This window comes from Rattus norvegicus, chromosome 1 (assembly GCF_036323735.1).
Source record: "Rattus norvegicus strain BN/NHsdMcwi chromosome 1, GRCr8, whole genome shotgun sequence".
In the NCBI taxonomy this organism is placed as follows: Eukaryota; Metazoa; Chordata; class Mammalia; order Rodentia; family Muridae; genus Rattus; species Rattus norvegicus.
In genome coordinates this window covers 79,613,011-79,757,189 of record NC_086019.1, presented here as the reverse complement: position 1 = coordinate 79,757,189, position 144,179 = coordinate 79,613,011, and the positions used below count along the sequence as shown (strand labels likewise).

The 144,179-nt window shown below is 37.5% G+C and overlaps 1 protein-coding gene and 3 pseudogenes across 3 annotated transcripts in view; 1 reads left to right on the top strand and 3 right to left on the bottom strand.

Annotated features, from left to right (window-relative positions):
* Nucleotides 1-52,423: 52,423 nt before the first annotated feature.
* Nucleotides 52,424-113,120, bottom strand: Vmn2r116l-ps28 (vomeronasal 2, receptor 116 like, pseudogene 28; annotated as a pseudogene).
* Nucleotides 108,007-113,168, bottom strand: Vom2r-ps49 (vomeronasal 2 receptor, pseudogene 49; annotated as a pseudogene).
* On the top strand, nucleotides 115,854-116,789 carry Vom1r-ps46 (vomeronasal 1 receptor pseudogene 46; annotated as a pseudogene).
* The window catches only part of Vom2r29 (vomeronasal 2 receptor, 29), a 20,318-nt gene continuing 18,614 nt past the window's right edge, over nucleotides 142,476-144,179 (bottom strand). For 2 of the 3 annotated variants that reach the window (NM_001099496.1, XM_039091633.1), the window contains exon 6: nucleotides 142,476-143,380. In NM_001099496.1, the coding sequence (NP_001092966.1) occupies nucleotides 142,476-143,380 (905 nt within the window). The remainder of the gene's footprint in view (nucleotides 143,381-144,179) is intronic. The other variant, XM_039091636.1, reaches the window with a different exon arrangement.

The window sequence follows — 144,179 nt, the reverse complement described above, 5'->3', positions numbered from 1 at the left end:
TATTTTATTTCTGCAATATATTTAAAGAAAAATTATACATGATAAGGAGCAATAAAGAGGCCATGTTAAGAATATTGGCCACTAATTATAAGTGATTTTAAGTACAGGAACCAAAGTGTGGAAAGACTATTATGGAATAAAAAATCATGTTTTCACTGCTTTAATCAAGTCAGTTAATTTCACAAGAAATTCTGTTTAGTTCTATACCCCATATTTTGATTGTGTTGGTTGGTTTTTGGAAGTTAGCTTCTTGGGTCCATTATATATTTTCGATATTAGCCCTTTATTGAACCTGTGGTTAATGAAGATTTTTTTCCCCAAATCTTTCATTTGTCAATTTGTCCTATTGACTTGGTCCTCTGCATTACAAAACATTTCAAGTATCATGAGGTCTAATTTATCAATTCTTACTCGTAAAACCTGAGCCATTGGAATTCTGTTTAGTAACACCCCCACCCACATGTCAATGACTTAGAGAACTTTCCATATTTTTCTTCTTTTAGATTCAGTGTATCTATTTTTAGTTTCAGGTCCTTGATCCACTTTGACAGGAGCTTTGTGTAAGTTGTCAGATATGAATCTATTCTCATTTTTTTACATACCCGTGAGACCAACACCATTCATTGAAGATGTTTTCTTTTTTCCATTGTATTATTTTGGCTTCTTTGTCAAAGATCAAGTGTCCATAACTGTTTGCTTTTGAGGTCTCCGATTCTATTCCATTGATTAACCTGTCTATCTCTGTACCAATAAGATACAGTTTTTTAATCACAGTTGCTCAGTAGTATAGCTTGAAGTAAGGAAATTGGGAAGTGGTCTTTTCAGGTCTTTGAACAATTATGGTGGGATTTTGATCTCACCATTTTCTGAAGTATTCTTTGATTTTTTTTTTCTTGAGATTATTGAAGTTCTTTTCATACAGATCTTTAACTCATTTGGTTAGAGTTATCCTAACTTATTTTATATTATTTGCAACTATGCTGTAGGTTGTTGTTTCACTAATTTCTTTCTCAGCCTGATTATCATTGGTATAAAAGGATACTCACCTATTTGAAAGAATTTTATATCTAGCAACTTTGCAGAATTTGTTTATGAGCTATAGAAGTTCACTGGTAGAATTTTTCAGGTATATTATCATCTGCAAATAGTGATGCTACAACTTCTTGGCCGATTTGTATCCTATTGATTTCCTTTTGCTGCCTTATGGCTGTAGCTAGAACTTTGAGTACTATATTGAATATATAAAGGAAGAGTGGGTACACTTGTCTTGTTCCTGCTTTAGAGAGATTGCTTCAAGTATCTCTCCATTTAATTTGATATTAACTCTTGGTTTGCATTATATAGTTTTTATTATGTTTTGGTATGGGTCTTCAATTCTTGATGTCTACTTTTAACCTAAAGGGGTGTTGTATTTTGTCAAATGCTTTTTCTGTATCTGAAGAGATGATAGTATAAGTTTTTTCTTTGAGTTTGTTTATACAGTAGATTAAATTAATGGATTTTCAAGGATTAATGGATTTTAAATTAATGGATAATGCAAGGTAGAACCAACCTTGCATCCCTTGTATGAAGACTACTTGATCATGGTGAATAATGGTTTTAATGTGTTCTTGGATTCAGTTTGAGAGAATTTTATTGAGTATTTTCGCATCGATATTCATAAGGAAAATTGGTTCAACATTCTCCTGTTTGGTTGGAACCTTATGTGGTTTAGGTATTAGAGTAATGTGTGTGTGTGTGTGTGTGTGTGTGTGTGTGTGTGTGTGTGTGTGTGTGTGTTTCCTTTAAGGGATTTATATGTTTCCTCTTTAGGAGCTTCTACCTATTTATGCATGTTTTCCTGCATTTCTTTCAGTGACTTATTTACATCTTCCTTAAAAGACTGTATTGTCTTCATGAGATAGGAGTTGGGTCAACTTCCTGATTACCAGGTATGTTCCTGTATATAGGGCTTCCTGCGGTGGGTAAACTGGGTTCTGATGATGCCAAAGTATTTTGCTCTCTGCTGCTTATGGTCTTGTGCTTGCCTCTCACCATTTCAGTATCTCTGTGGTTAGCTGTCCTGGGTGTCCCTGTCTGGAGCTTTCCACCTGTGTCCCTGGGTTGGTACAGGTCTCCTGCAAAGCTTGTGTAGTCAATAACTGTAAAAGACCTTCTTGAGACCTTCAGACTGTGGTGTCTTAAGAAGTGCATGCACACAAGTAATATGTTGCCCTGGATGCGGCAGCTCATCTGGGAGGCCTACAGACTGTAGGGTCTACAGAGGAGCAGATAAGCGGCTGATTTGTTTTCCTGTGTGCAGCAGATCTCCTTGGAGGCTTTCAGTCTGTAGGTTCTGTTGCACTGTGTGTAGAACATATTCTGGTAGGCCTTCAGAGTATGTGATCAATTGCACTTCATGAAGCAAGAATTCCAAAAGGCCTTCAAACAGTTGAGTTTTCAGAGCAGTAGACAAGATGGTGACTTGCTCTGGCATAATGGACAGGCCATAAGGGGTATGACCTTAGAGGATATTGAGGGATGAGGGGTCCAGAGTCCACTGGGCACCACAGTGTCCCCAGCAGCTGGGTGTTTTGGGGAGAGTACCTTTCCAGTTTTCAGGTGTGCAGTAGAATTCTTCGAGGCCTTCAGAATGTGACATCTTCAAGAAATAAAACTTTATGAAGTATATTTGTGTACAGTATATTGGCTAAAGAGTTAAATTCCATAACACTAAATATGAACTGTGTCCATCTGTTGGATCATTTAGTAACATGAGACAGCTTAATCCGATATGGTGCCTTCTGACCTCCATACATTTTCATATAATATATGATATTAAATAAAGTGTTATGAAAATTATGTACAATAAAGCAAATAAGAATATATCCTATTTAGAACAATAAATACAACAAAATTGTAACCAAAATTGTATTTAGTATTTTACATATGTGTATGTGCAGGAATTACAAAAGTGCTTGTATGTATATACAAGTGTAGATGCAAGTCATTGGCATTCAGTGATCCTTCAGTAAGACACAGAGATAGCTGTACAACACCTGAAATGGATAGAGGAGCATATCTCAGATATTCAGCATGGAAAGTATATTCTATGCACAGTTGATCCAAATACCCAGCCCCATAAAAACATTAAATAATAATTGCTTTCAATAAATGCATTTTCTAAATAAATATAAATAAATAAATAAATAAAACCCTGGAAGCATCACAACTTCTCTGTAAATAGTTGAATATTCAGTGCAAATACAATAACACCTCTTAGACTTGTTACATGCATATAATATATAATGATTGGGTTCCAATTGTTCAATAAGAACATTATATTTTACCATTCTGAATTGATAATTGTTTTTTCTTGACATGGTTATTAATCAATATAATCATCACTACATGACACTTAAGTGTAAGTCTCATTCACATACCAATTAAAGAATCAGAAAGCCAATCCTAAAGACTATCCTAAAGCCAATAGAAACAGGATGTAGGGATTTCCAAAGATAAAAGAAGATAATTTTCCCAACTGATTGATAGGGTTACTGCTGCTTATGAAAAGGACTCAAGGATAGTTTTAGCTAATCTGGGTTTTTTGTTATTCCAGATGAATTTGCAAATTGTTCTGTCTAACTCTCTGAAGAATTGGATGAACTCAGGAAGGATTACAGAGCAACAGTGATAAAAACTGAATAGTATTGGTACAGAGACAGACAGATAGACCAGTGGAATAGAATTGAAGACCCAGAAATGAACCCACACACCTATGGTCACTTGATTTTTGACAAAGGAGCCAAAACGATCCAATGGAAAAAAAGGTAGCATTTTCAGCAAATGGTGCTGGTTCAACTGGAAGTCAACATGTAGAATAATGCAGATTGATACATGCTTATCACCCTGTACAAAGCTTAAGTCCAAGTAGATCAAGGACCTCCACATCAAACCAGATACACTCAAACTAACAGAAGAAAAGGTGGGGAAGCAGCTCGAACACATGGGCACTGGAGAAAATTTCCTGAACAAAACACCAATGGCTTATTCTCTAAGATCAAAAATTGACAAATGGGATCTCATAAAACTGCAAAGCTTCTGTAAGGCAAAGGACATTGTTGTTTGGATAAAACAGCAACCAACAAATTGGGAATAGTTCTTTTCCAATCATACAACTGACAGAGGACTTATATCCAAAATATAAAACTAACTCAAGAAGTTAGACAGCAGGGAGACAAATAACCCAATTAAAAATGGGGTTTAGAGCTAAACAAAGAATTCACAGCTGAGGAATGCCAAATGGCTGAGAAACACCTAAAGAAATGTTCAAAACTTTAGTCATAAGGGAAATACAAGTCAAAACAACCCTGAGATTTTACCTCACACCAGTGAGAATGGCTAAGATCAAAAACTCAGGTGACAGCAAATGCTGGCGAGGATGTGGAGAAAGAGGAACACTCCTCCATTGTTGGTGGGATTGCAGACTGGTACAACCATTCTGGAAATCAGTCTGGAGGTTCCTCAGAAAATTGGACATTGAACTGCCTGAGGATCCAGCTATACCTCTCTTGGGCATATACCCAAAACATGCCCCAACATATAACAAAGACACATGCTCCACTATGTTCATAGCAGCCTTATTTATAATAGCCAGAATCTGGAAAGGACCCAGATGCCCTTCAACAGGATGATGGATACAGAAAATATGGTACATCTACACAATGGAATATTATTCAGCTATCAAAAACAATGAGTTTATGAAATTCATAGTCAAATGGATGGAACTAGAAAATATCATCCTGAGTGAGCTAACGCAATCACAGAAAAATACACATGGTATGTACTCATTGATAAGTGGATATTAGCCCAAATGCTTGAATTATGCTAGCTGCACAGAACACATGAAACTCAAGAAGGCTGACCAAATTGCGAATGCCTCACTCCTTCTTTAAAATGGGAACAAGAATGCCCTTGGGAGGGGATAGGGAAGCAAAGCTTAGATCAGAGGCAGAAGGAACACCCATTCAGAGCCTGCCCCACATGTAGCCCATATGTATGCAGCCACCAAAGTAGATAAGATGGATAAAGCATAGAAGTGCAAGCCGACAGGAACCGGATGTAGATCTCTCCTGAGAGACACAGCCAGAATACAGCAAATACATAGGTGAATGCCATGATTAAACCACTGAACTGAGAACAGGACCCCCGTCGAAGGAATCTTAGAATGGACTAAAAGAGCTTTAAGGGGCTTGAGACCTCATATGAACAACAATGTCAACCAACCAGAGCTTCCAGGGATTAGGCCACTACCCAAAGACTATACATGGACTGACCCTAGGCTTCAACCTCATAGGTAGCAATGAAGAGTGTAGTAAGAGCACCAGTGGAAGCAGAAGCCCTTTGTCCTCCCAGTGAATGTGATTGTTGAGGGGAGGGTGATAATGGGGGTAGGATGGGTTGGGGAATACCTATAGAGAAGGGGAGAGGGCAGGGTGAGGGGTATGTTGGCCCAGAAACCGGGAAAGGGAATAACATTTGGAATGTGAATAAGAAATGCCCAAGTTAATAAATATGAAAAAAAAGAAAAGGAAGAAGAAGAAAAAGACTCGAGGGGTCAGTGACCCTACCATCAGACAAGCTCCCAATTGATCACATATTTTAATTTTTTTTGCAGTTTTCAAATAATAACATTATAAGTTACTGCACACATCTCCCAAACTTACACATTCCCACCTCACATGTAAAACTGAATTACTCCACATTACTTTTCCTTGCAAGCACACAGACACACAGACACACAGACACACAGACACACACTACAGGTTGATTTAGTATTGCAGTGAAAGTCGGTGTTTCAGTATGTGAATTTAAACTATAAAACTTATTTGATGACTTGCTCTACTAAAAGATAGTGTTTCCATTTTTCATGGGGACAGTTTTCATTAAAAAAGTGAGTAAGACATCAAGAGGCACCAAATCCCTATGAACTCTAACCTTAATATATACTCATCTTGATCTTAGTTCCTGTGAATTTACCAATATAGGTTGATTCATAATAGCTTTGATAATGTACTAAAATTGGTGATTACTGAAACATAATAAAAGGACATTATATTCAAAATATAGTGGAGTAGACAAAGAAATGATGGATTCATTTTCCTTTCTGTAAAGATAAAAAGCATTTTGAAACCAAATCCTTGTTGTGCTGCAATGTCATTCTTTCAGATACTTGGCTGACAGATGAGTATCTGTGTATATCTATGAGATATATATATCTCATATATATATATATATGTATATCGAATGTATGATATATATTTATATGTATATGTATAACTAAAGCTTCTTCAACACACTAAAGAAAAATGGGTTATCTATAAATCTGTTCTTTTCTCCATCAGATAAGAATTTGTGTGTGGGGGGTTGGGGATTTAGCTCAGTGGTAGAGTGCTTGCCTAGCAAGCACAAGGCCCTGGGTTCAGTCCTCAGCTCTGAAAAAAAAAAGAATTTGTGTGTGAAGTGCACAAGGGAAAAGTATGCCCCAACACAGAGCAGAAACATGCATTCAGGAAACTGTAATCTTTCTCTGTTCTGAAGATCCATCTCCTTTAATTGCCTTCTGTTTTTCTACATTCACAACTTGGGTCTTGAGGCCTTTTTGAGCACCACAGCAAAGCACTTGTGAATTCTAGTAACCATACCTTAAAACACATCTTTCTCCTCAACTAAATTTTTTTCTGTTCTTGCTTTTTGTTGGACATTCAGACATAGGCTACTGGAACCTACAGTAAATCCAATTTTCAGTTATACTTCCAGTTGCTGCTTAGGTTGTGCTCAGCAAAACAATTACTATATGTGGCTTTCAAATAATATCTACTTGAAGAAGAATGAAGTACACGCTCATGTTATTACCCAACTCTATCATTCACATTTGTTCTCTCACATTAACTATTCTTTATTCAATCAGGCTGGAGATTTCCATTCTATCTGTTGATGTGGATGCTCAGTGTGAAAAGGTCTGTATTGTCATTGTTTACAGCAAGGTTACTGTATATTTTTCTCTCTTGGTAAACCGGGTTTCCCTTGCCTTACTGATCTACATGGTGGCATTTGAATATTAGAAGCAGAGTTTGCCAGGTTCAGGCTAGGTACCTGAGATTTTGAAATCAGAGCATGATGAAAGTTGGAAGCATATTAGGGTGAAAGGTAAGCTGATGCCCTGTCCTGCTCCAGACACTTTACTGCCAGGAACCCAGAGTACCTGAGTGAGACAAGGGATCAGGAACAAGAGATAGCAGTACGGACAAACAAGTTCTACCATCTAAACCACTATAGAACTTCCTTGGTGCTACACAATAACATTCAGCTTTTCCAGTTTTTGTACAGCACAGGTCTGCTAACAATGATAGCTTTTCTGATAGTGAATTCACCTGGTAGCTGATAAAAGTACTAGTTGAAAAGAATTTTAAAGAAGCTATTATATTGTATGGCTTCATTCTCAATTTGTTAAAGAAATGCTAAATACCTGGGCTATGCATCATAGGGCTTTCCCCCAATATTGGAAAAGATTGGGTTCAACAGTACTAGAAGCTGGACAGAAGTTACAATGGTTATCATGGTAGAACCACAAAAACCTAAAAATAGAACAAGAAAATTATGCAAGTGGAATGCAAATGTGACTAAGGACCTGTTTTATGGTGAAGTGCATTAAGCTGACTTTTGAAAATATATATAATGTGATAATGTCATTATGGAACAATGTCTTTGTAGGTTAATGGTGTGGGGTGTGATTGAGGTGGCATAAGAAATCTGCCTCATTTGTTAAGATAATAAAGGATTTAACAGAAGCCTTTACAAACTTCATACAGAGCTTTGCTTCAGCTGTGAATAAAGCCATATCAGACCCTAAAATCAGACAGCATTGATAGAAACATTGTCATTAGAAAATAAAAAAAAACACTGAATGTAAGAGAACAATTAGACCTTTAAAAACACAAGGAGCCCTGATAGATGAAAGGGTAAGTGAGAAAACTGGTCTCGGTTCTCAGTAGCATAATGACAATATCATAGGTGAAATCATATCTACAAATTTTGGAAATCAAAATGTCCAAGGCTTTATTTGTGGTGAATTTGGCCATTACCAAGGAAATTGTCGGGATATAAGTTTAAGAACCCAGAAATAGAAAGAATATTGATTCTAGAAAATATGATATTCAAGGAAGAGAACAAGCAGGTTCTGGTTCCTATGTGCCACAAATTCATACAGGGTACTTTAGCTACTGTGGGGAGAGAAAAACACTGGTCTAAAGATAGTCAGTCCAAGAAAGACATACAGGGTTACATCTTAATATTGGGAAAATTAAGAGGGTCCTGTCAAAGCAAGGCACAGCAGCAAACAGTAGAAGCAATTTTCCTTTGGTCAGCCAGACAGTCCCACATGGGCAAGAAAATAAAACTAAGTAGATCTGATCTTATTCATGCTACAGTAGGAAATACAGCTTTGGATCTGGCCAGATAAACTAATTCAACACTATCTAGAAAAATTTGATTTTACAAGTTCAACAATGGTATTTATGTTCCTTTGCCCTCAAGAACAGTGGGAATATTCTTGGTAAGAAATGGATTACCTTCCCAAATATTTATGTCATGCAGTTATAGTAGATGAAGATAGCAAGGAAGGAATACAAATCATGGAATATGTTTCAAAAGAGTTGTAAATTAATGTAGGGGATATAATGTTTCAACTATTTGTGGACAGCCTTTGGGACCACTCAGCAAGAATTTGACATTGGAACAAAACAAAGAAGTAGGGTTGCTCCAGGCAGGAAATTGACATGGGGCCAAGACAGAGAAGTAAGCTCAGAAAGGAATCTAATTTTAGGCTAGAACAAAGAATTAGGCTTCAAACAAGTATATGACTTTGTTCTAGGACAGGGAACTAAGCTCAGGAATTATGGTCATTATGATAAACCCTTAGAAACAGTGCTCATGGGTCTTTGTTTATTTTCTTGCTTGTTCCTTGACTATTTGTGTTTATTCCCTTACTTTTTCCCTTCAACTAGAACTGACATTATTACTTGCATGTAATTAAAATGATATAGAAGTAAAATGGGAAAAAATAAACCAGCCTCAGCCTCAGAACTGGCTGGGGTCATGCTACAATGTTGACTAATTATCTTTTTTTTTTAAATCGTTGCTCCTACACTGGAGAACCTGTTGACTGACTGAGCTAGCTTAGTCAATTATTGTTTCTTAACATCAAGAGCAAGGATGTTCTAGTAGAAATTATAGGGGCTTTTGGGAATTCTAGAAAATGTGTGATCTGGCAAGCAGTGGTTAATAATTAGAGATCCAAATTAATGGTACAAATGATTGGTGTTGACATAAAGAGTTTGGTATATATAGGAGCTGACGCTAACATCCTTTTCCTAAAGACTGGGAATCCAGTCTTTCCATTTCAGAATGATTATACAAAATTTATGCAAATTAGTAAATTATCAAGAATAAGATAAAGTGTCTGATAAATAACCTTTGTGAAAGTAGATTTCCAAACAAGAAAATTGAGACCTCATATAGTTATATACACATAAATATTCTGGGAAAGGATTTTTTTACAACAATGTGGAAAGAGAAATAATATTTCTGCAATTATAAGGATAAAAGTTAGGAAATAAGGGGTGATAAGGTAGATATTTCTGGAAAAGTATTTATAAAGGTGATTGAGAACAAACACTCTGTGACAGTTGTTTAAAAAGGACATCATATGGATTGAGTTTCCAAATTTATAAAAGCAGCCACTGCTGAAATAGCAACAGTTTTTCACTAAAATGATTATCAAACAGACATGCATGGATATAACAGCAGGTCATAACAAAATACAAACCTCAGGCCCTTGAACAAATTGTACAAGAGCATTTGGAGGCTCAACATATGGAACAGTCTACAAGCCTATGGAATTCCAACTTTTGTTGTAAAATGAAGTCAGGATTTAAGGCCAGCTAATAAAGAAATTCAACCAATAAGTCTGGAACAGCCTGGGCTTACTTTATTATTTTTATGACTGAAATCATGGCCTCTTAGAAAGCTGAGACATCTCAGAAATTGAGCTGCCAACCTTTCTTCAAGTACCATCTGCTCTGCAGCCCCAGACATGTATACAACAGAAGAGTGCCTGGTCTGCCATCAGTGAGAAATGATGACCCTCACCCTTGAGAGACTTGTCACCCCAGAAAATAGGAAGACCAGCTAAGGTATTGGAGTGTGGGTAGATGGGGATATTCTATTGGAGATGAGTGGAAAATGGGATGAGGTACTGTTAGAAGACAGAATAGGAGAGGGATAAAACTGACCTGTAAAAATGATTAAAGATAATAATAAAATATTTTCAGTTCATTATTTAGTTAAATATTTTGTGTACTGTACTGAGCAGTTATGTTAGTGGTTAACAATGTAAGATTAGGATACTGTTCTCAGAACACACAGTACAGCTTACAGCATACTGTTTCATTTTCCCAAGATATCTCATAACTTTTTCTTATTTCTAAACTTAATGTATGGAAATATATGGATATATATTGTAACAAGATTTATACATGCACAAACTAGCATATACACATGCACCACACACACACACACACACACACACACACACACACACACACACACACACACACACACATCATATCATTTGGCCACATTTTTTTTTTATTAACTTGAGTATTTCTTATATACATTTCGAGTGTTATTCCCTTTCCCGGTTTCCGGGCAAACATCCCCCTCCCCCTTCCCCTTCCTTATGGGTGTTCCCCTCCCAACCCTCCCCCCATTGCCGCCCTCCCCCCATAGACTAGTTCACTGTGGGTTCAGTCTTAGCAGGACCCAGGGCTTCCCCTTCCACTGGTGCTCTTACTAGGATATTCATTGCTACCTATGGGGTCAGAGTCCAGGGTCAGTCCATGTATAGTCTTTAGGTAGTGGCTTAGTCCCTGGAAGCTCTGGTTGCTTGGCATTGTTGTACTTTTGGGGTCTCGAGCCCCTTCAAGCTCTTCCAGTTCTTTCTCTGATTCCTTCAATAGGGGACCTATTCACAGTTCAGTGGTTTGCTGCTGGCATTCGCCTCTATATTTGCTGTATTCTGGCTGTGTCTCTCAGGAGCGATCTACATCCGGCTCCTGTCGGTCTGCACTTCTTTGCTTCATCCATCTTGTCTAATTGGGTGGATGTATATGTATGGGCCACATGTGGGGCAGGCTCTGAATGGGTGTTCCTTCAGTCTCTGTTTTAATCTTTGCCTCTCCCTTCCCTGCCAAGGGTATTCTTCTTCCTCATTTAAAGAAGGAGTGAAGCATTCACATTTTGATCATCCGTCTTGAGTTTTGTTTGTTCTAGGGATCTAGGGTAATTCAAGCATTTGGGCTAATAGCCACTTATCAATGAGTGCATACCATGTATGTCTTTCTGTGATTGGGTTAGCTCACTCAGGATGATATTTTCCAGTTCCAACCATTTGCCTACGAATTTCATAAACTCGTTGTTTTTGATAGCTGAGTAATATTCCATTGTGTAGATGTACCACATTTTCTGTATCCATTCCTCTGTTGAAGGGCATCTGGGTTCTTTCCAGCTTCTGGCTATTATAAATAAGGCTGCGATGAACATAGTGGAGCACGTGTCTCTTTTATATGTTGAGGCATCTTTTGGGTATATGCCCAAGAGATGTATAGCTGGATCATCAGGCAGTTCAATGTCCAATTTTCTGAGGAACCTCCAGACTGATTTCCAGAATGGTTTTACCAGTCTGCAATCCCACCAACAATGGAGGAGTGTTCCTCTTTCTCCACATCCTCGCCAGCATCTGCTGTCACCTGAGTTTTTGATCTTAGCCAATCGCACTGGTGTGAGGTGAAATCTCAGGGTTGTTTTGATTTGCATTTCCCTTATGACTAAAGATGTTGAACATTTCTTTAGGTGTTTCTCAGCCATTCGGCATTCCTCAGCTGTGAATTCTTTGTTTAGCTCTGAACCCCATTTTTAATAGGGTTATTTGTTTCCCTGCGGTCTAACTTCTTGAGTTCTTTGTATATTTTGGAAATAAGGCCTCTATCTGTTGTAGGATTGGTAAAGATCTTTTCCCAATCTGTTGGTTGCCGTTTTGTCCTAACCACAGTGTCCTTTGCCTTACAGAAGCTTTGCAGTTTTATGAGATCCCATTTGTCGATTCTTGATCTTAGAGCATAAGCCATTGGTGTTTTGTTCAGGAAATTTTTTCCAGTGCCCATGTGTTCCAGTTGCTTCCCTAGTTTTTCTTCTATTAGTTTGAGTGTGTCTGGTTTGATGTGGAGGTCCTTGATCCACTTGGACTTAAGCTTTGTACAGGGTGATAAGGATGGATCGATCTGCATTCTTCTACATGTTGCCCTCCAGTTGAACCAGCACCATTTGCTGAAAATACTATCTTTTTTCCATTGGATGGTTTTGGCTCCTTTGTCAAAAATCAAGTGACCATAGGTGTGTGGGTTCATTTCTGGGTCTTCAATTCTATTCCATTGGTCTATCTGTCTGTCTCTGTACCAATACCATGCAGTTTTTATCACTATTGCTCTGTAATACTGCTTGAGTTCAGGGATAGTGATTCCCCCTGAAGTCCTTTTATTGTTGAGGATAGCTTTAGCTATCCTGGGTTTTTTGTTATTCCAGATGAATTTGCAAATTGTTCTGTCTAACTCTTTGAAGAATTGGATTGGTATTTTGATGGGGATTGCATTGAATCTGTAGATTGCTTTTGATAAAATGGCCATTTTTGCCATATTAATCCTGCCAATCCATGAGCATGGGAGATCTTTCCATCTTCTGAGGTCTTCTTCAATTTCTTTCCTCAGTGTCTTGAAGTTCTTATTGTACAGATCTTTTACTTGCTTGGTTAAAGTCACACCGAGGTACTTTATATTATTTGGGTCTATTATGAAGGGTGTCGTTTCCCTAATTTCTTTCTCGGCTTGTTTCTCTTTTGTATAGAGGAAGGCAACTGATTTATTTGAGTTAATTTTATACCCAGCCACTTTCCTGAAGTTGTTTATCAGCTTTAGTAGTTCTCTGGTGGAACTTTTGGGATCACTTAAATATACTATCATGTCTTCTGCAAATAGTGATATTTTGACCTCTTCTTTTCCGATCTGTATCCCTTTGATCTCCTTTTGTTGTCTGATTGCTCTGGCTAGAACTTCAAGAACTATATTGAATAAGTAGGGAGAGAGTGGGCAGCCTTGTCTAGTCCCTGATTTAAGTGGGATTGCTTCAAGTTTCTCTCCATTTAGTTTAATGTTAGCAACTGGTTTGCTGTATATGGCTTTTACTATGTTTAGGTATGGGCCTTGAATTCCTATTCTTTCCAGGACTTTTATCATGAAGGGGTGTTGAATTTTGTCAAATGCTTTCTCAGCATCTAATGAAATGATCATGTGGTTCTGTTCTTTCAGTTTGTTTATATAATGGATCACGTTGATGGTTTTCCGTATATTAAACCATCCCTGCATGCCTGGGATGAAGCCTACTTGATCATGGTGGATGATTGTTTTGATGTGCTCTTGAATTCGGTTTGCCAGAATTTTATTGAGTATTTTTGCGTCGATATTCATAAGGGAAATTGGTCTGAAGTTCTCTTTCTTTGTTGTGTCTTTGTGTGGTTTAGGTATAAGAGTAATTGTAGATTCGTAGAAGGAATTCGGTAGGGCTCCATCTGTTTCAATTTTGTGGAATAGTTTGGATAATATTGGTATGAGGTCTTCTATGAAGGTTTGATAGAATTCTGCACTAAACCCGTCTGGACCTGGGCTCTTTTTGGTTGGGAGACCTTTAATGACTGCTTCTATTTCCTTAGGAGTTATGGGGTTGTTTAACTGGTTTATCTGTTCCTGATTTAACTTCGATACCTGGTATCTGTCTAGGAAATTGTCCATTTCCTGAAGATTTTCAAATTTTGTTGAATATAGGTTTTTATAGTAAGATCTGATGATTTTTTGAATTTCCTCCGAATCTGTAGTTATGTCTCCCTTTTCATTTCTGATTTTGTTAATTTGGACACACTCTCTGTGTCCTCTCGTTAGTCTGGCTAAGGGTTTATCTATCTTGTTGATTTTCTCAAAGAACCAACTTTTGGTTCTGTTGATTCTTTCTATGGTCCTTTTTGTTTCTACTTGGTTGATTTCAGCTCTGAGTTTGATTATTTCCTGCCTTCTACTCCTCCTGGGTGTATTTGCTTCTTTTTGTTCTAGAGCTTTTAGGTGTGCTGTCAAGCTGCTGACATATGCTCTTTCCTGTTTCTTTCTGCAGGCACTCAGCGCTATGAGTTTTCCTCTTAGCACAGCTTTCATTGTGTCCCATAAGTTTGAGTATGTTGTATCTTCATTTTCATTAAATTCTAAAAAGTTTTTAATTTCTTTCTTTATTTCTTCCTTGACCAGGTTATCATTGAGTAGAGCATTGTTCAATTTCCACGTATATGTGGGCATTCTTCACTTATTGTTATTGAAGACCAGTTTTAGGCCGTGGTGGTCCGATAGCACGCATGGGATTATTTCTATATTTCTGTACCTGTTGAGGCCCGTTTTTTGACCAATTATATGGTCAATTTTGGAGAAAGTACCATGAGGAGCTGAGAAGAAGGTATATCCTTTTGCTTTAGGATAGAATGTTCTATAAATATCCGTTAAGTCCATTTGGCTCATGACTTCTCTTAGTCTGTCTACATCACTGTTTAATTTCTGTTTCCATGATCTGTCCATTGATGAGAGTGGGGTGTTGAAATCTCCCACTATTATTGTGTGAGGTGCAATGTGTGTTTTGAGCTTTAGTAAGGTTTCTTTTACATATGTAGGTGCCCTTGTATTTGGGGCATAGATATTTAGGATTGAGAGTTCATCTTGGTTGATTTTTCCTTTGATGAATATGAAGTGTCCTTCCTTAACTTTTTTGATGACTTTTAGTTGGAAATTGATTTTATTTGATATTAGAATGGCTACTCCAGCTTGCTTCTTCTGACCATTTGCTTGGAAAGTTGTTTTCCAGCCTTTCACTCTGAGGTAGTGTCTGTCTTTGTCTCTGAGGTGTGTTTCCTGTAGGCAGCAGAATGCAGGGTCCTCGTTGCGTATCCAGTTTGTTAATCTATGTCTTTTTATTGGGGAGTTGAGGCCATTGATATTGAGAGATATTAAGAATAGTGATTATTGCTTCCCGTTATATTCATATTTGATGTGAGGTTATGTTTGTGTGCTTTCATTCTCTTTGTTTTGTTGCCAAGACGATTAGTTTCTTGCTTCTTCTAGGGTATAGCTTGCCTCCTTATGTTGGGCTTTACCATTTATTATCCTTTGTAGTGCTGGATTTGTAGAAAGATATTGTGTAAATTTGGTTTTGTCATGGAATATCTTGGTTTCTCCATCAATGTTTATTGAGAGTTTTGCTGGATACAGTAATCTGGGCTGGCATTTGTGTTCTCTTAGGGTCTGTATAACATCAGTCCAGGATCTTCTGGCCTTCATAGTTTCTGGCGAGAAGTCTGGTGTGATTCTGATAGGTCTCCCTTTATATGTTACTTGACCTTTTTCCCTTACTGCTTTTAATATTCTTTCTTTATTTTGTGCGTTTGGTGTTTTGACAATTATGTGACGGGAGGTGTTTCTTTTCTGGTCCAATCTATTTGGAGTTCTGTAGGCTTCCTGTATGTCTATGGGTATCACTTTTTTTAGGTTAAGGAAGTTTTCTTCTATGATTTTGTTGAAGATATTTACTGGTCCTTTGAGCTGGGAGTCTTCACTCTCTTCTATACCTATTATCCTTAGGTTTGATCTTCTCATTGAGTCCTGGATTTCCTGTATGTTTTGGACCAGTAGCTTTTTCCGCTTTACATTATCTTTGACAGTTGAGTCAATGATTTCTATGGAATCTTCTGCTCCTGAGATTCTCTCTTCCATCTCTTGTATTCTGTTGGTGAAGCTTGTATCTACAGCTCCTTGTCTCTTCTTTTGGTTTTCTATACCCAGGGTTGTTTCCATGTGTTCTTTCTTGATTGCTTCTATTTCCATTTTTAATTCCTTCAACTGTTTGATTGTGTTTTCCTGGAATTCTTTCAGGGATTTTTGCGATTCCTCTCTGTAGGCTTTTACTTGTTTATTAATGTTTTCCTGTGCTTCCCTAAGTGTGTTCAGGTCTTTCCTGAAGTCCTCCAGCATCATGATCAAATATGATTTTGAAACTAGATCTTGCTTTTCTGGTGTGTTTGGATATTCCATGTTTGTTTTGGTGGGAGAATTGGGCTCCGATGATGGCATGTAGTCTTGGTTTCTGTTGCTTGGGTTCCTGCGCTTGCCTCTCGCCATCAGATTATCTCTAGTGTTACTTTGTTCTGCTATTTCTGACAGTGGCTAGACTGTCCTATAAGCCTGTGTGTCAGGAGTGCTGTAGACCTGTTTTCCTCTCTTTCAGTCAGTTATGGGGACAGAGTGTTCTGCTTTCGGGCGTGTAGTTTTTCCTCTCTACAGGTCTTCAGCTGTTCCTGTGGGCCTGTGTCTTGAGTTCACCAGGCAGCTTTCTTGCAGCAGAAAATTTGGTCTTACCTGTGGTCCCGAGGCTCAGGTTTGCTCGTGGGGTGCTGTCCAGGGGCTCTCTGCAGCGGCAGCAACCAGGAAGACCTGTGCCGCCCCTTCCGGGAGCTTCAGTGCACCAGGGTTCCAGATGGTCTTTGGCTTTTTCCTCTGGCGTCCGAGATGTGTGTGCAGGGAGCAGTCTCTTCTGGTTTCCCAGGCCTGTCTGCCTCTCTGAAGGTTTAGCTCTCCCTCCCACGGGATTTGAGTGCAGAGAACTGTTCATCCGGTCTGTTTCCTTCAGGGTCCGGCGGTGTCTGTGGCAGGGGTCCTGCCGCTCCTGGGCCCTCCCCCACGGGAGCCCAGAGGCCTTATACAGTTTCCTCTTGGGCCAGGGATGTGGGCAGGGGTGAGCAGTGTTGGTGGTCTCTTCCGCTCTGCAGCCTCAGGAGTGCCCACCTGACCCGGCGGTTGGGTCTCTCTCTCACCGGGTCTGGGAGCAGAGAGCTGCTGCGGGCCGGGATCCGCGGGTGTGGGACTTCCGGTAAACACAGAACGTGCCCGGTTCTAGAGAAATTCTGCTTCCGTGTGTCCCAAGCTCACCAGGCAGCTTTCTTGCAGCAGAAAATTTGGTCTTACCTGTGGTCCCGAGGCTCAAGTTCGCTCGTGGGGTGCTGCCCAGGGGCTCTCTGCAGCGGCAGCAACCAGGAAGACCTGTGCCGCCCCTTCCGGGAGCTTCAGTGCACCAGGGTTCCAGATGGTCTTTGGCTTTTTCCTCTGGCGTCCGAGATGTGTGTGCAGGGAGCAGTCTCTTCTGGTTTCCCAGGCCTGTCTGCCTCTCTGAAGGTTTAGCTCTCCCTCCCACGGGATTTGGGTGCAGAGAACTGTTTATCTGGTCTGTTTCCTTCAGGGTCCGGCGGTGTCTGTGGCAGGGGTCCTGCCGCTCCTGGGCCCTCCCCCACGGGAGCCCAGAGGCCTTATACAGTTTCCTCTTGGGCCAGGGATGTGGGCAGGGGTGAGCAGTGTTGGTGGTCTCTTCCGCTCTGCAGCCTCAGGAGTGCCCACCTGACCAGGCGGTTGGGTCTCTCTCTCACCGGGTCTGGGAGCAGAGAGCTGCTGCGGGCCGGGGCCACATTTTTTTAAAACAAGAAACAAATGGACAATTAGATTCTCTTCCTTCTTTTCCATATCCTCTTCCTTTTCCTCTTCTTTTCTTCTTTTTCTCCTCCTCCTCTTCCTTCTTCTTCCTTTCATCACCTCTCTCTCTCTCTCTCTCTCTCTCTCTCTCTCTCTCTCTCTCTGCCCTTCCTTGCTTCCTTCCTTTCTTTTTTCTTTCTTTCTTTCTTTCTTTCTTTCCTTCTTTCTCTTTTACTTACTCATTTTGCATCCTGTTTACAGCACGGCATTTCTTCACACCAAACCACTACCCTTCCATCATCACACGTTTTCTTCTGGTCTGAACAGGTAGATACTCCCTGCGTATCTTCCCAACCATGCACTACAAATTTCTGCAAGAATAGGTGATTCCTATTAAACTTAGGAGGTACAAGGCAGCCCATCTATAGAACATAACCCTCATGTAGGCAAAAGCCCTTGGGATAGCCCTTGCTCCAATGTTAGGCACCCACATGAAGACCAAGCTGCATATTTTACCATATAGTCAGGGATGCCTTGTTTCAGGCAGTGTATGCCATTAGGCTAGTGGTTTAGTGTCTGAGAGCCTGAAAAGTCCAGGTTAGTTAATTCTGTTGGCATTTATATGGAGTTCGTATAATTTTGGGGGCTGTAATCTTTTCTCATATAACCTCATAAGAACCACCAAGCACCATGCACTGTTTGGCTATGGATGTTTTAATGTGTGTCAGATGCTCTCCTGAGCCTCTCAGAGTGTAACCACTTTTGGTATTTGTCTACAAGCATAACCAATCATTTCTTATACTGTCTATAACTGGTACTTGCTCATGCAAAGTGTCTCATGTTAGTCTGGTTCCCTGAATCTCTGCTCCATCTTGTTCCATGCACAATCTAAGAATTTCCTGTAGAATGGGTAATTTTGAGTTAAAATTTTGTGGTTGTTCTGATATCCTTATAACACCACTGAAGTTCCTGACTTGAAACAGGAGACAGTCTACCTTGGTTTCATATCCTTGATTCTGTTAGTCATAGCTAAGGTATCTCCATTGATTCCTAGGAACCTCATATATCCCAGGATTCTATCTCTTCCTGGAGATGTTCCCTACCTGCCCCTGCCCATTGGCTGCAGATTTCCATTCATTCTAATGGACTCAAACCATTCATCTTTGAACTTCACACATCTGACTCCAGTATCTGACTTCCCTCACTATCCATCCTCCCCTTCCAATTTTATCTCTCAATCTTCCTTCCATGAACATTTCATTCCTCTTTCCAAATGAGGCTTAAGTATCTGTTCTTATGCCCTCCTTCATGTCCAGTCTCCTTAGGGCTGTGGAGTGTAGCACGGGTATCTTCTATTTTATGCCTAATATGCACTTATAAGTGAATACGTACCATGCATGTCCTTTGGGGACAGGGTTACCCCATTCAAGATGTTATTCTCAATATCCATCAATTTGCCTGCAAAATCCATAATGACATTTGTTCACAAATATTTCATGGTAGATGTACAGTTCCTACTTTGTACAACTGTTTACAAAACAACTTATATAAAATACAGTCTTCTCTATACATTCTGTTCCTGAAATATTTCTAAAGCATGGCATATGGGAAAAAGAACTTAAGGAGAACCTAGAGAATATCTGATCTTCTTTATTTGCATTTTATTTAATGAAATATAGAGTTATCTTTCAATATTTGAATTTTAACTTTTCTATTTATTCAAAATGAGGTCAAACATGTCAAAAGTATCAGTTCTTTAATCCACTTTAATTCTTCTCTATCTATATTAAACATAATCATTATTTATTTCTGTAAAATAGACACAAAAGAAAGACAAGTTAGAGATCAAAAGAGATTTCATATTAAATAAATATTTCAGCATATTTGATAAAACATTTTTCTAATACATTTTAAATAAAATATAATTTTGTAATTATTTGTATTGTATATAATTTATAAATGTTAGAGCAAGGCCTTTGGTTGGATTAAAAGGGGGAAATATGAAGAGAATCTCTTCTGCACTGTATAGACACTTCACCTGTCAATACAAGAGCCTAGGATCAATGTGCTGAGGCAAGATAAGAAGGTAGGACATCTGACAGAAGGAGAATTTTCTTTGAGATGGTCAAGTCCAGAGGAATACCCCAGACACAGAAGACAATGGTCACATGAGAGTGAGAACCAGGTTACCAGTAATGTGGTATTACTTAAAGAGAGATAAATGACTGATAAAATTATGACATAGTTGTGGAAGAAAAAACATTTTGGCCTAGGTATTTATTCATAAAATAGTATGAGTATTATAATTTTATATATAATTATAAATTATATATATATGTATATATATATATATATAATTTTGTCATTTCTACACTTCCTGTCTTTATCTGATCCTTTCCAAATCTTCCCTCATGCAACTTCTTTCATGCCCATTTCAAACTGTTAGCTACTTCTTCACAAATATTTCATGACAAAGCAAAATTTAAACAAAACCTTTCTTATCATTCTTCCTGCCATGAAAATAAAAGTTTAAACCTCTGAAATGTAACAGAGCTCCAAACAAATGCAAATATATATATATATATTTATATATATATATATTTATACCAGCCTATAAATATTACCTGTTATGCCTCTTTTTGTACTTGGTGTGTATGCATTTTACCTCCTTCAAACAATCCATTAGGCAGATCATTCTTGTGAAAGCTAACTGCCCCTAGCTCTCTATTTATCAAGTATCCTCTAATCCTTTTCCAGAAATGTTACCCCAGAAAATATTCTCACTTAAGCATTACCATGTCTATTAGTATTTCCATTGTCCATATTATATTTATTTAGTAATTTTGGGAGGGCAAGTCTCATGACATATTTTCTGATATTAGGACTTTCAATCTTTAGGCTCTCTCTTCTGTAATGTTCTCTGAGCCATTGATGAAGCACCTATGATGTAGATGAATCCATTGGAGTTAAGCTCACCAATTTTTTTTTATCTGTACATTGTATACAGTTTTGGTATTTTTGTGGTGTTCCCCATATCTGACTAAGAATAGCTTCTCTGATGAAGGGTGTTAGCTAGCTACATTCATTGGTGGGCCTAAAATTAAAACTTAGTAATGGTTTATTCAATTCTAATAATATGCTATTAGTTAGGTGACAAAACATTCTTAGGTAGACACAGAGAACTCTTTATTCATCAAAATATGGATCCCATGACATACCAATATATGAGTAATACCAAAGTGCAAATTAGGTAACATTGAAATTACCTACAGGAATGTGGATGCCTTAGAGTTCTATTGCTGTGAAGAAAACACATGAGAATACGACATTTATTTTAAAGGAGCATTTGATTGGAGATCTGTTACATTTCAGAGGTTAAACCTTTATTGTCATTGCAGGAAGGATGATGACATTCAGGCAAACATGATCCTTGAAATGTAGATGAGAGTTCTATATCTAGATCTGCAGGAAGCTGAAAAAGAACTGTGAACTACTTAGCATTGTTTGAACTTTTAGATGAAAACTCGCCCTCTAATGATAAACATACAACATTAAATACGCAAGTACACACTAAGGCCAAGTCTGCTAATATTTATTATTCCTTATGAGCCTCTGGGCATCATTTCTATTAAAACTAGCACAATATCAAAGATTGAGAGAAAGTTTGATTGGTTATTTGAGGAGTAGATATGACTCACGAATATCTGTATATCCAAGGCTACTCCAGCATATGAGACAGCTTCCAAAAGCTGAAAATATTGAGTTCAACTATGAAACATTCTGGTTCTGGTAGAAAAACAGTTTTATAAGTGTTCTTTCTAAAAATCTCAATTAGTCTATACCTTTTCCACTCAATTCTGCTGTGTTTTGTTTCTTCCCATCAACTTCTCTGGATGCTAGGGTAATCTATGCATCTGGTTTTGTCAGAAAGGGACTATCATTTTTCTTGAGATAGGGTCAGGTATTTTCTAAAAGTATTTTGAGTTGTACACCTTCCTGCTTGCTGTACTTTAAATCAAAATGTTCCATATAGGCACATAGAGCATAGCAATATTAAGAGGAGAGATGAAACCAGAAGTATTCCTTTGTAAAAACAACTGTAGGAAAAATAATGGAGATGAGATGGGGGGAAAGGAGATCCAGTGACTGGCCCAAATTGGGATCCAGCTCAAGGGGAGGAACAAAGCCTTGGCATTATTTCTCTTGCTATGGTGTTCTTACAGACAGAAGTGTGAGGAGCTGTCCTCACATACGCCATTACAGGATGGCACCGGCATCCAGCAGAACGCACCTAGTAAAAAGGGCAATACGCAGGCACCTGGTAACTTCCCTACTCAAAGGGACACGTACGCTTTGATACGTCATCTGGCATAATTGGCAGCGACCAGTCAGAGAGTGACACGTCCTAGGCTAGGATAGTTTCCTATATAAGGGATGGTTATTCCTCACTCGGTGTCTCCGCATTGTAAGCTTATGCTCTCCCTCACAAGACGCATTACAGCTTTTCTACAGAAGGATCCTGTGTGTGCCATGTCGTTCCTGCTGGCGAGACGTAGCGCGGGACATCTGGTGCTGAAAACCCGGGAAAGACCTCGCCATCGTCAGCACCTTCGGAGATCCCTTGGCGACAAGGAGGATTCAGAACTGCAGGTAGGTACGTTCAGAGAGGCAGGCCTCTCTTGGACTTTGGTCTGGGGTTGTCACCGCCTTGGGAAGGATTTGTTGAGGCTATAGTATTTGTCCTGGGAGCCACCCTACTCTTTCTTATTATTATGTTCTGTTTTCACCGTTTTCGCTGTTAAAAGGACGATCACAGCAGCTGAAGGCACGTCTCAGTCTCTCGTATATAAGTGAGCTTCGCGCAGCTCCCTTTTACCTTCAGTTTTGACTATTGAGGAGCAAGGATGTGATAAGGCCGACGTAGATAAGTGGCACTGTCCGGGGAGGCATGTGTAAGACTCCCGTACATAAGAGAGCAGCATGTCTGTCTCTACCGTTTCACCTCACGCCTTGTCAGACGGACGTAGATAAGCCGCCGGCATTCCTGGCCCATCATGGGATCCTCACAGTCTGTGGTCACGGCCTTGGAAACAGTGTTAAAGCAGAGGGACATCAAAATTGGAGGAAGAACACTTAAAAACTTTGTGAAGGAGGTGGAAAGGGTGGCTCCTTGGTTTGCCTGTTCAGGCTCGTTTACAATTGCCTCATGGAACAAACTTGGAAAGGACCTTGACAGAAAATTGGCGGAAGAGGATCTGTGCCTAGGGACCAAAGCTATATGGAAGCTGGTTAAGAATTGTTTAAAGGATGAAACGTGTAAGGCAGCAGTAGTAGAAGGACAGGCCACTCTCGAGGTAGTCCGGGACAGTATGTCAGAAACCGAACGTAGTGAGAGGTTGGGCACGCGCAAGAAAAAGGACGTCCTAAGAAAGAAAAAAGGCCCTCCCGGTATGTCCGCAGACAAGGGAGCGTTGAAAATTTCAGATTCCAGCACTTCCTCCTCTACACATAAACCAGGAGGGGGAGCCAGCCTATACCCTGTGAAAGAGTTAGAAGCACTGAACCTCGACAGTTCTGAAAGCTCTGAAAATGAAACCTTAGACTCAGAGGAGGAGGCCGAGCTAGATGAGGAAGAAGCTAAATATGAGGAGGAAAGATATTACCCCGATGAATGTAGGGGAAGTAATAGAAGGCTTCTAGCGCGGCCGCCACCAACGGCGCCCCCTCCATATGAGACACGCTCACGCGCCTTCTCACTAGTCCCCGAGAGGGTGAGAAGAAAGCTGAGTATGACATTTCCTGTCTTTGAGACTCTGGAGGGAGGACGGGTCCATGCCCCTGTTGAATATAATCAGATTAAGGAATTAGCGGAATCAGTTAGAAAGTATGGAGTCACGGCCAACTTTACTCTAACACAACTCGACAGGTTGGCCATGACGGCATTGACACCAGCTGATTGGCAGATGATTGCTAAGGCAGCCCTTGCCAGCATGGGCCAATACATGGAATGGAAAGCGCTCCGGTATGAGGCAGCCCAAACACAGGCCAGAGCGAATGCTACGGCCTTAATACCTGAGCAACAGGAATGGACTTTCGAACTCTTAACAGGACAGGGCCGCTTTGCAGCTGATCAGTCTGCTTACCACTGGGGCGCTATGCTCAGCTCTCCATCATGGCTATTAGAGCCTGGAAGGCACTCTCCAGGAGAGGAGGGATCGATAATCAACTTACAAAAATCATTCAGGGACTCCAGGAAAATTTCTCAGATTTTGTAGCTAGAATGACAGAGGCTGCAGGACGAATCTTTGGCAATCCTGAACAAGCAGCACCGCTTATAGAACAGCTCGTTTTCGAGCAAGCCACCCAGGAGTGCCGAGCAGCCATAGCCCCCCAAAGAAATAAAGGGCTACAGGATTGGCTTAGAGTCTGCATGGAACTTGGAGGGCCCCTTACTAACTCAGGCCTGGCGGCCGCCATTCTCCAATCCCAGCGATGCCCCGTTAAAGGGACAGATAAAAGATCATGCTTTTAATGTGGGAAAACAGGCCATCTAAAAAGAGACTGCAGGATGACAAAAGGAGACAGGGTCTGCAACTCTCTGTGTCTGATGTGGCAAAGGCTACCATAGGGCTGACCAGTGCCGATCAGTGAGAGACATTAAAGGCAAACTACTCCCTCCTTTGGAGACTCGGCCTAATGAGATGTCAAAAAATGGGCTGGTGGGCCCCCGGTCCCAGGGCCCTCAAAGATATGGGAACCGCTTTCACAGGGCCATGACCCTGGCAGAGGAGGTCCCCCAAGAGGCGACACAAAATTGGACCTGCGTGCCGCCTCAGACTTCTTTCTAATGCCCCAGTTGGGCATTCAGCCAATTCCTGCTCAGACTGTGGGGCCTCTACCCCCGGAAACCATAGGCCTTGTCCTTGGGAGAGGATCTCTCGCCCTACAAGGACTGATAGTCCATCCAGTCCTTGTTGAAGCTCAGCGCTCTCTTGATGTTCAGATTCTTTGTTCAAGTCCCGATGGGGTTTTTTCCATAAGTAAAGGAGATAGAATAGCACAGTTACTACTCCTTCCGTACTGCCAGGCCACGATACAGGATACCAAGGGACCCATGGGGGTCCACTGGTCATGATTCGGCATATTTGGTGGTTCACCTTAACAACCGCCCAAAATTGAGCTTAGAAATTAATGGAAAGAAATTCGAAGGCATACTGGATACTGGGGCTGATAAAAGTATAATTTCCTCAAAATGGTGGCCTCAATCATGGCCTACCACAAAATCTTCTCACTTGCTACAAGGATTAGGCTACCAGTCATGCCTTATGATCAGCTCTGCCACTCTAACTTGGACAACTGCCGATGGCCGACAGGCACAATTTATTCCTTATGTACTTTCCCTGCCTGTTAATCTTTGGGGGAGGGATGTTATGCAGACCATGGGACTGACCTTTTCTAATGAATACCCCCCACAAGTGTCCCACTTGATGTCAAGGATGGGCTATAAGGAAGGGAAAGGCCTAGGGCGATTAGAACAGGGTCATCTCACGCCGATTGAACCAATCGCCATCCCCCATAAACAAGGCCTGGGTTTTTCCTAGGCGCCATTGGGGCAGCACGACCCATATCATGGAGGATGGAGGACGCGGTGTGGGTTCCCCAATGGCCATTAACCTCTGAGAAATTACAGGCAGCTACAGGACTGGTGGATGAACAATTAAGATTGGGACATTTGGAGCCCTCCACCTCTCCTTGGAACACCCCAATTTTTGTAATAAGGAAAAAAAATCAGGAAAATGGCGACTACTCCATGACTTGAGGGCCATTAACGATCAGATGGAATCCCTTGGACCCATTCAGCGGGGACTTCCTATACTCTCGGCCCTACAAAAAGATTGGAATTTGGTAATAATAGATATCAAGGATTGTTTTTTCTCTATTCTGCTTTACCCCCCTGATAGGCCCAGGTTTGCTTTTACTGTCCCATCAATTAATCATACTGAACCTGATAAAAGATACCAGTGGAAGGTCCTACCTCAGGGCATGGCCAACAGCCCTACGATGTTTCAGTTATATGTTCAGGAAGCCCTCAAACCAGTCAGGGAGACCTATCCAAATTTACTGTTAATCCATTACATGGATGATATATTGATGTGTCATAAAGACTTAGAATTACTCAAACAAGCCTATTCCTTATTACAAAAAACCCTTAAGCAATGGGACTTACATATTGCTACAGAAAAGGTCCAAATTGCTGACACAGGTCATTTTCTAGGATCCATTATTTTCCCTGATAAGATTATACCCCAGAAACTGGAAATCCGTAGAGACCACCTCCATACTCTTAATGACTTTCAGAAGCTCTTGGGAGATATCAACTGGTTGAGACCATTTTTGAAAATCCCTTCCGCGGAATTAAAACCTTTCTTCGAAATATTGGAAGGGGACGGCCACATCACCTCCCCTCGTTTGCTAACTCCCGCTGCAACCAAGGCCTTACTAAAAGTAGAAGATGCCATAAAACAGCCCCAATTGCAACGCATTGATTGATCTCTACCTTTTTCACTCTGTGTACTAGATACCAAGGATTTACCCACTGCAGTTTTATGGCAACAAGGTCCACTGTTATGGATCCATCCACATGCTTCCCCTGTGAAGATTATTGATTGGTATCCAGCCGCAGTAGCACATCTGGCTATGAAGGGCCTAAAAGCTGCCATCTGTCATTTTGGGAATCCACCCCAATCCTTGATTATCGCATATACATCCTACCAGGTCCAAACTCTAGCCGCTAACTCTGATGATTGGGCAGTGCTGCTCACATCCTTTACAGGGAAGATAGATAATCATTATCCTAAACACCCCCTATTGTGTTTTGCAAGAACACAACCTGTTGTTTTCCCTCGCGTCACATCCCACAGACCATTAAAGGAGGGGATAACAGCGTATACGGATGGGTCAAAAACAGGGGTGGGAGCATATGTGGTAAACTCCCAAGTATTCTCACGACAATATTTTGAAACCTCACCCCAAGTGGTAGAATGCCTAGTGGTCATGGAGGTCATTGAAAAATTCCAGGTTCCTCTAAATATTGTTTCAGATTCCTCCTATGTGGTTAATGCTGTTATTATTCTTGAAACCGCCAGTATAATTAAAACCACTAGTAAGGTGGCATATATTTTCCGAAAAATCCAAATTATCCTATTAAATAGAAGATTCCCTGTATACATTACTCATATACGGGCCCATTCTGGACTCCCTGGCCCAATGAGTTCAGAGAATGATTTGGCTGACAAAGCCACAAAAATGATAGCTGTGGCCCTGGCCTCTCCTTTAGAGGCCGCTAAAGCCTTTCATGGCAATTTCCATGTCAACTCAGAAACTTTACGCCGCCGCTTCTCTATAACTAGAAAAGAGGCACGTAATATAGTCACCCAATGCCAACAGTGCTTCCAGTTCCTCCCAGTTCCTCACATCGGGGTCAACCCAAGAGGAATACAGCCATTGCAAATCTGGCAAATGGATGTTACTCATAATTCTACTTTTGGAAAATTACAGTATGTGCATGTATCTATAGACACATGTTCTGGCATTCTACATGCCACCCCACTTACAGGAGAAAAAACAACACATGTCATTCAGCACTGCCTTGAAGCATGGAATGCTTGGGGAAAGCCAAAATGTGTAAAAACTGACAATGGCCCTGCCTACACATCTCAAAAATTCCGTCAGTTTTGTGCTCAGATGCAGGTTACCCACCTGACGGGCCTGCCCTACAACCCTCAAGGACAGGGAATCATAGAGCGTGCTCATCGGACGCTCAAATCATATTTAATAAAACAAAGAGGGGGAATTATGATAGAACTCCCCCCAACACCCCAAGTGGCCACTGCTCTGGCCCTTTTTACCTTAAATTTTTTAAATCTTGATGAAGCTGGACAAACAGCGGCTGATCGACATTGCTCAGAGCCCAAGAGGACAAAAGAATTAGTGAAATGGAAGGATGTATAGACAAATGAATGGAAAGGCCCGGATCCGGTTTTAATAAGATCCAGTCAGAGAGTGACACGTCCTAGGTGAGGATAGTTTCCTATATAAGGGACGGTTATTCCTCACTCGGTGTCTCCGCATTGTAAGCTTATGCTCTCCCTCTCAAGACGCATTAAACCTTTTCTGCAGAAGGATCCTGTGTGTGCCGCGTTGTTCCTGCTGGCGAGATGTAGCGCAGGACAAGGATGGGGAGGGGAAGCCCATATAGAAGGGGACAGGAAGGGGTTAGGGTTATGTTGGCCCGGGAATAACAATCTAAATGTAAGTAAGAAATACTCAAGTTAATAAAGATAGAAGAAAAAAGACTCCTCTGTTTTGAAATTTCATTTTAGTTCTATACCCTATTTTCTGATTGGGATGTTGATTTTTTTTCCGTGGTTAGCTTCTTGAGTTCTTTATATATTTTTGGATATTAGCACTCTATCTATCAGGATGAAGAAACATAGCACCAATTCAACATAGAAACAAATAGATGTAACCACTAAAATCATACTCTTCCTAATACTCTCTGTCTAGACACAAGCATTAAAATATAAAAATATATGACAAAATGTTTCTTGTATAGCATAAAATCCCTGTCACAGTCATACCCATATATTCAGACTTAAATAACACACCAGAAAATGATCTTAAAAGAGCACTCCAGAATTGAATAGATGATTTTAAAAATTATTTTACATACTTACATTCTAAATATTGCTCCCCCTCTGGAGACTTCAACCCATCACCCTTACTTGTCTTTGGAGAGGAAGTTCTTCAAACAACCCACACACCTCACACCCACAAGCAAAGACCTTTGCTAGGACATCAACTTTCTTCAGGATTAGGCAAATTCTTTCCTACTCAGCCCAGATAAGTCAGTCCTCAGATTCAAATGTGCCAGGGTCCATAGTCCAGCCCAATTATACTCTTTTGTTGGTGTCTTAGTCTCTGGGAACTCTCATGGATACTTGTGAGTTGATACTGTAGGTTTTCCTCTAGGGTAGCAATCCTGTTCAGCTCCTTCAGTCCCTCCCATAACTCTTCCAAAGGTATCCCTGTCCTCCGTCCAATCCTCAGCCCTAAGAATCTGCACCTGTCCTAGTGAGCTCCTATAGAGCCTCTCAAAGGAGAGCCTGACTAGGTTCCTTTCTGCAAGCACTACTTGGCATCAGTAATAGTCTCAGGCTTTGGTGCCCATGGGGTTGATCCCAAGTTGGGCTGGTCACTAAGTGACTTTACCTTCAATTTTTGAACCATTCCCTGCACTTCCTTAAGACTGAATCATTTCTATGTCAAATATTTAGAACATGACTGTGGAGTCCCATGCATGCCCTGGGGGCTATGTCTCTCACTAGAAGTAGTATATACAGATTCCTTCTGCACACTGTTCTACATTTCAGCTATGGTCATTCTCATTGGGTCCTGGTAGCCTCTAGCAACCCAAGGTTCCTCCTACATTTCACCTCACAGTACTGTCAATTTCCGCTCATGTCTCTGATTTTCTAGACTTCTTCTCTTTCTCAACTTGATCCTGCCCTCTCCATCTTTCCCACCCAGGTCCTTGCTTCCCTTTCCCGCCCATGATTATTTTATTTCTCCTTGTAAGAATTATTGAAATATCCATATTTTGGCCGCCTCCTTTTTAAACTTCAAAAGGTCTAGTGTTGTGTCATGCATGTTCTGTACCTTTAGCTACTACTCACTTCTCAGTGAGTACACAGCCTGGATGTACATTTTGGCCTGTGTTAAATCACTCATGGTGATATTTTCTAGTTCCATCTATTAGTCTGAAATATTAATGATTTCAACATTTTTAAAAAGCTGAATAGTGTCTATTGTAAATGAACAGCATTTTTGTCCATTTATCAATTGAAGGCCAATTGGGTTGTTTCCAGTTTTTGAATTTTACAAACAAGGCTGCTATGAACATAAAGAATGTGTATTTGTGCTATAGTGCAGCATCTTTTGGGTATATGACAATGAGTAGTATACCTGGGTGTTAAGGTAGAACTATTTGAAATTTCTGAGGAAGCAGTGGATTGATTTCCAGAGTGCTTACACCATTTTGCAATCCCACCAGCAAGAGAGCAGTGTTTCCCATTCTTCACATTCTCCCCAGCATGTAATTTCACATGTGCTTTTGATATTAGCTAATTCTATTAATGAAAGGTATAATCTGGTGTCATCATTTTGATTTGTCTTTCCCTGATTAATATTGACGTTGGACACTTATTTTTTATTGGATATTTTATTTACTTACATTTCAAATGTTATTCCCTCTCCCTGTTTCTCCTCTGGACATCCCCTATCTCATCCTTCCCCCCCTGATTCTATGATGGAGCTCCCCATACATCTATCAACACCCACCTTCACACTCTGGCATTCTCCTACACTGGGGCATCAAACCTTCATAGGGCTAAGGGTTTGTCTCCCCTTTCATTGATATCTGACAATTCCATGATCTGCTCCATACGCAAGTGGAAGCATGGGTGCTCATTGTGTACTGTTTCATTTGTGGTTTTGATTTTGAGAGCTCTCAAGGTTCTGGTTACTTGATATTTTTGTTCTTTCTATGGGTTTGCAAAACACTTCAGCTCTTTCAGTCCTTTCACTAAGTGCTCCATTGGGTACCCGATGCTCAGTCCATTTTTTGCTGAGACAATCAGTCTCTGCAATTGATAGGGTCTGGCAATTATCAGGCTCCTGTCAGCATGCACTTCTTGGCATTCACTGTACTCAAGTTTTTCTAGGGGATTAGAAATTACTCTGGTGAAAATTCTCTGCCGTTAAATTGGGTTATTTGAGTTTTTGGAGTCTAACTTATTGAGTTTTTGTATAATTTGGATATTGAGCCCGTATAGGTTTAGGGATGGAGAAGAACATTTTCCAATCTATGGGGCTTGTCATTCTGTGAAATTGTTAAATTTCTATTCTTTACAAAAATTTTCATTTCTATGTTATCCTGGTTGTCAATTTTGATCTTAAAGCCTGAGTCATTGGTGTTCTGTTCAGGAAAATTTCCCCTATGCCAATGTATTCAAGGTTCTTTCCCATTTTCTCTTCTATTAAATTCTCTATTCTACTAGATTCTTCTATAAGTTTCCATCCAGAGGTCTTTGATCTATTTGTTCTTGACCTTTGTACAAGATGCATGGATTTATTTTCATTCTTCTGCATGGATATCACCAGGTAGATTGGCACTATATGTTGAAGGGGATTTCTTTTACCCACTATACAATTTTGAATTATTTTTCAAAAATGAAGAGTCCATAGGTATGTATTTTTATGTCTTGGTCTTCAATTTTATTTCACTGATCCACTTCTTCGTTTACTAATTCAAAGTTTTCTTGCATACAAAATAACTTACAACAATTTTGGTAAAATGTTTGTTAGAGAAATAAATTAATATTTGATTTTTTTAATTCCATCTCATCGATGGAACCTTTGATTGATACTGCTTGAATGGCCAGTAGCCAGAAACTTGACACATCAGAGACCTAGGAATAAATAAAATATTTCTGAACTTTAGCAAATTTACTGATGATATGAATTAAGACTGATAACATTCTGCTAAATTCATTGGTCAGTGACTTATTCGGCAATGATCAGGTAAGTTTCCCCTTGATTATATAAGAAGACATTCAAAATGAAGACATTACAAAGAGAGATAGAGCTTGGAAAACAAAACTCTAAATTTGAGGTCTCAATTTCATTCCCCAACTCCGAGCTGAATGTTCCCTACACCATGTGGAAGAGAAAAAGGGTAAGTGTCAGAGTAGAAGGATGACTTCAAGAGAAAAAAGTGCCTGAAAATCAAATTATGAAATCATAAATGAACTCACAGGATCTGAAGAAGAAAGCATAATGAAAAGTATAGCATGGATGTTATACACTTCATGCTAATGCTACCACATATATACTTGAGAATAGAACACACTGAGAGTACATGTGAGCTTGATTGCCATACTTTTGCTCACACTTATAACTAACACTGGATAGTTTGATATGCTCTACTTACGTAATTTCTAAAAGTTTTTACAAACTCACAACTTGTTGACTCTGACATGGTAAAAAGTTATCCAATGAAGCCTTCTTTCTAGGGGTTCAATTTGTAGGTACATAAATGATGTCACAGAAATAAACACACACACACACACACACACACACACACATATATATATATATATATATATATATATATATATATATATATATATATATATCTTGAAATATATTTTCCAAACTCCAAATTTTCATCACTACTTTGGACTTTGGAGGGAGACCCAAAATGTGGAGAGAACCAGGCATTCCTCCAGATATTATTGCAAACTGAAAAGAAAAACATCACTCTGGGAACAGGAAGATAGGTGCAGTCAAGCTGCAGGAGTCCTTGGGTCCAGACTGTGTCTGAAATTGAATGGACTGGTCTAACATCTCCCTGCACGCAAATCCCATGGGCTAGACCTTCAGAGGGGCAGACAGGCCTGAGAAACCAGAGGAGACTACCCACTGCCCCCATTTCTGACTCTAGAGGAAAACACCTAGCACTATCAGGGTCTGGTTGCTGCCCTCATGGAGAGCTGAAACCTAGACCCAAGGAGCGATTTCAGGCCCGAGACCAGAGGAAAGACCAACTTTTTTGCTCCAAGTGATCTGCCTGCTGGACTCAGGACACACGCCCACAGGATCAGCTGAAAGCCAGTGGAAAAGAACGACTACCCGCCTAAAAGCAGAACACTCTGTTCCCATAACTGGCTGAAAGAAAACAGGAAAACAGGTCTATAGCACTCCTGACACAGAGGCCTATAGGATGGACAAGCTACTGTCAAAAATAGCAGAACAAGGCAACACCAGAGACAATCTGAGGCAAGCGGCAAGCACAGGAACCCAAGCAACAGAAAAAAAGTGTACATGGCATGATCAGAGCCCAATTCTCCCACCAAAGCAAACACTGAATATCAAAACACACCAGAAAAGCAACATCTAGATTTTAAATCACATTTGATCATGATGATGGAGGATTTTAAGAGAGACATAAAGAACTCCCTTAGAGAAATGTAGGAAAACACAAGTAAACAAGTAGAAACCCTTAGAGAGGAAACACAAAAATCCCTGGAAGAATTACAGGAAGACACAATAAAACAGGTGAAGGAATTAAAAATGGAAATAGAACCAATAAAGAATGCACAAAGGGAGACAACCCTGGATATAGAAAACCAAAGGAAGAGACAAGGAGCTGTAGATACAAGCATTACCAAAAGAATACAACAGATAGAAGAGAGAATCTTAGGAGGAGAAGATTCCAAAGAAATCATCGACACAACTGTGAAAGACAAAGTAAAATGGAAAAAGCTACAGGAAATCCATGAAATAATGAGAAGATCAAACCTCAGGATAATAGATAGGTAGAGAAGAGAGTGAAGACTCCCAACTCAAAGGACCAGTAAATATCTTCAACAAAATTGTAGAAGAAAACTTCCCAAACCTAAAGAAAGAGATGCCCACGAGCATAGAAGAATCCTACAGAGCTCCAAATAGATTGGACCAGAAACTCCTCCCTTCACATAATAGTCAAAACACCAAATGCACAAAACGAAGAAAGAATATTAAAGGCAGTAAGGGAAAAAGGTCAAGTAACATATAAAGGCAGACCTATCAGAATTACACAAGACTTCTCACCAGAGACTATGAAAGACAGAAGATCCTGGACAGATGTCATACAGACCATAAGATAATACAAATGCCAGCCAGGTTACTGTATCCAGTAAAACTCTCAATTAACATAGATGGAGAAACCAAGATATTCCATGACAAAACCAAATTTACACAATATCTCTCTACAAATCTAGCCCTACAAAAGATAATATATGGTAAAACCCAGCAGAAGACAAGCTACGCCCTAGAAAAAGCAAGAAACTAATCGTTTTTGTAAGAAAACAAAGAGAAGACAAGCACACCAACATAATCTCACCTCCAAATACGAAGATAACAGCAAGCAACTATCACTGTTCCTTAATATCTCTCAACATCAGTGGACTCAATTCCCCAATAAAACGATGTGGATTAACAAACTAGATACACAATGAGGACTCAGCATTTTGCTGCCTACAGGAAACACACCTCAGAGACAAAGACAGACACTACCCCACAGAAAAGACTGAAAAACAACTTTCCAAGCAAATGGTCTGAAGAAGCAAGCTGGAGTAGCCATTCTAATAGCAAATAAAATCGATTTTCAACCAAAAGTCATCAAAAAAGATAAGGAAGGACACTTCATATTCTTAAAAGGAAAAATCCACCAAGATGAATTCTCAGTCCTACATATCTATGCTCCAAATACAAGGGCACCTCCATACATAAAAGAATCCCTACTAAACGCCAAAGCACACATTGCACATCATATAATAATAGTAAGAGATTTCAACACCACACTCTCAACAATAGACAGATCATGGAAACAGAAATTAAACATAGACATAGACAGACTCACAGAAGTTATGAACCAAATGGACTTAACAGATATTTATAGAACATTCTATCCTAAATCAAAAGGCTATACCTTCTTCTCACCAGCTCATGGTACTTTCTCCAAAATTGACTATATAATCGGTCACAACACAGGGCTCAACAGATATAGAAAGATAGAAATAGTCCCATGCATCCTATCAGACCACCAGGGGCTAAAACTGGTCTTCAATAACAATAAGGAAAGACTGCCCACATATACATGGAAGTTGAAAAATAAGCAATTTAATGAAGATGGAAAAAAGATAAATTACAAAACTATGTATATATTTTATTCATATAAAGCTAAATATAAATGTATAAAGAAATATCAGAATCCTGTTATATACATTAAAAAAGAAAAGAAAAACATCTTATCACTACAGTGAACTCTCCAGTGGCAAGGCTAGTTGAAACAACTGTATATACATCAGTGTCCATTTGATATAATGATGTCCATACTCAATACCCTCTCCAAGGGTTTGGGTTCTGTATGCATATGAAGAACCTCACAGTAAATATTTAATCTTTTTCCTGAGCATCCTGTATTTTATGCTGAATTTCAATAAGAGTGAGTTTCGAGAAGGAAGCAAATTGAAAAGTGAAAAGATACGTAGTAAAATTTGTGTCTTACAGCTTCTTAAAAATGTATTTTAATTGATTATAGGCATGCCATAATATAACTAGTAATTTCTTTGTTTATTTTATTGTTTAAAATGAATATAGTGATGCAAATGAGTAGAGAATGATGAATGTTTTTCATGTTCTTTCAACCTCCTAACCAACAACCAAATCAAGGAATGTTTTGATTTTAATGTTAGCATTTATTCTACTTTCAAACTGTCTAGATAGTATTTTATTTTCCACTTCTTTATACATTTCAAAATATCTATTTATTTTTTTTAATCCTTTTTTTCTTCTTTTGGGGGTGAGAACCGAACCCAGGGCCTTGTCCTTGCTAGGCAAGCACTCTACCACTGAGCTAAATCCCCAACCCTATTTTTTTCTTTTAATTTTATTATTTATCATTTTATTTTTACTTAATCTTACAGGGTTGGAAGCTGAATGAAAACGGCAATCTATACTTCAATTCATTATACATGACCATTCTCATCACACATGTCATTACAGTATATAAGGTCCTATACTTTAGGATACTATATTACTATATTAGGATCTATACAGGTAAGGAACATATGGGAGTTTTGTCTGGGAATTCTGATGTTGCATATATCATTATGCAATTTCTGGTTTATGATTGAGTCACAGCAATTTGGGAGAGATGCATTCACTTGAATATTTAGTTATGATTTCAGGTATTCTGCATGCCATCACTCCATACCCCTAGAGCTACAATGAAGTAGACTCATAAGAACTATCTTATGAGAGTTATCATGGTCCAGTGTGTCTCTTCTTCTGATACACAGATACATCACAGCAGTCCTATAAATAACTGCTACTTAAGATCTAGAGCATAATTTAGTTTTTCAGTTGAAGACATTTATTCCATATATGTAAAAGCTTGCATATGCCAATATTATCGTGGGTTTGGTTTTTTTTTCAGGTACCTCTCTGGAAACAGGTATGGTAATATCATCTACATTATTATTTTTATTCAGGTTTGCTTTGATTATGAAGTGTAATGTGTACTAATATTAATTCTAAGAATGTTTTCTTTGTACAAAGAATGACATTCAGTTTCTGTTACATTTAGCACTGAGTATAGTGATATGTTAAGAATGGCAAAGTTCAAAATTTTGTGATTCAGAATAAACTCACAGCATATACTTGGGGGAAAATTTTCATGAACAGAACACACAGGCTTATGATCTAAGATCAGGAATCGAAAAATGTGGCATTATAAAATTGGAAAGCTTCTGTAAGGCCAAGGACGCTGTCAATAGGACAAAATGGCAACCAATATCTTTTTGGAAAAAGATCTTGCATCTGATAGTGGGCTAATACTTAATATATACAATGAACTAAAGAAGTTAGACACCAGATATCCAAATAAAACTATTAAAAATGGGGTGCAGAGCTTAACAAAATCTGTCAAATGAAGAATATCAAAAGGCTGAGAAGCACTTAAAGAAATGGTCTGCATTCCTAGTTATTAGGGAAATGCAAATAAAAAACAACCCTCACACCATTAAGAATGGCTAAAATCAAAAACTCAGGTGACAGAAGATACTGATAAGGATGTAGGAAAAGAAGAACACTCCTCAGTTTTTGGTGGGAATGCAAGTTGGTACAACCACTCTGGAAATCTGTTTCTGTTCCTTAGAAAATTAGACATAGTACAATCTGAAGACCCAGATATACCACCTTTGGGAATATACCCAAAAGATGTTCCAATGTATAATGAGGACACATACTCCACTGTGTTTATAGAGCAACCTTCTCATAATAACCAGAAGTAGAAAATAATGTATATGTCCTTCATCAGAGAATAGATACAGAAAATTTGGTACATTTACACAATGGAGAATTACTGATATTAAAATCAATGACTTCCTGAAATTTATAGGAAAATGGATGGGACTGTTAAATATCATACTGAGTGACGTAACCATTCACAAAAAAACATGCATGGTATACACTCCCTGATATGTGGCTACTAGCCCAAAAGTTCAAAATATCCAAGAATCAATTAGCATATCATATGAAGCTCAGAAAGAAGACAATAATGTGGATACTTCAGTCCTTCTTAAAAGGGGGAACCATATACTCACAGAAGGAAATACAGCAAGAAAGACTGAAGCAGACACTGAAGAAAAGGTTATTCAAAGATTGGCCCACCTGGGGATCCATCCCATATGGAGCCACCAAACCCAGTCACTATTGCCGATGCCAAAATGTGCAGATTGACAGGAGCCTGATATCACTGTCGCCTGAGAGGCCCTGCCAAAGCCTGACAAATACAGAGGTGGATGGCCACAGCCAAACTTTGGATTAAGAACATGAACCCTAAAAGATGAGTTAGAGAAAGGATTAAAGGAGCTGAAGGGGTTTGCTACCCCATAGGAAGAACAATATCAACCATCCACAACCCCCAGAGCTCACAGGGACTAAACAACCAAACACAGAGTTCATATTGAGGGAACCATGTCTTCAGACACATATGTAGCAGAGGATGGCACTGTGTGGAATCAATCTGAGGCAAAACCCTTGGTCCTATGAATGCTAATTTCTCCAGTATTGGGGAAAGCCAGGGTGCTGATATGGGAGTGGTGATGGGAGAATCTTCATAGAAGCACAGGGAGGGGAGATGGGAGAGTGAGGAGTGCCGATAACATTTGAAATGTTAATATGGGTAGGAAGAAATGTAAATTCATAAAATATCTAATGAAAATATAAAAAATTCCAAACTCCCAAATTGTTTAAATTATGAGAGCATACGTTCAAATACATGTTGGACACATTGGGATTTCCAATTTCTATTCTTTCATTTACTCTTTTATTGATACATAGATAATTCTATAAAATAACTGAAGAAAATGGATGTATGTTGAATTGAACTGCTTAAAACTGGAACTCAGGAAAGATTTAGTGAGAACTGTGAAGTTATGATGTCAGTGTGGGCTGTACATCATGTTACAGGGAAACCTATGTTAGAATTTCAGGTAGCGCCATCATATAACTTATAAAATTGTCTAATGTCTGGTAGAGGAAGCCACTGTGCTCCTTAACAAAATCATGACCAAAAATGATGGTGCCTATACCTACAAAATAAATGCTACTACTACTATGAATATTTACAGCAATAAAATGATTTGTGGTATTATTGTTTCTTCTTCAGCCATCAACAGAGAATCTTCTTTCATTAGCAGATGGAAGAAATCCTGAGAACAACAAACATACTTTATGCTCGGAGTCAGATTTGAGGTCTAAAGTGGATGTCACATTCAAACACCTCTCTCTTCAGGTTTCAGGAAACACCATAGAGCAGAAACAGAAAAATTGTCAGAGCTAGAGGTGATCGAGGACACCATGAAAACATGGCCTTGTAAATAAATAGAAATATCACACACACATACAAAACACACACACACACACACACACACACACACACACACACAAACCATGCATACACATGCACCCAGAGATCAAGGCAACAAGAGAAAAAATTGATGAGTTTCTTACAATTGGAGACCAAGTTTTGAAAATAGAAGCAGATGCTTGGCTCATCCCTCATAGAGTAACAATTTCTTGGTTCTTAAACTTTATTTTATTTTATTTATTCACTTTATACTCTACTGATTGCTCCATCTTCTAAGATATTGTACTCAACATCTATCCCCCCACATTTTTGAGGAAAAATAAATTACTTCCTCCCTATTTTAACCTAAAGTTCTTTGCATATGTATTATTTCTTACAAGTTAGATTTTTTTATAACATTTGTAAGTGTTTGAACACATGAATATCTGAATTTAATGGCTTATTTTGGGCTCCTTTCCATATTTTGTCCAATACATGTGAGTTAATTTTTGTTTTATCTTGTATATTTTACATTTTTATATATAATATTATAAAGATATCCCGTTTAAAGGGAGTTTTCTAATGGGAGATAAAATTATAGTGTTTAACAGGATGTGTAATGGAGTTAGGGAAGTAAGAGGAAGGAAAAAAGCATAATTAGGTTATGTAATTATAAAACAACTCTTTTACTTGGAAAGAAATAAGAAAAAAGAAAAGAAAATCAGTTTTCTTTTTTCTGTCTTTGTAAAATTCAATTAATATTTCATTTAATTTCTTCTATGTGTATTACTGATTTTTGAGTTTTATGCTATGTGCAATAATGAAGGGATCTGTCCTTGGAAGTCAGAATTGGCCATCTAATTGCTTGATGCTATGGTTGAAAGTGAGTGTAACAAAAGATAATGCCTGGGATACATTCTTCTAGCTGGGGTACATTTTCAGGAATCAGTGGGAGAACAGGTCTATAGAATTGAAGAGACTTCAAGAGTCATGGTAAGAGATACCCTATCACTGAGATAAACACCAGGTAGAAGAAGCAGAAGGATTTTGGGAGGGACTAACTGGGAGACAGTCAGTGAGCAGGATTTAAGTGAAGAAGCAAAACAAAATAAAAATAAAAATAAATTTCTGTAATATGCATATAATGCCATCTACAAAAGAAACACAACAGGAACTAACAATTATTTTTAATATTTCTCAATATTAATGAATTGAACTCACTTATAAGAAGATATAAGCTAAAAGACCAGTTATACAAACAGATTCCAGCATTTTGATGCATACAAATAATACCTCAAAACAAAGAGAGTAAGTATCTCAGAATAAAAGCCTGGAAAAAGATCTTCCAAGGACATGGTCCCAAGAAAGAAGCTTGAGTTAACATCCTAATATCAAATATAGTAGACTTTCTTCCAAAAGTTATCAAGGAAGATGATCAAGGACACTTCATATTCATCAAAGGAAAACATACCAAGGGAATGTCTCAATTTTGAACATTTATGCTCCAAATGCAAGAACAGCCACATTCATAAAGAAACTTTACTAAAACTCCAAAAATATATAGAACTCCAAACACAAATTGTAAACTTAACAACACCCCATTCTCACTATTGAACAGGTCATTGAAACAGAAACTAAACAGAGACAGGGAGACACTAATAGAGGTTATGAACCAAATGGATTTAACAGATATCTACAAAACAAAAGAATATACCTTCTTCTCAGAAACTCATGGTACTGTCTCCAAAATTGACCATATAATTGACCACATAACAAGCCTCAATAGATACAAGAAGATAGAAATAATCCCATGCATTCTATCAGCATTATGGGTTAAGGCTGGTCTTCAATAAGAATAAATCCAATAGAAGGCCTACACATCTGTGGAAACTACACAATGATCTACTCTATAATAACTTTTTCAAGGAAAAATAAAGAACAAAATTAAAGGCTTCCAGGAATTCAAAAACAATAATGGCAAAACATACCCAGTGGTGCACAGTGAAAGCAGGGCTAAGAGAAAAAATTTCATGACACTAAATTATCTGGAAATGTAATTGGAGGGGTCTTACAGGTGGAACTTAACAGCACATCTGAGAGCTTTAGAACAAAACAAAGCAAACACACCCAAATGGTTTCAAACACAGAGCCAAAATTAACTAAATTGAAACAAATAAATAGGTACACAGAATCAACCACACCTAAAGTTTGTTCTTTAAAAAATCAAGAAGCTAGATAAATAAACCTCCAGCCAAATTTACTAGAGGGCATAGAGACAGAATCCAAATTGAGAAAATCAGAAATGAAAATGGAGACATAACAGCAGAACAGAGGAAATTAAAAAAAAATCATCAGATCCTACTACAAAAACCTATAATCAAGAAAACTGGAATATCTAGATGAAGTGGATGGTTTTCTAGTAGGAAAACTGTGAACAGGCCACATTACTTAAGGAATTAGAAGAAGTAAAAAAAAAAAAAAACTCAGAAAGCTCAGGCACAGAGGCACAGATGACTTTATTACAGCATTTTACCAGACCTTCAAAGAATGCCCAAAACCAATATTGCTGAAATTACTCCATAACATAGCAACAGAAGGAACACTACCTAATTCATTCTCTGTAGCTGTAATTACTCTAAAACCTAACCATAGAGAAACACAACAAAGAGAACTTCAGACCAACTCCGTTTAAGATTATCAATCCAAAAATACGGAACATCCTTTCAAATTGAACCAAGAATATATCAAATCCATCAATCAACACAATCAAGCAGCATTCATCCCAAAGATGCAAAGTTAGTTCAATATACAAAATCCATAAACATAAGCCAACATAAACAAACTCAAAAACAAGTATCACATGGTCATCTGCTTAGATAAAGAAAAAGCATACAAAATACAACACTTCTTGTTAAAAGCTTTGGAGAGATCAGGAATTCAATGTCAGTAGCTAAACTTAATAAAAAAACATTTTATTGCAAATGAACAGCCAGTATCATATTAGTTGGAGAGATACTTGAAACAATCCAACTAAAATCATTGATAGAACAAAAATACGCTCTTTCCACATATCTATTCAACAAAAAGAAGATCGAGGAGATACAAATTGGCAAAGAAGTAAAGGTATCACTATTTGCAGATGATACTATAGTATACAGAACCAATCTTAAATTCTCCCAGAGAACTTCTAAAACTGATAAACATCTTCAGAAATTGGGTGGATACAAAATTAACTAACATAAGTCAATAGCCTTCAAATAAAAAAGAGGTTGAGAAAGAATTTAGGGAACAACTCCATTTAAAATAGCCACAAATAATAAAAGTATCATGGGTAGGTTCTCTGCACCCAAATCCCGTGGGAGGGAGAGCTAAACCTTCAGAGAGGCAGACAAGACTGGGAAACCAGAAGAGACTGCTCCCTGCACACACATCTCGGACGCCAGAGGAAAAAGCCAAAGACCATCTGGAACCCTGGTGCACTGAAGCTCCCGGAAGGGGCGGCACAGGTCTTCCTGGTTGCTGCCGCTGCAGAGAGCCCCTGGCCAGCACCCCACGAGTGAACCTGAGCCTTGGGACCACAGGTAAGACCAAATTTTCTGCTGCAAGAAAGCTGCCTGGTGAACTCAAGACACAGGCCCACAGGAACAGCTGAAGACCTGTAGAGAGGAAAAACTACACGCCAGAAAGCAGAACACTCTGTCCCCATAACTGACTGAAAGAGAGGAAAACAGGTCTACAGCACTCCTGACACACAGGCTTATAGGACAGTCTAGCCACTGTCAGAAATAGCACAACAAAGTAACACTAGAGATAATCTGAAGGCGAGGGCAAGCGCAGGAACCCAAGCAACAGAAACCAAGACTACATGCCATCATCGGAGCCCAATTCTCCCACCAAAACAAACATGGAATATTCAAACACACCAGAAAAGCAAGATCTAGTTTCAAAATCATATTTGATCATGGTGCTGGAGGACTTCAAGAAAGACATGAACACACTTAGGGAAACACAGGAAAACATTAATAAACAAGTAGAAGCCTACAGAGAGGAATCGCAAAAATCCCTGAAAGAATTCCAGGAAAACACAATCAAACAGTTGAAGGAATTAAAAATGGAAATAGAAGCAATCAAGAAAGAACACATGGAAACAACCCTGGATATAGAAAACCAAAAGAAGAGACAAGGAGCTGTAGATACAAGCTTCACCAACAGAATACAAGAGATGGAAGAGAGAATCTCAGGAGCAGAAGATTCCATAGAAATCATTGACTCAACTGTCAAAGATAATGTAAAGCGGAAAAAGCTACTGGTCCAAAACATACAGGAAATCCAGGACTCAATGAGAAGATCAAACCTAAGGATAATAGGTATAGAAGAGAGTGAAGACTCCCAGCTCAAAGGACCAGTAAATATCTTCAACAAAATCATAGAAGAAAACTTCCCTAACCTAAAAAAAGAGATACCCATAGACATACAAGAAGCCTACAGAACTCCAAATAGATTGGACCAGAAAAGAAACACCTCCCGTCACATAATTGTAAAAACACCAAACGCACAAAATAAAGAAAGAATATTAAAAGTAGTAAGGGAAAAAGGTCAAGTAACATATAAAGGGAGACCTATCAAAATCACACCAGACTTCTCGCCAGAAACTATGAAGGCCAGAAGATCCTGGACAGATGTCATACAGACCCTAAGAGAACACAAATGCCAGCCCAGGTTACTGTATCCAGCAAAACTCTCAATAAACATTGATGGAGAAACCAAGATATTCCATGACAAAACCAAATTTACACAATATCTTTCTACAAATCCAGCACTACAAAGGATAATAAATGGTAAAGCCCAACATAAGGAGGCAAGCTATAACCTAGAAGAAGCAAGAAACTAATCGTCTTGGCAACAAAACAAAGAGAATGAAAGCACACAAACATAACCTCACATCCAAATATGAATATAAAGGGAAACAATAATCACTATTCCTTAATATCTCTCAATATCAATGGCCTCAACTCCCCAATAAAAAGACATAGATTAACAAACAGGATATGCAACGAGGACCTGCATTCTGCTGCCTACAGGAAACACATCTCAGAGACAAAGACAGACACTACCTCAGAGTGAAAGGCTGGAAAACAACTTTCCAAGCAAATGGTCAGAAGAAGCAAGCTGGAGTAGCCATTCTAATATCAAATAAAATCAATTTCCAACTAAAAGTCATCAAAAAAGATAAGGAAGGACACTTCATATTCATCAAAGGAATAATCCACCAAGATGAACTCTCAATCCTAAATATCTATGCCCCAAATACAAGGGCACCTACATACGTAAAAGAAACCTTACTAAAGCTCAAAACACATATTGCACCTCACACAATAATAGTGGGAGATTTCAACACCCCACTCTCATCAATGGACAGATCATGGAAACAGAAATTAAACAGTGATATCGACAGACTAAGAGAAGTCATGAGCCAAATGGACTTAACAGATATTTATAGAACATTCTATCCTAAAGCAAAAGGATATACCTACTTCTCAGCTCCTCATGGTACTTTCTCCAAAATTGACCATATAATTGGTCAAAAAACGGGCCTCAACAGGTAGAGAAAGATAGAAATAATCCCATGCGTGCTATCGGACCACCACGGCCTAAAACTGGTCTTCAATAACAATAAGGGAAGAATGACCACATATACGTGGAAATTGAACAATGCTCTACTCAATGATAACCTGGTCAAGGAAGAAATAAAGAAAGAAATTAAAAACTTTTTAGAATTTAATGAAAATGAAGATACAACATACCCAAACTTATGGGACACAATGAAAGCTGTGCTAAGAGGAAAACTCATAGTGCTGAGTGCCTGCAGAAAGAAACAGGAAAGAGCATATGTCAGCAGCTTGACAGCACACCTAAAAGCTCTAGAACAAAAAGAAGCAAATACACCCAGGAGGAGTAGAAGGCAGGAAATAATCAAACTCAGAGCTGAAATCAACCAAGTAGAAACAAAAAGGACCATAGAAAGAATCAACAGAACCAAAAGTTGGTTCTTTGAGAAAATCAACAAGATAGATAAACCCTTAGCCAGACTAACGAGAGGACACAGAGAGTGCGTCCAAATTAACAAAATCAGAAATGAAAATGGAGACATAACTACAGATTCAGAGGAAATTCAAAAAATCATCAGATCTTACTATAAAAACCTATATTCAACAAAATTTGAAAATCTTCAGGAAATGGACAATTTCCTAGACAGATACCAGGTATCGAAGTTAAATCAGGAACAGATAAACCAGTTAAACAACCCCATAACTCCTAAGGAAATAGAAGCAGTCATTAAAGGTCTCCCAACCAAAAAGAGCCCAGGTCCAGACGGGTTTAGTGCAGAATTCTATCAAACCTTCATAGAAGACCTCATACCAATATTATCCAAACTATTCCACAAAATTGAAACAGATGGAGCCCTACCGAATTCCTTCTACGAAGCCACAATTACTCTTATACCTAAACCACACAAAGACACAACAAAGAAAGAGAACTTCAGACCAATTTCCCTTATGAATATCGACGCAAAAATACTCAATAAAATTCTGGCAAACCGAATTCAAGAGCACATCAAAACAATCATCCACCATGATCAAGTAGGCTTGATCCCAGGCATGCAGAGATGGTTTAATATACGGAAAACCATCAACGTGATCCATTATATAAACAAACTGAAAGAACAGAACCACATGATCATTTCATTAGATGCTGAGAAAGCATTTGACAAAATTCAACACCCCTTCAAGATAAAAGTCCTGGAAAGAATAGGAATTCAAGGCCCATACCTAAACATAGTAAAAGCCATATACAGCAAACCAGTTGCTAACATTAAACTAAATGGAGAGAAACTTGAAGCAATCCCACTAAAATCAGGGACTGGACAAGGCTGCCCACTCTCTCCCTACTTATTCAATATAGTTCTTGAAGTTCTAGCCAGAGCAATCAGACAACAAAAGGAGATCAAAGGGATACAGATCGGAAAAGAAGAGGTCAAAATATCACTATTTGCAGATGACATGATATTATATTTAAGTGATCCCAAAAGTTCCACCAGAGAACTACTAAAGCTGATAAACAACTTCAGCAAAGTGGCTGGGTATAAAATTAACTCAAATAAATCAGTTGCCTTCCTCTATACAAAAGAGAAACAAGCCGAGAAAGAAATTAGGGAAACGACACCCTTCATAATAGACCCAAATAATATAAAGTACCTCGGTGTGACTTTAACCAAGCAAGTAAAAGATCTGTACAATAAGAACTTCAAGACACTGAGGAAAGAAATTGAAGAAGACCTCAGAAGATGGAAAGATCTCCCATGCTCATGGATTGGCAGGATTAATATAGTAAAAATGGCCATTTTACCAAAAGCAATCTACAGATTCAATGCAATCCCCATCAAAATACCAATCCAATTCTTCAAAGAGTTAGACAGAACAATTTGCAAATTCATCTGGAATAACAAAAAACCCAGGATAGCTAAAGCTACCCTCAACAATAAAAGGACTTCAGGGGGAATCACTATCCCTGAACTCAAGCAGTATTACAGAGCAATAGTGATAAAAACTGCATGGTATTGGTACAGGGACAGACAGATAGTCCAATGGAATAGATTGAAGACCCAGAAATGAACCCACACACCTATGGTCACTTGATTTTTGACAAAGGAGCCAAAACCATCCAATGGAAAAAAGATAGCATTTTCAGCAAATGGTGCTGGTTCAACTGGAGGGCAACATGTAGAAGAATGCAGATCGGTCCATGATTATCACCCTGTACAAAGCTTAAGTCCAAGTGGATCAAGGACCTCCACATCAAACCAGACACACTCAAACTAATAGAAGAAAAACTAGGGAAACATCTGGAACACATGGGCACTGGAAAAAATTTCCTGAACAAAACACCAATGGCTTATGCTCTAAGATCAAGAATCGACAAATGGGATCTCATAAAACTGCAAAGCTTCTGTAAGGCAAAGGACACTGTGGTTAGGACAAAACGGCAACCAACAGATTGGGAAAAGATCTTTACCAATCCTACAACAGATAGAGGCCTTATATCCAAAATATACAAAGAACTCAAGAAGTTAGACCGCAGGAAAACAAATAACCCTATTAAAAAATGGGGTTCAGAGCTAAACAAAGAATTCACAGCTGAGGAATGCCGAATGGCTGAGAAACACCTAAAGAAATGTTCAACATCTTTAGTCATAAGGGAAATGCAAATCAAAACAACACTGAGATTTCACCTCACACCAGTGCGATTGGCTAAGATCAAAAACTCAGGTGACAGCAGATGCTGGCGAGGATGTGGAGAAAGAGGAACACTCCTCCATTGTTGGTGGGATTGCAGACTGGTACAACTATTCTGGAAATCAGTCTGGAGGTTCCTCAGAAAATTGGACATTGAACTGCCTGAGGATCCAGCTATACCTCTCTTGGGCATATACCCAAAACATGCCTCAACATATAAAAGAGACACGTGCTCCACTATGTTCATCGCAGCCTTATTTATAATAGCCAGAAAATGGAAAGAACCCAGATGCCCTTCAACAGAGGAATGGAATATTACTCAGCTATCAAAAACAACGAGTTTATGAAATTCGTAGGCAAATGGTTGGAACTGGAAAATATCATCCTGAGTGAGCTAACCCAATCACAGAAAGACATACATGGTATGCACTCATTGATAAGTGGCTATTAGCCCAAATGCTTGAATTACCCTAGATCCCTAGAACAAACGAAACTCAAGACGGATGATCAAAATGTGAATGCTTCACTCCTTCTTTAAATGAGGAAAAAGAATACCCTTGGCAGGGAAGGGAGAGGCAAAGATTAAAACAGAGACTTAAGGAACACCCATTTAGAGCCTGCCCCACATGTGGCCCATACATATACAGCCACCCAATTAGACAAGATGGATGAAGCAAAGAAGTGCAGACCGACAGGAGCCGGATGTAGATCGCTCCTGAGAGACACAGCCAGAATACAGCAAATACAGAGGCGAATGCCAGCAGCAAACCACTGAACTGAGAATAGGTCCCCTATTGAAGGAATCAGAGAAAGAACTGGAAGAGCTTGAAGGGGCTCGAGACCCCAAAAGTACAACAATGCCAAGCAACCAGAGCTTCCAGGGGCTAAGCCACTACCTAAAGACTATACATGGACTGACCCTGGACTCTGACCCCATAGGTAGCAATGAATATCCTAGTAAGAGCACCAGTGGAAGGGGAAGCCCTGGGTCCTGCTAAGACTGAACCCCCAGTGAACTAGTCTATGGGGGGAGGGCGGCAATGGGGGGAGGGTTGGGAGGGGAACACCCATAAGGAAGGGGAGGGGGGAGGGGGATGTTTGCCCGGAAACTGGGAAAGGGAATAACACTCGAAATGTATATAAGAAATACTCAAGTTAATAAAAAAATATGCAAAAAAAAGTATCATGGGTAACTCTAAGCAAACAAGTAAAAGATCTGTTTGACAATAACTTCAAGTTAGGAATTGAAGAAGGTCTCAGAAAATGGAGAAATCTCCCATGCTCATGGATCTGCAGAATTAACATAGTAAATATGGCCATCCTACCAAAAGCAATCTACAGATCATTACAATCTCCATCAAAATCCAAATAATTTTTCAAAGACATGGAAAAGCAATTTTGAAATTCATATGGAAATGAAAAGAATCCCAGAATAGTGAAAACAATTCTTTACAATAAAAGTACTACTTGAGGAATCACCATCCCTTACCTCAAACTATAGTACAGAGCAATAGATACAAAAACTTCATGGTATTGGTAGAGAGATGGACACTTTGATCAATGGAATAGAATTGAAGACATAGAAGTGAAACCACATACTTAGAGACAGTAGATCTTTCTAAAATAAGACAAAGTATAAAATGGGAAAAAAAAGAAAGCTTCTTCAATGAATGGTGCTGGTCTAATTGGCAGTCACAGTGTAGTTAAAAGAAAATAGATCCATATTTGTCACCTTGCATAAAGCTCAATTCCAAGTGGATCAAGGACCTCAACCTAAAACAACATACACTGAATCTAAGATAAGGCACAGTGACAAAATACTTGTAATTTTTTGGCTCAGAGGAAAATTTACTAAATTTCTTAAACAGAACCAAATAGCTCAGGCTCTAAGGTCTACAATTGATAAGTGGAACCTCATGGTACTGGAAAACTTCTGTAAGACAAAGGACATAGTCAGCATGAGAAATCTGCAACCTAAAGATTGGGAAAAATCTTCACTATTCCCACATCCAATAGAAGGTTAATATACAAAACATATAAAGAAGTTAAAAAGCTAACTCTGAAAAAACCAAAAATCCAATGAAAAATGTGGTATAGAACTAAACAAAAATTCACATCAGAGGAATAGAGAAGAGCTGAGAATTTTGATCAGGGAAATGCAGATCAAAATGACCATGAGATTCCAACTTATACCAATCAGAATGGTTAAGATCACAACTGCAAGTGACAGCACATGTTGTCAAGTATGTGGAAAAGAGGAGCACTCCTCCACTCCTGATGGGATTGCAAAACCGGTATGACCACTTTAGCAATCAATCTGGAGATTCCTCAAATGATTAGAAGTAGAACTACTTGAAGATCCACATATAACACACTTGAACATATAGCCAAAAGATGCCTAACAATGCCACAAGCATACATATTCCACTATGTTCATAGTGGCCTGGTTTGTGATAGCCAGGAGATGGAACCAACTCAAATGTTCCACAACAGAATAAAGGAGAATGAAAATGTGGTTCATCTATACAATAAACTATAGTCAGCTATTAAGAACAAGGACATCCTGAGTTTCAGTCAGATGGATAGAACTAGAAAAAAAAATACATCCTGAATGAGATAAATCAAGTCCAAAAGGACATGCATGGTATAGTTACTAACAAGTGGATATTATCAAAAGTAGTATAGAAAACCCAGAATACAGTCCACAGAACTCAAAAGTTAACAAACCAATGTTCCCAAGTTAGGATGCCTCAATCCAACTTAGGAGGAATAAAGCTATTTAGATCAAATACCCTACAGTAGGGAGAGGGAAATTGTAGAGCTCACTTCCAGCAGAAAGACAGTGAGGGATGGTTTGCCATTCCACAGTGAAAAACTCTGACAAATAATTGTTCTTGTCTGAAAGAACTGCAGTGACAAAAATGGAGAAGAGACAGAGAAATACGATTTTTGGGCACAGGCTCAAATTTGGATCCATCTCCAGGGAAGACCCCAAGGACTTCCACTACTACTGAGCCTATGGTGTTCTCATAAGAAAAGGTCTATCATGACTGCCCTCTGAAAGACACAACAAGAAGTCAGATGCAGATATTTATACCCAACTAATGGACAAGAGCTACTGACAATTGTGGTGGTATTAGTGAAAAAATGAAGGAAACTGAGAAGAAGGGCAACCCTGTACAAGAACCAGCAGTCTCAATTTACCCTGATGCCAAGACCTTGCAAACATGGGACAACCAACTGTACAGCATAGCCACCTAAGAAATGGCCATATGTAGCAGAGGACTGCTGGATCTGACTCAGTCCATGCTGTTGCACCTAAAACTCAAGAGATTGGAAGCCTCAGGGAAAGGGGAGGTCTGGTGAGGTGTAGGTAGGGTTGAGGTGGGGACGTTCTCATGGAGAAGGGTCAGGAGGTATGGGATGTGAAACAATTAGAGCATGAACAGGGAGGGGTATAAAATCAGGAATATAAAAATGATTAATTAAATTTTTAAAAATTTACAAAAAGGAAGAAAATAAGAGAAACAATATTGAAATTGGGAGATTTGGAGACAGTGATGATGTGCTTCCAGGGTTTCATTTATGTTTATCTATGAAAATGCATACACACACACACACACACACACACACACAGAATATAATAATATAATAAAAATGATTTTTGTGAAAAATTTGTTGTATCTATTTTTCTAAATAATGTTGATTCTTATATCTTTAACTAGAAATAATTTTACATCACTTTTTGTAATAATTTTGAGTATGTGTTATATAAGAATGTATGGAGTTAAGAAAACACCTTCTAGGGTTAGGATTTCTCATGTTACTAAATATTGCTAAGGTGGGCTCAGTTCATCATACCTAGTATGAAGAGAATTAATAGCTTTGCAATCATACTGGCCACATGTTTCCTTTAACAATATTGATTTCCCTATAAGTTATTACAGGATAAATATAACATTCACCGATTTGTATGTAACCAATACTAAACAAAAATTTTTTTGAATAAGGTTGGTTCTGTAGATGACAACACAATTTGAATAATTGTGGCTAACTGTACAATAATAATTTAATCCATTACATTGCAGCACAATAAACTGGTGTTGTAAAAATATCAAATATAAGATTACTCATATGCTATACATCATAGATGTAAAAGTATCCACAGATTCATAAAAGTCAAATCACATGAATATCTTACTGGGGGTGTCTAGTTCATGAATAAATTCTTCAATCTCTTCCTTAGCAGTTTTTTAATGTTACAATTAATCATTTATTCTCTTCATTAATCTAACAGAGGTTTACAATCTTGATTTCTAGGATCCAACATGTACAGTCCTGTTGACCTTTAGACATTTTCTGTTCTGAACTGGCTCCTGCACTTACATGGTCACCAGAAGACATATTAAGTGTAAAAAGCAATAAGTAAATATTATTAAAATTCAAGATGGGAATATAATCTGAATGTTATTTTAGAGGAGATCAGTTATTATAATAAATGTGTATAGAATTACTTTTAATCGCAGTTTAAATATCAAATCTCTCTTTGTGAAAATGACATCCTCTACAAATTTTCAATGAGAAAATGTGGAAATTGCAGAATGTGATCCTTAAGGAGACATTGTTAATGATCATATGTCTATGAAGATTAACTTATGGGAGTGATTTTTTTGTTAATGCTGATGCATTTTAGATACATACAATATTCCCTTATTGGAGGAGAATTGACAAATGTGAAGATTAAGTGCAGTTGCAAGCACTCAATTTTTTTTCTATTTTGAAAAATTCATTTTGTCAGAAGCAGCCTAATCAAAACATCAGCCCCCAATCCATTCTGACAATTTTTTGACTCCAGGACCACAATCAGAACTGAACATTGAGGATAGTCCCTTAAAATATTAGGTACATACCAATATCAAGAGTTTTACCTATCCCTTCCATCGCTACACTATAATAGAATGTTAATATATTTACAAACTTATTTAACTTAATTTTGCCTTAGTTTTTATGTTTAATATTTTTTACAAGATACTCATTATCCCCTTCCCAGTCTGCCCTCTGACTCTTCCTCATCCTATACTTCCTCCCCGACCTCCAAGAGGAAATGCCCACCTCCCCAACCCACATACCTTCCTAACCACTTGGGCCTCATATTTCTTGGGGGTTAGGTGTGTCTTCTCTAACTGAGCCCAGACCAGGCAGTTCTATGTTGCATATGTGTTGAGGACCTCATACCAGCAGGTGTATGTTGCCTGGTTAGTGTCTCAATGTCTGAGAATTGTGGTTTGTCTAGGTTACTTGAGACTTCTTGTCTTCTTATGGGTCACCCTCCTTCTTGGGACCTTCCAACTATTCCCTAATTCAGATACAATGTTCACTAGAGTCTGACCATTGTTGGATATAATACTTTATGTTTGAGATCAGAAAAAGAATCTAGACTATTGACCATTATCTTGAAGAACAACTGTAAAAACAGACAGTATGCTATAATATATGTGCTCCTATGGGAAATCAGAAAATGTATTCTGATTTTATAATTGTTGGTTCTTTAGTTTGTTTTTTAGTCTGATTTGGTAGAAAGTTTGTATGTGTAATTACTGTCTGTTCTGGAACTCATATTCTGTACAAAGTTATAGATTCAACTGCCTTATGCAAGTTATTTGAAGTTATCAGGGGTGATAATATTGGAATAAATTTTAATAATAATTTGAGAATTGTTGTTCTCCCAAAGGAAACTAAACAAGTGAATGAGTACAAGATTTTAAGGACACTGTATATAATACTCATAGATATGATACTTCTATATATCACTAGAGGAATGATTGAGAGTAATCCTGAAACTAGATACATGCACTGTAACCAAATATTTTGTGGTTATATACCAATGTTACATTTGACAGAATTCCTGAAATATTTGTTCAGAGATATGATTTCTCTCTGGTCTTTTGGATAGAATTTCTGTCTGGTCTCATTAAAATGATATAGATTTTGGGTACAAAAATGCATCCCTGCATTGGATGCCAAAAAGAATATTTCAACAGCAACCATGACCCTGCCCTTGGTGCTATGGTAGACAGGGAGGAAGGTGTCCCAGACACTGCAGAACACTAGCATGCTGAAGGTCAAGAACTTGGCTTTGTACACTGTCAGGCAGATTCTTTGCCGAGACAGCCATAGTGAAGCTTCCAAGGGCCAGGCAGGCCAAGTATCCCAGAACAGAGAAGAAAGCCATAAAGGAGACCTTGTTACACACAATGATGATGTGGCCATGCTCAGAATTTCATCAATATCAACAAAGGGAGGAGAAACTGTTAGCCAAATTGCACACGGAATACATTGCAATAAGGCACATATGGGAATAATGTAGTTGGGTTTACCTGATACCAGGAAGTTTCTTAATCTTCTTCCTGGGTCTGTGACTTTGAAAGCGAGAATGATTGAAAGCGAGAATGATTTGAAAGTGATTATTTTAGCTAGAACTGTGGAAACAGCCACAGTGGATTAAATTCCAAAGGTGATTTGCAGTAAGATGCAGGTACTTCTGTTAGGATGGACAATGAAGAAAAAGGAGCAGAGAAAACAGAACCTGAGTGAAGTGATTAATATGTAGCTGAGGATTCTGTTGTTTGCCTTCACAATAGGAGTGTCATGATGCTTCATAAAGTCCCAAAGTACCAGAGCTGTGAATACAGACAAACAGAAAGCTATTAAGGCAAGAGCCACCCCACAAGGGGTCTTCATAGCTTTGAAAGATGACACCTTTCTGAATGCATTTTTTCTTTTCTGTGTTGGCATACTGCAATTCTGGACATTTCGTACACTGGTCCATATCTGATGTCCAAAGAAAAGTATAGTGCTGCTGTTTTAGAAACTTTATCGGGGTTGGGGATTTAGCTCAGTGGTAGAGCACTTGCCTAGCAAGCACAAGGTCCTGGGTTCGGTCCCCAGCTCCGAAAAAAAAAAAAAGAAAAAAAAAAGACATTGATAGAAACTTTATCAACAAGGGATATCACATAAAGTTGTTGAAATAAGCATTGCAATGCTGCCTTTGAAGCTGACAATGTAATTTCAAGGACATTACTGCAAAGCATTTCTTTCAATTCTTAATGTTCATAAAGATGTAAGGGAAAATAAAGCCAAGGAATTATTTCTTTGTCTACTTAACTCTGTAGATTTTATGTTTTTTTTTTACTTTTGATAGAAAAAAATTCTGAACATTTATTAGACAAAGGTTGATTCAAAATCAAATACATAACAAATTTGAGTTGCTTTTGAGTTTCTCATTGTTTAGGGTCATGTAGCCTCACTGTAGCTTTGGTTCTAAACACACAGTATAGTACATGGCATGATAACAAATAATGTCAGTGAATGCTTCCTGAATCCACAGACCCATGATGTACTGTACATTGTACATTAAAGTATTTATACTTTACAAAGATTTTAGCTCTTAGGTTTTTTTGCCTACATATAGGATGCATTACTCAGTATCTAAATATCAAATTAATATATATATTTGAATTTTATCATATTAGAATAAGAGTTGGAAATTTCTGTTTGAGTTGCTTGCTTAAGTTTCATAAAATAGTTACATAAACTTTGGCTTGAAATTAGAACAGAATTTCTAATGATAACTGGGATGGCTATGAACATATATCTTCCAGGTTTCTACATATTTATGTGAAGCTATTCTCACCAAGGCTAAATGCAAAATCAAAATAATTCTGAGTGCTGAAAAGTATTGAAAATCTCTGTGTTCTATGGTATCGAATATCCCAAAATAGAATTCATTATTTAAAAAAAGACAAATTAGTAGCCAAATTGGTTTTGTCTTTAATAATTATAGGATTACATATCTCCCACAAAATTGTTTTAAAACAAATTTCTCTATGAATCATTATAAGTACACATATGATTTATGTAACTATTTTATATACCTATTCACTGGGTCATATAAAATTTCTTGGATGCAAAGAAATCACAGTAGAATAAGTTAAAGTAGTCCAGCTGTATAGCAACTCAGTTTTTCTGTAAACACACAAATAAAATGCATGAGTTTGAGGAACCTATTTCTTGTCATATTCCAGCTCTGGAGAAGGCATCCACAGGTAACATGTAAGTGAATAGTTGTGGAACCATTTTAATAAAACCTTTTTACCCAAAAAATAGCTGATCTAATGGGTCATAAAGATGAATTTTGATGATCCCCCTATATTTATTTTTTTCATCTATATTAACTTGAGTATTTCTTATTTACATTTCGATTGTTATTTCACATCCCGGTTTCTGGGCCAACATCCCCCTAACCCCTCCTCCTTCTCTATAGATGGTCCACTCCCCCCCTCCCCCACCATTACTGCCCTCCCCCCAACAATCACGTTCACTGGTGGTTCAGTCTTGGCAGGACCAAGGGCTTCCCCTTCCACTGGTGCTCTTACTAGGCAATTTATTGCTACGTGTGCAGTTGGAACCCAGGGTCAGTCCATGTATAGTCTTTGGGTAGTGGCTTAGTCCCTGGAAGCTCTGGTTGGTTGGCATTGTTGTTCTTATGGGGTCTCATGTAAGCTGAAAGCAAAGATTTCTAAACCCATTTTTTGTTCCATGTTGTTATCAATTTATTATTTAATTGAGAGAAGATACCTTCATAAAATACATTTTTGTTGGGTGTATTTTATAAATAAAAAAAACTCACTGTTTCATGATATTATTGACTATTTTATGAATTCATTCCCTGTGACAGATTACAGCACTGACTTTACAGGAACAATACCTGTAATAGGTACTTGAGAATTTATTATCTCAAAATCATAGACACAGATACAACACTAAATTGTACAGCTAAACTGAGTGTATGTATACATATTTATATATATGTGTTCATGTAAAAGTAAAAATTTGCCTTATTAAATTTGGGTACTTCCTCTCATAAGTCAAAAGAAGAAGGTGGAGACTGAGTGAAAATATAATATTAATGTTTGAAAAGTAGAAAGCATCAAAGAAATAAACCCTCACATGTATCTTCATCTGGCAACAACTAAACCAACATTCTGGTTGTTGTTCCAGAGATGAACTAATATTAACAATTAAAGGAAAAACATCTGTACATACTTTGTACTAAGATGTACTTCACCTTGATCCCTTCATTTGCAATGCTGAGAACTTTCGTCTTTGCCTCATCTACATTCCTATGTGTCTCAGTGTCTGTGAATGTACTCAAGGATGAAATCAGTATTTCCAAACAAAATCAGGAAGGTAACAGAGGAGACATTGATCAAGCATAGTAACCTAGATGGGTTGTCTTAAGTTGTAATTCCCATTATGTCTATGTCATGAAATGTGGTTGTAATTGAAATTAATTTTTATGTTATTTCAGAAAATGTTGATGTACTTCTTTGGTTTTCAGAATTCTTACCTAGAAAAATGCATTTGTGGAGAGCTATTATTTGATAAGTTGCCTAAAAGCCTAGGAAGTTGCTTTACCTATAGATAGAATATTTCACTCTAGCAGAGAACCTGAGTTCAGATCCCAGTACCAATGTCAGGTGTTTCATGAGTGGACATAAATGTAACTACAGTGGTATTATTTCCTCTTGTATGTAAATGAAAATACATTACTCATCTGATATACATAAAAATTAATATAATAATATGTTTTATGAACTTTTTGTGGAATTCATTGATGATAATATTAATTCTCTTGTTTTTTCTCAATTTCAGTATACTTTTAAAAATTATTTTTGAGCTTAGTGTAATGTTGGAATGCATGACTTTAAAAGAGATCTTCTGAGTAGGTTGCTTGCTTCTACTTCATTCATCATGGCAATAAACTCATATGGTAAGCCTTAGCAACAAATGATTTTATTGAACCATCTCACAGGCATAGTATGTCTTTTAAGAACTTTAATTCATTATACAAATTAAAAGGCAAAATAATTGAAAAGCTAACCATATACTTTTTGCATTTTGTCAACCCTAAATATATTTTAATAATGGGTATGTTATGTAATGTGCTGAATTTGAGTCTCGTCATATATTCTACATCATGAGTTTAGATTTATCCCCTACTTTCTGGATGCATATCATATCAGGCTTTGAACATGGCCCTCAGAATTTTACATACTTAGCAGTTTCTCATAAAATTTCAAATATTTTTGTCTTCTTTATTAATCTTACATATAACATGGATATTGTACCTAGCAGTCTCCTAATTTAGTGCTAAGAATTTATATTACATCCAGTTCTTCTTGAGCTTCTGTATGTACATGGTATGCATACTCATATAGGATGGATATATTGATGAAATATGACAAATTTAACTCTTTTAAAAATTGGGACTAAAATCTAATGTATATGTTGTTTTATAAGAGAATAATTATTGGGAAAAATCTTGTGGAAAATTCCCTCATATTGCAGTTTTATTTCCTAAACTGTATTTTGTGAAAATGTAATCTGCCATGAACTTTCAATGAATCAATATGTGGATCAAGTCACAAGGTCTATGGGTTTGTTCGTTTCTTTATTTTTGGAATGATTTTGTTAATTATTTTTATATCTGCAACTAGTAAATGAGAAAAGTGATATATTTTATATTTGCAATTGCCTTTAGTTGCCTTCCTAATTCCAGTGGGGCACAAGGGTAATATACATTTTCATTTTTTATCATAGCAGCAAATACTCACTTGTCCCGTTAGAAATTTAATTTTCAGGTCAGGGGCTGCAAACAAAACAGTAGGCTGCCATTCCCTCCTTCCAGATTTTTCAAAATCCTGGAGAACAATCTGCACTGCACACAGAGGATGGCATCTGAGAAAAAAATATTCACATACTAGTAATAAATTTTAGCTATTTCTTTTATGCTTTATATTATTATATTAATATTTCAATGAGCTTGTTTTATGTAAAATTACTGATTGAAATTTCACTCTGTCCATTTTTAACTACCAGCTATAAATATGGGAGATACATTGAAGGAATGCTGGAAAAAATTCTGAATGTCTAGTTATTTTGAAAAAAGAGCTGATGGTTAGCTGTGTGCAAAAACTAAAGATTGCAACCTGATTGTTTTTTGTTAATTATTTTCAATTTTGCACTAACTACAGTGAATAGACAAAGAAAACTTTTTTTTATTAACTTGAGTATTTCTTATATACATTTCGAGTGTTATTCCCTTTCCCGGTATCCGGGCAAACATCCCCCTCCCTCCTCCCCTTCCTTACGGGTGTTCCACTCCCCACCATCCCCCATCGCCTCCCTCCCCCCAACAGTCTAGTTCACTGAGGGTTCAGTCTTAGCAGGACCCAGGGCTTCCCCTTCCACTGGTGCTATTACTAGGATATTCATTACTACCTATGAGGTCAGAGTCCAGGGTCAGTCCATGTATATAGTCTTTAGGTAGTGGCTTAGTCCCTGGAAGCTCTGGTTGCTTCGCATTGTTGTACATATGGGGTCTCGAGCCCCTTCAAGCTCATCCAGTTCTTTCTCTGATTCCTTCAACGGGGGTCCGATTCTCAGTTCAGTGGTTTGCTGTATTCTGGCTGAGTATCTCAGGAGTGATCTACATCTGGCTCCTGTCGGTCTGCACTTCTTTGATTCATCCATCTTATCCAATTGGGTGGCTGTATATGAATGGGCCAAATGTGGGGCAGGCTCTGAATGGGTGTTCCTTCAGTCTCTGTTTTAATCTTGGCCTCTCTATTCCCTGCCAAGGGTATTCTTGTTCCCCTTTTAAAGAAGGAGTGAAGCATTCACATTTTGATCATCCGTCTTGAGTTTCATTTGTTCTAGGCATCTACGATAATTCAAGCATTTGGGCTAATAGCCACTTATCAATGATTGCATACCATGTATGTCTTTCTGTGATTGGGTTAGCTCACTCAGGATGATATTTTACAGTTCCAAACATTTGCCTACGAATTTCATAAAGTCATTGATTTTGATAGCTGAGTAATAATCCATTGTGTAGATGTACCACATTTTCTGTATCCATTCCTCTCTTGAAGGGCATCTGCGTTCTTTCCAGCTTCTGGATATTATAAATAAGGCTGTGATGAACATAGTGGAGCATGTGTCTTTTTTATATGTTGGGGCATCTTTTGGGTATATGCCCAAGAAAGGTATAGCTGCATACTCAGGCAGTTTAATGTCTAATTTTCTGAGGAACCTCCAGACTGATTTCCAGAATGGTTGGACCAGTCTGCAACCCCACCAACAATGGAGGAGTGTTCCTCTTTCTCCACATCCTCGCCAGCATTTGCTGTCACCTGAGTTTTTGATCTTAGCCATTCTCACTGGTGTGAGGGGAAATCTCAGGGTTGTTTTGATTTGCATTTCCCTTATGACTAAAGATGTTGAACATTTCTTTAGGTGTTTCTCAGCCATTCGGCATTCCTCAGCTGTGAATTCTTTGTTTAGCTCTAAACCCCATTTTTCAATAGGGTTATTTCTCTCCCTTCGGTCTAACTTCTTGAGTTCTTTGTATATTTTCTATATAAGGCCTCTATCTGTTGTAGGATTGGTAAAGATCTTTTCCCAATCTGTTGGTTGCCGTTTTGTCCTAACCACAGTGTCCTTTCCTTACAGAAGCTTTGCAGTTTTATGAGATCCCATTTGTCGATTCTTGATCTTAGAGCACAAGCCATTGGTGTTTTGTTCAGGAAATTTTTTCCAGTGCCCATGTGTTCCAGATGCTTCCCTAGTTTTTCTTCTATTAGTTCGACTGTGTCTGGTTTGATGTGGAGGTCCTTGATCCACTTGGACTTAAGCTTTGTACAGGGTGATAAGCATGGATCGATCTGCATTCTTCTACATGTTGACCTCCAGTTGAACCAGCACCATTTGCAGAAAATGCCATCTTTTTTCCGTTGGATGGTTTTGGCTCCTTTGTCAAAAATCAAGTGACCATAGGTATGTGGGTTCATTTCTGGGTCTTCAATTCTATTCCATTGGTATATCTGTCTGTCTCTGTACCAATACCATGCAGTTTTTATCACTATTGCTCTGTAATACTGCTTGAGTTCAGGGATAGTGATTCCCCCTGAAGTCCTTTTATTGTTGAGGATAATTTCAGCTATCCTGGGTTTTTTGTTATTCCAGATGAATTTGCAAATTGTTCTGTCCAACTCTTTGAAGAATTGGATTGGTATTTTGAGGGGGATTGCATTGAATCTGTAGATCGCTTTTGGTAAAATGGCCATTTTTACTATATTAATCCTGCCAATCCATGAGCATGGGAGATCTTTCCATCTTCTGAGGTCTTCTTCAATTTCTTTCTTCAGTGTCTTGAAGTTCTTATTGGACAAATCTTTTACTTGCTTGGTTAAAGTCACACCGAGGTGCTTTATATTATTTGGGTCTATTATGAAGGGTGTCGTTTCACTAATTTCTTTCTCGGTTTGTTTCTCTTTTGTGTAGAGGAAGGCTACTGATTTATTTGAGTTAATTTTATACCCAGCCACTTTGCTGAAGTTGTTAATCAGCTTTAGTAATTCTCTGGTGGAACTTTTGGGATCACTTAAATATACTATCATATCATCTGCAAATAGTGATATTTTGATTTCTTCTTTTCTGATCTGTATCCCCTTGACTTCCATTTTTTGTCTGATTGCTCTGGCTAGAACTTCAAGAACTATATTGAATAAGTAGGGAGAGAGTGGGCAGCCTTGTCTAGTCCCTGATTTTAATGGGATTGCTTCAAGTTTCTCTCCATTTAGTTTAATGTTAGCAACTGGTTTGCTGTATATGGCTTTTACTATGTTTAGGTATGGGCCTTGAATTCCTATTCTTTCCAGGACTTTTATCATGAAGGGGTGTTGAACTTTTTCAAATGCTTTCTCAGCATCTAATGAAATGATCATGTGGTTTTGTTCTTTCAGTTTGTTTATATAATGGATTACGTTCATGGTTTTCCATATATTAAACCATCCCTGCATGCCTGCAATGAAGCCTACTTGATTATGGTGGATGATTGTGTTCATGTGCTCTTGGATTCGGTTTGCCGGGATTTTATTGAGTATTTTTGCGTCGATATTCATAAAGGAAATTGGTCTGAAATTCTCTTTCTTTGTTGGGTCTTTGTGTGGTTTAGGTATAAGAGTAATTGTGGCTTCATAGAAGGAATTCAGTAGTGCTCCATCTGTTTCAATTTTGTAGAATAGTTTGGATAATATTGGTATGATGTCTTCTATGAAGGTCTGATAGAATTCTGCACTAAACCAGTCTGGACCTGGGCTCTTTTTGGTTGGGAGACCTTTAATGACTGCTTCTATTTCCTTAGGAGGTATGGGGTTGTTTAACTGGTTTATCTGTTCCTGATTTAACTTTGGTACCTGGTATCTGTCTAGGGATTGTCCATTTCCTGCAGATTTTAAAGTTTTGTTGAATATAGGCTTTTATAGTAAGATCTGATGATTTTTTTAATATCCTCTGAATCTGTAGTTATGTCTCCCTTTTCATTTCTGATTTTGTGAATTTGGATACACTCTCTGTATCCTCTCGTTAGTCTGGCTAAGGGTTTATCTATCTTGTTGATTTTCTCAAAGAACCAACTTTTGGTTCTGTTGATACTTTCTATGGTCCTTTTTGTTTCTACTTGGTTGATTTCAGCTCTGAGTTTGATTATTTCCTGCCTTCTACTCCTCCTGGGTGTATGTGCTTCTTTTTGTTCTAGAGCTTTTAGGTGTGCTGTCAAGCTGCTGACATATGCTCTTTCCTGTTTCTTTCTGCAGGCACTCAGCACTATGAGTTTTCCTCTTAGCACAGCTTTCATTGTGTCCCATAAGTTTGGGTATGTTGTACCTTCATTTTCATTAAATTCTAAAAAGTTTTTAATTTCTTTCTTTATTTCTTCCTTGACCAGTGTATCATTGAGTAGAGCATTGTTCAATTTCCACGTATGTGTGGGCATTCTTCCCTTATTGTTATTGAAAACCAGGTTTAGGCCGTGGTGGTCCGATAGCACGCATGGGATTATTATATCTTTCTGTACCTGTTGAGGCCCGTTTTTTGACCAATTATAGGGTCAATTTTGGAGAAACTACCATGCGGAGCTGAGAAGAAGGTATATTGTTTTGCTTTAGGGTAGAATGTTCTATAAATATCTGTCAAGTCCATTTGGCTCATGACTTCTCTTAGTCTGTCTATGGCTCTGTTTAATTTCTGTTTCCATGATCTCTCCATTGATGAGAGTGGGGTGTTGAAATCTCCTACTATTACTGTGTGAGGTACAATGTGTGTTTTGAGCTTTAGTAAGATTACTTTTACATACGTAGGTTCCCTTGTATTTGGGGCATACATATTTAGGATTGAGAGTTCATCTTGTTGGATTTTTTCTTTGATGAATATGAAGTGTCCTTCCTTATCTTTTTTGATGACTTTTAGTTGAAAATTGATTTTATTTGATATTAGAATGGCTACTCCAGCTTGCTTCTTCCGACCATTTGCTTGGAAAGTTGTTTTCCAGCCTTTCTCTCTGAGGTAGTGTCTGTCTTTGTCTCTGAGGTGTGGTTCCTGTAGGCAGCAGAATGCAGGGTCCTCGTTGCGTATCCAGTTTGTTAATCTATGTCTTTTTATTGGGGAGTTGAGGCCATTGATGTTGAGAGATATTAAGGAATAGTGATTATTGCTTCCTGTTATACTCATATTTGGATATGAAGTTATGTTTGTGTGCTTTTCTTCTCATTGTTTTGTTGCCAAGACAATTAGTTTCTTGCTTCTTCTAGGGTATAGCTTGCCTCCTTATGTTGGGCTTTACCATTTATTATCCTTTGTAGTGCTGGATTTGTAGAAAGATATTGTGTAAATTTGGTTTTGTCATGGAATATCTTGGTTTCTCCATCTATGTTAATTGAGAGTTTTGCAGGATACAGTAACCTGGGCTGGCATTTGTGTTCTCTTAGGGTCTGTATGACATCAGTCCAGGATCTTCTGGCCTTCATAGTTTCTGGCGAAAAGTCTGGTGTGATTCTGACAGGTCTGCCTTTATATGTTACTTGACCTTTTTCCCTTACTGCTTTTAATATTCTTTCTTTATTTTGTGCATTTTGTGTTTTGACTATTATGTGATGGGAGGTGTTTCTTTTCTGGTCCAATCTATTTGGAGTTCTGTAGGCTTCTTGTATGCCTAAGGGTATCTTTATTTTTAGGTTAGGGAAGTTTTCTTCTATGATTTTGTTGAAGATATTTACTGGTCCTTTGAGCTGGGAGTCTTCACTCTCTTCTATACCTATTATCCTTAGGTTTGATCTTCTCATTGAGTCCTGGATTTCCTGTATGTTTTGGACCAGTAGCTTTTTCTGCTTTACATTATCTTTGACAGTTGAGTCAATGATTTCAATGGAATCTTCTGATCCTGAGGTTCTCTCATCCATCTCTTGTATTCTGTTGGTGAAGCTTGTATCTACAACTCCTTGTCTCTTCTTTTGGTTTTCTATATCCAGGGTTGTTTCCATGTGTTCTTTCTTGATTGCTTCTATTTCCATTTTTAATTCCTTCAACTGTTTGATTGTGTTTTCCTGGAATTCTTTCAGAGATTTTTTTGACTCTTCTCTATGGGCTTCTACTTGTTTATTTATGATTTCCTGGAATTCTTTCAGGCATTTTTGTGATTCCTCTCTGTAGGCTTCTACTTGTTCTCTAAGGGAGTTCTTCACGTCTTTCTTGAAGTCCTCCAGCATCATGATCAAATATGATTTTGAAACTAGATCTTGCTTTTCTGGTGTGTTTGGATATTCCATGTTTGTTTTGATGGGAGAATTGGGCTCCGATGGTGCCATGTAGTCTTGGTTTCTGTTGCTTGGGTTCCTGCACTTGCCTCTCGCCATCAGATTATCTCTAGTGTTACTTTGTTCTGCTATTTCTGACAGTGGCTAGACTGTCCTATAAGCCTGTGTGTCAGGAGTGTTGTAGACCTGGTTTCCTGTTTTCTTTCAGCCTGTTATGGGGACAGAGTGTTCTGCTTTCGGGCGTGTAGTTTTTCCTCTCTACAGGTCTTCAGCTGTTCCTGTGGGCCTGTGTCTTGAGTTCACCAGGCAGGTCTCTTGCAGCAGAAAAGTTGGTCTTACCTGTGGTCCCGAGGCTCAAGTTTGCTCACGGGGTGCTGCCCACCAGCTCTCTGCTGCGGCAGCAACCAGGAAGATGTGCGCCGCCATTTCCGGGAGCTTCAGTGCACCAGGGTTCTAGATGGCGTTATGTGTTTTCCTCTGGCGTCCGAGATGTGTGTGCAGAGTGCAGTCTCTTCTGGTTTCCCAGGTGTGTCTGCCTCTCTAAAGGTTTAGCTCTCCCTCCCACGGGATTTTGGAGTAGAGAACTGTTTATCAGGTCTGTTTCCTTCAGTTTCCTGCGGTGTCCTGCAGCTCCCTTTCTGGGAGCTTCCGTGCACCAGGGTTCCAGATGGCATTTGGTGTTTTCCTCTGGAATCAGTAATGTGGGCAGAGTGCAGTCTCTTCTGGTTTCCCAGGTGTGTCTGCCTCTCTGAAGGTTTAGCTCTCCCTCCCACAGGATTTGGGTGCAGAGAACTGTTTATCAGGTCTGTTCCTTCAGGTTCCAGCGGTGTCTCAGGCACAGGGGTCCTGCCGCTCCTGTGCCCTCCCCCACGGGAACCCAGAGTCCTTATACAGTTTCCTCTTGGGCCAAGGATGTGGGCAGGGTTGGGCAGTGTTGGTGGTCTCTTCCGCTCTGCAGCCTCAGGAGTGCTCAAGTTTGCTCGAGGGGTGCTGTCCACGAGCTCTCTGCGGCAGCAGCAACCAGGAAGTGTCAAAGAAAAATTTAATTCAAATATCTTCTCTGCCAATACTAGCCAACTATCCCCATGCCTTTCAAGCATTTTCTTAATTAGTAATTGATATAGGATTTCCCATCTCACTGAGGGAAATATAGACAGAAAATAGTTTTCTCTTGAGATCTATGCCTTAGTTCTAGTCTCCTGATATCCACTTATGTCTTTCTCTGACTATAAGCCAAACATCAAATCACCCCTTCCTCCCATGTTTCTTATGATCAAAGTTTAGTTAAAGCAACAAAGAAGCAAATTAGTATTTGAAGACATTTGAAAGAGGAACAGTATGCGTTTATATCACTGATAACAAATATTACCTTGAATAAATTAGCATTGTAAAGTATGGGATATTGTATATTAAAAAATAGTGGAATATGCAGATACTCTTTTACTATGGTTGGAAATGATAAAGTTCTGTATAATGACCGTAAATATGAAGTGTCTCATTTTCCCCCATCCTTTGCTTTATATTTATGCTAACATTTGTAATGTTTTAAAGAATATTTTGAGTTAGATTATGGAAAAGGGCATACTTGTTCTTCATGTTAATATATTTTAAGGTAGTTCCTCCATATCACACATGACAGGTTTGAGCTCACAGTATAGGGCAGACTGGCAAGAAACACACTGTGATTTTCAGACCACTGTTTCTAAAGTGCTTGTATAAAAAATGAACCAACCAAAACTACTTGTCATTATTTCTGACTTTTACAAATAATAATTTTCTCTGCATGTATTATAGTACTGTGAAGAGGTTCATGAAAGAAAATGTCATATCAATATCTTTCTTTTGTTCAATCACTTGTTTTATTTCTCTAAATCTGAATGAATTTTGGGCTTGGTTAACAGCCATTTCTGAATGTGTATGGAATATAATGTAATTCTATATGGTGTGGTGCATTACATTCAAATAATCTGTATATGTGGAACCATGCTTGCATCTCTGGATTAAAGTCTCCCTGTTCTCAGAGAATGATCTTTCTGTTGTACATTATGTTCTTTTGTTGGGTGTTTTAGTCAAGAAATATTCCATACATATGCATCAAAGATATGGTTATCCAATTTTTCCCTCTTATTACACATTTTAATGTTTTCCTCCCATTTTATGAAAAAAAGTTCTCTTCTTATATGTGAATGAGTCTCCATACATTCTGAAGACACCAAATAATATTTTAAAATATAAAGAGTCTTCTGGTCATTGATTACACTTAGAGAATATTACAAAAAATTTTCTAACTATAATGGAAAATTATTTTTACTTTTGTCTGGTTGCTGTAGTTACCATATTTAATGGTATTAGTAGCTGTTTCTTTGTCTGTTGTACTAGTGCTGTCTATATATTCCTTTGAAATTTTGATCATTTTACTTAAAAGTGTGAACAGGTTTTTCAAGTTTATTAAAAATTGATGTTTCTGTGAATATGATTTCTGTAATTCTATTCATTAGGGAAACTGGTATATGTCCTTCTATTATATGGGGAACATTTTTGAGTATAATGACAAGTGTTAGCAATTATGATTTTAGTATTTCATAACTGTAACATTATTCTCACTTATATCAACATGTGTTCTAGAGGTTTAAGGTAAGGGAGGAAATTACTGTGTAATAACAATGATATGAATAGAATATTGTTCTCTTTAACGGAAAGAATATCAAACAGTGGTAACAGTTTTATATTTATTATATTTCAGATAATTATTCTCACATGACAAATGTATACTTTATGCAGGTATGAAATCTTCAGAGAATTAGTAAAATGTGTTAAAATTTAAAAAAGAAACATAAAATAGGAGCCTAGAAATTGGGTCATGAAGTGATACAGTATTTCAATATGTTCAGTGTTACTGCTATGTAATATAAATCAGTGAGTACACACCAACCTTTTTACTCCCTCTTGCCAACTCAATCATGTCTCCATATAAGTGAAAGTGTTCACCATGTGGTAAATATGGGATGAACTTTGCTATCTTCACCTTAATCTGAAGGTGTTGAGAGAAATGTTGAATGTGAACAATATCATAGTCTTCCTGCTCTCTCTCTCTCTCTCTCTCTCTCTCTCTCTCTCTCTCTCTCTCTCTCTCTCTCTGTTTCATAACCACTCTGTCCCCAAGAGGATTAGTAAAGTGAATCGTTCTGATAAAGGAGAATAGCTAAAAGGGAAGCATTGCACAACAATCTACATATGGTTCCTTCAAGTCATAAAATGTATTTTAATTTCATAGTAAAGGCAACATCATTTAAAGAACAAAAAAGAGAAATCACAACAAAAGCAATTGGAGAAATGAAACGAACAGGTTTTATGTGGAGTTACTTTACCCAGTTGGACTTGAGCTTTGTAAATGGCAATAAAAATAGATAAATTTCCATTCTTCTACATGATGATCTCCAGTTGAACCAGGACCACTTGTTGAAAATGCTGTCTTTTTTCTACTGAATATTTTTAGTTCCTTTGTCAAATATAAAGTGAACATAGGTGTGTGGGTTCATTTCTGAGTCTTCAGTTCTATTCCATTTAATCTTACCTGCCTGACTCTATATGACTACCATTCAATTTTTGTTACTATTTTTCTATAATACAGAAGGGCATTAGGGATGTTGATTTCCCCCAAACTTCTTCAATTAAAGAAAATAGTTTTTGCTATCCTGGGTTTTTTTTTAATCCTAATAAATTTGCAAAATTCTCTTTCTAACTCTGAAAATTTGACTTTTATTTTGTTGGGTATTGCATTAAATCTGTGTATTTCTTTCAGCAAGATATCCATTTTACTCTATAATAACTGCCAATCCTTGAGCATGGGAGATTGTTCTATCTTCTGAGACCTTCCTCACAGACTTGAATTTCTTGTCATACAGAGCTTTCACTTGCTTTGTTTGAATCACACCAAGGTATTTCATGTAAACTGTAACTATTGTGAAGGGTGTCATTTCCCTAATTTATCCTCAGTCTGTTTTTCTTTAAGTAGAGAAATGCTACTATTTTGTATGACTTAATTTTATATCCAGTCAATTTGATGAAGTTGTATATGAGCAGGAGGAATTCTCTGGTGGAATTTTTGGGCAGAATTAAATATACAATCATATCATCCACAAATAGTGATATTTCGACTTCTTTTCCAATTTATATCCCTTTGACCTCTTTTGTTCTCTGATTGCTCTGGGTAGGATTTCAAGTACTATAATGAATAGGGAGGAAGAGAGTGGGCCAAGAGCATCCAGAACCACAACTTAAAACCAGATACACTGAAACTGATAAAAAAAAGAAAGTGAGGAAGAGCATCAAACACACAGGCACAGGGAAAATTATCCAGTACTAAACACCAAAGACTAATGTTCTAAGACCAAGAATCAACAAATGGGACCTCATAAAATTTCAAAACTTCTCTAGATCAAAGTGTACAGTAAATAGAACAAAACAGCAACCAACCAATTGAGAAAAAGTCTTTACCAATCCTACATACAATAGAGGGTTATATACAATATATACAAAGAACTGAATAATGCAGGCAATTCTCCAGAGAATAAAATACCCCCATTTTTATTACATTTTTTATTTACATTACAAATGTTACTCCCTTTCCTGATTTCTGGGCTATAAGCCCCCTATGCCACCCCTCTCCCCTTCTTCTATGAGGTTCTTCTCCTCAACAACCACTCCTCCTTCCCATCCACCACCAATATTCCCCTGCACTTGGGCGTCCAACCTTGGCAGGACCAAAGGCTTCTCATCCCATTGGTGCCCAAGGAGCTAGCTTCTGCTACATATTCAGCTGGAGTCATGGGTCTGTCCATGTTTAGTCTTTGGGTAGTGGTTTAGTCCCTGGGAGGTCTGGTAGTTTACTATTGTTCTTCTGGGGTAGCTAGCCCCTTCAGCTCCTTCAATCCTTTCTCTAACTGCTCCAACTGGGACCACATTCTCAGCTCAATGGTTTTCTGCTAGTATGTGCCTTTGTATTTGTCATATTCAGGCTAAGCCTCTCAAGAGATAGGTATATCAGGTTCCTGTAGCCTACACTTCTTGGATTCATTAATATTATCTAGTTTTCTTGGCTGTATATAAATGGGATATATACCCATGAGGGACAGGCTCCGAATAACCATTTCTTCTGTCTCTGCTCCAAGCTTTGTCTCCATTTTGCCTCCTATAAATATTTTTGTTTCTCCTTTCAAGGGCTTCCACACTTTAATCTTCTCTCTTCTTGAGTTTCATGTCGTGTGTGGATTTTATATTGGGTAATGTGAGTTTTGGGGGCAATATCCACTTATCAGTGAGTGCATACCATGTGTATTTTGTTTTTTGGGTGTTTTTTGTGTGTGTGTGTGTGTGTGTGTGTGTGTGTGTGTGTGTGCGTGCGAGTTTGGGATAAGGATGATATTTACTAGTTCCACTGATTTGTCTATGGATTTCATGAAGTCATTGCTTTTGATAGCTGAGTAGTACTCCACTGTATAGATATACTAAATTTTCTGTAACCATTTCTCTCTTGAAGTCCATATGGGTTCTTTACAGTCTCTGGCAAATATGAATTAGGCTGCTATTAACATAATGAAGCATGTGTCCTTGTATGTTAGAGCATCTTTTGGGTATATGCCAAGGAGAGGCATAGCTGGGTCCTCAATTAGTTCAATGTCCAATTTTCTGATGAACCTCCAGACAGATTTCCAGAATGGTTGTACCAGTTTGCAATCCCAGCTAAAATAGAGGAGTGTTCCTCTTTCGCCACATCCTTGCAAGCATCTATGGTCAAATGTGTTTTAAATCTTAGCCATTCTGACTGGTGTGAGGTGTTATCTCATAGTTGTTTTGATTTGCATTTCCATGATGGCTAAGGATGTTGAACATTTATTTAGGTACTTCCCATTCATTCAATATTCTACTGCTGAGAATTCTTTGGTTACCTCAGTACCACATTTTTAATAGGGTTATTTGGCTCTCTGGCATCGAACTTCTTGAGTTCTCTTTATATTTTAGATATTAGTCCTCTTTCGGAAGTAGGATTGGTAAATAACTTTTCCCAATCTGTTGATTGCTGTTTTGTCCTAATGACAGTGTTCTTTCTTTGCTTTACAGAGAAGCTTTGTCCTTTAAAATTGGGCTACAAATCTAAACAAAGAATTCTCGACTGAGGAATATTAAATAACCAAGATGCACAAAAAGAAATGTTCAACATCCTTAGTCATCAGGTAAATGTAAATCAAAAGAACTCTGAGATTCCACCTCATACCTGTCAGAATAGAGAAGATCAAAATTCAGGTGACACAGATCCCTGGTGGGATTGCCACTCTGGACATCACGCTGTTGTTTCCTCAGAAAATTGAACTTAGTACGACGTGAGGACATAGTTATATCACTCCTGGGCATATACCTGAAAGGTGCTCCAACATATAACAATGAAACATGCTGCACGATGTTCAGAGCTGCCCTATTTATAATGGCCAGAAGCTGAAAACAATCCAGATGTTTTTCAACAGAGGAATGGTTACAGAAAAATGGTGTACATTCACACAATGGAATACTCCCAGCTATTAAAAACAATTACTTCATGAATTTTTTTGATAATGGATGGAACTAGAAAATATCACCCTTAATGAGGTAATCAAACACAAAAGCACACACACACTGTATGTGCTCACTGACAAGCCAATTTGAGCTCAAATTCTTTGACTACCTAAGAAACAATTCACAGACCATATGAACCTGAAGAAGAAGGAAGACAAAAGAATGGATGCTTTAGACCTTCTTAAATGGGAGAACAAAAATGCTCACAGGTGATTATGTAGTGAAAAACTGTGGAGCAGAGACAGAATAAATGGGCATGGAGAGACTGCTACACCTGAGGAATCCATTCTATATAGAGACACCAAGCCCAGACAATATTGTGGATGCCAAGAGTACTTTCTGACAGGAACCTGATACAGCTGTCTCTTGAGAGGCTCTGCAAGAGCCTTACTAAGACAGAAAAGGATGCTTGTCCAACCATTGAACTGGAACAGGGTCCCCAATGGAGGATTTAGGAAAAGGACATAAGGAATTGAAAGGGTTTGCAACCCCATATGTATAACTACAATATCTAGAAACCATAACCCCAAGAACTTCCCAGTTCCCAGGGATTAAACCACCATCCCAAAAGTACACATGGATTGACCAATGGCTCCAGATGCAAATGTAACAGAGGATGGCTTTGTCAGGCAGCAATGGGAAGAGAGGCCTTGGCCATGTCGAGTCTTCATGGCCCAATGTAAGCAAATGTCACGTCAGGGAGCTGGGAGGTAGTAGGTGATTGAGTGTGTGCACACTCATAGAAGCACAAGGAGGGTAGATGGAATGGCAGGTTCCTGGAGGGAAAAGCAGGAATGTGGATAATATTTAAAATGTAAATTCACTTGGAGCAGAAAAGTTGGTCTTACCTATGTTCCAGGGCCGGAAGTTGCTCCTGGGGGACTGAATTTCAGCTCTCTGTTGGGCGGCAACCAGAAGGGCCTGCCCTGACTTTTCACAGGCCCCTGTGCTGAGGGGTGCCAGATGGCATTAGATGCTTTCCTCTGGAGTCAGAAATGTGGGCAGAGTGTAGTCTCTTCTGGCTTGCCTCTTGTGTCTGCCCCTCTGAAGGTTTAGCTGTCCCTCCCACAGGATTTGTGTACAGGGAGCTGCTGACTGTGTGCCTTCAGATCCAGGTGGTGTCTAGACCACAGGGGATTGGACGCTTGAGTACCCCTATCTTCCTGTTCCCAGAGGCCCTATACAGTTCCCTTTTGGGCCAGGGATGTGGGCAAGGGTGGGCAGTATTGGAGGTCTTTCCCGCCGTGCCGTCTCATGAGTGCCCACCTGTCTGGGCGGTGAGCTCCCTCTCCCACGAGTTTAGGAGCAGGGAGCTATATAGTGCCGAAAAATGGCCATTTTACCAAAAGTGATCTGCATATTCACTGCAATTCCCATCAAAATACCACTCCAATTCTTCAGAGAGTTATACAGAACAATTTGCAAATTCATCTGGAATAACAAAAAACATAGGATTGCTAAAACTATTCTCAACAATAAAAGGACGTCCAGGGGAATCCCTATCACTGAACTGAAGTAGTATTACAGAGCAATAGTGATAAAAACTATATGTAATTGGTACAGAGACATACAGATAGACCAGTGGATTAGAATTGAAGACACAGAAATGAACCCACACACCTATGGTTACTTTATTTCTGACCAAGGAGGCAAACCATCCAATGGATAAAAGACAGCATTTTCAGCAAATGGTGCTGGTTCAACTGGAGGTCAGCATGTAGAAGAATGCAGATTGATCCATTCTTATCACGTGTACAAAGCTTAAGTCCAAGTGGATCAAGGACCTCCACAGCAAACCAGATACACTCAAACTAATAGAAGAAAAAGTGGGGAAGAATCTCCAAAACATGGGCCCTGGAGAAAATTTCCTGAACAAAACACAAATGGCTTATGCTCTAAGATCAAGAATAGGCAAATGGGATCTCATAAAACTGCAAAGCTTCTGTAAGGCAAAGGACACTGTTGTTAGGTCAAAATGGCAACGAACAGATTGGGAAAATATCTTTACCAATCCTACAACTGATAGAGAGCTTATATCCAAAATATACAAAGAACTTAAGAAGTTAGACTGCAGACAGACAAATAACCTATTACAAAATGGGGTTCAGAGCTAAACAAGGAATTGACAGTGAAGGAATGCCAAATGGCTGAGAATCACCTAAAGAAATTTTGAACATTTTTAGTCATAAAGGAAATGCAAATCAAAACAACCCTGAGATTCCACCTCACAACAGTCAGAATGGCTAAGATTAAAAACTCAGGTGACAGCAGATGATGGTGAGGATGTGGAGAAAGAGGAACACTCCTCCATTGTTGGTGGGACTTCAGACTGGCACAACCATTCTGGAAATCAGTCTATAGGTTCCTTAGAAAATTGGACATTGCACTAACTGAGGACCCAGCTACAACTCTCTTGGGTATATACCCAAAATATGCCCCAACATATAACAAAGACACATGCCCCCACTATGTTCATATCAGCACTATTTATAGTAGCCAGAAACTAGAAAGAACCCAGATGCCCTACAACAGAGGAATGGATACAGAAAGTGTGGTACATCTACACAATGGAATACTACTCAGCTATCAAAATCAATGACTTTATGAAATTCAGAGGCAAATGGATGGAACTGGAAAATATCATTCTGAGTAAGGTAACCCAATTCCAGAAAAACACACATGGTATGAACTCATTGATAAGTGGATATTAGCTCAAATGCTTGAATTACCCTAGATGCACAGAACACATTAAACTGAAGAAGGATGACCAAATGCGAATGCTTCATCCCTTCTTTAAAAGGGGAACAAGATACCCTTGGGAGGGAATAGGGAGGCAATGTTTAGAACAGAGGCAGAAGGAACACCCATTCAGAGCCTGTCCTACATGTGGCCCATACATATACAGCCACCAAACTAGATAAGGTGGATGAAGCAAAGAAGTGCAGGCCAACAGGAACTGGATGTAGATCTCTCCTGAGAGACATAGCCAGAATACAGCAAATACATAGGCGAATGCTATCATTAAACCACTGAACTGAGAATGGTGTTCCCATTGAAAGATTCTTAGAAAGGACTAAAGGAGCTTGAAGGGACTTGAGACCCCATATGAACAACAATTCCAACCTACCAGAGCTTCCAGGGACTAAGCCACTAACCAAAGACTATACATGGACTAAACCTGGGCTCCAACCTCATAAGTAGCAATGAATAGACTAATAAGAGCACCAGTGGAAGGGGAAGTCCTTCATCCTGCCAAGACTGAACCCCAAGTGAAAATGATTGTTGGGGGAAGGGCGGTAATGAGGGGAGGATGGGGAGGGGAACACCCATATAAAAGGATGGAGGGGTTAGGGGGACATTGACCAAGAAACCGGGAAGGTGAATAACAATCGAAATGTAAATAAGAACTACCCAAGTTAATAAAGATAGAAAAGAAGAAAAAGTAAATAATAAAGAAATATAAAAAATAAAATGTAAATTCAAAATATTTAATAAAAGAAAAATAAAATACTTAAAAAATGAAATTATCATAATATTCCAAGAATTTCAGTTCTCTCAGACAAAACTAAACTGACAAAATTTAAGGACCAAGCCTATATATGCAACACACTCTCATGCACATTCACACATACAGAGGCTACATCTTTCCTGAGTCATACATATAATATAGCTATACACTGATTTACACACACACTCACACATGCATATATATATATATATATATGTATATATATATATGTTGATACAAAATATGTAAATATTCAGACACAAAAATCACATACACAGATATGAATTTCCACAAAATATCTACACTGGAACATATGCAATCACAGATACACACAAACACACACACACACACACACACACACACAAATAAAGGAATGCACATGCATATACGAACATACATACAGACTGACAGCAACACACAGGGAAAGGTATAAAATATACTATCCACCCCAGAATGATATTTACACACAAAAAAGTTATACTCACACATATTGACAAAAAGGCAGGCAAAGGCCGTGACAAGAACATAGAAATAGGCATCCACATATACAGTATTCAAATACAAATGCATATAAGCATATAGAAATACTCACAAAATGCAGTGTTACACAAAAATACATACTCTGACAAAGACAAAAAGAAACATACATAGTTATACAAACACACTTGTGGAAAGAAATTCATACCAAAAAATGTTGCTCGTATCTCAGTCATACAGAGAGATAAACATTTTTGTACAAAGCAAAACAAATATAAACACAGATACACAGGATGAATAAAAATGTACATATACACAGTGAGAATGATACATTCACACCTATTAACACATTTTATAAATGGAGCTGAATACCAAACTGTTTCTTGTTTAATTATTCTCAGAAACCAAGAAAGTTACCCAGAGTCAACACTGTAGGCAGAATCACTGGAGGACCCTAATGAAACTCTTCCTTGTAATGATTAACAACAATTAATTGATGAATATAAATAAATCTCATCTTCTCATCTTGGAAAAAATCATAAAGAAGTACCATTTGAATTGAATATTGGAAGGGGTATGCTGATGCATATTGGGGTGCTCCATATGAAAGTACAAATTTTAATTGATAAACTGTGCCTTCATTTTCATTCACAATTATAAGTCACTAGATTTATTTTTTCTTAAAAAAAGTTCAGAAAGCCATCTACTTTGGAAAACATTTCTTATTTCATTAAGTGTGTGCATCTGAGAGATTCTAAATGGCTATGCAACAGCAAACATCATCTGTTAGAAGAAATTATACAGATCCTTCTAGTCTCTCTCTGCACCTAGAGTTAAGGCTCTATTACAGCCATGTGACCCAAAACCTATCCAGAGAGAGCTGGTCTACCAGGAGTGCTCTCACTGCTAAGCCCACTATTAGTCCCCAGTTTTGCTCCAATAACTGTCCAAAGATGGATGCAGCAGGATCAAACAGGGCACAGGAACTATGGAGGAGCCTGGGATCCTTTGGCCTGCAAGTCCTAGGTACCAAACACACAAGAAAGGAAAGATTCATATTGAAAAACACATTTCATGATGATGATAGAAGACTTTAAGTAAGACATAAATAACTCCCTTAAATCCCTTCTGTATTTCTTAAAATACAGAAGAACACAGGTAAACAAGTATAAGCACTTAAAGAGGCAACACAAAAATCCCTTTAAAAGTTCCTGGAAAACACAAACAAAACAGAGAAGGAATTGAACAAAATCATCTAGGATATAAAAATGGAAATTGAAACAATAAAGAAAACACAAAGGGAGACAAACCTTGACATAGAAAACCTAGGAAAGAAATCTAGTGTCATAGATGCACGATTCACCAACTGAATACAAGAGATAGAACAGAGAATCCCAGGTGCAGACGATACTATAAAAACATTAACATAATTGTTAAAGACAATGCAAAATAGAAAAATCCCCTAACCCAGAAAATTCAGGAAATCCAGGAAACCATGAGAAGACAAAACGTAAGGATAATAGGTATAGAAGAAAGCAAAGATTGCCAACTTAATGGGCCAGTTAATATCAACAAAATTATAGAAGAAAACTTTCCTAACCTAAAGAAAGAGATCCCTACAAACCATACAGGAAACCTACAGAACTTCAAATAGATTGGAAGAGAAAAAAATTCCTCCTGTCACATAATAGTTAAAACACCAAATCTACAAAATAAAGTCTGATCATTAAAAGCATTAAAAAAATTGGTCAAGTAACATGTAAAAGCAGACCTATCAGAGTTCTATCAGACTTCTCCACTGTGAGATGAAAACTAGAAAATCCTGGGCAGATGCCATACAGTCTCTAAGAGAAGAGAAATTCCAGGACAGGAAACTATACCTGTGAAAAAATTTCAATTAATAGAGATGGAGAGACCAAGATATTCTTTTTTTTCTCTTTTTTGGAGCTGAGGACCGAACACAGGGCTTTGCGCTAGCTAGGCAAGCGCTCTACCACTGAGCTAAATCACCAACCCCTAAGATACTCTATAACAAACCAAATTTACACAATATTTTTCAACAAACCCAGCCATACAAAGAAAATAGATGGAAAACTCAAACACAAGTTGGGAAACTACACCCTCGGGAAAGCCAGAAACTAATCTTTTGACAAGCCCCAAAGAAGATATCTATACAAATATAATTCTACTTCTAACAACAAAGATAATTGGAAGCAACAATAATTTCTTCCAAATATCTCTTAACATCAATATACTCAATTCCCCAATAAAAAGACATAGATAACAGAGTGGATACATAAGCAGGGCTCAGCACTTTGCTGTATACAAAAAACACGCCTCAGTGACAAAGACAGCTAGCACCTCAGAGTAAGGCTGGATAAAAACTTCCAAGCAAATGCTCCCAAGAGAGAAGCTGGAGTAGATGTTCTAATATTGAATAAAATCAACATTCAACCAAAAATTATCAACAAATTTAAGGAAGAACATTTTGGTATGCATCAATGAAAAGATCTACCAAGATGAACTCTCAATTTTGAAAAATCTATGCTCCAAATGCAATGGAACTCACAATAATAAAAGAAATTTACTGAAACTAAGATCATTCAATGTATTACACAAAATAAAGTCAGACAATTTAATACCTCTCTCATCAATGGACAGATCATGGAAACAGAAACTAAACAGAGGCACATTGAAACTGACCTAAGTTATGAACCAAATGGAATAAACAGATATCTATAAAACACCTAATCGAAAAACAAAGAAATATACCTTCTTTTCAGGAATCGATGCAACCTTCTCTAAAACTAACTATATAATTATTCAACAAACTAGCCTCAACAGATTCAAGAAGATGGAAATATTCCCATGCATCGTATCAGATCTCCATGGACAAAGTCTTTTCTTCAAAAACAACAAAAATCCCACATATACAAGGAAGTTTAATAACTCTCTACTCGATGATAACTTGGTCCAGGAAGAAATAAAGAATAAAATAAAAGACTTTGGAGAATTTAATGAAATGAAGGCACAGCATACCAAATCTTTTGGGACAGATTGAAAATAGTGCTAAATGGAAAACTCATAGCTTGAGTGCATCCAAAAAAAGTAATAATAACTGGAGCATACATACACTAGCAGGTTGACAGAACACTTAAAAGCTCTGGAAAAAAAAGAACAAAATACTCTCAACAGGAGTAGACAGAAGGAGTCAAACTCAGGTCTGAAATTAACCAAGTAGAAATAAGAGTAGTATACAAAGAATTAAAAAACAAACAGAAAAACAGGAGCTAGTTCTATTATACAATAAACAAGATAGATACACTTAAGCTCTTAGCCAGACTAAGCAGCAAACACAGAGAAAGTGTGGAAATTAACAAAATCAGAAATGAAAGGGGAGACATAAGAGAAACTGACAATGTTAAAAAAATCATCAGATCCTAATATAAAACCCTATACTCAACAAAACATGTAATTCTGTATGAGATGGACCATGTAAAGCAATGACAGGGTATTGTGAGAGTGGCTTGGGGCGAGTCCAAGCATTCATAGACATAGGGATAGGGTAGATGAAAGTGGAGGAAAGGGTATAACATTTGAAACGTAAGTATATAAAATTTCCAATAAAAATAGAAACAAAACTGTACCTTTAAACAGTGAGTACTTGCTCCTTTCTCATAGCTTATTTCCTGATTATCCATTTGTTGCAGATTCTTTTCATGCAGTGCATGTGCCATGGCATACACAGCATTGTATATGCTATGACTATTATCACTAAAGTCTATATCAAAATTTTGTTCCATTAGCCATTCCAATGAGGCATTGGATGAATCACTTCTCAGTATTTTACAGTTAGATGCTGAGGTCTCATAGTTAAAGTGATTCCACTCTGACATTAATAGATATAAATCAGTGCTTCTGAGATGGTACCAGGTCTGCATAAAATTTTTAAATCCAGAAATCTCACCATGGTGCTGTAGAAAAGTCAGAGTCTCATAGAATGTTCCATGAATTATATCTCCCTTACTTGTTGGGAAATCCAACTCTGATTTGTTGATCCATATCCTCTATATAAGCAGAGATTCCCACATTCTGAAGCTCAATTCAATAATACTGTATGTGATTCCATAAATGATAACAATATTTGTGGATGACATCACAATTTGTTTGTAGTACAGTTCATTTTCTGATAGAATGAAAGCTCATTGATTGCCATCATGTTCACAAAGGCAAAGCAAATTTCCTTGTTTTCAGTCTCTTTTTTCAACTCTGAGAGAAATTGATTGCCTTCATCATTATCTGAGGCAAGAAGGCCAACCCAGTTCCAGTTGAAGTAAAGTATGAAGGAGACCATTGCCAATGCTAGTGATGTGTCCTTTGGGGTCATCTGATATACATAGGGAAATTGTTCATTATCACTGAAGATGGAATGGAGAGGTCCATAGGAAATCTGAAGGAACTGCAATACAGAGAGGAGCATAGGTGGAATGCACTTAAAAAAAAAACTTGTGGGGCTGGAGAAATGGCTCAGCAGTTAAGAGCACTGACTGCCCTTCCAGAGGTCTTGAGATCAAATCCCAGCAACCACATGGTGGCTCACAACCATCTGTAATGGGATCTGATGCCCTCTGCTGGTGCATCTCAAAACAGCTACACTGTACTCATATAAATAAAAAATTAATAAAATAATTTTAAAAAGAAAAAACCTTGTAATTCTATTTACCTGCACAGTTGATAACCTATGACTTTTCCTCTCATCACTGATTCAAATGAGCAAACGTGGATGCCTGGTATATCAACTTCTAATGGGAACAACAAGCATAGCTGTTTGACAAAGATATAACAAAGCATATTTGCATGTTATAAAAACTTCCATTCTGTCATTCAGTTTTTGTCTTGATATCTGCATATTCAATGTTTGGAGAGATTTTAATATATTTACAACTTGGCGATATTTGGCTAAAATTTTTTCAAAAAGTCAATTATGCCTTAATCCAGAAATACTTCCTAAACTCTTCAATAAGAAGAACTGATGCATAATACTTCTTTAGCTTTCAGGAACAAATATTCTTATCTTGCCCTACTTGTAGGTATTTGTTGTACCCTAGAGATTGTGACTCACATAAAGATGCTACAAATGTCTACTTCATGATAAGGCTCCAAAATAGTATGTGAATATCTGCTTCTGTCCTCCACATGAAACAGATAACCAGAAAAAAATTTAAAGTGGAAACATAATTTGGCTGCCTAAAAGTGTTAGCAGCAGATTATATTAAAAACCTCAGCCTAATAAACCCCCACGGAAGTCTGATGCAAAATTATCACACTCAAAAGTTGTATTTCTTGAAGCAATATAAAGAAACATAGGTAGATTGAACGGAGTTATCTCTAACATACAAAGTCTCTTATAAAGATGGAGAAACAATAATGTGAAAAGGTATGAAAGAATGAGGTGTCAGAACCCCATGACTCCTCTTTCTTAGGAATGTTCACTTATGAAGGTCCACTCTTGTATCTTATGAGGAGGAAACAAAAGAAAAACAAAAGAAGACATAGCAATAAATTCCAAAAGATATGATTTAATCATTATATTATTAATAAAATGATTTATACTAACTATAACAGTATATTGATAAAATTTTTGACAGTGGTTGTAATGACCATGGACACTCTGACCATTAATTCTTGGTCAAACACTCACTGGTAATAAAATGGCTAACTACACAGACTGGATTGGATATTTTCATCCTGTCCAGTGATACTGAAATGTCATGAGCTGCCATGCTAAAAAGGTTTGTCATTGTGCCTTTGTAAAAAGATACTCCAGATAATTAAAAGTTGGATTATAGAGAAAATTTTTGTAAAATAAATTTTTTTCAATCACAGTTAATCACTGATAAACTTATAACACCATTATGATGGTAAATGATAAATCCGTTATTTGAAATATTAACACTGACAATTTAAACTCATGAACAAGATGGAGATAACACATATCTGGGGACAGAAATAATGTTTTCTAGGTTTTTTAACAATATGAATCAATCTCTGCTTAATGAAGTTTGTATAAATGAAGAAACACGGTCAGCCACACAGTCAAGGCTTCAAGTTTCTCTCTATGGCCATGCCAGACTCAATTCTTCATGGCCTCCTTTATTCTTCCTTTCTGGAATCTGTGACCTTCTGGAGACCACACCTAGCAGAAGGCCTACCATGTCTTTGATTAATAAGTACTGTGGAACTACATAGATTGACATAAGCATAAGTCTAATTTCATCCACTAATTTTCTCAATATCTATCAAAGTCACCCAAAGAGAAATAATGTGATGAATTGTCCCGCGCGCGACCTCCCGCCAGCAAGAAGCACGCGGACATTTAGAAATCCTTACTGTGACCACTTATTAATCTTAGAAGAGGAAAAAGCCACACCATGCCAACATGGCGCGCTTATAAAACCCTAGTGCGGCGCACCCACACCTGATTGGTTGTTACCCATGATCTCATAAGGCACGCCCTGGAGTGGGCAAAGACCTGGCATGAAGGCACTCTTGCACATGCGCACAGTTAACTTCCTGAAAGGGGGGCCGGCTGGCGTGGCGAAGGTTGGCGCCATCTTGTAATGGCGGAGGCTATCCTGGCCTACCACGTGGGGCGCAGTGGAAGACAGCGCCATCTAGTGGTGGCGAATGTTATTGCGGCCCTCTACATCTCACCCTTATAATTTATATAATTTTATAACAGACATGATCACCCTATCGCGTGCAATGAGGAAACCTCAGCGATGTGCAAGGGCTGATCAAAGGATCACTGAGTCTCTCTCAATCCCAGTGTAATGGATCCACAGATCCATGGGGTGCAGGAGCAGAGAACTCAGATACAGAGAGAGTCCCTCTCCTCCCAGTGTAATGGATCCACAGATCCATGGGGTGCAGGAGCAGGGAACTCAGATACAGAGAGAGTCCTGAGCAAGATAACCAAATTCCAGGGGAGGCCCCTAGTATAATGGCCACAAGTGCTTGAGTGATAACGGCCTTGACACGTTACTGTTGAGATCTGAGTTTGTAAACCAACCATGGTATGAATACTGATCCACAGCATAGGGCTGTATCAAACAGAGCCACTCCTGATAAGTAGTGGGCACCTCATTTGGTCCTCCTCAGCTGTTACCACCAAGGGCCATAGTCAAGCCACTCCTATAATAAAATTTAGAATTCTCAATTGTTAGTAACTACTCCAGAAAGTTCACCCACTGTACTTGTCTAACAATAGATTGGGGGAGGATAACTCCAGACACTGCAGACACAATGTCTGCAGCAGTAATGGCTGCTACAATAGCAGCAAAAGTGTCAAGGTCTTTTCCAGGACAGTTCAGGATCAGTCATTCTTCTCTGGAACAACCAGCAGGCAATGGAACCATTTCTGAGATCTGTATAACCAGGACAGAGTTCTCCAGTCACTGTAGCTTTACACAGGTAGCTTTCTGTGAAGCTACGGTCTGTAAAATGACAACACCAGTTACCAGTTAAGGCAGCAAGAGTCACCAGAGAAATGAAGGGACAGCAACGGCTGGAGTCCAGTCTTCCCCAGCAAGCAGCAGTGTGCAGAGTCTGAGCATAGGCCACAGTGGGACGGGAACACACGCAGCGGTAACACTGACTGCAGCAACGGGAAAATCTCTGTGATGACAAAAGGTGAAGGGGGGATCTTCCATCTTCCTTTCAGGGCAGAGGAATGACTCTAGGGACCCGAACCACGAGAGCTGAATCTTCATGTAACCAGGATCAGCAAGTCTCAGCAACCACTCAGGCAGCTGGCACACTCTTGTAGCATCCTGTAGAAAAAACACAAACATTCCCTCTTCCCCATATAAAATATCTGGACAGGAACATGTCAATAAGTGGATCTCTCTATTTCACCTAGGCAGAAGTATGTCTAGTTGTAGGGTGCCATAAACTTTGGCATCCAAAATTTTAAAATTGAAATAAAAGGAGCATATTTTGGCATACATGGATAACTCCCCCTTTTTATATATTAAGATATAGTAAAGATATTATTTATTAAGGTAAGTCCTCAAGGATTAAGTTGAGGACACTGAGCACTTGTATTTATAAATTGACTTGTATGTCAAATTATTGTCTCCAGCATAATTGTTTTGGATATATAAAGAATGAGATTTTTTCACTAATTGTTCTTATGTAAGGCCTATAATCTGTCTGGAATCTTGTCCTCCCTTGTTAAAGAGCCCAGGCAATCTAGTTTGAGTTCTTAAATGTCCTATAAAGGAACAGTATTTAGTGTTCTTAACCACTAAGCCATTTTTCTAGCACCTCACAAACTTTATTTACCTAAACATAAGCATTAATTAGAAACGTCAAATCTTGTAAATATTGTCCAGATTCAGTCTTACTAGAAATCCCTGAGCTGGGTGAAGCTGGGAGTTGAAGGTAAGCAAATGGAGTCTTCCTCTTTTCGTGAGGGTGTGTTATCAACTCCATTAACATTTTTAAAGAGCTGGGTCTATGGTTTTGTTTAGTTGTCTGAGCCAGAGCACTGAAAGGACAGTGAGTTGTCAGACAAATTTACACTGAAATCACTCACTGATTTCATGTAGAAAACTTGCCTCTAATAAAGCATTAGGTAATTGAAATCAATTGTAAACCACAAGCCACACATTGGCTATCAGTATGTGAATAGAAAGTTTGATTTAAAAACAGTGGCTATACCACGGAATTTAATAATCTGTGTTGAAGCAATAGAAACTCAAGAGAATAAACAAGTGATCCAATCATACCTGTAGCCTTTTCATTAGATGAACCACCTATAAATACACTAAGACATTTCCTATGGGTAGTACGCACAAATATGTAGGAAGTACAAAAGCATGTAAAGAGTAAAATTATCAATTTTGCCTGAAAAATTTGTATATGTAATAGGCCAAATATCAGTATTTAGTAGTAACGAATTAACTGTTGTTTGGAATAAGATATGTTTTACCAGGTTTCTATTCAAAATACTTTCATGACTTCAGTCCACAACTCTGTACTAACACAGCTGAAGCTTTATCTCCAATGTGTATAACAAAGACCTAAGTCCTCTGGTAAGGTAAGGTACTTAGTCAATTAACATATCTTTAGTAGCTTAAAATTAGTTTCAAATATTCTTATTTGGAGTAGTGTAACAGCTACTCCCCAAATATTAAAGCTCATTTTAAGAGCAAAGGTTTGTAGTAAAATTTTCTATATACATTGAAAGATTTAAGTTCTAACTTCTTACACTGAAGAAGCAACAAAATTGTATAATATAAGTCTATTAGCCACTTTTAATGATATCACTCTATGGACTCTCTAAAACTGTAAGCAAGCTCATGAAATGAAAACTCAAAATCAGTCCTCTAAATCTATCTTGAAATGGCAGTTGGAGTAAGTCAACTGGCTGTAATGTTCTCACAAGTTCCAAAACCTCATCAATCCTTCGTAAATCTTGTAACAATCTCTACCTGTATGATTTTTCCTTAATTAAAGATAAGTTTGAGTTAGTGTAACGTTAGCGATCTTTAATCACAATCCTTAAATTTTCCTTGTAACACTAGAGCACCACCACAAGGTCACCTGAGTTCTGAGTACCTGACTAGGCAGCTGTTCTCCAGGGCAGTGGAAATTAGCATTAAAATACAGATAACTTCAGGGCAAGCCACAACTTTGGAAAGCAAAACTCAACCTCCAACAAACAATCTAGTCTCCAAGGCACCCCAGGTCTATCTATTATGTTACAAAGTTTGACTGTCAATTCTTACATTTGGATGCACAATGGTGCGGTCTCCAATACCTCAACAAGGGACAATGTCCTAAATTCTTTCAGAAGCCTGGTTCCTAGAATAAGAATTCCATAAAAACATTACTCAATTTAGACCTGTCTCCCTAGGTTGGCCCATGTCACACGCTATCTAGAATGACTTCATCCAGATTACCAGCTTTATGTCAACCTTTTGTTACCAATATTATACCTTTTTAACCATATCCAATAACTTGAAAGCCAATAGTCCATAACCAAGGCAAGTAGAGCATATATATACATTTAAAACCAATGAGAAACAAAATTGAAGTGGCTACACCTATCTTTAATATTTAGACCAAACACCATTTTTGTCCTTTTAGCTATGATTTTAAGAAAAGCACCTTGTCACCTGTTGAGTCAAAATAATAAGTCAGGGATTTTTCTACGAGAAACAGCTATCAACTCATGTATCGAAGAGGCTGAGAAGCTGTTGGCGCTTTTAAGATCAGCTCGTGTAGACGCTTAGACTCTGGCCAGCTTTTCCAGCTAATCTAGCCACCTGGCTCCAGGCACAGGGCTCTAAAAACCTGATTGAAACTGTTTTTTATTCATTTGTTCCTTTTTGAAACGAGTTAAAACCAAGTCAAGGTGTGTACTACCGGCAGATAAAGTTTTTACCATTTTTTCTTTTGAACATGAAACATAAAACATTTAAACAACGAGAAACAAAAACCACAGACATACACTGACAGACATGGGGACATCCTGGTGCACCAGAGACAATCAATAGACAAAGAGGGAAAAAGCCAGATGGTGTTCACGGTGACTATCCACTTGGGTGGAGTTGATATGGGCGATGGATTATCTCAATTCCTGGACTAGTCCACCAACGTGTTGAAACCCAATTCCTGTAAGATACTGAGATATATTATCTGAGCGGCACGACCGACATTCGCCAATGGTATGGAAGTGAAACACAGCCCTGAGTATTTTTACTCACAACCCAATTATATTAACTCTATCAGGCTGTGCACGGACACTGAGATGTCCTTTTGTTTGATACTCCTGGATAAATTTTCAGGCGGTCTGCCTCTATCAAATCTGATCAGTATGACTCTGTAAAGCTGTCGCGTCAGCGCCTGGACGCCGCGGCGTCCCCAGAGCTGGCGCCGGACCTTAAGCACACTTCTAACAGGCACAAAGACAAAATTTTTCTCCCAAAATACTGTGTTCCTTTTACCTCCTCCCTTCTCACCCGGGGCGTTCTTTCCCCAATCTTTCACTTCCAAATTGGAAGGGTCTGGTGCTTGAGATCGATCAGTTCGTTGCAACTTTTCACTACCCTCTGTTTCTGACCCTCTGTCGCCTCGCCCTTCCCCCAACACTCTCCGCTTTGCTGTTATAGCTGGGCAGTTCCCACGAGACCTCTGACGCCGTTTGGCGGTAACTAGAAACTCAAAGGTCAATAGAAACAACTCGAGGGTTGCCAGAGCAACCATAGCGGCACCTGCCGCGTCCGGCAGGGGACTGAGCTGGAGCAGATCAAGGCTAAACATAGTCTCTCAGAGTTTTTTACCTGCATTCCACAGTTTCTGGATTTCTTCCGTGAAACGGAGGCTTCCTCTTGGCACCAGCGATGATGTAGCTTTTTTGTGTCCCGGGTTCTCGGCACCAAATGTCCCGCGCGCGATCTCCCGCTGGCAAGAAGCACGCGGACATTTAGAAATCCTTACTGTGACCACTTTATTAATGTTAGAAGAGGAAAAAGCCACACCTTGCCAACATGGCGCGCTTATAAAACCCTAGTGCGGCGCACCCACACCTGATTGGTTGTTACCCATGATCTCATAAGGCACGCCCTGGAGTGGGCAAAGACCTGGCATGAAGGCACTCTTGCACATGCGCACAGTTAACTTCCTGAAAGGGGGGCCGGCTGGCGCGGCGAAGGTTGGCGCCATCTTGTAATGGCGGAGGCTATCCTGGCCTACCACGTGGGGCGAAGTGGAAGACAGCGCCATCTAGTGGTGGCGAATGTTATTGCGGCCCTCTACAACGAATCCTTTGCCTATGATGACTCACACGGGGGAATAAGAAGAAGTCAAAGCATCTAAAAAAGCTTATAGATGACATCCAATTCAGTCCTGTAAGCAGAAATGAGCACATAGTCTCTTCATTACAGTCATAATTAGGGAAAAGCTTATAAAGTTTTTCTTTAAATACATAGAGTGCAGTTTTTCCATTACAATAGTTCAAAGTATGTTTTATAACCAAAGACATATTTGGTAAAAGGTCAAGATTTTTGTTGATTTCATCCATTGAAAAGGCTAATGCCAAGGAATATTTGTGGTTTTGAGCTGTTTTTCTGTAAAAGAGCACAGTTTTTATTATGGACAGATGTCTATAAATGATCATTTGTATTCTGTATTGGAAGTTTCTGCATCTGACCTCTAACATGGAAACAACTGACTGTTATTGAGAGATTTGGTTGACATGATAACCTAGGAAATAAACATTTTAAAAGTTCATGTCAGTGTGTTTCCCATAAATATGTATGGGATTTACCTCTTTTACAGAGAGGATTTCCATTTCTGTTTTTGAGTGCTTGAACAGAAGTTAAAGAGAAAACCACAGATATGGACAAAACAGTAATCCTTACCATGTCTTCATTTTGAAAATATTAAGTAATATAAAAAATCAGTGTGTTATGAGAACCAGTGAGTTCATGATACTTTTTTGTGAAATAATTGAATTGGTTATGGAAGGGAAAACATGACTTGTTTACCAGTGCATAATAGTCTTTCTGCAGCAAGATTTGCTTTCCTTACTTACAATGATTTCTAATTAGTGGCTAATATTCTTAACATGCCCCATCTTATCTATCCACATCTTATTAATTTTTCATAGTCCAGTCTTATCCCTGTCCCAGGCCACCCTCCCACTATTCCTTATCCCATTTCTCCTGCCCAATCTCCAACAGGTTTTCCCCACATCACACCCCATCAGACCTCCCCACTACCTGGGTTTTCAAGACTCACAAGGGTTAGGTGCATCTTCTCCTAGGTATTCCTCTCCTGTATATCTGTCTTGGGCTTTGTATCAGCTAGTGTATGCTGCCTGTTTGGTAACTCAGACTCTGGGATATCTCAGTAGTTGAAGTTAACTGGGATTGCTGGTCTTTCTCTGTGGTTTCTATGTCCTTCAAGGTCTTCCAGCCTTTCTCTATTTCAACCACATGTGTTAATAACTTCTGTCCATTGGTTGGATATATTTATGAGTGACAGATTCATTCACCTGCTTCTTGAGCATCTTAGAGGGCAAATATCCTAGGTTTCTGTCTATAAGAATACCATAGTTCAATAATAATGTCAAGCCTTTGAACTTCTCCTTGAGCTGTATCCCAATTTGGGCCAGTCACTGGATCTCCTTTCCCCAATTCTCATCTCCATTATTGTTCCTACAGATTTTTTAGACAGGAACACTTCTTGTTCTGTCTTACCTCTTAATAGTGATATTCTCTATATGCCTATGGTGAGTATTTTGGTTCAAAGCACAGCAAGCAGAAAAGTGTACAACTGAAAATACTTTTAGAGAATAACTGATTCTAACAAGATTCAAATGAATCTTTCTATAAGATAAAACATTAAAAGATGATAGTCCCTTTCAGACAAACCAGAATGCAAAGACCCTGACTTCCTGACAAGTTGCTAGGAAGGGAACAGACCCAGCAGAATTGAGTGAAAAGGCTTAGAATAACTGAGATTTTTGGAAAGAACACTTATAAAATGGTTGTGCTAACAGAAAATGATCAAAAATATTAATGTAGGTAATCTGAAAGTTCCCTAAATTGCACTTTAGTGTTATTTATATATTGGTCTGCCATGGGATCTATATTTGGTGAGTAAAGAGTCCTCTGTGTCTCCAAAGGAATGTTTTGTCACATAACAAGTGGAATATGGGTATAATAGCATAAACCCTTACTAAGTTTAACTTTAGGCCCACAGATACATGTAGCTAGCTAACACCCTTCATCAGAGAAGCTATTCTTCATCAGAAATGGGTAACACTATAGAAAACCCATAATTGTATACAAGGTAGAGATTCACAAATTTTGGTGAGACTAACTCCAATGGATTCATCTATATCACAAGTTCTTCATGAATGATCACAGAGCATTACAGAAATGAGTGTCTAAAGATTGAAAGTCAGAATATCAGAATATTTGCCATGAGGCTTGCTTTCCCAAAATGACTGAAAAAAACAAAATCTGAACAAAGGAAATATTAGCAAACATGGTAATGTTTAATTGAGAACATTTTCTACGGTCACATTTTTGGACAAAGAATTACAGGCTACTTGATAACTATAGAGCTAGGGATTATTAGCTTTCACAAGAAGGATCTACCTAATGTATTGACTAAAAGACAGTAGTCACCATGGTAAAATACATACACAACAAGCACTAAAAGAGACATAGAAGGTTATAGACATATGTTTTCCATATAAATACATATATATTTGCACTAGCTTGCAGCTGTGTTACAGTTCAGAGGTTTAAACCTTTCTTGTCATGGCAGGAAGAATGATGAAATAAATATTACACATAAACACACACACACACACACACACACACACATATATATTTGGAAAAGACATTTGCAGATTTGGTTTTGTCATGGAATATTTGTGAAGAAGAAGCTAACAGAATGAGTGAGGCACTGAAGAAGTCGCAGAGAGGGCTGGGATTTGGAAAGGATCAGGCAAAGACAGGAAGTATAGGAATGATGAAGTTTAATATATATAATTTTTATGAATAGATGCCTAGGACAATAACTTCTCTCCTTCCCCAACCAGCTAATGCATTTATCACCCATTTATTTCCATTTACGTCATGGAACATTGCCGGTAGCCTGGTCCTTAGGTTCATGTGACCCTCATCTTCTGTGTTTGGGTTAATCCCCTGCACTTGACTATCTCACAGAATCTTCTCTGCCAGGTATCCCAACTTCTATTCTTGCTTCAAAACATTGAACCTGTTTTTTTTATTGAAAGGTGAAGAATCCATACAGTGCAGAGGAGATCCCTCCCTTATATTTCTCCCCCTTGTAGACCAACAAAAGGCTTTTCTCTAACATTGATAAATTATGTACAATAAGAATAATTACAAAATTATATTTTTATTAAAATTTATTAGAAAAATTTATTATCACCATTACCAAAATATTTATTTAAGATGAAATCTCATATAGTATCTAACTTGTATTACTTTTGTGTCTATTATACAGAAATAAATAATTATTTAGCTTAATATAGATAGTAATTAAAGTGGATTAAAGGAACTGACACTATTAAAATTTTGAACCCCTTTTGAATATTTGAGTATATGTAACAGAACAAAATTTAAAAGTCAAATAATGATGTAAAACCTATATTGTGTTAGAATAAAATGCAAATAAGGAGGATGAGATGTCCACTAATTGTCCCTAAGTTCTTTGTTCCATAAGCCATGCTTTAGATATATTTCAGGAACAGAATGTATAGAGAACGTTATTCTGTATATAAGTTGTTATGTAAACAATTGTACATCATAAGAACTGTACATCTACCATGAAATATTCATGAAAAACTAAGTCATTATGAATTTTGGAGTCAAATGAGTTGATATTGAGAATATCATCCCAAATTAAGTAACCCAGGCCCCAAAGAGCATGAGTGTTATTTATTTTCCTATAAGTACATATTAGCCATAAAATAGAGGATACCCATGCCACACTCCACAGACCCCAAAAACCTGGATATGAAGGAGGACATAAGAACAGATGCTTAAGCCTCACTTAGGAAGTTCAATGGAAAGTTGTGGAAGGCAGATTGAGGGATGGAACTGGGAGGTGGATGATATAGTGTGGGGAGTTAGATATTGGAGTCAGTTGTGTGAAGTTCGAAGATGAATGGTTTGATGTCAATTAGACTGAATGGAAATCTGCAGCCAATGGGCAAGGGTAGGGAGGGATACTCTCCAGGAAGAGATAGAGTCCTGGATTATGTGAGGTACTTACAAGTCAATGGATATAACTTAGGTAAGACTAAGAGCATCAAAGATATGAAGCCATGGTAGACTGCCTCTTATGGCCATTCAGGAAAACCAGTGATGTTATAGGAATTCCAGACCACCCATAAGATTTTCTACGAAAAATTATCCTGTCTACAAGAATTAATGCGATTGTGAATGTAACAGGATGGAGAAGACACTGAGGGACCTAGCCGAAGATGAAGCATTTTACATGGACAAGTACCAATCCCTGACAGTATAAAAAATGCTGTTATTCTGGTAGACAGGAGTCAAAGATTGCTGCACTCTGAGAAGCTCCACAGAGCAGCTTACACAGATACAGCATTCACAGCCAAACACTTCATGGAGCTTGGGGATTCATATTAAGTTATATGAGGAAAGATTATAGCCCCTAAAATGATTTGAAAATCATAGCAATACCAACAGAATCAAATGACCTGGACATCTGAGGCTCTCAGATAATGAACCACTAATCAAATAGCATATACTGACTGGACCTAGGCTTCTCTGTATATAAGTAACAGATGTGCAGCTTGGGTGTCAAACACTGGTAAAAGGGCTATCCCAAGAACTGTTGCCTATATGATGGTTATATTTTACAGCTCAGCTGCCTTGTATGGTATAGTTGGAGAGGAAACAACTATCTTTGCAGATATTTGTAGTTCACAGTTGGGAAGATACCTAGGATGTCACTACATGTTTAGAGCAGAAGATCAGTAATGGTGAAAGGATAGTGGTTTGGGGTGACAATAAGTCATACAGTGTGCAGGATGTAAAGTTAGCAAGTAAAAATGAAAGAAAGAAAGGAAGAAAGGAAGGAAGAAAGAAAGGAAGGAAGGAAGGAAGGAAGGAAGGAAGGGAGGAAGAAAGAAAGAAAGAAAGAAAGAAAGAAAGAAAGAAAGAAAGAAAGAAAGAAAGAAAGAAAAAAAGAAAGAAAGAAAGAAAAAAGGAAGAAAAGAAGTGGAAAAGGAAGAGAATATGGAAGACGAGGAAGGGAATGAAATTGACCTTACGTTTCTTATTTTAAAAATGCCATCAAAAGGTATGTGTGCACATGTGTGTAGGGGGCTATGTTTGCATGTATGTATGAATATTGTTACATTCTATATATCTATATATTTGCATATATTAACTTGGGAGTTGAAAAACATCAGATATTTTTGAAGAATGATACAATATGATGTAAGCTGTACGGTATGTCTTGAGAACAGTATCCTATTCTTCTAGAAGAACACACAGTGTTGTAAACCATTAACCTACCTGCTCAGAACAGTACAAAAATATTTAAATAATGAAATGAAAATTATTTTTTATTATTATATTTAATCTTTTTCTATAGGCAGGGCACTATTTATCTCTTTCTCTCATTCTGTATTCCAACAGCTCCTCATCCCATTCTTTTTATTCTATTATTTTATTAGATATATTTCTTTACTTACATTTCAAATGTTATTCCCTTTCTCAGTTTCAGATCCATAAGTCCCCATACTCTATCCTCCCACTCCCCCATACAGGTATTCCACCTATCCATCCCCTTTACTGCCCCCCCCCTGCATATTTCCCTGAACTAAAGGTCTAACCTTGGCAGGACCAAGGATTTCCCCTTCCACTGGTGTCACAACAAGGCTATTTTCTGCTATATATGCAGTTGGAACCCTGGGTCAGTCCATGTACAGACTTTCGGTAGTGGTCTAGTCCCTCGAGCTCTGGTTGGTTAGCATTGTTGTTCTTGTGGGGTTGCAAGCTCCTTCAACTCTTTCAATCCTTCTTGTAATTCCTGTCAAAGGGTTCCTGTTTTCAGTTCAGTGTTTTGCTGCTACCATTGGCCTCTGTATTGGACATGTTCTGGATGTGTCTCTCAGGAGAGATCTATATCCGATCCCTTTCAGCATGTATTTTCTAGCTTCATCAATCTTATCTAGTTATGGTGGCTGTATATATATGGGCCACATGTGGGTCAGGCCCTGAATGACCTTTCCTTGAGTCGCTGCTCTAAACTTTGCTTCTAATTCCCTTCCTCTGAATAAATTTTTTCTCTTTTAAGGAGTTCCCACTCCTTCTTAAAATGTATCTGAATATTGGTCATCCTTCTTCTTGAGCTTCCTGCAGTCTGTGGATTGCATTTTGAGTAGTTCCAGGTTTTGGGCTAATATCCACTCATCAATTAGTACATACCAAGTATGCTTTTCTGTGATTGGGTTACCTCATGCAGGAAGTATATCAAGGATCTCCACATCAAACCAGATACACTCAAACTAATAGAATTAAAACTGGGGAAGAGTCTTGAACACATGGGCACTGGGGAAAATTTCCTGACCAAAACACCAACGTCTTATACTCTAAGATCAAGAATTGACAAATGAGACCTCATAAAACTTCAAAGCTTCTGTAAGGCAAAAGAAACTGTCATTAGGACAAAACGGCAACCAACAGATTGGGGAAAGATCTTTACCAATCCTACATCTGATAGAGGGCTAATATCCAAAATATATAAAGAACTCAGGAAGTTAGACTGCAGAGAGACAAATAACCCTATTCAAATTGGGGTACAGAGGTAAACAAAACATTCTTGGCTGAGGATTTTCAAATGGCCAAAAAGCACCTAAAGAAATGTTCAACATATGCTTCACTCCTTCTTTAAAAGGGGAACAAGAATACCCTTGGCAGGGATTAGAGAGGCAAAGATTAAAACAGAGACTGAAGGAATACCCATTCAGAGCCTGCCCCACATGTGGCCCATACATATACAGCCACCCAATTAGACAAGATGGATGAAGCAAAGAAGTGCAGACCGACAGGAGCCGGATGTAGATCACTCCTGAGAGACACAGCAGAATACAGCAAATACAGAGGCGAATGCCAGCAGCAAACCACTGAACTGAGAATAGGACCCCCGTTGAAGGAATCAGAGAAAGAACTGGAAGAGCTTGAAGGGGCTCGAGACCCCATATGTACAACAATGCCAAGCAACCAGAGCTTCCAGGGACTAAGCCACTATCTAAAGACTATACATGGACTGACCCTGGACTCTGACCTCATAGGTAGCAATGAATATCCTAGTAAGAGCACCAGTGGAAGGGGAAGCCCTGGGTCCTGCTAAGACTGAATCCCCAGTGAACTAGACTGTTGGGGGGAGGGCGGCAATGGTGGGAAGGTGGGGAGGGGAACACCCATAACGAAGGGGAGGGGGGAGGGGGATGTTTGCCCGGAAACCGGAAAAGGGAATAACACTCGAAATGTATATAAGAAATACTCAAGTTAATAAAAAAAAAAAGAAATGTTCAACATCCTTAGTCATCAGGGAAATGCAAATCAAAATCACCCTGAGATTCACCTCTCACAAGTCAGAATGGCTAAGTTAAAAATCTCAGATGACAGCAGATGCTGGTGAGGATTTGAAGAAAGAGGAACACTCCTCCGTTGTTGGTGGGATTGCAAACTGGTACAACCACTCTGAAAATCAGTCTGGAGGTTCCTCAGAAAATTGGACATTGCTCTACCTGAGGACCCAGCTATATCTCTCCTGTGGATATACCCAAATATTCTCCAACATATAGCAAGACATATGCTCCATTATGTTCATAGCAGCCTTATTTATTATAGCCAGAAGCTGGAAAGAACCGAAATGCCCTTCAACAGAGGAATGGATTAAAAAATGTGGTACAGCTACACAATGGAGTACTACTCAGGTATTAAAAACAATGACTTCATGAAATTCATAGACAAGTGGAATGAACTAGAAAATATCCTCATCCCATTCTTTTTCCCCCATCTCCAAGAGGATATACCCATTTTCCCACATCCCCACACCTCTCCGGATCTTCATATTTTCTAGGGTGTCAAGTCTTTTAAGGGTGAGGTGCATCTTCTCTCACTGAGGCCAGAACAGGTAGTGCTCTGCTGTATATGTGTCTGGGGCTTCAGACCAGCTGGTTCATGGTACCGGTTGTCAACTCAGAGGCTGAGAGATCTTGGGGTTTCAACACTTTTAGATCTTGATATGGGGTTACCCTCTGCACAACTACTTCCAGCCTTTTTCTTATCCAACCACAGGGCCAACTGACTTCTGTGCATTGGGTTCCTGACTCATTCAGGTGATTCTCGAGCCTCTATAAAGGCAGCAATGCTAGCCTCCTTTCTGTAAGTACATCATACCATCAGTTAAAGTATCAGAACTTGGAGCCTCCTCTTAAATTTGGACCCAATCTGAGATGATCACTGGATTTCACCTCCCTCTGTCTCTTCTCAATCTTTTCCCTGTAGTACTTTTTCCCTGTAGACAAGAACAATACTTGGTCAGAGATTTTGACTGTGGAATAGCAACCCATCCCTCCACTTGATGCACTATCTTTCTATTGGGGGCGGATTATTCAAATTCCCTCTACACACTGTACAGGACTTCATCTAAAGTTCCCTCTCTTTGAATCCTGAATTCTCTCCCCTTTCAGCTCTTTGGTACATTCTAGAGGTTCCCTCAACTCCCCAGGTCCCAAGGTTCTCTATTTCAATTCATTCCATTGAATTTCAGTTCACACATTGAACTGGAGTTTTATTAAATTTTAATTTTTAAACCTATAAACGTTTTTCAAATCTATAAATGATAGAAGTTAGTGATAAAATTAAACATATTTCCAATTGTCCCTTAACATTAGATGTCCAAAAGTAAAGCACATATGATTGACGTATACATAGGGGTTAGGTACCCAGAGCAGAATAAGGACATGGCCTATAAACATAAAGAGAGGATGACTACAGAGATAGCGGGGTCTACTCATCAATGTTAGCCTATAGAAGACTGTGATGAAGAAATAAGAACCAGTAAAATACAATGTTACATGTGTATGAAATTGCTATAATGTATTTTATTACATTGTATTTTATAGAACAATGACATCATAATCATAATAAAGAGATTGTAATAATGTGTTCCATGAACAATGAACAGCATTGGAAATCTTAAATTCCATGTTTAAAAAGAAGTATTCTTATGTTCTGTGAAAAATTACTCTGGTTATGTCCTAAATATCTAACAATTAGACAAAGAAGTACAGTTACTTGCAAAATCAATGATGGTAAACGTGTTAAAATTTTATTTTAAATTATCAACAAGAATCAGAGGAAAATATCAACCCTGTTCAGCTCAAGTCTAATGATATAAAACACCTATTACCCTCCACACGAAATAATTGGTCTGTATTTACCTTGAACTCTATATATACTATATTATCCTAGGAGATGCCTATGCCCAAATTCATCAGTACAATTATGAATCTAAAGGCATATTCTTAAATGAACCTTGGATACTAGGCACAGAAAATTCCTACAAATGTATGAGGTACTGTGATGGCAGATTTTCAATCCATTTTTTTTTGTTCTACCACATTAAATAACCTAGGATCTGCAAGAAAACTGCTGCTGTAGCTTTTCCTGACACTTGACCATGAAATATCTCCTGAGAAAGCCTGAGTTTTTCTCATCCTAAAAAGTATCCTTTTCTGTTTCCATTTTTTACCTCTCCCATATTTCACTTGTTATATTTTGTTACAAAACAAGCCACTGCAGTGAAAATGATAGGATGAATGCAGATTTTTACGTCACCCTCTTATTCTCCACATCAAAAGTGCCAATATTTTAAACACTGCAATAGCAGATATTTCTTCAAGCCTTCTCTATACTTTCTTCATTATTTCAAAGATATTAAATAGGCAAATCCTAATGGTATAGGATTTTTCTCCCCCTGCCTTGGAATCACTTCACAAACCTAGTCTACCTTCATTCTTAAGTGTCACATCCTAATTCCTCAAAACATGTTTTAACTGGAATTCGCAGTATCCAAAAGTAGAATTCCAATAGAAAAATTTTATTAGGCAACACAAATCCACCAAACTCCAAAAATCAAGGAAAGAAGCATAGACCAAAATGCATAACACCCATTTAACACAAAACAAAGCAGATTTCAGAATCTGGAATGTAATCTTTCTAATCATCTGTATCTAGACATATGCATAAAAACACGATTGAATACAGAAAGGACAAAATGTCTCTTGTAGAGTCCAGAATCTCTACTATAGTCCTCCCCTTTCATGATAACTCACAAAATACACAAGATCCAGAACTTAAAAGAGCAATTAATAATAAGACAGATGTTTTCAAAAATTATATACATTCCAAACATTGCTACCCTTCCCAAGTTCTTCAACCAATCCCAGGTTCCCGTTGCTTCCGAAAGGGAGTTCTCCCAACCAACTAAACCTACCTCATTACCACAAGTACCTCTGCTCCATGGGACATTAAATTTTTATAGAATTACGAAAATTCTTTAAAACTGAGTCCATATAAATACAGCCATCTTCTGCAAATAGCATAGAGGCTACAGACCAGCTCATGTATGTTCTTTGGGAGTTGGCGTAGTATCTGGGGACCTCTAGGGGTACAGAATATCTGATAGTGTAGGTCTTCCTCTGTGGTTGTAATTCCCTTCATTTCCCTTAGTACTTCCCCTAACTATTTCATTGGTGTACTGGACATCAGTCCAATGATTGACTTTAAGTGTCTTCATTTGCATTCGTCTTAGTAAGTCACTGGTAGAGTTTCTCAGAGGACAGCCATGCTAGGCTCTTTTCTGCAAGTAGCACATGACATCAGTAAAATTATCAGGGATTGGTGTTCACAAAAGGGAAAAATGGATGTTGGGCTGGTCACTTGATGGTTTTTCCTCTAATCTCTACTACATTTTTGTCCCTATGTTTCTTTTAGTCAAGAACATTTCTGGGTCAAAATTGTTTAAGGTAGCTTGGTTTCCTCATCACTCCACTTTATGAACTGTGTTTTTACTGGAAGTGGTCTTTTAAGGTTCCATCCCTGACTGTTGCATACTTCTTCTAAGATCCTCCTTATTGAGTACTGAAACCCTTTCACATTCCAGTTCTCTGGGACTTCCTAGAGTTTTCTCCAGATCCAATTCCCATACAGATGCATATGTTGATTCATTTTCCTTGTCTTTTGGGCTTCTCACCTGCCTTCCACCATATCTGATCCTGCCCCTCTTTGGTTTCCCCTCCCTTCTACCACCAAGGACCCTCCCTCCCTCTACTTCCCATTATTATTATGTTCCCTCTTCTAAGTGTGATTGAAGCAGCCTCACTTGAGCCTTAGTTGTTATAAAACTTCTTATGGTGGGTGAGTTGTCAGTTAGATATTCTGTACATTTTGGATAATATCAAATTCTTAGTGAGTACACATCATCCACATCATTTTTGGTGTGAGGTGACTCACTCAAGTATTTTTTACTTACATCCATTTGCCTGCATAACTAATGTTCTAATTTCTATTGTGTAAATGAAAATTTTCTGTATCAATTCTTAGGTTTAGGCTCATTTGGGTTGTTTCCAACTACTGGATTTTACAAATAAATCTACTATGAACATAAGGGAGCACTTTTCTTTGTGATACGGTAGTGCATCTTTTGGATATATGCCCAGTGTCAGAATAGCTGGGTATTCAAATAAAATTATTTCCAATATTTTGAGAAACAACTGCATCAGTTTCCAGAGTGGTCATACCAGTTTTTAATCACACCAGCAAAAGAAGAGTTTTAATTTTTCTTAACATCCTAACCAGTATTAGCTATCACTTGAATTTTTGATCCTAGGCATTCTGATTATTTTAAGGTAGAATCTCAGATTCTCACTGATTTGCATTTAACTGATGACTAAAGGATGTTGAACATATCTATAGTTACTTCATGGCCACTAGAGTTTCCTCTGTTGAGAATTCTCTGTTTAGCTTTGTACCCCATTTCTTCCATTGGGTTGACTTCAAAATATTCTCTAAAACATTTTTGTCATTATCAACCAACAAATTGTCATCCATATAATGATAAATAATAGATTAAAAGAATTACTTACAAATAGTTTCTAATGGTTGTTGGATGAAATGTTGACAGAAAGTTGGACTATTTAACATTCTCTGTGAAAGAATATTCCAATGTTATCTTCCCCCTTTGGACCACAGTTGTTCAGACTAGGTGCTGAGAGAGCAAACATTTTCCTATCCTGCTCATGTTAGAGTATTGTGAAATAGCAATCTTTGAACTCAATTACTATTGTAGGCCACGATTTCAGTAGTAAAAATGGTAAAGGAAGTTCAGGCTGTTAAGGACTTATTGACTGAATTACTTGGCTAACAGGCCTTACATCCATTGTTTTCCTTATTTCTTTTTACAATAAAAATGTAGAATTCCATGGGCTGGTAGACTATTCTATATATTGAGCCTCATTGTACTGGTTGATCAAGTGCTTGCAATCTTTCTTTTGTTATGACCCACTGTTCTATATACACATGTCTGTTCCATAACTATTTTATGGAAAGACTGTTGTTATTTCAGCATGGCTACTTTTATAAACTTAGAAACTCAATTCCAGTGATGTCCTGTTTAGACAACTGGCACAGCTAATGGTTGCACCCAATCACCTGTATCAATACTTTTCCCGTAAATATTTCCCTTATCACCCCTAATTTCCTCATTTGCTGTCATGGTAATTGCAGGAATATTAATTTGATTTCCCCATTTTTTTAAAAAAACAAAATCTTTTCTGAAAATATTTATGGGTATACAGCCACATGAGGTCTCAAATATCCTGTTTGGACATCTATTTCCCACAGATTATCCATCAGGTACTTTGTCTTATTCTTAATAATTTACTTATTTGTATAAATTGTGTGTAATTATTCTGAAATGTTGAGACTAGATTGAAATCTTTAGGAAAAGGATACTAGCATCGGCTCCTGTATATACCAAACCCTTTATGTCAACACCATTCATATGTGCCACTAATTTGAATCTCTAATTATTAACCATTGCTTGCCAAAGCATGCTTTTTTCCAGAATTCCCAAAAGCACCTGTAATTTCTACTGGAGCATCTTTGCTCTTCATGTTAGGCAACAAGAGTTGACCAAGCCAGCTCAGTCAGTCAACAGGTTCTCAAGTGCAACAGCAAGGTTAAAAAGACAGAGAAAATAAACAACATTATAGCATGTCCCCATCAGTTCTGATGGTGAGGAAGGATTATGTTACCCAATCTGCTTTTATACCATTTTAATTACATGCAAGTAATAAGGTCAGTTGTCAATTAAAAGGAACAAGCAAGGCAATAAATAACAATAGTCAGGGATCAAGCAAGGCAATAAACAAAGTCTCATAATCACTCTTACGAATTGCTTATCAGGATGGCCAAGATACCTGAGCCTATTTCTCTGTGCTAGCCCAAAGACATTTTTCTTGTCTGAAGCCTACTTTGTTCTGACCTAAAATCAGATTCCTCTCTGAGCTTGCTTCCTAGCCCTGGCCCAATGCCAAATTCCTGACAGAAATAGCCCTACTTATTTGTCCTGGTCCAATGTCAAATTTCTGCCAGTGGTCCCCAAATGCTCTCCACAAATAGTTGCAAAAGTATATCCCCTGCATCAATTTGCATCTCTTTTTAAACATATACCCCGGTTTTTATTTCTTCCTTGCTATATACATCTACTATACCTGCATGGACAATAAATACTTGGGAAGCAAATCCACTTCTTCCCAAGATTATTTTCTCTGCCCCTGAGGGTAAAGGACCATAAACACTAATGGTTAATCTGTAAAACTAAAGAGAACTTTTAGAGATAGTGTTCAAGGAGTGTCTGTGGCCAGATCCAAAGCTGTACTTCCTCCTATACCATGAATAAGATGAGAAATACTTAGGATGTATTTTCTTGCCCGCATGGAACTGCCTGGTTGACAAAAGGAAACCTGCTCATACTGTTTGTCAGTGGTATTTGAGTTGAGAGGAACTTCTCTTTTTTCCCAAGGTCAAGATGTGACCTTGTGTGTCTTTCTTAGATTGACTATCCTTAGACCAGTGTTTGACCTTTCCACAGTAGCTAAAGTATCCTATATATCTTTGTGCCTTACAGGAACCAGAACCTGCCTGTTCTCTCCACTAAATATCATTTTTCTAGAAACAACACACCTTCTATCAGGGGTTCCTAAACTTATATTCTTACAATTTCTTTGGTAATGACCGAATTAACCACAATTAAAGCATTGGGTATTTTGATTCCTGAAATTTCTAGATACAATTTGACATATGATATTGACATTATCCTTTTGAGAACCAAGACAAGTTATTTTTTCCCTTATCCAGTCATCTATCAGGACTCCTTGTGCTTCCAATGGTCTAATTGTTCTTTTACATTCTGCACTTGCATTTTCTAATGTGAATGTTTCTATCAATGGCTGCCTGGTTTTACTATGGCTCTACTCACAGCTGAACCAAATGTCTTTACGAAGTTTGTAAAGGCTTCTGTTGAATTCTGTGTTATCTTAATAAATGAGGTAGATTTTTTTTCCAGCCTCCACAATCAATCCCACACCATTAATCCACAACAAGACATTGTTTCAAAATGACATTATCACATTGTATATATTCTCAAAAGTCAGTGTAATGCATTTCACCATGCAATTGGTCTTTAGTCACATTTATTCCACATTCTTAATTTCCTCGTTCTATTTTTGGGGCTTAGTCAGTCTACAATGTTAACCATTGTAACTTCTGTCCAGCTTCTAGTAATGTTGACTCCCATCTCTTTCAACTTTGGGGGATAATCCTATGCTACCTAGCCCAGTCATTTAGCATTTCTTTAACAACCATGAATTTAAGGCAGCCTGTTTAAAATTGTTTTCTTCTAGTACTTTTATAGGACACAAGGCACAAGGTGAATTCACTATCAGAAAAACCACAATAGTTAGCAGGCATGTGCTTCACAAAAACTGGAAAAGCTGAATGTACTTGCATAGCCCCAAGGAAATTCTATAGTAGTGTACATTTTTGAGCATATTTGTCTGTACTGTTTTCTGTTCTTCTTGGCTGCTTGCATCACTGAGCTACTTTGGGTGCCTGGCAGTAAAGTGTATGGAGCAGGACAAGGCATCAGCTTACCTTCCATGCTAATTTGCTTCCAACTTTCATCATCCACTAATTTCACAATCTCAGATACCAAGCCTGAACCCTGGGCAACTCTGTTTCTAATATCCAAATTCCACCATATAAATCAGTGAGGCAAGGGAGTCCTGGTATACCAATATAGAAAAATCATAATGATTTTTAATGGAAAGTCAATTTTATTTGATGTTAGAATGGCAACTCCAGCTTGTTTCACTGGGGCATTTGCTTGGAAAGTTCTTTTCTAGCCATTTACTCTGCAGTAGTGTTTATCTTTGTTTCTGAGGTGTATTTCCTGCATGCAACAAAATTCTGGGTCCTGTTTAGATATCCATTCTGTTAGTCTAAGCCTTTTTATTGGGAAATTGAGTCCATAGATGTTGACAAATATTAAGGAATAGTGATTGGTGCTTCCTGTTATTTTCATTGTTAGAGGTGGATTTAGGTTTGTTTGTCCCTGTTTTGGTTTCATTGCAAGGAAATCATATTCTTGCTTTCTGTACAGTGTAGTTTCTCTTCTTGTGTTACAGTTTTTCATCTATTATTCTTTACAGGGCAGGATTTGGAGAAAGATAATGTATAAATTTGGTTTTGTCATGGAATATCTTGGTTTCTCCATCTATGTTAATTGAAAGTTTTGCTGGATATAGTTACTTGGGCTGGCATTTGTGTTCTCTTGGGGTTTGTATGACATCTTGCCAGGATCTTCTGGCTTTCATAGTCTCTGATGAGAAGTCTGGTGTAATTTTTATAGGTCTGCCTTTACATGTCACTTGACCTTTTCCCTTATTGCTTTTAATATACTTTCTTTGTTTTGTGCATTTGCTGTTTTAACTATTATGTGATGAGAGGAATTTCTCTTCTGGTTCAATCTTTTTGGAGTTCTTTAGGCTTCTTGTACGTTTATGGGTATCACTTTCTTTAGGTTAGGGAAGTTTTCTTCTATAATTTTGTTGAATATATTTACTGGCCCTTTATGTTGGGTTTCTTCATTTTCTTCTATACCTATTATCCTTAGGTTTGATCTTCCCATTGTGTCCTGGATTTCCTGGATGTTTTGGGCTAGTGGCTTTTTGCATTTTACATTATCTTTAACAGTTGTGTTGATGTTTTCTATGGTATCTTCTGCCCCTGAGATTCTCTCTTCTATTTCCTGTATTCTGTTGATGATGGTTGTATCTATGGCTCTTTGTCTCTTCCTTTGGATTTTTATACCCATGGTTGTCTCACTTTGTGCTTTCTATATTTTTTTTCTATTTCCATTTTCAATTCCTTCACCTGTTCGGTTGTCTTTTCCTGTAATTCTTTCAGTGATTTTTGTGTTTCCTCTCTAAGGGCATCTACTTTTTACGTGTATTTTCCTGCATTTCTCTAAGGGAGTTCTTTATATCTTTCTTAAAGACCTCCATCATTATCATAAACTGTGATATTAAATAGAAATCTTGCTTTTCTGTTCTGTTTGGATATCCAGTATTTTCTTTGGTGGGAGAACTGGGCTCTGATGATGCCAAGGACTCTTGGTTTCTGTTGCTTAGATTCCTGTGCTTGCCTCTAAACATTGCATTGTCTCTGATGTTTGATTGTCTTGCTGTTTCTGAAAGTGACTTGACCCTGCTGGAGCCCTCTGTGTCACCACTCCTGTAGAATTGTTTTCCTGTTTTCTTTCAGTCTTTCCTCAAGACAGGTGCTCTTATTTCAGGTGTGTTGATGCTCATGGAGACTGTCCTCAAGCTCTAGGCGCTGGAAGGAAGCAAAGGTTCCTGCCCCTGATTGCTCCTGTAGGTCCTTGAACCCCGTGGGGGGCACAATTGCCACTATGCAATTCCTTCTTGGGTCTGGACTGTTGGGAAAGGATATTCTCCTCTGACTTCTCAGGAGTATTCACACTTCTGAGGGTCCAGCTCTCTCCCCCATGAGATTCGGGTGCAGGGAGTTGCTTGTGCAGTTCAGTCTGGGAACAGATCAGAACCACAGATACTGGCGGTGGTCTGTTCCTATATCTCTGTGTCCAAAGGCACTGTGTATTTTCCCCATGGACCAGGGATGTAGACTGACATGTGCAAAGGTTGCAGTCTGTCCTGCAGCCTCATGATGTCTGCACACCTGGGTGGTCTGCTCTAAAATAAATGATCCAAAGAAACAAGCTGGAGTAGCCATTCTAATATTGAATAAAATTGACTTTGAACCAAAAGTTATCAAAATTAGATAAGGAAGGAAGGACACTTCATATTCATCAAAGGAAAAATCCACCAAGATGAACTCTCAGTCCTAAATATCTATGCGCCAAATGCAAGGGTACCTACATTCATAAAAGAAACCTTACTAAAGCTCAAAGCACACATTACACCTCACACGATAATAGTAGGAGATTTCAACACCCTCTCTTATCATGGACAGATCATGGAAACGGAAATTGAACAGAGATGTAGAGAAACCAACCAAAGTTATGAGTCAAATGGATTCAACAGATATATATAGAACATTCCATCCTAAAACAAAAGGATATAACTTCCTCTCAGGACCTCATGGAACCTTCTCCAAAATTTACCATATAATCAGTTATAAAACAGGGCTCAACAGATACAGGAAGAAAGAAATATTCCCATGCATCCTATCATATCACTACGCACTAAGACTGGTCTTCAATAACAACAATAATGACTTAAAGCCCACATATACATGGAAGTTGGACAATGCTTTACTCAATGACAACTTGGTCCAGGAAGAAATAAAGAAAGAAATTAAAGACTTCTTACAATTTAGTGAAAATGAAGATAAAACATTCCTAAACTTATTAGACACAATGAAAGCTGTGCTAAGAGGAAAACTCATAGCTCTAAGTGACTAAGCACAGAAAACAAAATTTTAGTTATTTGAGGAAGATATAGTTTAAGATATAGTTACTAGAATTCACAAGTGCCTTGTTGTGGTGACTAAAAATGCCCCAAGACCCTAGTTGTGAATGTAGAAAAGCAGAACCCTTTCTATAGGACCTTCATAACTGAGAAAGATCACAGTTTTCTGAATGCATGTTTCTGCTCTATGTTGGCATAATTGTCTTCTCGATACTTCACATACAAATCCATATCTGATGGAGAAAGGAGCATATTCTTCCTACAAGTTCAGCAGTTTTATAGACAGTCCATGTTCCTTAATTGTGTTGAAGAAGCCTTTCGATTATATATACATATACATATAATTTTACAACAATCACCTCAATTCAGTGCCTCCTAATGTCTTATTCAAGCTTTTATGAAAGCTGTCTCTATGAGAAATGGAAACTCTGTCTTCTAGTGAAGCAAGACATCAAGTAAGTTTCACAGTTTAAATTCACCTACCCAAACACTGACTTTCAAAGCAATACTAAAGGCAATCTGTAGGATTTGTTTGTGTGTGTGTCTGTGTGTGTGTGTGTGTATGTATGTATGTGTGTCTGTGTGTGTGCATGCATGTAAAAGTAATTTGTAGTTATTCAGTTTTATCTGTCTGCTGTGGATATGTAAATGTGAGAGGTGATTGTTGAAAAATTATAATATTAATATTTGAAAACTGCAAAAAAATTTAAAATGTCATGATTTTGGCTCTCATCTGACAGTATGGTTACTGATCACTTGAGTCTTTTTCATAAGTAGTACTAACCCTATCAATAAATGGAAAACCTTTGTTTATTTTAGCTTAGAATTCCCTACATCCTGATTCTAATGGCTTTAGGATAGGTCATCACTTTTCTCAGTCCTCAATTGCCCTGTATATGAGACCTCCTTTTTAGTGTCATGTAGTGAAAATGATATTGATAAATAACCATACCAAGGGAAAACAACAACTATCAAGTGAGAATAGTAAAATATAATGTTCGTGTTAAAAATTCATAACCCATTTATTAGACTATAAAACATATTTTAACAAGTCTAGGAAGTATTATTTCAATTTCCGTGAATCTTATATTTACAAAAATGTTGCTGTGCTTCCAGGGTTTTATTTATGCATTTTTATTGATAAAATACATTTCTGGAAAGCAATTATTAGTTAATGTATTTATGGTGCTGGATATTTTGGTCAACTGTGCACAGAATATACTGCCCATGCTGAGTATCTGAGATATGTTCCTCTATCCAAATCAGGTGTTTCACAGCTCTCTCAGTATCTTACTGCAGGATCCCTGGATGCCTCAATTGCATCTACATTTGTATATCCATATGAGCACTTTAGTAATACTACACAAAAATACACATAAATAAATACTAAATACATTTTTTGTTAATTTTTTTATTTATTGTTCAAAATAGGATTGGTTATTATATGTTTTATTATAAATAACTTTCATAACACGATTTAATAGCAAGTTTTATGTGAAAATGTATGGAGTTCAGAAGACACCTTCTAGGATTAGGCTATCTCATGTTACTAAATGGTCCTACAGGTGGAATCAGTTCATATTTAGTGTTAAGGGATTTAACTGTGTAGAATATACTGTACAGATGTATACTTTAACCAGTTTTATTTCTTGAAGTCTTCACATTCTGAAGGCCTCCCAGGAATTCTGCTGCACAGATGGCAGCTGGTTAAGAACTTTCCCCAAAACAGCTAGAAGCTGGGGACTCTGAGGAGCCCAGTGTGCTCTGGATCCACCATCCCTCAACTTCTGCCCAAACTCCAAATCCCTTCTAGCCTGTGCATTATGTTAGGGCAAATTACAATCTTGTGTGCTCCTCTGAAGATGCAACTGTTTGAAGGCTTCTCAGGAGACTTGCTTCATGCAGGCAACGGATTACAAAGTCTGAAGGCCTCCTAGGATTTCTCCTACAAACAGTGCAACAGAACACAAAGACTGAAGGACACCAAGAGGCAAGCTACTTGCAGATTAATAGCTTCACTGCTCCTCAGAAGTCCAAAAAATCTGAAGGCCTCCCAGGAGATCTGTTGCAAACAGGAAAACAAATCAGTGGCTTCTCTGCTCTTCTGAAGGGAGATCCACATAGATTACACCAACTCAGAATGATATTTCCACACAGAGACATTTATGCTCACACCCAATGACAAAGGGGAATACAAACAGAAAGATATAGGCAGACATATACACAGTAAAACAGATATGCATTACAAAAACTCATAAAATATATGCAATGGTACACAAAAACACATACTCTGACAAATACACAGAGAAACATACATATATATATGTACATCTACATATATATATATATATATATATATAATCTTTCCAGATAGAAATTCATACATAGAAAAAAACTGTTGCTTACTCAGTAATTATTCAGAGAAATAAACAGAGAGAAACACATATGTACAAACCAACAAAAATATAAGCACAGATACAGACACACACAAACACACACTCATTCATATATATATATATATATATATATATATATATGTAAAATCTTGATAAAAATAAATTCACACACACACATATCTTTCCATAGTTCTATATGCAGAATTGAATGCCAATAGTATCAATTAATATTTTCTGTTTTATTACTCTCAGAAACCCAATTAAGTTACCAAAAGCCTACATGCCTATGCTTGGGACAGAATAACTGGAGAACCTGCCACACTCCCTCCAGTAGAGTCTGTGTGACTGGGTGAAAGCCTGGTACACTCACCTGAGGAGACAATTTCAAGAAAGTCAGTCTCCTGGAGGGGATGGCTGCACTATCAGAAGGATACATGCTTCACGCATTGAACATGGAACATCTTTTCTTGCTATCTTGTTTCTACCCTGTGTACTTTTGCTCAGGGCATGTTTTGCCCTACTATCCTCCCATGGACAAAGAACGATCACAGAAAGTACAATAGAGGTAACCACTAACCCTATTTTGGATTTGGCCTTTCTGTGGGAAAATGTTACCATGTATCTTATGGAATTGGGGCTTTTGACTGAACTACAGCAATCAGAATATGCTTTACCAGAACCCCCTGTAAAGACACATAGCCCTTGAAAGTTAAGATGGTTAGACAGGAAATAATTCCAGTCACTCATTCTTATGAGTTTCCTTCATAGGATATTAGAATTTCTAAAAAGAGGGGGCTTTGTGGCATTTCTAAGAGATTTGTGGATGGCAGATGGCAATGGCTTATAGTAGGGAAATGGTGACTTCCCCCCTGTAAGCAGGATGGGGCCAAAGCATGCTCCGCTTGATCCCCTTGCCATATATAAGAATTTGTGATGAATCTGGGAATCAATGGATCAATCACAATGGAACAAAAATATCATATTATTCACTCCCATTTATGGAGAAATTTGCACAATCATGACCCTCATGATGTTTATTATTTAAAGAGAATAGAGATAGTATTATTACACAGCTACAAAAGCCAGAAGTACAGTTAGTGTTAGAATTAAATATATTAGAAGAAATTAGAAAGAATCCCATATATGATGAATATAATTTGTCAGCTTACAAAGCAACAAGAAGGTCACTGTAAAAGTCTTAGATATTTAACTACTAACGACAAGTACTACTGAGTGGCTTGCCAACTTGGCTATTGTCTCAAACATTAGAGATAACATCAACTTCACATGTTCCTTGCAAATGAATTGTTTACTGATTTCTTAGAGTTGGGTCCAATTTATGAATATCTAATAAGAACATTGTAAAACTGTTCCTGAGAACTTTTGTCCTTTCTGTTCCTGTGTATATGCAACATTGCTTTTCACTTTGCTTTATGATTATAAAAGTCTGATTCTTGGATAGTAAAATCACATTCAGATTCAAGACCACCTTGTGTCTGTGTCTGTTTGTCATTTGTTAACTCCTTGCCCACCTGAAACCAGTCCCCCTGGGTTGCCTCAACGGTCTGTGGCAAGATCCCTTATGAAAATTATAGCCTACATTTCCATACATTGGCAAACATAAACAAAATCTCACATTTTCCTCATGGAGAAAATCATGAGGAAGGGCTCTTTATAATTTAATATTAGAAGGGGTATACTAATATCCATATGCTCTGTATGAAACCATAGATTGTCATTGATAAACTGAATCCATTCACATTCATAACAACTACTAGATTTCCTTCTTCTGTAGAAAAAATGTTGAGCAACTTATCTATTTTCAGAAATGTTTTCTAGTTCATTTAGTGTGAGCATCTGCGAGCCTCTAAACGTTTATTCAATTGAGGAAAACAAACATCATACAATAGAAGAAACTCTATCTTCAAGCGGTGAGAATAGCTTCCACTGTGTATTTTCTGATTGTCTGTTTCAGATTTTTCTCGTGGAGTATATGGGACATGGCATGCACTGCATTTTACATGTCATGATTACCCATCATTATATCCACTTCGAACTTCAGATTCTTTAGCCATTCCAATGAGGCATTATATGTATAGATCTACTGTGTTGTAGAGATAAATGCTTCATAGTTAAAGTTAATCAATTCTGGCCTTATGAGATATAAATCTGTGCTTTTGAGATGATTCAATGTCTGCACATAAATTTTAAAGCAAGATATCTCACTATGATGTTGTAGAAAAGTAAAGTCCCATAGAACGTGCCATGAGATCAGTCTCGGTTACTGGTCATGAAATCCAACTGTGATTTGGTGACCCCTATTCTCCCTATGCCTGGAGAAAACCACATTCTCACTCTGAGAGCAAGAGTATTATATATTTCCTCAAAAACGATAACAACATTTGAGGGTGATGACACAATACAGTTGTAGATCTCTTTAATTACTAATTTGAATACCTAATCATAGTTTGGGATCGTGTTCACAAAGGCAAAGCAGATTTCATTTTTTTAAAACTCTCTTCTCAACTCTGAGAATAATTGAATATCTTGACCATCATCTGAGATGACAAGGCCAACCCATTTCCAATTTTAGCATAAAGGAGACCATTGCTAATGCTAGAGATGTTCCTTGAGGGCCATCTGATACAGATAGGGAAATGACTAGAGATGGAATGCAAAGGTTCATGGGTAAGCTGAAGGAGTTATAACACAGAGACCAGTATGTTTGATTTCACATAAAAAATATAAATATATTTTCCTCAAACAGTTGATTGCCTGTGTTTTTCCTGTCATTCTTGATTCAAAAAATCAAATGTGGAAGCCTGGCATACTCATTTCTAATGGGAACAGCAAACATTGTTGTTTGACAAAGTGGTAACTAAGTTTATTCACATGTCATATTATCTGTCATTCTGCCTTTCAGTTTTAGTCTTGATATCTTGGCTTTCAGTGATTGGAGAGATTTTAATACATTTAAACCTTGGAAATATTTGATTAGTAAATTTATTTTAAAAATGCATTTGAGCCTTTATCCAGAAATATTTCCTCTAATATGAAACAGGAAAGACCTATACATAATAGTACTTTGGCTTTTAGAAACAATATTCTTTTCTTTCCCTAGTTAAAGGTATTTCTTGTACCATAGAAGTTGTGACTCCCATAAAGATTTCATTTTTAGAATCAGGCTCCACCAATCTTTGGGAACATCTGCTTCTGTGCTTTCTCAGGAACCAGATAAAAAAACAACGTAAATTTAAAAATACAAAAAGATTAGGCAGTCTAATAGTTTTAGCAACAGATTAGAATAAATGTTTCTTCCTACTAAACACCCAGGATATTATGGGATAAGCATTGTAGGCCACAAAATTTTGTATATTGAGGAAAATATACATAAACTAAAAAAAAATTTGCTGAAGGTATCTCCTCCACCCAATGTGTCTTATAATGATGGACAAATATTTGTGTGGAAAATGTGAAAGAATCATGTATTTGAACAATATAGCTGCCCTTCCTTAGAAAACTTTGCTTTTGTAGGTCCTCTGTTGTGACAAGGAAAGAAAGGGATAACAAGACAAAACTTCAAAATAAGGCCCCAAAAGATATAACACATAATCATTACATTATGAATGAAAATGACTTATAATACCTACAGAAGTATGACCATGAAATTTTTGCCAGATGATCTAATGACTATTGGCACGCTGGCCATTAGTGGTTGGTAATGCACCCAGTTGTAGTAAAATGAAAAACTGCACATACTGGATTCGAGGTTTTCATCATGTCTAGTGCCACTAAAATGTCAAAGCTGACAGGCTAAGAATGGAATGTCTGACATGGCAAAAATATACTACAGATACTCAACATATTTGTAAAATATAATTCTTTTGCAGTACAATTTATCACTAATGACTAAATTTCTGACAGCATTATGATTATGAAATTAACTCTATCATTTCACAGATTATCAAGGATGAGTTAAACATATGACAAAGATTAATGTAACACATATCTCAGGACAGACTTGTTATATTCTATATTATGGATGAACTTGAAATATATCTCTGCTTAATGAGACTTGCTTAAATAAACAATCTGAGTGCAATTCTGTCCAGGCTGAGATTCTCTCTACTACCATGCCAGACTCATTTATTCATGACCTCCTATATTCTTCCATTTTGAACTCTGTAAACTTCTAGAGCTGGACCCTAGCAGAAAGCCTATCATGTCCTTGAATATTAAGTACCCTGGAACTATGGCATAGTTAGACACAAGCATAAGTTAAATTTCATTCATGAAATTTCTTAAGGTCTGTCAAAGTAACCCAAAGAGACATAGTATAAAGCATGCCCAGGTATTTAAAAAATGCAAAGATGCCTCTCACCATGGTCCTCTAAACACCAATGAATTCATAACCTAATCATTACAAACATAATTAGGGAAAAGCAAATAATTTTGTAAATAAAACAAAAGGGGAATAAGTGACAGATTCTCTTCTTGTAAAATGGCCAAAAGTGTATTTTATCATCAGAGCCATATTTGGTAAAAGATCAAGGTTCCTGTTGATTACATCCATTAAAAGGGCAATCCCAAAGCATATTCACAGTTTGTTGATGTTTTTTCTCTAAAAGAGTACATTGCTTATAATCATCAGATGTCTATGCATGGTTATTTGTACTCAACATAAGCATTATTCTGTACTGGAATTTTTGGCATCTGATCCCACAAATTGAAACAAATGTCTTTTATGTAAGATGGGGATTACATGAGAACTAGAAAACTAGCAAACACTTTAAAAGGTCATGAAAGGGGGTCTCCCATGAATAAGATATGGTATTGACTTCATCCACAGAGAGCATTTCCATCACTGTTTTCCAGTGATCAAAAGTAAACACAAAACCACAGATACTGGCAAATCAGTAATACTATCTACGTCTTTATTTTGAAATTATTATAATGTAAATAATAAATGTGATATGGAAGCCATTGCCTTCATGGTATTTTCTTGTGAAATTAACTGAAATGATTAAGGCAGTGAAAACGTTATTTATTTGTACATAATACCCTTTGTACACTAACATTTCATTCCTGTACTTACGATCACTTAATATTCTTATCATGTGGGCCAATATTCTTATCATGTCTTCTTATATCTCTCTTCATCTTGTTTAATAGTTCTTTCAATCTTTTGCTGAAATAAAATCTTTTCTAATGATTTATTTTTAAATAAGTTCAAATATCAAAAATGCTTTTCATAAAATATGTCAGTGGTATATATCTGTATTTAGTTGAGTAATAATACTTATGTCATTAAAGGACAATACAGCCAAATGTTTTAAAAGATACTTTGCTGTAGACTATTCTAGCTTCTAATGAACAGGTATATACTTATGCCAAGTATTGAGTGCAGAGATTAATGGCTTACCCTATGACCTAAGTATCGTTCACCTATTTTGCACTTACACAGGACTGTTATATATTCATTGTGGTCACTCCTAAACAATACGATTTAATTTTTAGGATAAATCTTTGATTACCTTTTTGGTTACACTAAAACAGCACTAGTATCCTCCTGGAAACAAACATATTAAGGAAATTTCAGTAATATTTGTATGTGTCAGTATTCTATATTTGTAAAGTAGAGGAATCTTTGGTGGAATTTGTATAGAAAATGTTCACCTTTTTTCCAGTAAAATTAAACAATGACTCAGTAGGAATGTAATAACATCACATCGTGTTTGTGTTTATGGAAAGAATAATATCTCCTGTCTCATACTTGTCATTTTATACAATCTAATCCGTAAAACTAAACACAAAACTTTATATTTAGTTATTCACTTTGAGTTAGAAAAAAATCAGTTTTTCACTTAATCTTGTCATCCTGTGGTATTCTTTTTGTAAATAACATAGGTTATTGTAGAATATTCTGTATAACTGCATAAAGTAGCAATTAAAATTTTTACTTATACACAAATATATTTGAGAATAGGTCTTATGCAAATGCACAAACTACTTCCTACAACTAAACTTTAGGAAGCATCAGTTACTTAAGATGTTTGAGCAGCCCAGCAGTTTAAAGTGCTGTGTTTTAAAACAACTATCAGCAATCCACAAAAATCTAAATGTTTATCACATTGGTAAAATTTACTAATATTAGTGATAAAACCCACAAGATGTAAATACTATAAAATGTCAAGATTTACCAACTTAGAGATGAAGAGAGAATACATATGTTGCTTAAATAATGGCAAAAATGAACTAGTAGGCAACTACTGTATAACTGATCTAAATATCCCAAACCACAAAATTTATCTGTGCCATTTATAAGGGATATTATCAGTCACAACAATTATTGATAACCTCAGTATTCAAAGAATAGAAACTTTGATTCCATATGCTCTATATATTTTTTGCTCTAAAGGGACTATACTGAATTTAACTTTAAAAATATTAAAAGTCAGTGAATGCACATGAACCATGTGAAGCACAGAATCATATGGATGTGGTTGTGACTCCATTCCCCATATGTTGCATAAATAACTGATTGTAAAGACCTTCTATTTCCAAACATGATAAAGGTTTAGAAGGCAAGAAGTTACCATATGCAATGAATATGAGAGAATATGTATGTGATAGTTCTTGACAACTGTATGTGCCATGCATATTACTGGAACCAGCATATTTTTTAGGAAAACCCACTGAAGGAAGGACAGACAGCAGAATTTATAACCATTTATTTGCATGTATTTGGGATAAAAAATGAAATATTAAGGATCTATTTCAGTAAGCAATGACTGTCTAGAATGCATGAACAGAGCTATTTATGAAGGATCAAGCTAGATAGTTTATTATTTCATAGCTTCCAGCCTTTAAGTTAGAGGCCATCTCAGTGGAAAGACAAAAACTTTCATGGGCTAATTAAAAAGATAAAATAGGGTTGGTATTGAAAGAGAATTAAGGTTCTTTCTTTGTGCTTAGACTTGGCAACAAGAAAGAAGACTCCATGATTTGTCTACTCTTCATCTTCACTTTTAGACAACTCATGAAATATTCATGATTACATTTACATGGAAAAAGCAAATGCACTTACAGGGCATTCACAGTCTGCTTAAAATACTCCTTCTCCATAGGCAACTGAACTGCTCCAAGGAAAAAGAAACAACTTGGCCCCAAATTGTCATTAAAATCATTTTGATTTATTCTCCAAAAGCACCTGGTATCAATGAACTTGACCATGGAAAATGATATAATGAAAAGAAAGAAGACAACCTTCAAAATACACATATCAGTCCCACCTTAAAATTGGGTAGTCTAGATTGTGAAGTGCCATGAGTATCAGTATATCAAATTTTTATCTGCTTTTATGTTTCTTGAAAGAGAAGAGATTTGTTGCATATTTATGATTAATTTTTTTTCAGAACACACCTGAGTCCTGAAGGTTTCTTAATCACTCCCTTTCATGGGGCTCTGTAACTGATGACCACTGACAATGAATAAACATGACTAGGTAAATATTTAGCAGGATAATTTCTTCTCAGGCTCCATGATATCATCAGGTTCTGCGGAACATCGAGACTGATTTCCAGAGTGGTTGTATCAGCTTGCAATACCACCAACAATGGAGGAGTGCTCCTCTTTCTCTACATCTGCACCAGCATCTGTTGTCACCTGAGTTTTTGATCTTACCCATTATGACTGTTTTGAGGAAGAATCTCAGGGTTGTTTTGATTTGCATTTCGCTGATGACTAACGATGTTCGGCATTTCTTTAGGTATTTTTTAGCCATTCGGCATACCTCAGCTGTGAGTTCTTTGTTTATCTCTGAACCCCATTTTTAATAGGGTTATTTGTCTTCCTGTGGTCTAACTTCCTGAGCTCTTTGTATATTTTGGATATAAGCCCTCTATCTGTTGTAGGATTGGTAAAGATCATTTTCCAATCTGTTGGTTGCCATTTTGTCTTAATGACAGTGTCCTTTGCCTTACAAAATGCTTTGCAGTTTTATGAGTCCCATTTTCGATTCTTGATATTAGAGCATAAGCAATTCGTGTTTTGTTCAGGAAATTTTCCCCAGTGCCCATATGATCAAACTCTTCTCCACTTTTTTTTCTATTAGTTGGAGTGCATCTGTTTGATGTCTACGTGACAGTAACCATATTTCTACTGGCGTTTTAAATCTCATGTCTATCTTGGGCTTTTGAAACCAAATGAGATGTGGGACAGCTTTCTATCATAGCAGGTCACATTGAGAGCACAGCATTTAATTAAAAGCTCAAAAGCATTTGGCATCAGAATGAAGTTATCTTATAAATCACTCACTCACACACACACACACACACACACACACACACACACATTCTGTGTACAAACATGTTTTTCCTGCATGTATATGAAAATGTAGTTGTCCCGCGCTATCGTCTCGCCAGCAAGAACGCACGCGGACACCAGGATCCTTCTGCAGCAAAGTGTTTATTGCATCTTGAAGAGGAGAGACGCCGAGGCCCCAGAGAGCGTTAGCTTTATATCCCCCAAAGTAACGTGTTCCTTCCTGATTGGCCGCATAGCTGTGATCTCATTGGCACGCCCCGGGGTGGGCAAAGACTTGGCTCGAACAAACCCTTGTGCAGGCGCACTGCATCCTTCGGGGTGGACAACAGCTGTGCCCTGTACTAACAGACAACAGCTGGTATGGGTGGCTACCAACATGTAGTATCTTCAAAGGCCAGAAGACTTTGTCAAAACCCATGGAATAGGATGTTCTCTAATGCAAGAGAATGGGCAAGTGGAGACAGTATCTGGGTTGTTCCTAAAGCCTCCATTCATTTTCTTCTTCAACTGCCAAGCTTCCTGTCAACTCTGTCTCTGCTCTTGATTTTGAAGCTCACAGTCCATAAATGATGAGAGTGTAGAGCAACATTTTCCCGATGGAGTTCTTGACTGAGGTTGGTGCTTAGTCACAGTTGCCACTGTCACATTCTACATTGGGTACTCTCCTGACTTGAAAGAGAATTTGCACACAACCTGACTTGGAGGCATAAAGTGTAGTACCAAGGGAATTCCTTCCCATGGTATCACATGGGTGGGCTGAATAATTTATTGCCTTTTTCCCCACCATCTACTGTAGTCTACTGAGCAGTGCATGATTACTCCACATACAGTTTTAACAGAGATGCACAGTGTTTCCTCAGCAACTATCATCCAGAATATTTTGTCCTTCACCATAATGTTTAATCTGAATTTCCAAATATTTTTATTTGGTTGACAGTTCTGTGAGATTTCATCACAATGGATGCCCCCTAGCTCTCTAACACCACAGCCCTCCGTGAGTACATTTGCATATGCATGTATGTGGTATGATTTTGTATAACAGCTAATTCTTAACATAATAAGATATATGTTGTCCCTTGAACCATCATTTGAATGTGTTTTATATAGTTAAAAAAATTTATCTGTGACCACAGAGATATTCTAAATAGTATTATTAACTTTTTATTACCCACCATTTAATACTGGATGAGATGTACCTTATAAATAGATATTTTTTAAAGTTTGTAGTTGTCATAAAAATTTGCCTTTTTTATAGATGACTAGAAAATACCAGCATGTTTTTTATGTTCTTGGTTTGTGCACATTAGTACTGACATTCTCTTTTGGTTACTTTTTACAAACCTGATAATCTTGCTCATAATGAAGCATATTCTGTGACCATGAAGGCATGTTTCCAATCCACATTTGTATCCAAAAGCCTTCAGCAATTTTATAATAGTATACATTGATAGTAATGATTATTACTATGAGAAACATAAACAAAGTATTGTTAGACTACATAGACTAAACATGTTTTGTCTATTAGCTACATTGACATAAGTCTATGCTTACATTTTATTGCTGAGATCTAACAACCCTTCTGATTTAGCATCTCAGAAATTCTTCAGATTATTAATAGTTTTCATTTATTTTCATGCAAAAATGGGTGTGGCTAAATGCTAAAGAGAATCATGCCCATTAAAGAATGGACTTCCGGAATCTGACAATCAAAATCATTTTCTTATTACAAACTACAACTGGAATTCTAGGAAATACCTCTATTCATATGCAAGATCTACACAAAACATGCATTATAGCCTACAGATTTGATTCTCATGTTTTAATGTCAGCCAATGCCAGGATAGTTCTGCCTATAGGAATGCCCCACATACTGGCAACTTTTGGGTTGAAGCAGTATTTAAAAGAGTTAGGATTCAGATTAATCTTGAACTTTAAAGTGTTGGACGGGGTATGTCTATTAGTACCACCAGATTCTTGAGGGTCTTCCAGACCCTCACCATCAATCACAGGGAATCCTGTTTAGGGATCAAAAAGCCAAAGTTACAAAGTACATTGGACCTTCCATTTCCTTTCTCTTGGTCTTGTCCATGTTTAAAAATTTCTCTTTCTTTGTGGACATGCTTGCCAAAAGAAATTACAATAAAATGACAGTACACCTACATTTTGAACACTGCTCCATTGTAAAGTATGATGAAACAAATGACTTACTCTATGCAGCATTGGTGATATGCCCTGAAATCTTTTTTGGGCTCATAACCTGGCTCAGAGGCCCCATTATTGTCATTCTGTACAGCTACAATCAAACAGTTCAAGGTATCCAAAGCAGTTATGTTTCCAGAGGAAACTCAGTCAAATTCAGAGCCCCCCAAAATACCTTGAACCTAGTGTCTCGCTTTCTGGCTTTTTATTCTATGTCCTCCATCTTAAGAGGCTGTATTGCTTTTGTACATTATCAGAACCGGTATCTGGTGATCAGCACTAATCTCATTTCTCTGTGGTTTCTGTTTTGGCCCGTTTGTTCATATGAGTCATTACATTGTTATGTACAGACTCAGATTGGTTTGGATAAGGAAGTAAACCTCTTAATCTTATTTTAGTATTTCAGTGATATAGTTTGCTTGATAACTTTTTTTAACTCACACTCATCCTCAAAAGTTCGATAGTGAGAATTAAACACACAGTACCTTGTTCATTTAAAGATTAGCTTAAACGAATATGGGCATTTGTCAGCTGGTTAAATTAACATACTCTCTGAGATGATCATCTTCTGTAAGGCCCACTATAATTTTCAATTAGTAGCTTGAGCATCTTTGCCCTCATTATATACAACGGAGCCACATTTAAGAAAATGTCAATAAAACTGATCTTCATGTGGCTTTCATCCTTTCAGTGCAGTTTGCCTGCTTGAGAATTTCACAGACAACCAGGGGTTCAACATTATAACAACACATAAAAATGAGTCCATGATGGCCATGAATTTGACCTGAAGTACGTTCTGGTACCATCCCAGTTGCTGTAGCTTGCACCATGACCATAAAAAATGAAATTATTTCTTTCACTTCATAAAGATGTCAACTCTAAATGAATGATGGTTTTGACATAATCTTGAGTTTTGCTTGCTAATATTCTATTGAACTTTTTCATAATTAGTGATAATTGATTGCAAGTTTCCTTTGTTATTGTTCTCTACCCAGTTGCACACCATGTTAACGCTAGCTTTATCAAAAGAACTTTGAACAAATTAATACTGCCATTATGAAAAACAGTTTTTTTGGTCTCTCAAAAATGTAAAACTTTGCTCTTTGTCCCATGTGTTTAACTCCTGGAGCTATTCCCAAAGAACGCCATATAATTCCATAGAAACATTCACACATCGAAGATCATTGCTGATCTGTTTATTGTAGCAATGAAATTGTGCTCTTTTATATATTCATATTCTGAAAATTCAAATATGAAATTCCTTTTATATAACATGGACTATAATTCTACTACATTGAAAAATGCAATCACAAAATATTCAGAAACATTGATTGATTGACTGATTGATAATGATTAATATTAAGCCATGTCACTCAAACACAGAAAGAATAAAGTTATATGTTCTCATATCTATGTACATCTAATACTATAATATCTACATGTACTTATGTAAATTGATATAACTTCAATATTACATTTAGAAGCAAACCTAAAAAGTAAATATAATTGATGGACATTTAAAAGGATTTAGACTTTATAAAGGAGGATATAGAGATAATATACTTGTATTTTCAATATAGTAAATGTATAGTTGTTTCTGGTGCATAAAAGTTATAAAGTTTTATTGCTAGAAACAGTGTAAAATCTTAAGCAAAACTTTATGGCTGCAGTATTGCTCTACTAACTGTACTTTAGTTCTTTGAAATGTTCAGAAATTTGTCCTGGGCAAGAGTGCCTTTGAGTGGCTATTTCATTGAAGCACTTTAATATTTTTATTTTTGAGTTCATTATAATCAAGTGTTTTATTTTAAAATACAACATCATTTCAGATTTTCCAAAGATGCAGACATTGTTCCACATATAGCCATTAGTAAATATAATTCATGTCACTAATAGACTCAAACAGAAATCACATGGTTATCACGTTAGATGCCAATATTTTATTTTTCTTTTTTATGAGTTATTTATTTTTATGTATATAATGTTCTGCCTACATGTATGCCTGCACACCAGAAGAGTGCATCAGATATCATTATAGATGTTTGAAAGCCATCACGTGTTACTCAGGACTTCTGGAAGTAGAGCCACATTTTAAACTGTTAGTCATCTCTCCAGCCCTTCTTTTATTTTTCTTAATGCATTATTGACAACACTTTCTATTCTTGTGTGTGTGTGCGTATGTGTGTGTGTGTGTGTGTGTGTGTGTGTGTGTGTGTTTATCCTGATTACAGCTTCCCATTTCCCTAGTTTTGCACGTTTCTCCCCTCTTGCACATATCCTCTCCATTAGAAATGTCCATTAGGGACATATCTTCTGTCATTAGAAAACAACATACCAATAATTTTTTTTTAAAAATGTACAGTAAGATAAAGCAAAAACCATCACACTGAAATTGCAAGACTCAGAGCATTACTGATCACCTTCAGTTATTTTTAACCTATAAAAGTCTCCAAAAAGATTATGTATTAAACCATTTATTTATTTACCTTACACATGATTACTGACCCCTTTCTAGTGCATTCTCCACATAGTACCTAACACCATGTCCCCTCCCTTTCTCCTATAAAGGGGTGGTGGCATGCACTTGATATAACTGACCCTGCTACATCAAATCTAGGGTAGGACCATGCTCTTTCACTGAGGCCATACAAGGCAACCCAATTAGGGGAATGTATTACATGCACAAGCAACAGCTTTAGGGACAGCCCTGACCCCTCTATTTGTTGAGGGACTTACATCAAGATCTAGCTGCATATCTGCTAGATATGTATAGGGGGCAAAGGCCCATTTCCTGAATGCTCTTTAATTGGTGGTTCAGTTTCTGAGAACCCCTGAAAGATCTACATTATTTGACTGTGTTGGTTTTCCAGTGGGGTTTATATTCAATTCTGGTCCCTATATCCTTCCTTCAACACTTCCATAAAAGTCCCAGAGCTCCATCCAAGGTTTCTGCACATTAATAGTGGGAGATTTCAAAATCCCAATCTCATGGAAACAGAACCTAAACAGAGAAGTAATGAAAGAAAAAGATTCTATGGAACAAATGGACCTAACAGATATCTACAAAACTTTCACCCCAATTCAAAAGAATATACTTTCTTCTTGACACTTCTCAGAACCTTCTCAAAAATTGATCATATGCTCCATCACAACACAAGTCTCAACAGATACAAAATGATAGAAATAAACTCTTGCTTCTTATCAGATCTCCTTAAATGAAAGTACAACAGAAACAACAACAGAAACAACAGAAAATTTACAATTCCATGGAAAATGAACAACTCTATATCCAATGAACCTTTGATCAAAGAAGAAAGAAATCACAAACATTCCAGAGGTGGTGAATGAAGGAACTTATGAAACACGACTTAAGTATTGCTATCAGGAAATTCCCAGCACACGGTTCCTTCATAAAAAAAAAAAAATCTGACAAGAATTACCCAAGCTACAATCTTTAAAGCGGGAACAAAAATATTCATAGGAAGGGTATGGAGGCAAAGTTTTGAGCAGAGGTTGAAGGAATGGCCTTTCAGAGCCTACACCATATGGGTATACAGACCATATATGTACAGCCACCAAAACTAGATAACATTGATGAAAATAAGAAGGGCATGCTGACAGGAGCCTGATATATCTTTCTCCTGAGAGACAGTCAGAATATGTCAAACACAGAGGCAAATGCTAGAAGCAAACTATCAAACAGAGAATGGGATCCCCATTGGAGGAATTACAGAAAGGATTAAAAGAACTGAAGGGTCTTGCAAACCCATAAGAAAAAAATGCAAACAACCAGGGCTCCCAGGGCCTAAACCACTACATAAAGAATTTACATATACTGATCCATGGCTCCGGCTGTATATGTAGCAGAGGACGGCCTTCTCGGGCAGCAATGGAAGGAGAAGTCCTTGGTCCTGCCAAGACTGGATCCTCAGTGTATAGGAATGCCAGCGGCAGGGGCGGAAAGCAGGCAGATGGGGACAAGAGAGGGAGATGTGAAAGGGGGGTTATTTCTGGGAATCCAGGAAAGGAAAGATCATTTGAAATTTATATGAGTAAAATCTCACCCATAAAAGTATTTTCACAAAATCAACTCAGAGCCCCTTGATGTTGATATAAACTGCCCACCGAGATAAAACAAATTGTCCAGTAATTATCCATCCCTTATAAGATACTCATAGGCAATCTGGATTCTCATTGTCATCCTCCATTTTCCTTCCTTCTCCTCTCTGTACTCTCTGTACTAATCTCTAAAATTCTCAGCCTGCCTTCATCTTTGACTGCCCAGTCACAGGCTCTTCCCTTATCTTGGGCGTGCCCTCATGTGCATATAGACAGCAATCCACAGGAAATAATAAGTGGACTAAAATCAATCAACTAGAGACAATTAGTGTGATACAATAAATCATGAAATCAAATGAGTAGTTTTATGAGAAAATCAACATAATAGACAAAACCTTAGCCAAATAAGTGCATGGTAGAGAGACAATATCCAAATTACCAAATTCAGAAATGAAAATGGAGACATAACAACAGTTATTAGGGAAATTTAAAAGAAGTCATCCAGCCTTATTTAAAGCCTGTACTCCACAAAAATTGAAAAATTTAAATGAAATTTTTTGAGACTGATCCCGCTGACCAAGTTTAAACTAATAGAAGCATTATTTAAAATCTCCCAATTAAAAATAAATAAATAAAAAAGCCAAGAGCAAGATTGTTTTAGTACAGAATTCTGCCAGAAATTCAAAGAAAAGCTGATACCAATACTTATCAAACTATTCCTCACAATAGAAACAGAATGAAAATTGTCAAACTTATTCTAAGAAACGCCATCACACTCATACTTAAACCACTGAAATAACAAAACAAGAGGAATTGAGGCCAATTATTTTTATGTATATTAATGGAAAAGTATTGTAATTATACTTGAAAACAACTCAAGAACACGTAAAAACAATATTCTCCACAAGTTTTTAAAAATAGTACCATAATTGTGTATAATCAGCAAAACACAACATTTTGGAAGACATCTTCTATTAGAACATATCACTAGTAGGTACAGGTTAGAGTAAGGACATAGGAAAAATGGGGAGAAAATGAGAAAAATATAATAATAGGAGAGGTGATGACAGCACTACAATGGACATAAGTTGATGCAAAGTGACTCAAAACAAATGCAAAATATTGGAGTTATAGAGGAGTTAAAATGATTAAAACATGAGCAACAAAGCATGTAAAATAAAATACATAGTACATAATGGTTAAACTAAGATATTTGAGTTAGGACAGACAAAGAACAAGAGGGTGGATGTCACAGGCACAGGATAATGGAAGGAAGGTTAAATATCATCCGGAATGACATAACCCAATCATAGAAAAACATACATGGTATGAACTCACTAATAAATGGATATTAGCCCAAAAACTCCATTCACCCAAGATACAATATGTCGCCCACAGGAAGCTCAAGAAGGATGAACAAAGCATGGATGCATCACTCCTTCTTAAAAGGGGACACAAAAATATACATAAGAGGGGATACGGAGGCAAGCTTTGGAGTAGCAACAGAAGGAATGGCCATTCATTGTCTGTCCAACAAGTGTCCCAGCAAGTGATAGTCAACAAGACTAAATAATATTGATGAAACTAAGAAGGGCATGCTGACAGGAACCGAATATAGATGTCTCCTGAGAGACACAGCCAGAAAATTTCAAATATAGAGGCAAATGCTAGCAGGAAACCAGCAAACTGAGAAAGGGGCTCCCATTGGAGGAATTAGAGAAAGCACTGAAAGAGCTGAAGTGGCTGGGAACCCCATGAAAACAACAATATCAACCAACCAGAACTCCCCGAGACTAAACCCCTACCCAAAGACTATACATGGACTGACCCATGGCTTCAACTGCATATGTAGCAGAGGATAGCCTTGTTGGGCACCAATGGTAGGAGAAATTCTTCGTCCTGCCAAGTTTAGACCCCCAGTGAATGGGAATGTTGAGGGGGGTGGTAGTGGGGGGCGAATGGGGATGGGAACATCTTTGTAGAACAAGAGGAGGGGGAAGGAATTAGGGGCTTTTGTCTGAGAAACTGGGAAATGCAATAGTATTTGAAATGTAAATTTAAAAAATCCAATAAGAAATAAATGAAAAGTAAAAAAAATGGAAAACTGCTACATTAGAAGAAGTTATTTAAACAAGGGAGAGAAGGTCACTGATAAATAGGTTGAAGTAGTGAAAACACAGAATCACTCAAAGAGTCTGCAGGGTATAAAAGAGACACAATAGATGATAATGAGTTATTATGAGGCTCGGTGTATGTTTGAATGTCATAGTGAGAGAAAGATGGCAGAAAAATGGATTCAGAGTGACCACTGAAATTTCTCAGTACTTTTCTGACCCTATATATTGGTTTATAGCGAAAAAGAATAGGCTTCAGAGAAACTTTAAATATTCATTATAAATGCAAGCCCCATGCATACCCAGGTTTAGATACACTAGTCATTTGCAATATGTATGGATATCTTCTAGATGTATACTGGTTGGATTTAGAAATTTGTGAACTAATGTCTTAGCATTTTCTTGTAAATAGTCAAACATGATTAGACACACTATTTTGTGTAATTAATGTGTTATATGTATTTTGAAATACCAGAGGACTGCCATGGCATATTCTAATGTCCAATGCTTAGAAGTTGTAAATGAGTATCCAGAGAGACAGAAACTGTAGATCCTTCACTGTTATTTATTCATTTTGCCAAAAGCCATTTACACATTTCATATAATCTCAATGAAGCCCTCCATCTCATTCTTCACAGAAATAGAATAAAACAATTCTAAACTGCATATGGTGCCACAAAAGACCCTAGATAATAAAAAAAGTATACTGAGCAAAAGGAACAATAATGGAGGGATTGCTATTTCAAATCTTAAGGAATATTGTAAAGTCTTAGTAACAAAAATATTATGGTATTGGTACAAAAAGAGACATAGAGACCAAAAGGACTAAGTTGACTACCCAAAGAGGAAGCCATGAGAAGACCTGTATTTGGGGCCATTTAATATCTAACAACTATGCCAAAAACTTCACTGGAGCACAGAAAGCACTTTGAATGAATGGTGCAGGAACATGGAAGTCTACAGGAAGAAGGATAAAATGAGACCTATATATTTCACTGCTAACAAAAACAATATCCAGATAGATAAAAGATATAAATCTAAAACATGAAATCTAAAATAATAAAAATTTTAGAAGAAAAGAAATATCCCACATAATATAGGTATATAAATCAATATTTTTATAGGAACTGTATTTGCTCAAGAATTGAGAACAACAATATTTTATTTTTATTGGATAAAATATGTTTCATAATCATATATATATATATATATATATATATATTACATGTATGTATATACTGTTTGTATACTAGCTGCCCTTCTAGGGGTACTCATCCCTTCATAAAACAAAATATTCATTAAACAATAGTATTCCAATTGAGTCATTTGGAGACAAAGCACCACAGTGAGGACCAAAATTTTTCAGGATTTTCATTCCAGTCTGAAACTTCTGATGCATCCATCCAAATGGAATGAGTAGTTAACATTCTGTCCAGTTTACTAAAAACATTGGTAGGTGGACAGCCCTATACTATGTAAAATAATCTAATAAATACCATATATTACATTATATTATATTACATTATATAATATTACATTACCTTGAATGTTAAGCCCTTCAAGGTGGTGATACAGACTATAAACATCTACCCACCTATGAAGTGCTGGAGTGCATGAAGCATATAGTTCTCAAGAATCAGAAATACAGGATCTCCTTGACACAAAGCAACAACAGGATATCCAACAGGAATCCCAAGGAGACACAATATTGATAGTGTAGCAAACACCAGAAGCCTCTAACAACACCAATGACTCATTGCAATGAACATTTGCAAATTAAAGATGTTTGGGCAAAAGAGTATATACTGACAGACCTTCTGGGCAGAGATGTTTGTTTTCTTTCTTTGTTTGAATGTTTGTTTTCTTTGGTGGAAGGTTGATAGGATAGAGATCAGATGTGAAGAGATGGGGTGATGTTCGAGTTTTAGGGGTAATAATGGAAAATTCACAAACAATTTTCTAGAAAATTTTAGAGGAAATGATTTAGAGAGAGTAAAACTAAAAAAATGTCAAAAGGCTGTAGAGTTTAGGGGGCTCAATATTCTCTAGAATGCCTTTGTTAGAACGCCCCTATTACTGTTAATTCTGCCAGTCCATGAGCATGGGAGACCTCTACATTTTCTGTGATCTTTGATTTCTTTCTCGAATGATTTGAATTTATTTTCATTCAGATCTTTCACTTGTTTTGTTAGAATTACCCCGAAAATATTTTATATTATTTGTGATCATCATGAAGGGAGTTGTTTCCCCTATTTCTTTCTCAGCCTGTTTATAATTTGTATAAAGGAAGGCTACTGATTTATTTCAGTTAATTTTTTATCCAGCAACTTGCTGAAGTTATCAGCTGTTAAAGTTTTGTGGTAGAATTTTTGTGGTCGCTTATATATATTATCATATCATCTGCAAATTGTTACACCTTTATTTCTTCATTGACAAGTTGTGTCCCCTCTATATCTTTTTGTTGTCTTATGGTTCTAGCTAGAATTTTGAGTAATACATTGAATATATATGGAGAAAATGAGCATCCTTGTCCTCTATTTCAGTGGGATTGCTTCAGGTATCTCATCATTTAATTAGTACTTGGCTGTTGGTTTACAGTAAATTGCTTTTGTTCATTTAGTTATGGACTTTGAATTCCTGATCTCTCCAATACTTATAACATAAAGAGGTGTTGTATTTTGTCAAATGCTTTTTCAGCATCTAAATGGATGATCATGTGATTTTTTTCTTTGATTTATTTATATAATGGGTTATGTTAATGAATTTTCATATATTGAACCTACCTTGCATCCCTGTGAAGAATTCTATTGAGTATTTTTACATCGATATTGATAAGCAAGATTGGTCTGAAGTTCTCTTTTTGTAGTTTAGGTATCAGAGTAGTTGTGGCTACATAGAATGAATAAGGTAGTGTTCCTTCTGTTTCTTTTTTACGAAACTATTTGAAGAATATTGGTATTAGGTTTTCTTAGAAGGTCTGATAGAATTCTGCAGTAAAGCCATCTGACCCTGATCATTTTTTTTGTTTTAAGATTGTTAATAACCTCTGATTCCTTATGAGATATGGACCTCTTTTAGTTTGCCTGCTCTTCATTTAACTTTGGTATGTGGTATTTGTTGAATTTCATCTAGATTTTCCAGTTTTGTTGACTATAGGCTTCTGTAGTAGTATCTGTTGTTTGATTTGTTTTTTTAATTTCCTCTGCTTCTGTTGTTACTTCTCTGTTTTCATTCCACATTTTGTATGAGGTTGAATGCTTTTGATATAGAAAGAAGTATCTTAGAAGGTACTTTATTACTGGAGGAGATGTGGTATTGTTCAAAGAAGTGTGTGAACATGGATATGAGCTTTGAGGTATCCTAAGATCAAGCTTTGCTCAGTGTGGAAAGCCTATCTACTGACCTCCTTTGAATCAAGATGTAGAACTCTTGACATTTACAGCACTATGTCTGCCTGCATCCTGCCGTACAATCTACCATGATAATAATCGGCAAAAGCTCTGTAACTGGAAGGTAGCACCAATTAAATGTTAGACTTTATAAGAGTTGCCTTAGTTATGATGTCTCTTCAGAGTCATGGAAACTCTTAGACACCAATAGAGAAAATAGCATACACATGAGTCATAGGGCATAGAGGAATAAGATAGTGATTACAACAGAGTTTCATTTTTATTGGATATTTTTCACAGTTGTTGGTGCATTTATAAATATATACCAAGTGTGGATCCTGGGAGTTATAATGCAAAGAAGCAAGGTGCAACAGTGTCATTAGGAACAGGGGACTAAACAACGAGTTTACGATTGAATTGAAGACCTAATTTGTAGATGGTATCCATGCTTGGCACAATTTAAGAACAAAAATATTTAACTGAAGAGTACACAGAACTATGGGAAGAATTTATTATTCTACTAAATATGCATAATAAAAACTTACCCCTAAGCTCTTATTCTTATAGTAAGGAGATAGACTTTCTTTTAGCTTTTTTCAGGAAAGCTTCTTTTTATAGTGAATGGTGATTAACACAAAGATCCTCTTTGTTCAAGATGCTGAGAATAAGACCTCCTCAGAGGCACATATAAAATAATGGGACATACGTATCATACATCTTCCTTCCAAGAAGCAAGGATAATAAAGAAATGGAGACAGAAAGAGTATAAGAACCAGAGGTGGAAAATAATTCCAAGTAAACAGATTTTTGTACTGACAGAACAGGATATGTATGTATGCATTCTCTCTAATGACAGTATGCATAAAATCTGCAAAAGTTAAAGCTGAATAAATTCCTTGAAGACTGGAGCTTGTCAGGATGTCCCATTCCTGGATGAAGAGCTATTGGAAAGAATATTTCTTAGATTTAAGAATTCAAAAGTTGAAAGGCTAACCATATTAACTATATAATATAGTTATATATTATATATATTTACACACACACACACACACACACACACACATATACACACAAACCTGTGCAGAAGGTACGTACTATCATGCTAAGTTAACCCCGTTGCAATTTTATTTTAAGAAATATATGAAAATTGGGGAAAGATTTGTGGGAGGACAAAAAAAAAAAACAACTTCGTAGGGGAACAATGCTGAGGAGACTTTTCTAAAACTCATATGAATTTATATGCTACACAGACATTTTAAGTAATAAATATTCTAAATGCTTTTTAAAGAATGAAGTTAAATTTTGTCTCAAGAAACCTGAAGTCAATTATAGAGGTAGAGATTTCTGTAAATTTCTCATGAATCTTCCCTCAAAATTTCTAGGACATTCCACATGATACCAGGTCCATCTTCAAAGATCCTTAAAAGCTTAACATCTCTTCAAAAAGCATTGTCCCTTTGGAGATATTCACCAAAATACTTAAGTGTTTTCTAAAACCAGAAACTAGAAAACAGCACATACATGGTTGTGTCTCTCAAATCCAGGGCTGCAACTACACTGCAGTTAAAATAAAAGCTGTAGTTCTGGAGGAAGTTGAGGTCACACAGTAACAAACTATATATCAGTCTTGAGTTTACTCTCTTACAGTAATGTTTATTGAGAAGCATGTATCTGTCCAATATTCTGACCATCCAGTAGGGGTAAGAATCTAGGTGAGCAGGTTGTTTTCAGTGTGAGATGAAATGCCCACAAAGAAGAGGTCTACTTAGGTGCTCATGTCTAGTAATGGGAGTCTGGGGTAGAAAAACATCTGTGAAATACACAGAGAAGACACAAGAATAATTAAAAATGTAATATGTTAGCCAAAAAATATATAGGTATACTTAACCTTTGTGTCATTACCTGCTGGTTCATCTAATAATAAAGTCCTTGACTGAGGGGATTGTGAAAGAAGTCCATATGTGAAGGTGATGAGGAACTGTGGTAGTTAGTCATTGTGACCATTTACTTTACCTAACATAATGTGTAGACTAACTTTTCTGTGTGAAATTACCATAGTTCCACATGTATAGTAAATATTTGAATGATAAACATACGAGGTAAACAATCCTGGAGAATGTAGAATGTGAATCACTTTTTGGAGTGACAAATATTCTTATGTAACGCTACATTAAGAGTAATAATTGGTAATAAGATGTAATAATTGGGTGTGTATTTAATGATCAATGGTAAAATGACGGGCTTGAAATCCCTCTATATAGTTGGGATGGTTACATAAAAGGTAAATTAGAGTATGGTTATGAGTGACGAAAGCCATAACCAGGACAATATATATTTTGAGTCATCCCTGCTGTTTCACCATACTCAACTGTTAAGTCCTAACTGATGTCATGCTGTCCTTCACTTTTTACTGTTGTTGCAAATGAAACATGAAGCTTTGATCAAGGCAGGACAGAGCTCTATACTTCATCTCCATTCGTATCACACTTAGTTCTTTATTTCGATCTGAACAATACTAAAGTATTCAAAATTTTCTGATTACTATTTACACATATTACATACATATAATTTTAATGTATTATAAGTTTTATTATAATGCATTCATCAAAATGATTATCCCTAACCTCGCTTATCCCCGCTCGCAGCTCACTGCTCCCAAACCCCATGGGAGAGAGAGCTCACCGCCTGGACAGGTGGGCACGCCTGTGACTGAATCAGAAGAAGAGACCACCAATACTGCCCACCCCGGCACACATCCCTGGCCCAAGAGGAAACTGTATACGGCCTCTGGGAAACAGAAGACAGGGACACTGGAGCTGCAGGTCCCCCACGCTCCACACACCACCCGGGACTAAAGGGACAGGATCAACAGTTCTGTGCACCCAAATACCATGGGAAGGAGAGCTAAAATTTCAGAGAGGCAGACACAACTGGGAAGCCAGAAGAGACTACACTCTGCCCACATATCTGACTCCAGAGGAAAACACCTAATGCCATCTGGGACACCGGTGCATGGGGGCTCCTGGAAAAGGCAGCACAGGCCCTCCTGGTTACTGCCTTCACAGAGAGCTCAAAAGCAACACCCCACGAGCAAACTTGAGCCGCGGGAGAACAGGTAAGACCAACGTTTCTGCTCCAAGCGACCTGACTTATGATCTCAGGACACAGGCCCACAGGAACAGCTGAAGACCAGTAGACAGGAAAAACTACAAGCCCAAAAGCAGAACACTCTGTTCCCATAACTGGCTGAAAGAAAACAGGAAAACACGTCTACAGAACTCCTGACACACAGGCCTATAGGACAGTCAAGCCACTGTGAGAAATAGCAGAATAAAGTAACACCAGAGATAATCTGATGGCTAGAGGTAAGCGCAGGAACCCAAGCAACAGAAACAAAGACTACATCAAAGTCCAATTCTCCCACCAAAGCAAACACTGAATATCCAAACACACCAGAAAAGTAAGATCTAGATTTAAAATCATATTTGATCATGATGATGGAGGACTTAAAGAAGGACATGAAGAACTCCCTTAGAGAAATGCAGAAAAACATAAATAAACAAGTACAAGCCTACAGAGAGGAATCACAAAAAAACCTGAAAGAATTCCAGGAAAACACGATCAAACAGTTGAAGGAATTAAAAATGGAAATAGAAACAATGAAGAAAGAACACAGGGAAACAACCCTAGATATAGATAACCAAAGGAAGAGACAAGAAGCCGTAGTTACAAGCATCACCAACAGAATACAAGAGATAGAAGAGACAATCTCAGAAACAGAAGATTCCATAGAAATCATTGACTCAACTGTCAAAGATAATGTAAAGCGGAAAAAAGCTACTGGTCCAAAACATACAGGAAATCCAGGACTCAATGAGAAGATCAAACCTAAGGATAATAGGTATAGAAGACAGTGAAGACTCCCAGCTCAAAGGACCAGTAAATATCTTCAACAAAATCATAGAAGAAATCTTCCTTAACCTAAAAAAGAGATGCCCATAAACATAAAAGAAGCCTAAAGAACCCCAAATACATTGGACCAGAGAAGAAACTCCTCCCATCACATGATAGTCAAAACAACAAATGCACAAAACAAAGAAAGAATATTAAAAGCAGTAAGGGAAAATGGTCAAGTAACATAAAAAGGCAGACCTATCAGAATCACACCAGACTTCTCGCCAGAGATTATGAAAGCCAGAAGATCCTGGACAGATGTCATACAGATCCTAAGAGAACACAAATGCCAGCCTACGTTACGGTATCCTGCAAAACTCTCAATTAACATAGATGGAGAAACAAAGATATTCCATGACACAACCAAATTTACACAATATCTTTCTACAAATCCAGTGCTACAGAGGATAATAAACGGTAAAGCCCAACATAAGGAGGCAAGCTACACCCTAGAAAAAGTAAGAAACTAATCATCTTGGCAACAAAACAAAGAGAATAAAAGCACACAAACATAATCTCATATCCAAATATGAATATAACGGGAAACAATAATCACTATTCCTTAATATCTCTCAACATCAATGGTCTCAACTCCCCAATAAAAAGACGTAGATAAACAAACTGGATACACAATGAGGACCCTGCATTATGATGCCTACAGGAAACACACCTCAGAGACAAAGATAGACATTACTTCATAGTGAAAGGCTGGTAAACAACTTTCCAAAAAATGGTCTGAAGAAGCAAGCTGGAGTAGCCATTCTAATATCGAATAAAATCGATTTTCAACTAAAAGTCATCAAAAAAGATAAGGAAGGACACTTCATATTCATCAAAGGAAAAATCCACCAAGATGAACCATAAATCCCAAATATCTATGCTCCAAATACAAGGGCACCTACATACATAAAAGAAACCTTACTAAAGCTCAAAACACACATTGCACCTCACACAATAATAGTAGGAGATTTCAACACCCCACTCTCATCAATGGAGAGATCATGGAAACAGAAATTAAACACAGACATAGTCAGACTAAAAGAAGTCATGAACCAAATGGACTAAACAGATATTTATAGAATATTCTATCCTAAAACAAAAGGATATACCTTCTTCTCACCACCTAATGTTACTTTCTCCAAAATTGACCATAAAATTGTTTAGTCATAAAACAAGCCTCAACAGAAACAGAAAGATATCTATAAACCCATGTGTCCTATCAGACCACCATGGGATAAAGCTGGAAAGACTGCCCACGCATACATGGAATTTGAACAATGCTCTACTCAATGATAACGTGGTCAAGGAAGAAATAAATAAAGAAATTAAAGACTTCTTAGAATTTAATGAAAATGAAGGTACACAATACCCCAACATATGGGACACAATGAAGGCTGTGCTAAGAGGAAAACTCATAACTCTGAGTGCCATCAAAAGGAAGCAGGAAAGAGCATATACAGTAGCTTGACAGCACCAGTAAAAGCTCTAGAAAAAAAGAAGCAAATATACCAAGGAGGAGTAGAAGACATGGAATGATCAAAATCAGAGGTGAAATCAACCAAGTAGAAACAAAAAGGAATATACAAAGAATCAACAGAAACAAGAGCTGATTCTTTGAGAAAATCAACAAGATAGATAAACCCTTACCACACTAACCAAAGGACACAGAGAGTGTGTCCAAATTAACAAAATCAGAAATGAAAAGGGAGATATAAAAACAGAATCAGAGGAAATTCAAAAAATCATCAGATCCTACTACAAAGGACTATGTTCAACAAAACTTGAAAATTTAGGGGAAATGGAAAATTCCTAGACAGATACCAAGTAACGAAGCTAAATCAGGAACAGATAAACCATTTAAACAACACCATAACTCCTAACAAAATAGAGGCACACATTAAAGGTCTCCCAATGAAGAAGAGCCCAGGTCGAGATGACTTCAGTGGAGAATTCTATCAGACCTTCATATAAGACTTCCTATGAACACTATCCAAACAATTCCATGAAATTGAAACAGACGGAGCACTACTGAATTCCTTCTATGAAGTCACAACTACTCATATATGAAAACCAACAAACACCCAACAAAGAAAGAGAACTTCAGACCAATTTCACTTATGAATGTCAATGTGAAAATACTCAATAAAATTCTTGCGAACCAAATCCAAGAACACATAAAAATAACCATCTATTATGATCAAGTACACTTCATCCCAGGCATGCAGAGATGGTTTTGCATATGGAAAACCATCAACGTACTCTACTATATAAACAAACCGAAAGATAAAAACCACATGATCCTTTCATTAGATGCTGAGAAAGCATTTGACAAAATTAAACACCATTTCACGATAAAAATCTTGGAAAGAACAGGAATTGAAGTCCCATACCTCAACATAGTAAAAGCCATATACAGAAAACCAGTAGTTATCATTAAACTAAATGGAGAGATACTTGGAACAGTACCACTAAAACCAGGGACTCGAAAAGTCTGTCCACTCTCTCCATACTTATGAAATATAGTTCTCAAAGTCCTAGACAAAGCAATCAGACAACAAAAGATTAAAGGGATACAGATCAGAAAGGAAGAAGTCAAAATATCATCATTTGTGAACACAATTGAAGACCCAGAAATGAACCCCCACACCTATGGGCACTTGATTTTTGACAAAGGAGCCAAAACCATCAAATGGAAAAAAGACAGCATTTTCAGCAAATGGTGCTGTTTCAACTGAAGGTCAACATGTAGAAGAATGCAGATCGATCCATGCTTATCACCCTGTACAAAGCTTAGGTCCAAGTGGATCAAGGACATCCACATCAAACCAGATACACTCAAACTAATAGAAGAAAAACTAGGGAAGCATCTGGAACACATGGGCACTGGAAAAAATTTCCTGAACAAAACACCAATGGCTTATACTCTAAGATCAAGAATCGAGAAATGGGATCTCATAAAACTGCAAAGCTTCTGTAAGGCAAAGGACACTGTGCTTAGGACAAAAAGGCAACCAACAGATTGGGAAAAGATATTTACCAACCCTACAACAGATAGAGGCCTTATATCCAAAATATACAAGGAACTCAAGAAGTTAGACTGAAGGGAGACAAATAACCCTATTAAAAAAATGGGGTTCAGAGCTAAACAAACAATTCACAGCTGAGGAATGCCGAATGGCTGAGAAACACCTAAAGAAATGTTCAACATCTTTACGCATAAGGGAAATGCAAATTAAAACAACCCTGAGATTTCACCTCACGCCAGTGAGAATGGCTAAGATCAAAAACTCAGATGACAGCAGATGCTGGCGAGGATGCAGAGAAAGAGGAACACTCCTCCATTGTTGATGGGATTGCAGACTGGTACAAGCATTCTGGAAATCAGTCTGGAGGTTCCTCAGAAAATTGGACATTGAACTGCCTGAGGATCCAGCTATACCTCTCTTGGGCATATACCCACAAGATGCCCCAACATATAAAAAAGACACGTCCTCCACTATGTTCATCGCAGCCTTATTTATAATAGCCAGAAGCTGGAAAGAACCCAGATGCCCTTCAATAGAGGAATGGATACAGAAAATGCGGTACATCTACACAATGGAATATTACTCAGCTATCAAAAACAATGACTTTATGAAATTCGTAGGCAAATGGTTGAAACTGGAAAATATCATCCTAAGTGAGGTAACCCAATCACAGACAAACACACATGGTATGCACTCATTGATAAGTGGCTATTAGCCCAAACACTTGAATTACCCTAGATGCCTAGAACAAATGAAACTCAAGACAGATGATCAAAATGTGAATGCTTCACTTCTTCTTTAAAAGGGGAACAAGAGTACCTGTGGCAGGGAATAGAGAGGCAAAGATCAAAACAGACACAGAAGGAACACCCATTCAGAGCCTGCCCCACATGTGGCCCACACATATACAGCCATCCAAGTAGACAAGATAGATGAAGCAAAGAAGTGCAGTCCGACAGGAGCCGGATGTAGATCGCTCCTGAGAGACACAGCCAGAATACAGCAAATACAGAGGCGAATGCCAGCAGCAAACCACTGAACTGAGAATAGGACCCCCGTTGAAGGAATCAGAGAAAGAACTGGAAGAGTTTGAAGGGGCTCGAGACCCCATATGTACAACAATGCCAAGCAACCAGAGCTTCCAGGGACTAAGCCACTACCTAAAGACTATACATGGACTGACCCTGGACTCTGACCTCATAGGTAGCAATGAATATCCTAGTAAGAGCACCAGTGGAAGGGGAAGCCCTGGGTCCTGCTAAGACTGAACCCCCAGTGAACTAGACTGTTGGGGGGAGGGTGGCAATGGGGGGAGGGTGGGGAGGGGAACAGCCATAAGGAAGGGGAGGGGGAGGGATTAGGGGGATGTTTGCCCAGAAACCGGGAAAGGGAATAACACTCGAAATGTGTATAAGAAATACTCAAGTTAATAAAAAAAAAAAGAAAAAAATCACCATTTGCAAATGATATGATAGTATATTTAAGTGATCTGAAAAGTTCAAGAGAACTACTAAACCTGATAAACGTCAGCAAATTTGCTGTGTATAAAATTAACTCAAACAAATCAGTAGCCTTCCTCTACACATAAGAGAAACAAGCTGAGAAAGAAATTAGGAAAACGCCACCCTTCATAATAGTCCCAAACAATGAAAAATACCTCGGTTTTACTTTAACCGAGCAATGGAAAGATCTATATGATAGAAGCTTCAAGTCTCTGAAGAAAGAAATTGAAGATCTCAGAAGATGGAAAGTTCTCCAATGCTCATGGATTGGCAGAATTAAGATAGTAAACATGGCCATTTTACCAAAAGCGATCTACAGATTCAATGCAATCCCCATCAAAATTTCAATTCAATTCTTCAGAGAGTTAGACAGAACAACTTGCAAATTCATCAGGAATAACAAAAAATCCAGGATAGTTAAAATTATCCTCAAAAATTAAGAACTTCTGGGGGAATCACTATCCCTGAACTCAAGCAGTATTACACAGCAATAGTGATAAAAACTGTATGGTATTGGTACAGAGACAGGCAGATAGACCAGTGGAATAGAATTGAAGACCCAGAAATGAACTCACACACCTATGGTCACTTGATGTTTGACAAAGGAGCCAAAACCATCCAATGGAAAAAAGCATTTTCAGCAAATGGTTCTGGTTCAACTGGAGGTCAACATGTAGAAGAATACAGATCGATCCATTCTTATCAGCCTGTACCTGGCTTAAGTCCAAGTGGATCAAGAACCTACACATCAAACCAGATAAACTCAAACTAATAGAAGAAAAAGTAGGGAAGAATCTCGAACATATGGGCACTGGAGAAAATTTCCTGAATAAAACACCAATGTCTTATGCTCTAAGATCAAGAATCAACAAATGGGACCTCATAAAGCTGCAAAGTTTTCTAGTAGGAAAACTGTGAACAGGCCATTTCAGTTAAAAAAAATGGAAGAAGTCATTAAATCTTCAGGAGGGAAGAAACAAAAAACAAACAAACAAACAAAAACCAAAAAATCCCTCAGGGCCAAATGGCTTTAGTTCAGCATTCTACCAGAACTTCAAAGGAGACCCAATGGCAATATTTCTCAAATTATAAACATAAAATGCAAGAGAAGGAACAATATCTAATTATTTCTCTGAAGCTTTAATAAGTCTTAAACCTAGTCATATTAGAATATAAAACAGGGAACTTCAGACCAATTTCAATAAAGGATATCAGTACAAATATACACAACATCCTTTCAAATCAAGCCCAAGAACACATCAAGACAATCATTCACTATGATGAAGTAGGCTTCATCCCAAGGATGCAAGGTTGGTTCAATATAAAAAAGTCATTGAATGTAATTCACTATATAAAGAAACTCAGTGAAAAAAATCACATCATTATCTGCTTACATACAGAAAAAATTGACAAAATACAACACCCTTATATGTTAAACTTATTGGAGAGATCAGGAATTCAAGTCCAATAGCTAAGTATAATAAAGGCATTTTACTGCAAATGAACAGCCAATATCAAATTAATTGGAGAGATACTTGAAACAATACCATGAAAATCATTGACAGGTCAAAAATGGCCACCCTCTCCATATCTATTCAACAAAAAGAGATTAAGCAGTTCTCTTAAGGTCAAGTAAAGGTATCACTATTTGCAGATGCTATGATAGCATGCAAAAGCAACCTTAAATTCTCCAAGAAAACTTCTGCAGCTGATAAACATCTTCAGAAAGTTGCTGGATACAAAATTAACTCAAATAAATCTATAGCCTCCCTTTATTCAGAAAAAAAGAGAGGTTGAGAAAAAATTTACAGAAATGACTCCCTTTACAAAAGCGACAAATAATATAAAGTTTTTTGAGTAACTCTAAAACAAGTGAAAGATCTGTATGACAATAACTTCAAGTCTTTCAAGAAAGAAATTAAAGGAGGTCTCAGAAAATGGGGAGATATCCTATGCTCATGGATCAGCAGAATTAACATAATAAAAATAGCCTTCCTGCCAAAAGCAATCTACAGATCTACCGGAATCCTGCCTCAACACAGGATCGGGGTTCTCAACTGGAAGCATGGATATCTGGAATGCACATAACAAATATACACAGAGTACTCTTTCAGTACAAACTGACAGGAAATTTCAAGGCTTAAAGTTTCTCTCTCTCTCTTTCTCTCTCTCTCTCTCTCTCTCTCTCTCTCTCTCTCTCTCTCTCTCACACACACACACACACACACACACACACACAACTTAAGGCTGCACATACTCTGAATTCTCTTGTTCACTCTGCTTTTTTATTGTGGTTTTCTTTTCTTAAACTCCCACCCTCATGCACACCTCTGTTCATTACCCTTTCATTCTCACACACACACTTCATACATACCTCACACATATATCTCACACACACTGCATGTCTCTCTTCACTCACTCTTTACATTCTCTTTTCATGCTCTGTCACTTGCTCTCACATTTTCTCCCTCGTTTGCTCTCACATTCACTACTCACATGCTCTCTCTCATTTACTCTTCACATTGTCTCTTCATTCTCTCTTCACATTTCTCTTCACTCACTCTTCACATGCTCTTCTCATGCTCCCCAGCCTTTCTTTTGCCCCAGTCTTTTATTGATAATTCGAAAGTAGGTAGAAAAAAGACATCGTATAATCTTTGACAAAGCAAATTCAAAAGAATAACCACATCCCACAAAGAACTAAGAATTACAATTGTTCCTCAAAGTTTCAAGCTTCCCCTTTTCCCAGGCATGTGGCCAAAATAATAATAATTGTAAACTTATCATTATTTAAACTTTAACTTTTAACTTATTATACTTCAGAGCTCAAAGCTCTGAGGTCAGCTACTTGCATATTCCTGTGAAGCTCTAATGATAAATGACTTAGGCAAAGCTGCCAGGTAGTGGCCAGAAAGAATAAAGATAACCTTTAACTCAGTGGTTCTGCTAGCTTTCTGTTCCTTGTACACAATGACTATCGTAAGAGTCCCAGTACTTTGACTTAGTTTACTAGTACATAATTTTATATATTCTATGCTTCCTTATCCAGAAATCACTCCCAACTTATGTAAAACTTATTTCCTAACTTAAATAACTTTTTCCTTTCTTAGGGTTCCAAAGTTGGCTCTAATTCATTTTCTAATAATTTCTTTAAACTTTCTTTGCAAGTCAAGCATTAATCTGGAACTACTCTTGTGCAGTTATTACATTGTTTCCAAGATGATAACATGAAGCATGCACCTGGGCCATTAAGGCTGTGCTGTGCTGTGCCCCTATGTCTCAATTTCTAATTGTTTAAGAATCATAACATCAAGGAACATCTAGTTTCACAGAATTCACCAGAGCAGAAGGAGGGAGAAGTAGGAAAGTCAGATATAATAGAATAATTATGCACACCAAGGCCAACTGAAAGGCAGTCATGCACAGATGAAATCTATGCAGCCACTGCCAAGTACTAAGATTAGGAGAAATGGGAACAACCAGTTTTTACAAGGAGATTCTGAGGACAACTGAAATGTCTTCATCCAGGCCTACTGCAGCCAGCCTCTTATTTCAGATGGCAGGTACCCTGGAGGGATGTGTCTCCTGCTTCTCACACTCCAAGACATCACCCTACTTTACAAGGAGCTGCCACAGGCTTCTGAGAAGTCTCCATCCTGGCCTACAGCTGGCAGTCCCTGTAATCCTATGTTATCCCCAGCACAGATCATTGCAATCTCCATAAAATCCAAACACAATTCTTCAAAGACATGGAAAAGCAATTCACAAATTCAAGTAGAAATGCAAAAAAAACCCACAATAGTGAAAACAATTCCTTACAACACAAGAACTGTTGGGGCAGTCAATATCCCTGACCTCAAATTGTACTAAAGAGCAATAGTTATAAAAACTGCACTGTATTCATAAAGATATGGACTCATTGATCAATGGAATAGAATTGAAGACCCAGAAATGAAACCACATACTTAAAGATTACAGTAGATCTTTGACAAAGAAGACAAAAATATAAAATGGAAAAAGAAAACTTCTTCAATAAATGGTGCTAGTCTAACTGGCAGTCACAATGTAGCAAAATTAAAATAGATCCATATTTGTCACCTTGCATAAAGCTCAATACCAAGTGGATTAGCACCTCAACATAAAACCATATACACTGAATCGAATAGAAGAAAAATTGGCAAAGTACTTTGATTTTATTGGCTCAAGGGGAAATTTATGAAATTTCTTTAACAGAACTCCAATACCTTAGACTCTAAGATGTAGAATTGATAAAAGGGACCTCATGAAACTGGAAAATTTCTGTAAGACAAAGAAAATAGTCAATAAGATAAATCTGCAATCTACAGATTGGAAAAATAACTTCACTATCCCCACATCAAATACAGAGCTAATATCCAAAATATATAAAGAAGTTAAGAAGCTAAACATCAAGAAACCAAAAACCCAATTTAAAAATGTGGTATGGAACTAGACAAATAAATCACATCAGTAGAATAGAGAATGGATGTGAATCATTTAAAGAAATGTTCAAAGTGGAAAGTGATCAGGGAAAAGTAAATCAAAACATCCCTGAGATTCCACCTCACACAAATCAGAATGGTTAATAGCAAAACCTCTGGGGACAGCACATGTTGTGAAGGATGTGGAAAAGAGGAACACTCCTCCATTCCTGATGGAATTACAAACAGTTTCAGCCACTTTAAAATCAATCTGGAGATTACTCAGAAAATTGGATGTAGAACTATCTGAAGATCCAGCTACAATACTCTTGGGTATATTCCCAAAATATACCCCACAATGCCACAAGCATACATGTTACAATATGTTCATAGTGTTTTTTTGTGATACCCAAAATGTGGAAACAATCCAGATGTCCCACAACACAATAATGGATAGAAAAAATGTGGTTCATTTATACCATAGAATACTATTCAGCTATTAAGAACGAGGACATCCTGATTGTTCACAAAAATGGATGGAACTTGAAAATATCACTATGAGTGAAGTAACACAAAACCAAAAGTACATGGAGGGTTTATGGTTACTAATAATTCAACATTAGCAAAAATAGTACAGAAAACATAGGATAAAGTACACAGAACTCAAAAAACTTAACAAAGCAAAGTTCCCAAGATAGAATGCCTCAATTCAACTTAGGAAGAATATAGCTATTTAGATCCAATGCCCTACAGTAGGGAGAGGGGAATTGTAGAGCCCACTTCCAACAGAAAGGCAGTGAGGGATAAGGTTGTCATCTGTACATACTGCACACACATACATATAAATAAAACAATAAAAACAATTTTTGTGAAAATTTTTGTGTATTTACTTTTCTAAATTATGTTGATTCTTATTTGTTTTATTAGAAATGAGTTTATATGGGTTTGTGTAATAATTTTGAGTATATATTATATAAGGGTGTATGATTTCCATAAGACACCTACTAGGGTTAAGCTTTCTCATTTTAATAAATAGACCTGAGGTGGATTCAGTTCACCATATTTAATGTTAAGGGACTTAACTGCTTTGCACTCATACTGGCCACAAATGTACTTTAGAGATAATGATTTCCATGTAAATTATTACACGCTAAATATACAAGTTTCCAATTTATAAGTGAACAACACTAAACAAATAATCTTTTGAATAATGTTGGTTCTATAAATGACAACACAAATTGAATAATTGTGGCTAACTCTGCAATAACATTTTAATCCATCACACTGCAGCACAATAAACTGGGATTGTATAAAATATCAAATATAAGATTCATCGTGCTCTATACATAATGGATCAAAAAGTATCTACAAATTTGTAGATATCAAATCATGAGAAATTTTTAAATGTGTGTACTGGCTAGTTTTGTGTGTCAACTTGACACAAGCTGGAGTTATTACAGAAAAAGAACCCTCAGTTGGGGAAATGCCTTCATGAGAGTGAGCTGTAAGCCATGTTCTCAATAAATGATTAACAGGGGAGGACCGAGTCTATTATGGGTGGTGCCATTTCTGGGTTGGTGGTCTTTGGTTCTATAAGAAATCAAGCTTAACAAGCCAGGGTAAGCAAGCTAGTAAGTAACATCCCTTCATTCCCTCTGCATCATTTCTTGATTCTTGACCTGAATGAATTCCATTCCTGACTTCCTTTGGTGGTGAACAGCATAGACATAAGCTGAATAAACCGTGTCCTCCCCAACTTGCTTCTTAGTCATGATGTTTGTGTGCAGATATAGGAACCATGACAATGGAAACAAGACAATGGGAGTGTCTAGTCCATGAATAAAGTCTTCAGTCTCTTCCTTAGCAGTTTCTTAATATTAAATTTAATCATTTATCCTCTTCATCAACTTAACAGAGATTTTGAATCTTGATTTCCAGCATCCAAAAAGTACAGTCCAGTTGACATTTTGACATTTTCTATTCTCCACTCTCTCCTTCACTTACATGGTGACTAAAAATATATAGAGACACATACTTAAATGTCAAAAAGAATAAGTAAATATTATTAAAATTCAAGACGGGAATAAAATACAAATGTAATTTTAGAAGATATGAGTTAGTATAATAAATTTGTATAGAAATCCACTAAACCACAATTTAAATATCAAATCTTTCTTTGTAAAAATGATATTTTCCACAAATTTTCAGTGAGAAAATGTGCATGTTATAGCAGAATGTGTTCCTTAAAGGGATATTGTTAATGATCTCTGAAGACTAAATTAGGGAAATGCTTTTTTTTTTGGTAATGCTGATGCATTTGAAATGCATACAATATCTCATTGTGGAAGGATAATTGAAAAATGTGAAGATTAATTCAACTGCATGAACTCAATTGTCGTTGTGGAAATTTCATTTTCTAGGAAGCAGCATAATCAAAGTATCTGCCTGAAAATCCATTCCTCCAGAATGTTGTGACTCCAGGACCTCAATCAGAACTGCACACCTAGGACAGACTCTGAGAAAAAATAGGTACATAGCAATATCAGGAGTTTTACCTATCCCTTCCATAACTAGAATATAATAGCTTGTTAATATATCTATAAACCTGTGTAATTTAATTTTGTTTTAGGTTTTATTCTTTAACATCTTTTACTGTGTATTCATTATCCCTTTCCCAGTCTGTCCCCTGACTCTTCCTTATCCCATAGTTCCTCCCCCAGCTCCAAGAGGAAATCCCCACCTCCCTGACCCCCACACCTTCCAATCCCCTGAGCCTCACATCTCTTGGAGGTTAGGTGTGTCTTCTCTCACTGAGGCCAGACCAGGCCATCCTATGCTGCATATGGATTGGGGGCACCATATCACCTGGTGTATGCTGCCTGGTTAATGGCTCAGTGTCTGAGAATTCGCGGTTGTCCAGGTTAGTTAAGGCTGCTTGTCTTCCTATGGGCCACTCTCCTTCTCAGGATATTCCAACTATTCCCCAATTCAAACACAGTGGTTGCTGGCTTCTGTCCATTGTTGGATATAATACTTTTGTGTTTGAGATCAGAAAAAAATTCAAACATAGACTACTGACCAGTGGCTGGAAGAGCAACTGTAAATACGGACAGAATTTTGTCATGCATGTGCTCCCACTGGAAGTCAGAAAATGTATTCTGATTTTATCTTGTTGATCCTTTGTTTTTTTTTTAAGTCGGATTGATTATTTGATTTGATAGACGATGTCTATGTGTAATTCCTGTCTGTCTTGGGACTCATATTCTATATAATGTTACAGATTCAACAGCCTTATCAAATTTATTTGATGATACTATGGCGGGGGAATCTCCCTGAAACCATAATGTTGAATAAAATTGTAATAATACGTTGAGAAATTTAGTTTCCCCAAGAGGAAACTAAAGATGTTAATGACTGCAAGATCTTATGGACAATGTATACAACATTGGTAGATAAGATACTTCTAGATATCACTAGAGGAACCAGTGAGAGTGATTCTAAAACTGGATACATGCACTATAAGCAAATATTTGGTGGGTATATACCAACTTCATATTTGACAAAATTCTTGAAATATGTGTTCAGAAATTTGATTTCTCCATGATCTTTTGGATAGAATTTCTGTCTGGTTTCATTAAAATGATGTAGATTTTTGGTGCAAAGATGCATCCAAGGATCCCTGCACTGGATGCCAAAATGGAGAAAATCTCAACAGCGACCATGACTCTGCCCTTGGTGCTATGATAGACAGGCAGAAAGGTGACCCAGACACTGCAGAAAACTAGCATGCTGAAGGTCAAGAACTTGGATTCATTGAATGTGTCAGGCAGATTCTTTGCCAAGAAAGCCAAAGTAAAGCTTCCAAGGGCCAGGCAGGCCAAGTATCCCAAGACACAGTAGAATGCCACAATGGAGCCCTTGTTGCAAATGATGATGATGTGGCCATGCTCAGAATGTTCATCAATATCAACAAAGGGAGGAGAAACTGCTAGCCAAATTGCACACAGAATACATTGGAATAAAGTACATATGGGAATAATGTAGTTGGGTGCACCTGATATCAGGAAGTTTCTTAACCTTCTTCCCGGGTCTGTGACTTTGAAAGCAAGAACCACTGTGATTGTTTTGACCAGAACTGTTGAAACAGCCACAGTGAATACAATTCCAAATGTGATTTGCTGTAAGACACAAGTACTTCTGTTAGGATGGCCAATGAAGAAAAAGGAGCAGAGAAAACAGAACATGAGAGAGATGATTAATATGTAGCTGAGGATTCTGTTATTAGCCTTCACAATAGGAGTGACATGGTGCTTCACAAAGACCCAAAGTACCACAGCTGTGAATGCAGACAAACAGAAGGCTATTAAGGCAAGGGCCATTCCCAAGGGGTCTTCATAGCTTAAAAAAATCACACGTTTCTGAATGCATTTGTTCTTTTCTGTATTGGCATACTGGTATTCTGGACAATTCACACACTCTTCCATATCTGATGTCCAAAGAAAAGTTTAGTTAGTGCTGCTTTAGAAACTTTATTGACAAGGTGTTTCAAGTAAGGGTGTTGTAAGAAGCATGGCAATGCTACCTTTGATGCTGACAATGTAATTTCAAGGACATTGCTGCAGAGCATTGCTTTCCTTTCATAATGTTCATAAAGATGTAAGGAAAAATAATACTGAGAAATTATTTCCTCATCTATTTAACATTGCTGGTTATATCAAATTTAATGTTAACAGAAAGAAAAGGTTTCCAAAACCATTTTTTGTTCTGTGTTGATATCAAGTCGAATATTGAAGTGAGAGAAGATACCTTCATAAACCACAATGCTGTTGGGTATATTTTATAGATACAAAACTCTATACTCACTGTTTTCTGAGATAATTGACTGCTTTATGAATTTGTTCCCTGTGACATATTATGACGCTGAATTTACTACAATACTTGTAATAAGTACTTGATAATTCACTATCTCAAAGTCATTGTCACAGAAATAACACTAAATCGAATAGGTAGGCTGTGTGTATGTGTACATATTTATATGTATATGTTCATGTTTATGTAAAAATTGCATTATTGAATTTAGGTTATTCCTCATAAAAATCATAAGAGGAAGGTGCAGAATGAGAGTAGATATAATATTGATGTTTGAAAAGTTGAAACTCTAAAGAAATATACCCTCATATATATATCTTCATCTACCAATAAGTAAACAGAAGTTTGGTTATTGTCCCTGAGATGCACGAATGTTAGAGCTGAAGGAAAAAAAATCAGGAAACAAAAAACAAAAC